At 40.0% G+C, this 144179-nt stretch overlaps 1 long non-coding RNA gene across 5 annotated transcripts; it reads left to right on the top strand.

Moving 5' to 3' along the window:
• Positions 1 to 33612: 33612 nt before the first annotated feature.
• On the top strand, positions 33613 to 143487 carry LOC130930942 (uncharacterized). Of its 5 annotated transcripts, XR_009067132.1 has the most exons (6): positions 33613 to 33748; positions 41850 to 41941; positions 85319 to 85421; positions 88637 to 88741; positions 129065 to 129131; positions 129533 to 131171. It is a non-coding gene; the product is annotated as an uncharacterized LOC130930942 (long non-coding RNA). The 5 variants fall into 5 exon arrangements; XR_009067135.1 differs by lacking the exons at positions 88637 to 88741; positions 129065 to 129131; positions 129533 to 131171 and adding exons at positions 142180 to 142245; positions 142804 to 143487; XR_009067133.1 differs by lacking the exon at positions 88637 to 88741 and having other exon boundaries at positions 129560 to 131171.
• Positions 143488 to 144179: the final 692 nt, after the last annotated feature.

The raw sequence follows: 144179 nt of genomic DNA, 5'->3' as shown, positions 1-144179 counted from the left end.
AAAATGATCTTAAGCAAAAGGAGGACAGTGGAATCTGGTTTTAGCGACCTTATCTGCACCTTTGAAGCCAGGGTAAAGTGATTGGCAGGTCAATTTGTGATTGTATCGCTCCATGTACTCTGCGGCCCTAATGCTCCTTTTTTCACGGCAGATAAGACTTCCCTAATATGAAAACTGTCATAATTCATCCCCGTGTATGTTTTTTTTCACCCCTCCCTCTCCAGGAATCATCAATCCGGTCACCTGTCAAGGAAGAGATGTCCCATTTCGCTGCCGTTCGCCCTTGTGTGATTTCACTTTATGGAGATTATCCCTCACTATGAAGCAGTTAGGATTACTTTATGTTTGAATCAAAGTTTAGTTGCCTCCAATCATCCTGGAATACCAACGACTGGGAGGTGCACAGCATGTTTTTTTCCTTCTGGCTTTTTGTCGACCGTCCCTGTCGAAAAGCCATCACGATTGCAGTCGGTCCTCTCAGTCGGTAGTTTCCTGTGCAAATTAACAGACTCAGTGGTGAACAAGATTTCCAATTTTGAAGGCCAAGTCAAGTGGGCAAATTAGGCGTCTGTGTGTGTTTTTTTTTGCTTTTTTAATTAAGCCCAGCGCACGACCCAAATGAGCTAAAGGGTGGCACTGTTTCCGGATGGGGCAGGTGCAAATGTAATCTCTGGGGGAAGCACTGTTGTGTCCGTCCTCCAGTCGAGCCCCATTTTTGTTCCAATCAGTCCCCAGCTTGAAAACCAGACTGTAGTTTGGGCTCCCCTGTTGCTTTGGAGTGTCGGGAGTTTTCCCCAAATATATTCAATTGGAGCATTTGGGCCAACTTTAACAATGTTTTCTTTGCAAAAAAATACTGTAATTTCCCGTATATAACGCACACTTTTCCCCCCCAAAATCAACTTGTAAAATCACGGTCCGCATTATAAACGGGTACAGGGATGGAAACAAAAATATAAATATATTATATATATATATATATAAAGCCATGTTGTGTTGAAGAAACGTATGCGGCGATCCGTTGCCGACCATTACGGTACGTGACGTCACCGTTTTGTTTCGGTCGTGGCGATCTAAGGAAGGAGTCGGGGGCGGAGTATCAAGCAACGGAGCGAATCCGCGTTGCTTTATTGACATTCAGGCTGCAACAAAATACGGTAGCAATTAGGGTTGTTCCGATCATGTTTTTTTGCTCCTGATCCGATCCCGATCGTTTTAGTTTGAGTATCTGCCAATCCCGATATTTCCCGATCCGATTGCTTATTTTTTTGCTCCCGATTCAATTCCAATCATTCCCAGTAATTTTTCCCGGTCATATACATTTTGACAATGCACTAAGAAAAAAAAGAATAAAACTCGGAAAAATATATACATTCAACATACAGTACATAAGTACTGTATTTGTTTATTATGACATTAAATCCTCAAGATGGCATGTACATTATTAACATTCTTTCCGTGAGAGGGATCCACGGATAGAAAGACTTGTAATTCTTAAAGTATAAATGTGACTTTGTATATTGTGACTAAATATTGCCATCTAGTGTATTTGTTGAGCTTTCAGTAAATGATACTGTAGCCATTTAACTGTTCTGCCCAAATACATGATGGGAAGTGCAACCATGACTGTGCGTAGTGGCACCAATTGATATATCTTCTCTGCGTTGGGAAGTAACATAGGGTGTTAAGGAAAAGATCAACCACTACCGTTCTTCCCCACATTGCTTCCCGCGATATTTCTAATTGATGAGAGAGGGATTTTAGGGCTTTAGCCAATTAAAAAGAGGTTCCAAAGACTGCCAAAATTCTCTCTACTCATTTTACGCTGCCTTTTAGCTCTATATATAGGTAAAATGGCGCCATTATAGATTGAACGCGACAATTTGTGAGTGGGTTGTGCAGCGCATGCGTTAATTGCATTAAATATTTTAACATGATTAATTTAAAAAAAATTAATTACCGCCGTTTACGCGATAAATTTGATAGCCCTACTTTAAGCCAAAACTAAAGACTCTGGATGAATGTAAGACATTTTGTCTGGAACGTTAAATACAATTAGAAAATGATTTAATTAGAAAATATACATATATTAAAAAAAGGCATGTCCGATATTTTTTTGCCGATTCCGATACTTTGAAAATGACGTGATCGGACCCGATCGATCGGGATGCTACATATTTAGTAGCAATGTCTGTCTCAAATGCAACCCCTGGAATATAACTATCTTTCCAGCTGTTCCCTCAACAAAATACCTCCCCCTGGGAACTATACAACGTGCCAACATAAGTTCCGCCGGTGAATTCTGTTATAACTCGTTACATGGTGATACTTCACTCTGATTGGTCGAATGATTTCATCTGTGTTAAATTCTGCTTTTTTCACTCTTCATAAAGCTCAGAATTTAGTTTCTTGAGCTCATTTGACTCAATATTTATTGCAGCTCCGCAACTCTGACCGTAACAAACGTAACACAACACAGACTTTCTGTTTCCGTCAACTATATCTGTCCCTCAGGAAACTCAAACCCAAATAAAAATAGTTCCTCTTGTTAGTCTGCAGCGATGCGCGCTTTCGGTTTTCCGACTTGGATCCTCACTTTTATTTTACCGTATCTATCCATCGAAGAAACATTCATCATGATGAAACGAGCAAGTTATACAGCAGCCTTTAAAAGATAAGCCTTATCTGTTTTGTTTTCTCCTGGATTCTGGTAAGTTGGAGAAGTTGTCAAATCATTTTATAACCGTACATATTGTCAGTTTACGGTAATGTTTTGAATTACCGATGTGCTATTCTTGTGCTGTGTTTCACCAGTCAGTAAAATGACATTTCTGTATCTGTACACGAGCTCTGTTTTCTAGTATTCTTTTATTTATTGGTGCTAAAATTAGGGTGCGCGTTATACACGGTACAATAATTTCCCCTAGATTTTACAAGTTTTTTTTAAATTTAATTTTATCTTTATTTTATCAGGCAGTCTCATTGAGATTAATATCTTTTTTACAAGAGAAGCCTGAGCACAAAGAAACATTCACAAATATCAAACAACACAAAATACACTAACGGAAACAGTTACAATAATCAGTAAAAACATCAGACAAAAGAGATTTAAAATCACCAAGATGAATGATTGACTGTAGTTTAAGAGTGGTTTGCAATTCGTTCCATTTAAGAGGAGCATAGTAGCTAAAGCCAGTTCTGCCAACATTAGTGCGAGTGGAAAAAAAGTGTTTTATCCGATTACTTAATTAATCAATACAACTTTCAGTCGATTACTCGATTACTAAAATATTCGATAGCTGCAGCCCTACTATAGTAAAAACAAACAATGCAATTGCGTCTAGTGTTTGGCATCCTCTGTGGGGGCTTGAATGAGACCGAGACGAGTCACAGATAATGAGCTGCCTTTAATCACGTGAGACAGTACTTTGAGTTGTATATGCAGAGAAGAAAAAGGGTGGGGGGTCTAATTAACCGACTGCAGAAAAATCACAAGGCTTCACGTGTTTGTCGGAACTGACGCCGAGGCCTAACCAACCTTGACAGGAAGTGACAACAAAGGCTCTCGCTCTGTTCTTCAGCCGCAACACGGCAAAACAAAGACGACAAAACTGGAGACACTTTATGACTGCGAAGGTTGAAATTAATGACATCCCTTCTTTGTATTTCTGCTCGGGAATCATACAGTAGATGAAATACAGTGTATTTTTGACAGCATATTTTTATTTACATCGCATCTTTTAAAAAAATAGAATCCATAACGATGGAATGTAGACCTCCAATACATTTGAGCGATGCCTTTCACACAAACAAACCCCCAAAGATGAAACGGTGTACTGTACATCAAAATGAAAATGTGACATAATGGATGCTACATTCAACAAACCAGGATTCTATTGACAGCATAGAAAAGTTATCAAAACATGCTTAAAATAGGCAGAAGTGGGTAGAGTAGCCAAAAATTTTACTCAAGTAAGAGCAGTGTTACTTCAAAATAATAGTACTCAAGTACTCACGTAAAACTAGTCATCCAAAAAATGTACTCAAGTGAAAAGAATAATCAAGTATAATTTGGTATAATTACAATTATACAATTATTACAATTATAAAATTATTATACAGTGGTAAATATACATTCGGTTCAATGTGCCCGTTGTGTTTTGCATGCTGTTCCTGAACGCACCATGTGACTGACACGAGAGTGAGACAGGTGCGTTAGAGTGGGAACCTCTACTTTCTCTTTTCATGTTCTGTTATTGTTGGTGTCTGCTACGGCTGACAGTGGCCATGTTGTGTTACACATCTTCTGAAATGGATGATTAAAAACCTGACGAAGCTGGCAGCTTCCTTCGAGATGTTACAATAATAATAATGAGAGTCGTCCTCGAGATCGTATTTTTCTATCATTTCCTTCTTAATTTTAATGGTAAGCATCACCTTTTTCCTTTTTTCACCAACTGCACTAATCTTCTTGCGACCCATGTTGATTTCGCTTACAAGAAAATCTGCCGTGTGTCCGTCTTGCTGACGACAATGAAATTGCGACGCTGTAATACATCGTATTTTGTCGTCATACAGTATGTCGAGACAAATGACAAGTAGAATTTTACGTCTGATTTCGAAAGGATCGTATGTCGAGGTACCACTGTATTGTACTGTAACATATTACATAACCACATTAAGCCAAAGAAATACTTGAGAGAAAAAGCAAAAAAAACATTGAATTCCATTAAGGGAAAATATCTACACCTTATGTTTTGCTACAATGCTACAAAATTTCTTTTTCACTAATATACTCAAGTAAAAGTAAAAGGTATGTCTTTGTAAAACTACTCTTAGAAGTACAATGTTCTCAAAAAGTTACTCAAGTAAATGTAACCAAGTAAATGCAAATTCTACCAGTGTTGCTAATAACGGCGTTAGAGAATAAAGGTGTTACTAACAGTGTTATTTTTGTCAGTACTGAGTAATATATTTACTTTTCCCATCTTTGCAACGCCGTTACCATACTGAGGATTTAAAGGCGTACGTTACTATCCACAACTACGTTGGTTGAATGAGGCGAGAAATGTCTGAGAGACGTGGAGAGAATAGAGCGGGAGAGGAGAGAAGGTGCAAACGTGATGCTAGGTGGCTCGGAGCGTTAGCATAGCATTCGCGTTCTTGCTGGCATTAGCATTTAGTGTGACGAGCGTCATGTTTAACGCTCGGGAAACTTTTTGACTGTTTTCCTGTTCAGTATGCATTATCATCACCTGTTGTCCTTGTAGATGCTACAATTTAGTAATAATTTTTTTTTTTTTTTAATTAATAAAAGTAGTCACTTGCCCTAAAGTTTTCTTGAATGACATATCCATAACCCATGTGTGATTTTCTTGTCCTAAGCAGCATCTTTAAGATGCCCTTGCATTGTGTACGGTGCCTTCTAGACTGCCAAAATTTAGGACATAACACTCTGAACTGACACAACAATGAATATACCAAGGGTGTAGGTTTGCATAGTGATGGTAGGACATAACAATATCAACTTTTCAGGATGCTCAAATTGTCCCCAACCACCTTTAAGCAACCTACAGTATACAGAATACAGTATACCTACAGTATATAATGAGTTCAGTTATACAGGTGATTTAGATTGCCTTCCCATATGTTGTAAGGATAGATCGACCTACCAATATTAAGTGAATTATTTACCCCTTTTCGCTTGCTGAATGTGCCGGTCCATTTTTTTCCCTCCCTCAAACGCACATTTGATTGGCTGATGACTTGACCCACCCCCCCGACACACACACGCACGCTCACACTCACACAGCCCCGACAGAAATACATGTCGACAACATGCCACCTCCTCCGCCCCCTTCCCTTTTATCGGCCAGAAGCAGCCACTGTAAGTAATTTAAAAAGAAACCAATGTTGTGGGGGTGGGAAACACACCACTAATTGTGCTACTGAAAGTCCGACCTGCATCAGAGTTACCATAACATTAAACTGTGTGAACTTGTTAACCTTCAAAACTCGAGTAGGAAGCTGCTTAGAGAGAAAACTTACTGTTTGTGTTTTCTACTATCAATGAAACTGTGAGAAATGTATTGAACTCTGCTGGAAACTATAGAACCAGAAAAATGTTAGCAAGAAGCTGCTTACAGGGAGACAGATGCTGCATAACCTCATGTTTTACTCACACAACACAACATGCACACAACATAATCATAATTAACTAAGTACATAAAAGAAAAACGTTTTTTTGGGATGCAGCGAGCTACCCACACTCGCGTTGCGATCGACTGGTCGATCGTGATCTACGTAATGAGCAGCCTTGATTTAGCATATCAATTAACTCATTTGCTCCCAAAAACATATAAATATGTTCTATTTTTAGTTGTTTCAGTGTCCCAAAAACGTATTTATTCGCGTATTTTTTTTTTTTTTTTTTTTCTTTTTACAAGAGGCATCTCTAGGTTCTGTTGCACCTAAACTGCAATGCACAATGCTCAAAACTCATTTTAAAGCAATAAAACTGGCCACTGGAGGGCAGTAGCGCATTTTGTAAGAACTCATCTCGGGCCAAGAAAAGTAAAGAAAAATAGTCAGGAAACGGAAGTTCGAGGGATCTTGTGAAGACACGTGACAATTTGAGAAAAATGTGGAGAACGATCGGAGAAAAAAAAGGCAAACGACACTGGAGGAGTATTTTGAAAAGAAAACGAAACCATCATCAAAGAAGGATTCCAAAAAATCTATCTTGATGAGACAGACGGTGACGGCCACAACAGCGTCAGGTTCCACAAGCGTTCTGCGAAGCTCACGTTGCGTTACACCTGAGCCCGAGGTTGAAACCAACGATGAAGATGATGAAAAAAGTGAGAACGATCTTGATCCGGACACTAAGGATGTCCCGATCGGCTCGATCGATCGGGTCCGATCACGTCATTTTCAAAGTATTGTAAATGGCAAAAAAATATCGGACATGCCTTTTTTTAATATTCATATATTTTTTTTAATTAAATCGTTTTCTAATTGTATTTAACGTTACAGACAAAATGTCTTACATTCATCCAGAGTCTTTAGTTTTTGGCTTAAAGTAGGGCTATCAAATTTATCGCGAAAACGGCGGTAATTATTTTTTTTTTAATTAATCACGTTAAAATTTTTAATGCAATTATTGCATTTGCTGCATGACCTACTCACGCATTGTCGCGTTCAATCTATAACGGCGGCGTTTTACCTATATATAGAGCTAACAGGCAGTATAAAATGAGTAGAGAGAATTTTGGCAGTGTTTCGAGCCTCTTTTTAATTGGCTAAAGCCTTAAAATCCCTCTCTCAACAATTAGAAATATCGTGGGAAGCAATGTGGGGAAGAACGGTAGTGGTTGCTCTTTTCCTTAACACCCTATGTTACTTCCCAACGCAGAGAAGATATATCAATTGGTGCCACTACGCATGTTCATGGTTGCACTTCCCATCATGCATTTGGGCAGAACAGTTAAATGGCTACAGTATCATTTACTGAAAGCTCAACAAATACAGTAGATGGCAATATTTAGTCACCACATACAAAGTCACATTTATCCTTTAAGAATTACAAGTCTTTCTATCCGTGGATCCCTCTCAAAGAAAGAATGTTAATCATGTAAATGCCATCTTGAGGATTTATTGTCATAATAAACAAATACAGTACTTATGTACTGTATGTTGAATGTATATATTCGTCCGAGTTTTATTCATGTTTTTCTTAATGCATTGCCAAAATGTATATGATCGGGAAAAATTATCGGGAATGATTGGAATTGAAAAGGGAGCAAAAAAGCAATCGGATCGGGAAATATCGGGATCGGCAGATACTCAAACTAAAACGATCGGGATCGGATCGGGAGCAAAAAAAACATGATCGGAACAACCCTACAGATTACTGGGAGCCACCTCATTTAACCGGGAGCAGCCGAGAGCCTTCCCCGTTGTTATGTGCGCAAATAGCTCAACAGTTCAATAGTTTAGTTATGTGTAAATAAATTGTTACTTTGCGATCAAAAGCTCTATTTGTCTTGTTGCTTATGTTATTTTGTAGAACGAAAACATTATTCAGATGTTTGGGGTGTCACAAAAGTGAAAAATAGCTGTGTTAAAGTCAAAGTTATGTTTGAAATGTATGCTTTTACAAAAAGCTAAATTTCTCGTTTTTTTTCAGCAGAAATTGGAAAATTGCTCAAACTAAGCTATTTTCTAATGCTGATTTCTAAAGAATGGAAAAAGATAGGAACTATTTTTTTTCTGCTGTAAGAAGAGAGTCTAATCTTTCTTTTGGTGGGTTCCATGTTTATATAGCAATAGAACAGAATTTTCTAAGGGCCTTGCAAAATCAGTCAAAATCCAGTAAAACGTCCGGGAGCGAAGGACCTTGCTGTGGTGAAAATGGCCGGGAGTGAATGAGTTAATTAGGTTCACATTTGTGAGAAATGTAGCCCTGCCCCCGTTCACCCAATCTGTTTGGTCTTATTAATGACCCATTCCGAGCAAAAACTGTACATGCAGGTTATGCTATTACTGTATATTGTCCCTACCAATATTGAGAACAAACCTACGCCCTTGGGAAATACCATAAACCAGTCTATTTCAAATCTTTTTCACCCCATCATTACTAATTTTAGTACTTTAGTTGCAATCTTTTGTTTTCTGCCTGTAAATATTGCGCCTCAAACTACTTACTGTTAATGATGTCATTAGTTCATGTTTAAAATAAGACTGAATGACATCAATGCGTTGTTGCCGAGTTTTGATAACTCGAGGGATCGGATAACGATAATATATACATTTGTTAACACAGTAATCTGGATGCTTCCTCACCTCCACGTACATTCCATTTTAGCCGCCTGAGATAAGTCGTTCAATCCCTCCGCTATTTCATGCTCGTCCATATCCATAAGCAGCCCAAAAGATTTGTCCTGTAACGCCGAGTGAGCATTTGCATCTAAAACGATATTGGACGTTTGTTATCCTCATCAATCAATACCATCTTTCCCCTCTATTCTATGCATAATCTCAGAAGCCGCATGCAAAATGTTCAACAATAACATGTATGTTATACAAGACACCATATATCATCCATGGATGCATTTACATGGTGTTAACAATTTCTCAGGGCGGATTAGAGGGCGCTGAGGCAGCAGCTCAGATCCCATGAGAGGTGGGCTTTGGGAGCTGATAAGGCCACAGCCATAGCAAGGCAGGATTAATACGTAGGACCAGGACACATGGCGGCCCCCTCTGATTATGCCAGCGGAAAAACAGTTCTCTCCCATCGGGCTCGTCGTGATTAAACACAGACCGAGTGCGGACACGAAGGCAAAGGGATGTGGAGATAACCACTTTTTATATATGCAAGGCGGGTTGCCAGGCTGATCAGGCAGCAGGATTGTTCACGCTAAAGGGTTGAGGGATCGCAATGGGGGCTGGTGGGGGGGCAGTGGGAGGTTAACCCCTGAGCACACACATGCACTTGCACGGGCTGCTTCTACTGTCACTTTCCCATCTTGCCGACTTTCTTCTGCAAAATATAGCCTAAGTATTCCTACAGTGATTATTGGCAAGGGTGACGGTAAACTATACATAATCATTTAGTTGATGCATTAATTGTTGAAAATATATCCAATATGCTAATATTTTGTAGTTTGGCATATCAAAACCACTTTTTACCATATATGAAGAAATTTTTGGAATCAGTGGGAAACATTCGGTTGTCATTATTTTTCTGCAATATTCCTCAAATTTGTAAAAAGTGTTGTGACTTTTAGCAATAAAATATCACAACAGGTTTCTTTAAAAACTCTATAATTTTTTGAAGCTGTTGCGGTGGTGGGCTGCATCGAAGTCGGAAAGCCCCACCATGTCGGTGCCTCGGCGGAATCATATCATTACAGATTAGAATTTTTTTGAAACAATATTTTATTTTTTTCCAAGAAGAGCCAAAACAAATATCTATTTTAAATATTGTTAATATTGTTAATATTTAAATATTGTTTTGACTAATTTGTGTGTGTAGCCCTCTAGTGGTTGGCCGCCATCCCTGGGGTGTTCACACACCTATGGCAGCCCAGCGTCAGTCAATGTAAACCGTAACGTTAGCTGCTGTTGACTATGTGCTGCGAGCTGCGACATCTTTGGACAGCTTTTTCACGAGGAAAAGGCCACCTGCTGGGCCAGAAGAGGAGCCTACAACCAAGTCCATTCTGCATAATGTATGGCTAAAAGCTAGCAAACGAGGCAACAAAAGCGAATGCAATGATAGCACCATGCAATGTGGCGAACTGTAATGCTAAAGCCAAGAAACCTTTCTTGATTGGAGAGGAATTCATTAAGATGCCTGCAACTAAGGATATTTGCCGTCAAGTTTTAGGAAAGGCCTCTGTTAAAAAAAGGTTGATTTAGCGTGTGGTGAGTTACATTTTCCCTCTACTTGATGTTCATTTGTAGCACCATCGTGTTATCTTATATTTATTGTAATTTTCTGCCACACATTGCTGGTCTGTGAAAAAAAAGGCGCATATCATACCGGTCCGTGGTGCAGAAAAGGTTGGGGACCACTGGTCTACATTTACAATGGAGTACAATATTACGGCCAATTAAATAAAATAAAAGGACCACGGGGTTGAAATCGTGCTAGTACTACTAGCAAAAAAATATTATTATTATGTAGGGGTAATGCCGCTACACACTTTGCATACAAGTACCTTAGCTGGGAGCTACGACGTAGTAATACGGGTAAAAAACTATTTCTCCGAGAATGAATGTTGAATTAATAGTACGAGAATAAAAATTGTATTATTACTTAGGGCTGATGTAGTTGAATAAGCAGCTACATACCGTAATTTTTTGCACTATAAGGCGTACCTGATTATAAGCCGCCACCCACCAAATTTGACATGAAAACGGCATTTGTTCATAGATAAGCCGCATTGGAATATAAACCGCAGTTGTCCTCACTGTGTTATAAGTGTCTGTCATAAGACCAAATGAACTACCATGAAGCTTTAAACCAATTGGCTGCAAGACTTCATTGCTTCAAGATGCTTCATTTGGCCATAACGAATCCCTTCGGGGAGACAATCAACCTCTGCTGCCATCTGTTGTCAATACTGTTGTTGTCCAACATGCCTCCCTAGCATGCATTGCAGCGCTACATATGTAAATAACAATAAAAAATCATGTTCTGTGCTAATTATTGCTTCAGGGACTGTTCCAGTTGTTTCATTAATTGCTAGTTATATTTTGTAACACTTTATTTGACAGTGGCACCAAAAGACTGTCATTAGACAATCATAACTATGACATGACACTACCATGAGAAGTCACAGATAATTTTTGAGCATGAGTATTTGCCTTGGGAAAGGCCAAATCATTCTCTGCTGGGCATTCTAGTGTTATTAATGAATGCTTATGACAGATATCAATTTGTGTCATCCAGCAAATTATCTCACTTTTGAATGGATGTAAAATATCCGAGCTGGACATAAATGTTAGTGACATAGTGATAGTTAGTGACATAGTTTGCTAGTTGACACTTAATGACATCTGTCATAAACAATCAGTAATGCCCATGCTAGAGTCATGTTCTGTGCTAATTATTGCTTCAGTTACTGTTCCAGTTGTTTCATTAATCGCTAGTTGTGGTATATGGTAACACCTTATTTGACAGTGGCGCCAAAACACTGTCATTAGACAATCATAATTATGACATGACACTGTCATGAGCATTTATGAATGCTTATAACAGATGTTAGTGTTATCCGGCAAATCATCTCACTTTTGAATGGATGTAAAACATCCGAGCTGGACATAAATGTTAGTGTTAGTGACATACAGTAGTGATAGTTAGTGACATAATTTGCCAGTTTACACTTGATGACATCTGTCATAGGCAATCAGTAATGCCCATTATAGTGTCATGTCATAATTATGACGGTCTTATGACAGTCTTATGATGTCGCTTTCAAATAAAGTGTTACTTATTAACCCAAATAAATCAACAAATAAGCCAGATTGGACTATAAGCCACAGGATTCAAACTGAAGGAAAAAAAAAAGCGACTTCTAGTCCGAAACGGTACTTAACGTAGCGTGTTGCTGCCTCTGTTATAATTAACAATATTGAAAGCATCTTGTGTTTTAGAATTGGCCTAACAAATAAGGGAATTCTTAATATTTTGCCTCATCTACATCAAATAATAATCAATTGAAGAATTTATACTAATGCTCAGTCGTAGCTCTCAGCTATGGTACATGTACGTAAAATGCGTAGCTGATCACGGCTACATTACCTCTACGTAATAATACAACTTTTTTTTCTCGTAACAAGAGTACGACTAATCAAATAGTCCTCAAATATTTCTAAATATTTCAAAATGCTCATCGGAAATTACAACCAGTGACATCAGCAAATAACAAATGATATGCTAGGAAGCGACGATTCAGGTCAAACACACTCCACAAAGAACTTAAACGCTATGTCAAATTCAATATAACGGTCCTTTCCACCGGCATAAACCAAAATTACATTCATTAACTTGAAATACCTGTCTGTGGATTTTTCTCCTGATTTCCAACTCTGCGCCAACGTAGTCAGGCACAAGCTCGCAACAGTACAACCGATGTGATTTTCATAATAAAGCGTGTAAAAGAACAATCTGTATTTGACGTGCTATTTCAGATGACTTCTGGCAAATAGTACAGAAATAAAGTATATTCATTTAGACGTATTGTTAAATTATACAAATTATAAATTGGAATGTATGTTTAAATCCTCAAAAAAAATGTGCCACAATATTTTATATGTAGGGGAAACCCTGACTTTATACGTTCAAGTTAGACCCCCGTGTTCTAGTAGATTCTTTTTACTTGACATCAAAAACTGGGCTACGGGAGGCATCGCAGTTTATTTTCCCAGTGACCCGTAAAGAGAAGTTCAGTGAGTTTTAGCAGTCATTTTAGTTCACATTAGATTCTGTACTGAGACCTCTGTGGGAGCGCAGATTACCTAATTAAGTCCCTCAAAACATCTCGTTATGGATTGAATTCCTTTTTGTAGTTAGGGGGAGCTTAATTAATTAATTGTGCTAATGACCTATTAATGGCGCTGCACCAAGAATTCTAATGAGACACCTTAATTAAATATTATCTCAATGTTTAATCATCGGGTTTTAATTATTCACAATATATTTTCTGGGGAATCAATTTGGGCCCTGGTTCACAGAGAACAAAAACACGAGTGTACTACATCGATGATTCTGTTGGGATATATTAGTAGTAGTCGGGAAAATAGACCGTTTGGCGCCCTATGTTTTATCAAAATGGTTGGATAACACTGAACTGCTCTCATGCAATTTTAAAAATTCTGAGGCATTGTATTAAAAAATTTACGGAAACTGCTCTAAACGCTTGGACTGTATTTTTGCCGGTTATAAACCTGGTTGGATTGGACCAAAATTAGTTACACACATTCTTTGTAAACACCACCATGATTCACAGTTGCCAATGCACTTTCAGGCTTCTCTCTAAGGTGCAAAGGTAAATAAAAAAGTAAGTAAATATATCCAATACAGTAGTAATGAGCTATAGTAGGCTAAAACTTAGGTCCAAACGGCCATGGTCCTGACATAACTCACTTTCCCACAACTACTTTAAACTGACACACTGGTTCGTCCAAACATACAATAATTACTACAGCAAAACAATTACACCTATATCTGTTCTTGAAGACGAGATACGAGTGTATTGAAAGAAAGGCTGAACGATATTGGAAAAAACTGACATTGTGAATTTTGGGGGGTTTGCGATATATTGCGATATTAAAACTAGAAGTTTCACCAGATTACTTGAATACAGTGGAGCAATTAAGTATTTACTCAACCACCAATTGTGCGTGTTCTCCTACTTGAAAAGATTAGAGAGGCCTGTAATTGTCAACATGAGAGACAGAATGTGGAAAAAAAAAGAAAATCACATTGTTTGATTTTTAAAGAATTTATTTCCAAATTATAGTGGAAAATAAGTATATGGTCACATACAAACAAGCAAGATTTCTGGCTGTCATAGAGGTCCAACTTCTAACGAGGTCTTACAAGGCTCCACTCGTTACCTGTATTAGTGGCACCTGTTTTAACTCATTATCGGTATAAAAGACACCTGTCCACAAGCTCTGTCAGTCACACTCCAAACTCCACTATGGCCAAGACCAAAGAGCTGTCGAAGGACACCAGAGACAAAATTGTAGACCTGCACCAGGCTGGGAAGACTGAATCTGCAATAGGTAAAACGCTTGGTGTAAAGAAATCATCCGTGGGAGCAATTATTAGAAAATGGAAGACATAAAAGACCACTGATAATCTCTTGATCTGGGGCTCCATGCAAGATCTCACCCGTGGCGTCAAAATGATAACAAGAACGGTGAGCAAAAATCCCTGTACCACACGGGGGGACCTAGTGAATGACCTACAGAGAGCTTGGGCCACAGTAAGAAAGGCTACTATCAGTAACACAATGCGCCGCCAGGCACTCAAATCCTGCACTGCCAGACATGTCCTCCTGTTGAAGAAAGCACACGTCCAGGCCCGTCTGCGTTTCGCTAGAGAGCATTTTGATGATCCAGAAGAGGACTGTGAGAATGTGTTATGGTCAGATGAAACCAAAATAGAACTTTTTGGTAGAAACACAGGTTCTCGTGTTTGGAGAAGAAAGAATACTGAATTGCATCCGAAGAACACCATACCCTCTGTGAAGCATGTGGGTGGAAACATCATGCTTCTGGGCTGTTTTTCTGCAAAGGGACCAGGACGACTGATCTATATAAAGGAAGGAATGAATGGGGCCATGTATCGAGAGATTTTGAGTGAAAATCTCCTTCCATCAGCAAGGGCATTGAAGATGAGACGTGGCTGGGTCTTTTCAGCATGACAATGATCCCAAACACACAGCCAGGGCAACAAAGGAGTGGCTTCGCAAGTAGCATTTCAAGGTCCTGGAGTGGCCTAGCCAGTCTCCGGATCTCTACCGCATAGAATATCTGTGGAGGGAGTTGAAAGTCCGTGTTGCCCAACGACAGCCCCAAAACATCACTGCTCTAGAGGAGATCTGCATGGAGGAATGGGCCAAAATACCAGCAACAGTGTGTGAAAAGCTTGTGAAGAGTTACAGAAAACGTTTGGCCTCCGTTATTGCCAACAAAGGGCACATAACAAAGTATTGAGATGAACTTTTGGTATTGACCAAATACTTATTTTCCACCATGATTTGCAAATAAATTCTTTAAAAATCAAACAATGTGTTTTTCTGTTTTTTTTTTTTTTTTCCCCCTCATTCTGTCTCTCATGGTTGAGGTTTACCCATGTTGACAATTACAGGCCTCTTTAATATTTTCATGTGGGAGAACTTGCACAATTAGTGGTTGACTAAATACTTATTTGCCCCACTGTAGCTCTGTTTGGGAAGACATTGGTGGACTCACTAAGACCATATTGTATTCATTAGAGATGTCCCGATCAGATCACTTGATCAGAAATTGGGCTGATCGTGCCATTTTTCACAGAAACGGTATCATGTAAAAAGGATCTTTTTTTTTTTTTTTAATTAAAAAAAATATAGTTATTTTTTTCAGCTTCATGCTCGTACAACCTCTCCCTCTGGTTTGAATCTTTGATCTGGCCAGAGATGCCTCTGTAGCTCTACGATCAAAGGCACAAATGTGTTAGTCATCCTTAAACTTGGTACACAGTCCGTAGTGTGCTGTGGCAACTCATTCATTGTGTAAGTAAAAGGCTGTTCTCCGCAGCATGAGCGTCAAAAAAAAAGAGAAAAAAACCCCAAACTTTTTTCGGTATTGGATCGAGACTCTGTATCGACAAATTCTCAAAATCAGGTGACCCGGACTTGGGTGCAAAAATATACGATTGGGACATCCCTAGTATTCATATAATACTGTTTAATCCAGGCTAAGGTGGTTTATCTTTGAATGATTAAGATTGGTGTATATAAAAGGGATCCAGGAAGCCATGTCCCTGTACAATTGATGCCTTTATGAAGCAAAACAAAAGTTTACATTAAAAATAAAAAACAAAAAACAATTGCACGTCCAACAATGGAACTATTGCGCATGTGCACATAGTTCAAACTTTTGAGCTCATTTGGAACTGCAGTAGTTGCCCATGGAGTGGATTAAACTTTAGAAGTTTCATGTTTTTTTTTTAAATTATAATTTAATATTGATTGTCATTAGGGTTGTTTCGATCATGTTTTTTTGCTCCCGATCCGATCCCGATCGTTTTTGTTTGAGTATCTGCCGATCCCGATATTTCCCGATCCGATTGCTTTTTTGTTGCTCCCGATTCAAGTCCCAATCATTCCCGATAATTTTTCCCGATCATATACATTTTGGCAATGCCTTAAGAAAAAAAATGAATAAAACTCGGACGGATATATACATTCAACATACAGTACATAAGTACTGTATTTGTTTATTATGGCAATAATCCTCAAGATGGCATTTACATTATTAACATTCTTTCTGTGAGAGGGATCCACGGATAGAAAGACTTGTGACTTTGTATATTGTGACTAAATATTGTCATCTAGTGTATTTGTTGAGCTTTCAGTAAATGATACTGTAGCCATGCCCAAATGCATGATGGGAAGTGGAACCATGGCTGTGCGTAGTGCTACCAATGGATATATCTTCTCTGCATTGGGAAATAACATAAGGTGTTAAGAAAAAGATCAATTGCTACCTTGCTTCCCCACATTGCTTCCCATGATATTTCTAATCGTACGGAGAGGGATTGTAAGGCTTTAGCCAATTCAAAAAAGGCTCCAAAGGCTGCCAAAATTCACTCTACTCATTTTACGCTGCCTTTTATCTCTCTACATAGGTAAAACGGCGCCATAACAGATTGAGCGCGACAATGCGTGAGTGGGTCGTGCAGTGCATGCATTAATTGCGTTAAATATTTTAACGTGATACATTACTGCCGTTATCGGGATAAATTTGATAAACCTACCTTAAGCCTAAACTAAAGACTCTGGATGAGTGTAACATATTATGTCTGTAACGTTAAATACAATTAGAAAACGATTTAGTTAAAAAATATATATATATTAAAAAAAGGCATGGCCGATATTTTTTTGCCGATTCCGATACTTTGAAAACGACGTGATCGGACCCGATCGATCGGCAAACCAATCGATCGGGACATCTCTAATTGTCATATTTAAGGGGTTTTATTGAAACGTTCTACTGGATACAGTTTTATGCTTTATTAGCAAAATGATGTACAATGCCTGCTTATGTGCGATTTGGCATTCGGGAATTAAACCGTTTAAAGGGAACCAGAGACAGAAAGACTTGTAGTTCTTAAAAGTTAAATGTTAGTGTGAGTTATAATCGTTTGATATTCAAACCCCTCTTGAGGTTTTTGTTTTTATCTAATTTGAAAATTTTGTTTAACTAGTGGGTTGCCATTGTCTTTGACAACATAATGAACTTTGGGCGGTGACATCATTGGGCAGCGCTGCCGTACTTCCACAGTGTCACTCGTTAGCTAAATAAACATGTAGTCTGTTTTGCCAATTTGAACCCGAGCGGAAAAGTGATGAGCGGGACAGCTCTATTGATCTTTCACAAAACGAGCAGCAAAAGTAATTAAATTAAAGTCTCAAGCAGGATTCCAACCCACATTTCCTGTGCGACAGACGGCCGTGTAGACTGTTGGACAATACTTCTGCGTGGCGTTAGAGTCATGATTTTTCTTATAAAGCAATCGCAACCCACATGTGTTGTCTCTCTCTCTGCAGTAAAATCTGAAAGGGAAACGCAACTGAAAAGAAAGTGTGGCTGGCTTGACCATGGAATTACAAAATACGGTTCACTTCAGACAGCAAGCAAACAACAATAACATAGAGATTGCGTAAAAGGGTTTATTGAACACACACACACACACACACACAAAAAAAACCCGATCGCGAAAAGGGAGACACAAAAGGGTTGCCTGGTACACCAGTCTCAGCACTGTTCCAGCGATAGTCTGGCGACCATTCAGCGGATCAAATTCCCAAGGCGGAGCAAGCCACAGCAAACAGACAGTGGAGTGGACCAATCAGCGACGGGCGGACGTGTCGTTGATAAAGTGACCAGAAACTCTAGCGTGAGGAATTAACATACGAGGAGAACGGAGAAGTTTATCCAATGAAATGAGTCCCAGACTCTTCGCACAGTGTTTGAAAAATACAGAGAGAATAGTCTGGCGGTGCCAGGCAAACAAAAGGGGTCAGTGACAGTAGGTCAAGATCAATTTGAAAAAAAAAAAAAAAAACAAGGCAAAGATGCAACTAGCAACAAAGGGATATACAAACTGTCAAATGGCAGCAAGTCAATATCTCGGCAAGCCGCCTCGGATCGGTTTAAAGACACTACCGATGAGCTGGAATTAGATGCCGGTACAATGTTGGGAACTCATCCCACATCTCTGTAACAAAACGATCTGAGCAGCAGCAGAATGTGACAAAATCATGCCAGTCATCATACTAGCTTCGCTTGCTAGCTAGCACAGCTATTCTCCCAGTCCAGCCCAAGCGAGTCATCACCCCCAGCGTCCATTGCGCACGTAAAACATGGCGCCCTCCGTAGGTCAAAATCTGTACTAAAAATTATATATTTTTAAATCAATGGCAATTATATATGTGTTTCTAATAACATATTTTAGTAATAGAGAACAATTGTGGCTTATTAGAGCCTACAAGTCTAAGTCAGAGGTTCCCTTTAAGAATTTATTGGGCGTGATCCTCACCTCTACGAATGGTTAGGGAACACAATGGCTTGAACAGCTCCTTAACACGTATTTCCATGAAAATACTGTACTATTAATCACAAAGTTTTAGGCTATCCTTGGAATCCACATATCTTGGCTCTTCCTCTCATCCTTGCTTCTCCAAGACAAACTGGAAGAACTCAGTCATCATCCTTGTTCTAGCTCAAAATTGGTGGGATCAAAGGTGGCCAGCTGGGCGGGGGCGGGGAGCAGATGGTTGGATGTTCATGGGGGGCAGAGGGAAGGAGGAGTGGGGGGGCACCAGGCAAAGGCCCTTCAGGTTTTAACACCTCCTCTCCCCTGGGTGCCCGCTTGTTTCAGAGGGTGGGGAGTTGGTAAGGGGATGATCCGGTTATGGGGAACTTACCTGAGCTCAGTGGCATGACCAGCAGGCTTCCAAGGGGGCCACCCCCTGCTTTGCACACATATGGTGTTAACCACAGGGGCGCCTGACCCGAAGACAATAAACCACGGAAGGACATGAGACAATAAGTCTCGCTCATTAAAACGAGTGCATGACAGTGAATCTATTTATTAGCAAACTCAATCTTTAATACACTTTGAGACTTATTTCACCTCTGCTCCATATATGTTAAGTGGTATGTTTGACCTAATTTTCCTGAGAAATATGCTCCTAAATTGTATCCGTAGTTAGTCATGATATATAAAATCAGGGTTATTAGTCAATCTTTCAACATCATCAAATGATTCCTTGAAGCCCAAAATACTCTTTCTACTTCCTGTTCTACTTCATTGCCAGTTTTGAGTATTTTTTTTGCGAACAAAGGATGTTGATATTCTGTTGTTGTGCACGTGAGCCCATCTGATTGAAGCTATAGCTTCCAATGCTAGCTGGATACTGTTAGTGTGTTAGCTGCAGCAGGCTTGTCATAAGTGATCCAAAGGTTATATTTGTGTAGTCTGGGTTAATATTTTGCATTATATTAGTGGTTGATTTTATTTTGTTTAAAATTTAAAATTTGATATCGATCATTGCTTGTACAATAAACCTAGCATTAATGGTTATAAAAGTCAAATTTCCATGTTAACTGAGAGAACGAGTTGTGAACGAGTTTTGGTTTGTTCTCAAATGGTTAAATTTTAGAATAGTACAATTGCGTTTCGGAATATAATAAATTTTAAATGGGAATTTTGTTTTGAAAGCCTTTAATAGCAACTCTCAAAAAGTCACACAGAAAGTCACACATAAAATAGGGTTTAAGAGATTAATAAAGCCTTCTCATCACGGAAGCCCAGCGCGTGCGTCATGCAACTGACTGAGCAAGATTGACGCACCAACTCTCGCAATCAGTTCTTCCGGACAGTCCAGAACAAATGGCGGGATGCTCTGTCCCGACAAAAGGAACACAGAGGAACGCCCGATATCCAACTGATAACACGACTGACAAGACTCAAAGAGCCCCTTTGACGCTGAGGCAGCAAAATCCACGACCCTCGTTGCCCGGACAGCAGTAACTCACGAAGCCTCCTGTCCAATCCACAAACAGACAAGAAACCTAAACACACCCTTCTTTCTGCCCACAGCCAGCCCCACAAGAGACTTCTAAAGACTGAATGTTTAACTAATCGTGGTTATTTTTCTCGGGAGCCTTTTGTTGATGTGTGATAGGGTGACCTTGCCTCCCCGCCTGAGTGTTTCTGTTTCGTCCATGCCGTTTTGATCGCTGTTGACCTGAATAAACTGTCAACTTGTTTTCGGTGATCCTTCTTTACACCTTTCAAACTGGAGTCAGTACAAAGGGTTAAGACTAAGGTGAATGCATGGAGTTTGGCCTTCTGGCCGGATTGTTCGGGTCTTGCCCGCCCGGGTTGTTGGAGCTGCGCCAGCACAGATCCAGCGGTTCGGCTGGCGCGATTCCTGCGGTCTGGCTAGAAGGTCAGATTCCTTTAGCAGTAAGACGAAAAACAAACACCGCAATTGTCAACATAGCAAGCTGGAAATAGCTAAATTAAGCTAGCAACATAACGAAATTAAATTGCTACTGGATCGTAGAGCCGATGAGGAGAGTCCATTTTCCATCTTTGGATGTGTGGTTTATTTTGATGCTGATGTTAGGGTCCGCAACTGCGGAAACAAGGTTGTTCTTCAAAACACAAAACAACGGAGGGAAGCGTTCAAGTGTTTGTTATAATACAAACAAAATACACGCGATCGCGGACAAGGGAGAATAACACAATGGAACCGTGACAGTAGATCAACGGGGATCAATAATACTAACCTAAGCTGTAGGCAGAGAGCCGATAAGACAACAAAACAAATACACTCAAATACCAGCACAACGTAGGGGATTTCAAAACAAGAGCAGCAGAGGCGTTGAATGTCGAAGGAAATATCTCGGCACTCTTCTTTTGGATCGTCTGGGCTTGAATACAGTCTTCATGAGCTTGAATTGGCTGCTGTTACGACGTCGGGAACGCCCGCACAAACGGCACTGTAAAAAAACACAATTTGACCAACATTGTGACAGCCGATGCCGACCAAAAATGACGTTATGTCCTGGTTATAAAATCGCGCCAGCAGCCCTCCCCACACAGAGAGTGCCAGTGGGCAACACGGGACAAGCCTGTAAAAGTGTCCAAGCCGTGTCATTGCCGGGATGTCTCTACATGCGTGAAAGCAATGACGTGGCTAAAACTTACACGGGAATTTACTGGGATATGTTTGTGAAAGGGACTATAGACATCCAATCCATTTGAAGTGGGAGGTATTAACAGTAAGTTATCAATGCTATCACCATCAGTGGCAGCCAGCTAATGAGTTAATGATAATAGTGATTTCCTATTATCTCGCCATACAAATCTAGAACAGTTTTCTGCATCAAAATAGACAAAATTATGCTCAATTAACAGTGGGGCCACTTAAAATCTTGGGGTGGCCAAAACTAAAAGCCATAATTTCAGGTTTTCATTATATTATTGCAGTAAAGAGGTCAGGGGAAAACTATCAGAAAGACTTAAGGACACAGCTACTGAAACACAGTGGGGCAAATAAGTATTTAGTCAACCACTAATTGTGCAAGTTCTCCCACTTGAAAATATTAGAGAGGCCTGTAATTGTCAACATGGGTAAACCTCAACCATGGGAGACAGAATGTGAAAAAAAAACTAAGAAAATCACATTGTTTGATTTTTAAAGAATTTATTTGCAAATCATGGTGGAAAATAAGTATTTGTTATGTACCCTTTGTTGGCAATAACGGAGGCCAAACGTTTTCTGTAACTCTTCACAAGCTTTTAAAACACTGTTGCTGGTATTTTGGCCCATTCCCACTTTCAACTCCCTCCTCACCCCGTGGCGTCAAAATGATAACAAGAACGGGGTGCAAAAATCCCAGAACCACACGGGGGGACCTTGTGAATGACCTACAGAGAGCTGGGACCACATTAACAAAGGCTACTATCAGTAACACAATGCACCGCCAGGGACTCAAATCCTGCACTGCTAGGCGTGTCCCCCTGCTGAAGAAAGTACACGTCCAGGACCGTCTGCGGTTCGCTAGAGAGCATTTGGATGATCCAGAAGAGGACTGGGAGAATGTGTTTCGGTCAGATGAAACCAAAATAGAACTTTTTGGTAGAAACACAGGTTCTCTTGTTTGGAGGAAAAAGAATACTGAATTGCACCATACCCACTGTGAAGCATGGGGGTGGAAACATCATGCTTTGGGGCTGTTTTTCTGCAAAGGGACCAGGACGACTGATCTGTATAAAGGAAAGAATGAATGGGGCCATGTATCGAGAGATTTTGAGTGAAAATCTCCTTCCATCAGCAAGGGCATTGAAGATGAGACGTGGCTGGGTCTTTCAATGATCCCAAACGCACAGCAAGGGCAACAAAGGAGTGGCTTTGTAAGAAGCATTTCAAGGTCCTGGAGTGGCCTAGCCAGTCTCCAGGTCTCAACCCCATAGAAAGCCTGCAGAGGGAGTTGAAAGTCCGTGTTGCCCAACGACAGCCCCAAAACATCACTGCTCTAGAGGAGATCTGAATGGAGGAATGGGCCAAAATACCAGCAACAGTGTGTGAAAACCTTGTGAAGAGTTACAGAAAACATTTGGCCTCCGTTATTGCCAACAAAGGGTACATAATAAAGTATTGAGATGAACTTTTGGTATTGACCAAATACTTATTTTCCACCATGATTTGCAAATAAATTATTTAAAAATCAAACCTTGTGATTTTCTAGGGTTTTTTTTCCACATTCTGTCTCTCATGGTTGAGGTTTAACCATGTTGGCCTCTCTTAATATTTTCAAGAGGGAGAACTTGCACAATTAGTGGTTGACTAAATACTTATTTGCCCGACTGTACTTTGGTGTATTGTGTAATACAGGGTGACCCAAAAAAAAACGGGCCCCGACTCTAATTAGTCCCCATTTCTTAGTGTTTTGTCCGAATGAAATGAAACTTTGGTCATAACTAGTTTATTATATTCAAAACATCACATTAAAACACTAGGGTCTTTGGCCTTTTTTTCTCCGCAGCATATGTTCTAGATGGCCTCCATTTAGCTCCATGCATTTCTTGAGGCACAGCACGAAGTTGTCCATGACGTTCTGACAGACTGAATTGGTAATGGCTCTCATCTCCTCCCTGATGGCTTTCTTGAGTTCCGTGATGGTTCTGGGTTTCCCTGCGTAGACTCTGTCCTTAAAATAGCCCCAAAGAAAAAAATCTGGGGGGCTTAGGTCCGGGCTATGGGGTGCCCACTCAAAATCAGTCTTGAGACTGATCACTCGGCCTCCGAAGTTCTCTTTCAGCCAATCTCGGGACAGGTTTGAGGTGTGAGAACTTTCTCCGTCTTGCTGGAACCAGAACTTGCTCATGAGCGATGGGTAGATGGTCTGGAGCTCATTCTTGAAGGTTTTGAGGACCTCCACATACCGCTCCTTGGTGACTGTCACTGCTACGCCAGATTCTTCGATGAAGATTGGTCCAATGATGCCTCTGGCCAAGATTGCAGCCCACACCGTGCACTTAGGAGAGTGCAGGGGCTTGGTGGCTACTTCATTCGATGAAGCCCACTTCCATCTTGATGGAAAGGCGAACTCCAAGACAAATGTCTTCTGGGGGTCCTCCAGACCCAATGAAGTAGCGCCTCAAGAAATGCATGGAGCTAAATGGAGGCCATCTAGAACATATGCTGTAGAACGGAGGAAAAAAGGCCAAAGACCCTAGTGTTTTGATGTGATGTTTTGAATATAATAAACTAGTTATGACCAAAGTTTCATTTCATTCGGACAAAACACTAAGAAACGGGGCCTAATTAGAGTTGGGGCCCGTTTTTTTTGGGTCACCCTGTATTTGATGTTACTAATGATTTAATGTGCATAGTCCATAACTGTCCAGTCAACATTTTGAGTTCCACAACAATTCTGTTTTATTGTGTTATGTATATATTATGCATAAGGTGTACATTTAACTAGGGCTGTCAAACGATAAAAATGTTTAATCGATTTAATCACAGCTTAAAAATTAATTAATCGTAATTAATCGCGATTCAAATCATCTCTAAAATATGCCATATTTTTCTGTAAATTATTGTTGGAATGGAAAGATAAGACGGATATATACATTCAACATACTGTACATAAGTACCGTATTTGTTTATTATAACAATAAATCCACAAGAGGGCATTAACATTAACATTCTTTCTGTGAAACGGATCCACGGATAGAAAGACTTGTAATTCTTAAAGGATAAATGTGAGTTTATATATTGTGACTAAATATTGCAATCTAGAGTATTTGTTGAGCTTTCAGTAAATGATACTGTAGCGACTTAACTGTTCTGCCCAAATGCATGATGGGAAGTGGTGCAACCATGACTGTGTGTGGTGGCTGCAAATGCTATATCTTCTCTGCGTTGGGTACACTACAGGGTGTTAAGAAAAAGATCAACTTCTGTCATTCTTCCCCACGTCGCATCCCACAATATTTATAGTTGCTGTGGGAGAGATGACAAAGCTTTTGCCAATTAAAAGCACGGCCCCAATGAATGCTTGTATCTACTCCACTCACTTGACACTGCCTCTTATCTCTGTATATAAGTAAAACGGCGTCATTGTAGGCTGTTTGCGGCAATGCGTGAATGAGTCGTACCACGAATGCGTTAATTGCGATAAATATTTTCACGTGATTAATTACATAAAATTAATTACCGCCCGTTAACGCAATAAATTTGACAGCCCTACATTTAACAAAACAAAATAAATGCATTCATTTGGGATGAAATGCTTAACTGATGCTACAATAATCTAACGATATACTGGCAAGCGGGGTGGCCAGTGGGGTGGCCAACCAATTTATAAACCCTAACCCTGGCCACCCCCTGGTGGCGCCACTGTCAATTAAACGGGGAAAAAACAATTTTTTTATAGAAGTAAATCGAGGCGCACGTTTGGCCATGGAACACATTCCTGAAGCAGTACCTTAGTTAACCTGGATGTTGAGGGTGCGTACAGCCCAGAACTGGCTTGCTAGTCATAGACTGCAGGTGCTCGGACAGATTAATCCTTGGTTAAATCAGCTCCGCCTCAGCAATCTCAAAATTCCCGGAAAGGAGCCTGCTGGGAACGTCAAGTGGTACTTGTGGTCCAGGATTATGACTTTCATACTCGATGGCCTTGAGAACCCAAATGGAGCCGCATGAATTGTATTCGGAAGGGGCAATAAGTTTTTTTAGTATGGGATTGTCCTGGAGACCGATTTGTTTTTGCGGGGAACTATTTTTCTCATAAATCCCTCTTAAGAAGTCACATTCACCCTGTGGCTAATAGGATCATGATGGTAATAATCTTAGCAAATCTGACAGAAAAAAAAGAGTATCTTGGCCTTCATTTTTGGTAAATGAACAATTTCAAGCATCTCTCCTCTGGCACCAGGGCGGGAAAAGACTTTTAAATGGGGGAAGTCTGTCTGTTTGAACAATTTTGTGCATCAGTGACTTAAAGATCAGACATTAGTAAGCAAAAGTAGAAGTTGTTTTTGCATTAAATGTACTCCGTTACATTTACTTGAATAACGTTTTGAGGAAAATCTACTTCTAAGAGTAGTTTTTACTAAGCCATACTTTTTACTTTTACTTGAGTAGATTTGTGAAGAAAAACAATCTTACTCTACTACTTTGGGCTACACAACAGTTATTACATTTTTCCTCTTTATTCTACATATTGGATTTTTTTTTTTTTTTTGCCAGCGAAGCCAGGAGTAGCTCTACCAATTTCACCAAGGAGACATCACAACAATAATCACATGACTCCATTATACCAATAGGATGGAAGCTTGCTGTTCTATGATCACTTCAGCCTGTTCAATTATGTGGCGTCTTTAAAGCACCGTTAAAAAAAATGAAGTATTTGACATAGAACGCTGCTCTCAACATGGCTCGAAAGCGCAAATTTAAACCTCTCTCCCAGGTTTTATTTGGGGTGACCACGGAAAAAACGAGATAGGATCCTTTTAATTTAATAATACTAACTATCAAGGAACTATTCACTATTCAAACTCGGAACTATTTTCTCCGCTAGAGGGCACACTTTGAACAAATAATGCTTCATTTCTGTCATTTTTTTTCTTGCCGGAATTCAATGATTTTTGTTGTTGTTGTTGTTTTATGGGACGCCCTGCCCCAACACAAGGAACACCAGAGAACGCCCGATATCCAACTGATAACTCGACGGACAAAACTCCCTTTGAGTCCCTTTGACGCTGAGGTGGCAAAATCCACAACCCTTGTTGCCCTGACAACAGTAACTCCCGAATCCCCCTGTCCAATCCACAAACAGACAATAATCTTAAACAACGCCCAAACACACCCTTCTTCCCGCCCACGGCCCAGCCAGCGAGGGCCTTGAAAAGACTGAATGTTTCACTAAGCATGGTAAATTTTTTCTTGGGAACCTTTTGTTGACTTGTGATATGGTGACCTCAGATCCTCGCCTGGGTCCTTCTCTGCTGTATGATCGCTGTCGACCTGAATAAATTGTCAACTTGTGCCTCGAAGCCTTTTCCCAGCTTTTAAAATGGAGTCAGTACAAGTGGTTAAGACTAATGTGAACGCGCGGAGTTTGGCCTTTTGGCCAGGTTGTCGGATTCTCGCCGGCCCGGATTGTTGGAGCCGCGCCAGCGCAGGTCCGGTGGTTCGGCTGGCGTGATTCCGGCAGTCTAGCTAAAAGGTCAGTTTCCTTCAACACCAATGCTACCTATGGACATAGTGGTGCTATCGTTCGCTAATCATATATACCCGTGGACACCATGTAGGGGGCCTAATAATGAAGTTGGAAAATTTGAACAGTTTATTGGGTGCTAATTGCTAGATTTTGGTTATGAATGCAAAGAGAACATATTCAATTCTAACGTTGTTTTTATTGTAATAATGTAGTGATGTTTGAATCATTGATACATTGCAGTAGTATTTCAATTCATACCAGTGACAGTTATTTAAATGAGGCCATCCCATCATAGAAATTAAGACGATGCATATAGTCCCCCCCCATTAAATTCCTCTTGCCTAAGGGTGTTGTGTCCAGCTGATGATTCTTAGTCTCCAAGGTGTTTTTGTCCAACAATAGAAAAGCTAGGCTACTATCCCATTGTCAGTTTCCATTTCTTAAGGACACTAGATTTGATCAGTTGTATTTCAAAAGAAAATGACAATATATTTTCATCTGGAAAAGTTTTTTCTCCATTCTTTCACAACTTCGTCCTCTCTTATTTGTGATGTCAAACCTGCTATCATTCAAGCGCCACACGCTCTGTCAGTGTAGATTAGAAACTGGTGCAGGCGAATGGGGGGGTGGGCTTGTGCCTCGACAGCCATCGTACATTATCAATATTGTGACGGCTGAGGAGGCGCTCCATCCTCACATCTCTTCCGAGTGCAAAGACAATCGAAAAGACGACGCGTCACGGAAGTTGACACCCGAGTCACTTCAAGGAAAACCTTTCAAGACGAATACAAAAACCTCACCTGACAACACCGAGCCAGGCCAGGACAAGAGTAAATAGCATCAAACGGCAACGGGCGCTTCCTATTTTAACAAAGAGAAATATTCAGTTGAGATTTTCTTTCAAAATGTTTAAAGGAATTGCAAAAATTGCCAAAAAGTTACGCTCGAGAAGAAAACAGAATTTTATCGTTAAATCAGTTTTAGTGGCCTTCTTGTTTGTTGAGGATTTCCCCACACTGATGGATTCCTTATAAGTAACCCACATTTTTACATAGAACGAACACCCGACCTTTCTCAATCAAAAACCTATGCTAATGTAGCAGTAATATATCATTAAATGTTCCATGAACCACACTTTAACCAATTCAAAATAACATTATCATGAAATAAACGTCACTAAATGTTAAAGAATCACAGAGATTGCATACATATTTTTACTGCTGAAGAACTTTCCATGGTGTGTCTGGCTACTGATTAGAGTATGAGTGCTTTGACACTAGACCAACAGGACCAGGGTCCAGTTGGAGAGCTACCTCGCAGCAACACTTGCAAATGAGTTGTTGAAAAAGTTCAGCTTTCACACTGCGCCAAGTGAACTCTTCGAGTAGCATCACGTGGACGAAAGGCGCACTCGTTGACTGGATAAATAGAAGAGGACATACCTCTCTCCTGGGAGGGGAGGGAGCGTAGTGTCATAGCGTGGTGCAGTGATGCTGCACGTAGCATAGCATAGCATGGAGCATAGCATTATTTTTACATGTTAAACTGATGTAGTTATTATTATTATTATTTTTTTTTTACTGTCTTTTATTTTACGATGATAATATAACCGTACATCTGTATGTGTCAATTTTTTGTCAACGGACTGTTTTGTAAAGCAGAGGTTTGTATGCATGTAAGTTAAAAAAAACAAAATAAAACAAAAAATGTATTGTAGCATAGCAAGTCGCCGCTAAGACAGCGGTGGGGTCGCTCCCTCTTGACTTAATACCGAGCGAACTGGAGTATATTAAAAAAAAATGCATGGGGAAAATTAAACCACAAAGGGGAACCGCATAGTACCCTAAGTCACACAGGAGAATTAATATGTTGGTGCTATCGTCAGCTAGATGTATTTCCGGTTGACATCATTTGGGTGGCCTGTTGACCAGGGAAAGAAGGGGCGGGGGAGTCTATAAAATAAGTGATTGGGAGGGATGGAGTGTACACAAATCAGCTCTGTAATCTAGAAACCATAAATCATGTGGCTCCCTTGTGAGTGTAAACCCATTGGCAACTGACCCTACGATACCCCATCGCCAATCCCGGCACCAAGGCCTCCCTTCTGAGCATGCCCAATCACATCCAGCCGTGCGCTAGCACCATCAAACACGCAACAGGACCACAGATGAGCGGGGATGACGCGTGGGCGCCACCCCAGGGCCATGGCCCCCACCCAGCCAGCCGGGGGGGGGGGGGGGCAGCACAGCCCATCCCTCCTCCTGCAGCCCAGCAAATGGGCCATTGTCACATCCCCAGGCCTGTCGCGATAACAAATTTTAGTGTGCGATAATTTATCTCATAAATTATTGCGATATGCGATATTATTGCGCCCCCCAATTTTTTAAAACCAATTTACAATAACACAGTGAGAATACAGTATATATTAATAGATCAAGTACACCCATTTAAACGCGATAAATAATTACTCTTAAAGGCAAGGCAAGGCAAGGCAAGGCAAATTTATTTATTTAGCACAATTCAACACAAGGCAATTCAAAGTGCTTTACATCACATGAAGATCATAAAAATCACATTTAAATAAACACAACGTAAAAACCAAGACAAAAGATCGCATTTAATCACAGAATAAAAATAAATAAAAATAAAACAAAAACTACTACTACTAATAATAATTGAAATCAGCAATGGAGATAAGCACAAGAGGAATAGAAAGAAGGTAGATTGAAATATATAGACAGTTATGGATATGCAGTGCTAAACAAAAGCGTTTTTAGCCCTGATTTAAAAGAGCTGACAGTTTGAGCATACTTCCGACGTTCGGGTAACTTGTTCCAGAGGTGAGGAGCATAATAACTAAATGCTGCCTCACCCTGCTTGGTTCTTGTTCTTGGAACAAGCAGAAGACCGGTTCCAGACGACCTTAGGGGTCTAGATGTCTCATAGGAATCTAACAAGTCAAGCATGTATTTTGGTCCGAGGCCATTAAGTGAAATTATTGCATATTGCGACAGGCTTACACATCCCAGGGTTCCAGGGTGGTCCCCCGGGCCACCCGCGCCCCCATCAACCGGCCTTCAGGGATGGGAAGAGGGGACACACCACCAACCCCTCACCACGGGACCCCCAACGGTCCACCAAGCCCAGGGCAGGGTCCACCGCTGGAGCAGGCAACACCCAACCGACACACCGGCATCCAGCCAGCGACCCGCGACGGAACGCAGGGTGGATACCTAGGCAGAGAAGATAGGGGAAGGCGGAAGCAGGAGAATGCAGAGGAGCCGACGCGGTTTGACGCGAGACCGGCGCCCTGACCTCCCCCCAACCCCGTGGCAGCTATTACCCAGCACCATGATGGGATTGTGTGGGGAGGGTAGTGCAATGTATGCATTAAAATAGGAGAGCTCGGCCTGTGGCAGTGGGACTGCTGCATGGAATTTTTACCCAGTTCACTATTCTGGCCTCACTTGAAAATCAGTCTTGATGAATAATAGATAATTCCTAAAATTTTGATTCATTAAATCGTAAACAATTTCACCTTAGCACTGATTGTGAAAAATCTCACGGCCCTGTTGAATTGACAAAAAGTTATTATCATTTCACAAATTCGGCTGCACTCCACTTATGTTTTCAACAAAGGATTGAGGATTTAAATTGAGCTAGTTATTTATGGTGACTCTACCCAGGCAGGCACAAGTACATGCCATTAAGATCTCTGCGGCGAGGAAAGGTTGCTGAAAAATGGAACAGGATGAAACAACTAGTATTAGAACTGTAAAAAAACAGAAATAATCCCAGGGTGATTACAAGATCACACGCTACGGTACAATTCCCATCACTTTGAATTTGAAATGGCCATTTAAAGGGCAGCGGAGCATCCTGGAAAATTAAAGCGAAGCCTAATTAGCACTCTCCAATCTGACAGCGCAGCGCTGTTTTCAGCCTGGCTGAGCAATGCGGTCAAGCAAAAGGAGAAAGTTAGCAAGCGACAAACCCAACCTAGCCTTGGCACTCCCTGCTCTAAAACCACATGCAGAAATCATGAACTTTTCACTCCTTTTCTGACAATTCCTGAACACATTTCGTCGTTATTTACCCTTATGGATCCTCAGCATGTCTTCCATCCCTCAAGGCCTGTGACCCACCGAACCCCTCACCGTTAAATTAACTCTCCCCTAGTTGGGTGTTGTGTCAAATGTCAGGAGAGACCCTCCTAATCCTGTCTGGCTGTCAACTCAGCCACTCAGCGCCCAACTAACTTACCCCATTCGTGAACGAACCGCGCCTTGGCCCTACAAGCAACAGCCGTTAGACGAGGACCAGCTACTGTCTGCTGCGCCTGAATAATTCCATTTTCATCGGCCCCGACAAAATGATGTCAGGGACGAGTTAGAGGAGTTTCCGGCTGAAACTTTGACTGTCAAAGTGAGCCAAAAGTGGAATTGCAAAATCCTGCCTCAGGGATGTAAAAGTGCTGAGGGGAGGTGAAACTAGACACTGTCAAGACAGCTCGTGGTGTGTGTGAGCGTGTACGTGCATGCCTGTGTGTGTGTTTCACTGAGCCCTAGGGTCTTTATTTCAGTGTAGTCAAAGAAAGCGAGAGCCCCCATGGCTAAGTCTGTCACAGACCACAACAGGTCGACTGTAACTTTGCCTGAAAACTTAAGTTTGATAGTTGGTCTGCATACTGATCAAAATTGTATATTAACAAAAGAACCTGAAATTTGGAAATAACTTTCTTGTTGATTTGTGGAGCACATTTTGGTGTTTTGGGGGAACATAGACTATTGTATAATGCTTTACGTTTGGGAATTGGGTTGAAATTAAAATGTTTTTTTTTTAAATTGGCTACGACAGGATAAAAAAAAAGTCTTAAATAGCATTTTTATGTGAATTAGTATCATATTTTGAGACAGTTCGACCATATACAAGAATTTGGCGAAGCGCAGATGACGAGAAATTTAGTCTTTTAATCTGACGTTTAGCCCCTGCCTGTCATTATAGCGCTCTAGCGTCCCCAACAGGAGGATGACGTTGGCAGGGTCATGGTTTCATCTGATTTAGAATCCAGCCCATTGAGAGGGAATTATTCAGATCGAGGAAAATGCGACGAAGAAAGCCGCAAAATGTCATTCTTTCAATTTCTCTATTCCAGTATTTTTACAGGATAGTTTTTTCTTGAATTATTTTTCTACAATTGCTAAATAAATGTTATGGTCATGACAAAAAACAGTCTTGTGCTAAATGGAACATGAGACATTAAAAATGCATTTATTCAGTACGACTTGGCAAAATTACTCCATAATGGTCAAAACTGTCAACTTCTTGCACCTTTATGCCACCAGAGTTAGTCCGGCTTTTGTCATTTCCCTGCTCCGGCTTCGGAAAGCGTAAACCAGGAGTCCCCAAACTACGGCCCCGCCGGCCTCCACATTTGGTCCGGCCCCCTGAACAATACCAGAGAGCATTTTGATTTTTTTTTTTTTTTTCCCCAATAGTGTTATATATTTCCTGGCTTTTTTTTTCTGTGAAGAACCCAGAGAGGGTTATTTGGATATTATCTATTTAATTAATAGTGTTATTGTTAGGGTGACCATATTTTGATTTCCAAAAAAGAGGACACTCAGCCCGGCCTCAAGATACTTGAATTTTACTTGAAGTTCACTCAAAGATGCCTATATCACTTTAATATATTTAAAGTGTGCCACCTCACTCTGGATGGAAAAATGCAGTTTGAAAAAAAATATATATATATGTATAATATATAATGCAGACCCATAGAAATGTAGTCCAGTCAATACACATACACAGTAGGCTATGTGCCAACTAAACATTTTTATAAATTACTATCACGACAATTGTCCTTGACAAATTGTTATTCACATTCAATTGATATTCTCGTTCAATGTTCTAGATTGTACAAAAACAAAAACCGAAATAAAATGACAAACTATTCAACCAGCATGTTTCCAAACGTAGCAGTTCAAAACTACGTTTCCCATAATGCCTAGCGCGGTTTAGCTTACTGATAGCCAGCTGAGGCAAAAATCAAACTTTGCTTTAAAAGTTTACAATCATCAACAGCGCAACGATGCGACACCCAACCGGATTTTACAGTCAAAGCTCCGACAGAAGTCAACAGTTGCCACTATATACGTATTTATCCTAAAAAACTTAGGCGTTGTAGCCAAATCGTCTACCCAGTAGATGGCGGTAATGCCTCATGATAGGGGTAAACTGCCAACAAAAACAAAACTACTACTTCCCTCCCTACTACTAGGAGCCACGACATCGCAGGCAGGCGCTGCCACCCAGCGGCCGAAGTGATTCTCTTCAAATTGGTCCGTGAAAAATCATAAAAACCGGACATTTTTATGAATTTATAAAACCCGCCCGGACCACGAGGATACTACGTGAAAGTAGGACTTGTCCGGGCAAAAGAGGACGTTTGGTCATCCCAGTTATTGTAGGAAAGCCCCATTGCGTGTTTGTGCTTTAGTTTAATTGTTACTACGCTGGCCCTTTAAGAATAGAGACGCGCGCACGAGTCACTTTCTCTCCTTCATTCATTGGCGCGCACGAGTTACTGTCTCTCCTCCCTTCACTGCCGGTGTACACGAGTCACTTTTTCCTCCTCTCACTGCCTGTGGTTGGTTCCTCAAGCTACCGTCCTGTTTAGTGGCAATCCAAAAGTTGTATGTGAATGAGAGAGGTGGGTATATTGCAGAAGTGTGTCTTGGCAAAGCATAAACACGTTTGGCAGATGAGTTACCTGCTTAGGGTCCGTTGTATTCGTTGGCCGCCACGAGCTAGCCGCTAGCGCTAATCGCTAATGCTAATCGTTGGCCTCTTTGGCGACATGGTGGAGGCTGAATTTTGTTTGTTGCCAATTCACTTATCTAAATTGTTAGTTATTTTCCTGATTAATGTGTATGCTCATTATTGTGAATGATTAGCATAGAGCTGGGAATCTTTGGGCACCTGACGATTCGATTACGATTCAGAGGCTCCGATTCGATTGTAAAATGATTACTAATGCACCCCCCTCCCTTATTTTATTTAATTTTTTTTTTTTTTTAAATGTTTTTTAACATTAGTTCCAAAATTGTTCAAAAATCCTCTCAGGCTAAACCAAACTACTATTTCAGTGTCAAGTTAACATATATCAGTAAACAAATATACAAAAATAACAGTAAATAAAATCAGGCATGAAAATCTCACCTTTCGGCGAAATTCGCCGTTTTGAAGTAAAAAAGGGCGACCTACGTGAATTGCGTAGATCCGAGGAGAAATTCTTTTTGGGAGGATGGGGGGGGGGGGGGGGGTCGGGAGGTTTTATTTAATTATTATTATTATCATCATGTGATTAACTTACTACGTAAACTGAGCACTTATGAACACAGTCAGCAAATCCTTCTAGATGCTTCGCTGACGAGAACCAATCATCGGCCCAAGCTGCGTTCCATTATTCCAAACGCGCGCACTCCTTACGCGTGTACATGGAGTGCTCGGAGAGCCTTCGGTTGCATTGCAAAGCAGCGAAAACAAAAAGCAGGCCTTATCCACATCGGGGCAGACCAGAGCGCAGCATACACACTTGCCTGTATTTGCCAGCAGATTGAATTTGGTGAGTAATGGTTTCAATCGTTTTCACGTTTTGCGATATAAAAAAGTTACTGCCATTCGTTGCAGCTTGCGTTGAACACTGCCAGAGCTAGCCAAATCTCCCATGAAAAAAACATAGCTCCCGTTAAATTGGCGTCAAGCTTGTGTATTTAGCGGTAATATAAACGAAGAAACACACTGTTGAGTCAAATTAAGCGGCATTCTCTCGGATGGAGGGGGCGCCTCACATCGCTCCCGTCGTTCGCCGGAGACGCGTTATTTTCGGCTTGGATTTGAGCTGACGGCCGGTGTTCTGACAAATTTCGCAACCCATCAAAAATTTCTACTTTGCGGTTTTGCGCATGCGCGTAACGTTAAAAATGGCCGTGAATGCAGCGATCCCAAAGTAAACACTACAAACTTTCTTTAAAGAAAGGAATATTTACTTAAGTTTGGTCATGTAAAGACATGTACAAAAGTTCTCAGACACATCCTGCCGTGTTAGCTGCACACAGCAACTGCACCCCGCGCTCTCACTGTTAATGACTTCGCCGTGTCGTTAAGTATTAATTTACGCCATTTTCGTGTTGCACATGTATGTTTATGATGTATCTAGTTTAGTTAGCACCTTTGGATAACATTGAGAGTCCAACTGAATGCAAAAGAGGGCATTTTCAGCTCCACAAAAGCTTTGGGATCAAAATATTATAAGGGAGCAAATTTTGACAGAACACCGGTGTCGGCACAACAGCGGCCCGACGAGTGGTGGGAATGAGTCCTGCTTCTTAAAGCTTTTCAGAAATACAGGGATCCCTCGTTTTTCGCGGTTAATGGGGACCAGAACCCGCCGCAATAAGTGAAAACCGCGAAGAAGCGCCCCAACCCCCCCCCCCCCCATTTTTTTGTGCGTGTTCAATGCATTTATTCAGATTTAACATTAGAAAAAAGATACAAATATATAAGACATGTTTTTTCACTTTTTTCACCAAAGTATCATTTATAAATGGTTTTCAAGCACTTCAAAATGTAAGAATTATGATAAGTTTTAAACATGTTACTGCCCCACCGAATTATTTTTTAAACAAGAATGAAGTGGTTAGAAAATGCTTGGCTTTATTAAAAGCTTCATAGTGAGTCTACTCAAACCCTCTCAGGCTTTGGTAAACGGTGATTGGCACATGTACAAAGTTTTTCTTTTTATATATATTTTTTTGTTTGAAGCAACTTATTTGATTGAATAATAAAGACACAAATGTCCTAGCCAAAATGTGGCCCAAACGCAAAACATTACTTAAATGGAAAAATTTGTTTCAATCAAGAAAAATAGTTTTCAAATGCTTTTTTTGTCTCAAATTTATTATTGCAATCAAAAACATTTTTTTTTTTATTGAAGCTACTTTTTGGGATTAAAAGTATATACTGTATTTTGATTGAAGCAACTTTGTTTTTGATAGAAGTAACTTTGTTTTTTGATTGAATAATAAAAACAGAAATCTAACTCCATCGTTATTGAGTGAGAAAGAAATTAAGAAAGCTTTAAAACTAAAAGCCACCGGGGAGTCTGTTTGTTTTTTTAAATATTTATATTTCATTACATATACATGCGTCGTAGGGAAGGGAGATTGAGGGATAAAAAAAGGAGTTAGATGATGCTGCTATAGGCAGTGGATACCTCATCAGCTGGGTGAATAGCAGACCTGGTAAGAACAAGTTTGCAAGGATAGTCGGGTATTAAATCCAATTATAAACACAATTACAATGTTATTTTTCTATAAGATTTTTATGTCATTGCTTTATTAATCATTAGGTGCTAGAGTTGTTAAGTATGGATAATAATGAAATAATAGTTTTAAGAAAACTGTGCTGTTGGTGGCTCAGTGACCATCTGATGTGGTTTGTTCTCAGATGAACAAGTTGAGGAAGGAAGTTTTGATGCAGACGTTGAAGGAAGAAAAGAGGCAGACTGACTGAGTCACAGCCAGAAAGTGTTGATGACAGTTTTGATTTCTATTCACTGGTGCCCCCTCCCAATTAAAGTATGTCACAGTCGCAGCCAATTATTATCTAAAGCTGGTTAAAATTTAAGTTATTTTGTTTTAAGGTGTATTAAATACTTGTTCATGTGCCCCTTTTGATCTACGAGCACCCACCCCTCCACCGGTCTCTGCATGGCCCTGCTGAAACACAATGTGGGTCGACAGAGCTCAATATTTTGTTGGGGTGTACAATACAGTGTACTGGAACATATTTCCTCCCCCCCTTTCTCACCTTTTTAACCCCTGACCCATTTTCATGCCTGTAAAATACTCCAGTCCCCATTCTGTATCAGCAGCTTTAAACTACATTCAATAAATGTATTGTTGTGAATCAACTACAGGTGTGCATCGGCACTGCCCTCACGATTCGATTCGATTACGATTCGGAGGGCCACGATTCGATTCGATTCGATTAAGAGGGCCACGATTCGATTCGGTTCGATTCGGCAATGCATCACGATGCATTAAAGCCTGGGATGCATTAAAATGCTAAACAAAGCATATTTTTCGTGAATCATGAGGCAACACAAGCGGTCAGACATTAAACACCTTTTTATAGGCTCTTGTGTCATTCCTGGTTGTAGTCAAATGAAAATAGTAATATATATAAAAATAATAAAAAAACATCACAGCATTTAATTAGTGCTTTGAATGAGACCAGGGCTTTCTTTCTTTTTCTTTCTTTCTTTTTTTTTTTTACACACACTAGCAGCCTTTCATTTTTTAAACACCGCATAAGTTTGGTCAAGTTTCCCACCAACCTCATAGAAGCCAAAATGTCTCCATATGCCTGCTTTCAATGTCTTTGGTGCGTCAATAATCTTTCGCGCTTCCTCTTTCTCCGCTTTAGCCATTGTTATTATGTCTTATCTCTGCTTTGAGTGCCACTGCGCAATTGCGCATGTCTGTGACGTTACTCCCGTGAGGAAGCCAATTTTAGTTCCTCATCCCCCCTGCATTGCTTGTACAATAGCTCCCTCTACAGGTAAACATGAGAATAATAATACAAATGGTGAAACCAAATCCATTGCATCACTGGAAGATTTTTGAACGGACTTATATATTTTAATATGTGCTGAATCGATTCGGCTTGTTGCCCGCATCGAATCGCATCGTCCATGGCCCGCATCGGGATGCATCGCCGCATCGATTATTGTTGACACCAGTAGAATCAACCGTTACAGTTGTTTAAGTTGCTCCCGTTATTCCAGAATTTCCCTTCTGACTACTTTTGACATGTCAAAGTTTTAAAACTGTTTCATCATTTAGAGATAGATTCAAGACAAGATTTTGCCGATTTAGGAGTATTTTAGATAAAAAAGTTAATTAGATTCGCTACAACAGAGCCTTCTAGAGAAGGCTACTGCTTTAAGATGGCAGCTGTTTACTAACGCCGGCAAGTCCGTCATTTTGCATCTCTGTTCATTAATACCGTACATGTTCTAACACCGCCGTCGTCTGTCATTTTGCATCTAGTTCTACATATATACGATATCTACTGTAGCCATATGTTTGTAGCAACTAGCAACCGGGCGTAGTTTGTAGCGGCTGTCGGCCGCAGTCAGTTTTTTTTATCTAGCGGCATGAGTTGAACATGATATTTACTCTCGGCCCGTTCCTCATTGCGTCCCAAAGACCGCACTGACTGTGTTTTACTTCCGCTTTATCTGGTATAATTCAATAATCGGAATTTGAAAGTTTCTGAATAGTTCTCGAATCTTCCACGGACGAATCGCGAATAATCTAAGAATCGGAAATTTCGCACGCCTCTGTAATATGTAAGCGGTGTATTTCATTTATATTATATTTAATGCTGTTCCTGTTAAGTTGGATATGTTTATAATACAGTATATTTTTATAGGTTATATATATTATATTACTGACATGTTATATGGTTATCTTGTATTCACAGAAACCACAATACAACAAAATAAATCTCATATTCCTTTCATCATCATTAAAGGAAACAAGTAAATCCTGAACGTCCCCTGTTGATTCTCTGATCGGAGTCACAACTCCATAGCGTCGCCGGCTTTATACCACACACCCACAAAGGGATCCCCAGTCAAATTAACCCTCTTTTTCAGTTATTATTATTTGTTATCATTATTATTATTATTATTATATAATATTATTTTATTTATTTACTTTTGTTCCGTGAAGAATCCAAAAAGGGTTATTTGATTGTGGCTTTCTGAAAAACAATACATTTTTACATTTAGGCACTCCTGCAGTCGTCACACTTTTTCTGTTACAAACTGACCCCGGCCCCTCATCAGAGAAGGGAAAAGTTTTGTGGCCCCCACAGGAAAAAGTTTGGGGACCCCTGGCGTAAACAAACCAGGAGGCATGACAGCTGGCCGACATGCTAATCCGAACCGAGTAATGTTGTAAAGTCTTATTCTCGCCTTTCGAAGCGAAAAAATATCACAAAACTACCCTGGATCATGTCACACGGTGGCAGGGTTGTCAATTGTCTTTGCCGATCGGCAACCTTTTCGGCGGCGAGCAAGTTACAGCTCGTCGTTTCCCTGGTTCCCTTGTTAGCTAGGAAAGCAGCTGGAGAATGCGCGCCGGACAAACCGGCCGACGTCGGAGGATCGCGTAGCTGCCACATGGTCAACACGACATGACTTAAAATAATGCTTTACTAAACGGCGAAGACGCAAACATTGAGAGAGCAGTGTGCAGTTCTTGTGCAGCTAACATGGCAGGATGTGTCTGAGAACTTTTCTACATGTCCGTCCATGATCAAACGGAAGTAAATAGTCCTTTATTTTAAGAAAGTTTGTAGTGTTTACTTTGTAATCGTTCTATTCGCGGCCATTTTTAACTCAGAGTTGGAATTTCTGATGGGTTGGAAAATTTGACAGAACACTGGGCACGCGAAGAGGGCAATAAGCCGAGTATAGCACTCTCCCGGCGGGCACACAAAGGACCGAGGGGACAAGGAGCATTGTCAGCTACAATATGCAAGCCATCTCCGCATTAAAACATGTGCCATGATCCCAGTATTTGACGTAATACAAAATATGTTTACTCACTTCCTCGTAAGTCCAATGGTCCCGAGGGTGAACGGGAACTTTTTGAAACCCAAAAAGGCTCACACACCTCTCTCTGGTGCAGCAACAAATCTCTGCAGCACATTTGGCTGGCGTGATGCAAAAAATAAATGAATTAATCCGCAAAATCAGCTGAATCCGCAGTCCATCTGCATGCTATAAAGTAATGCTGTATTGTGAGATGCTGACCCGGGTGACGTCACATTCGCTTTTGTCCTCAACCCGAGACTGGAGGCGGAAGTCACTCATTTTCATGGGCGGGATCCAAAAATTGAATCAGTAAAACGATCCCTTCCACACACTTCCCAACAGTCCATTTCATTCAGAAGCATAAAATACCGTCAGTAAAACGAGCCCTTCCACACACTTCCCAACAGTCCATTTCATTCAGAAGCATAAAATACCGCGTGAAAAATGAAATAAACATGCATTTTGGTGTTGTAGGCACTTTAAGTTCAAAATGATTTTGTGGACATGTGAATAATTGTGTTTTGGGGTGTTGCATCAAGATGGGATGACGAGACAATAGGGTGACTACCTGTCGGGTTTTTGGATGGACACTCTTCGCCACTCTTTGGCTGCTGGTTGCAGGGACTGGGGCTCGGGTCCCGTGCCGCCCACGGCTGCTTCTCGGTACTCTGCTTCCGCGTTCCCCCTCTCTTTTCCTTTGGGCTTCCGGTGCGGGTTGCTGTTTGGGCGCTGGTGGGTCGGCGGGGGTGTTGCCCACCTGGTGTGGGGACCTTTACCTGCCCTTAGTCTAGTGGGCCATGGGGGTCCCGTGGTGCGCCATGTCGGTTGGGCAGTGGTCATGGGGGGCAGCAGCGCGTCCCCTCATCCCTTTCCTGAAGACCGGATAATGGGGGCGCTGATGGTTCGGGGGACCACCCTGGGTCCCTGGGGGATGACTGCGGCCCCCTCGCTGGAGCTAAGATCTGCCCCTGCAAATACATTTCAGTTGAGGGCAGCTGTTTTCTTTACAAATATTACAAATTTTACAGGCTGTGTACCAATTTTGAGGTAGATTCAAATTGGAAAAGGCAGTCAGACCTTAGTGCTGTTGTCTGGAATACCTTGGGTGGATTATTTCGACCCAGAGTTATTATCCTTTTCTAATACTTAACTATATGTTGGTTAAAGGTGTGGGAAACTTCCGATTCTTAGATTATTCGCGATTTGGCCGTTGAAGATTTGAGAATGATTCACAAACATCCAAATTCCGATGATTGAAATATGCAAAGTAAAGGGGAACTAAACACAGTCAGGAAGCAATGAGGAACGGACCTAGAGTAAACACAAGCGGCGCATGGTACTGAGAGAGGCGGGATGCAGTCAGACTCTCATGGAACATCATGCTCAATTCATGCCGCTAGATAAAAAAACAATAATACCTGACTGCTGCTACAAAATTTGCCCACATAATGCTACGATAGATATCACATATATATATAGAACTAGATGCGAAATGACAGACTCGCCGGTGTTAGTAAACAGCCGCCATCTTAAAGCAGTGGACTTGTCTGGAAGGGTGTTGTAGCGAACCTTCCGAGCGAACCTAATTAACTTTTTGTCTAAAATAATCCTAAATCGCCAAAATCTTGACTTGAATCTATCTTTAAATGATGAAACAGTTTTAAAACTTTCACATGTCGAAAGTAGACAGAATGGAAATTATGGGCTAACGGGAGCAATTTTAACAACATTAACAGTTGATTCACAACATTAACGGTTGATTCACAACATTAAATTAATTGAGTATAGTTTAAAGCTGCTGATACAAAATGGGGTCTTGAGTATTTTATTAACTGTTTTGAACTGTTGACTTGATACTGAAATAGTAGTTTATTTAAGCCTGAGAGGATTTTAGTTCATTTTTTGTAACTAATATACGAAATATTAAAAGCAGCTAATAGCTGTGGGGGTGCATCAGTAATCGATTTATAATCCAATCGTAATCGAATCATTAGGTGCCCCAAGATTCCCACCTGTAATGTTGGTGAAAGAAGAAGAAAGGGTACCGCATATAAAAAATTCATAGCCCTTGTTGAACGCTTTGACAGTTGTTCCTTGATGTCCCTACCTTCTTATTGATTGTGGCTTCTTGGCGTAACAGATTATCTCCTTCGTCGGATCAATCCAAACCTTTTCCGGAGACCTTTGGTGACCTCTCTATGACACAGTCACGGACAGCTACCGGCGTCGTGGGTAAAAAGACACACCTAATTTGATTTGAGTCAAATGTTAGGCTCAATCATTGTCAATTAGCTCTGATTTAATTAGCCCAAATCATGTTGTAGTGTTTGATGACAAAGAGATCTGTGTGTGGGAACCTCATTGTCAGATCATTGTTCTGTTGTCTCATTCATGCTCAGTCACAAGGTCGATGGAGAATGACTAGCTGCCTATGTGGATTATGGAACAAAGGTTGAATATTATCGTTAATCATGGGCATGGACTATATACCTGGTCTGACTTTCATCATTTTTAGTCACCAATTAGACTTGTTAAGTAACGGAAGACTGAAGATATAGTTAAAGCTTCATAGTATGTAATTAATTCAATACAAAACAGTAGAAAAGCAGTTACCCACGAAAAAAAAATCTAAAAAGATCTCAAGTAGAAGTGGCATTTTATTTAAATAGTAAAATAAAATACAGTCCCTGACAAAAGTCTTGTCGCTTATCTATTTTGGAGAAACAATTGCTAATAACCTGACTCTTAATTATTCAATTGGTTTCAGAAAGGGTTCATATGAAAGCTAAGACCCTCCCAAATGATGTTGTATGTACAAAAATATATTTGTTTCACTGAAAAAAGATTTATCATTTAATGAAGACATAAAGGTCACATTTTGGCAAGACGAAAGTTTTGTCGCCTACAGAAAGAAGTGTGAAAATTGAACAAAAAATGTACTTCAAATACAAAAATATGTTACATGACATAAGCAAATTAAGTAGTGGTGCTGTGAGATCCAAATTTAATATTTTGTATGACTTCCATGGGCTTCGGCAAGGATTCATACAATTTAAAGATGAAGTCTTGCATGCCTCCCAGAGTTCATCAACATTCTTGGGTTTCGTCTTCCATGCTTCCTCTTTCATCCTACCCCAGACATGCTCAATGATGTTCATGTCTGGTGACTAGGCTGGCCAGTCCTGGAGGATCTTGATCTTCTTTGCCTTGAGGAACTTTGAGATAGAGATTGAAGTATGCGATGGAGCACCATCCTGCTGCTGAATTTGTCCCTTTTTATGGTTAGGAATGTAAGAAGCAGCTAAGATTTGTTGATATTTCAGACTATTTATGTTGCCTTCCACCCTGCAGATCTCTCGCACACCCCCATACTGGATGTAACCCCAGACCATGATTTTGGTAATGATGTAACCACCAAACTTCACTATTTTCTGAGTGAATCTCGGATCCAAGCGGTCTTCAGTAGGTCTCCTGCAATATTTGTGGCGACTGTGGTGTAATTCAATGGAAGATTCATTTGCCACTTTTCCAGCGTCCATCCTTATGACAGGCTGTGAGCCTTGGCAAATGCCACACGGTTTTTTAATCGTCTGCACCCTGAGAGATAAATAGTCTGAAATATCAACAAATCTTAGCTGCCTCTTACATTCCTAACCATAAAAAGGGACAAACTATGCAGCAGGATGCTGCTCCATTGCATACTATAATCTCTACCTCAAAGTTCCTCAAGGCAAAGAAGATCAAGATTCTTCAGGACTGGCCAGCCCAGTCACCAGACATGAACATCATTGAGGATGTCTGGGGTAGGATGAAAGAGGAAGCATGGAAGACGAAACCCAAGAATGTTGATGAACTCTGGGAGGCATGCAAGACTGCTTTCTTGATGTTCATGATGACTTCATCAATAAATTGTATGAATCCTTGCCGAAGCCCATGGAAGTCATACAAAATATTAAATTTTGATCCCACAGCACCACTACTTAATTCGCCTATGTTATGTAACATATTTTTGTATTTGAAGTACATTTTTTGTTCAATTTTCACACTACTTTCAGTAGGCGACAAAACTTTTGTCTTGCCAAAATTTGACCTTTATGTCTTCAATAAATGCTAAATGTTTTTCAGTGAAACAAATATATTTATGTACATCCAACATCATTTGGGAGGGGCTTAGCTTTCATATGAGCCAAACTTAGTGTGAGCAGTAAATTGCGTTATTTTTTTAAAAATGCGTTAATATTTCCAGATTAATCATGGTCGTTAACGCGTTATTGTTGACAGGCCTAAAAAAAAAAATATATATATACATACATATATATACGTATATAAAGAAATTGCGGGATGAAGAATTTTGAATGTAAATAACTCTTTGTTTTGTGACGGCCGCCATGATGTATCCATACCAGGAGCGTAAGTTTACATTCAAATGATCAGGTAATTTTGACCACCTGCCCGTTTTTGGGCAAAAAAGTATTAATTTAGACATTCCTGTGTCCATACAAAAAAAAAAAGTGTTTTACTTTATGTAACATTTCAATCTAAAAATGATTGCCAGATAGCCGGCAAGACTCTGTGCTAAGGCAATAGTAACATCGGAATTCACCATGAATAAGTTGTGATTGTATATAGAAAAATGCAAATTTTGCTTTTGTTGAGTAAAATTAAGATGATTCTGTATGCTTTCCTGAAGTATTAAGTTTCTGATGTGAAAATTTATTAGCTGTTGAGAACTTGCCCCCCCCCCCAAAAAAAAAAAAAAATGTGTATATTTATATATTAGGGCTGTCAAAATTATCGCGTTAACGGGCGTTAATAAATTTTTTAAATTAATCACGTTAAAATATTTGACGCAATTAACGCAATGAGGCCGTTTATGGACATTAAGAGTGAAGAGAATGCCAACGGCCGCTTGCGGGCAGTGCCGTTCCATACTAATGTTATTTATTTCTTCTAAACGTGGGAGAATTAGTAGTTGTGAGATGTTTATGCTGTATGCACAATGCAATGCAAATTGCTATTTGTGCTCCACACATACAGTGCCTTGCAAAAGTATTCGGCCCCCTTGAACCTTGCAACCTTTCGCCACATTTCAGGCTTCAAACATAAAGATATAAAATTTTAATTTTTTGTCAAGAATCAACAACAAGTGGGACACAATCTTGAAGTGGAACAAAATTTATTGGATAATTTAAACTTTTTTAACAAATAAAAAACTGAAAAGTGGGGCGTGCAATATTATTCGGCCCCCTTGCGTTAATACTTTGTAGCGCCACCTTTTGCTCCAATTACAGCTGCAAGTCGCTTGGGGTATGTTTCTATCAGTTTTGCACATCGAGAGACTGACATTCTTGCCCATTCTTCCTTGCAAAACAGCTCGAGCTCAGTGAGGTTGGATGGAGAGTGTTTGTGAACAGCAGTCTTCTGCTCTTTCCACAGATTCTCGATTGGATTCAGGTCTGGACTTTGACTTGGCCATTCTAACACCTGGATACGTTTATTTTTGAACCATTCCATTGTAGATTTGGCTTTATGTTTTGGATCATTGTCCTGTTGGAAGATAAATCTCCGTCCCAGTCTCAGGTCTTGTGCAGATACCAACAGGTTTTCTTCCAGAATGTTCCTGTATTTGGCTGCATCCATCTTCCCGTCAATTTTAACCATCTTCCCTGTCCCTGCTGAAGAAAAGCAGGCCCAAACCATGATGCTGCCACCACCATGTTTGACTGTGGGGATGGTGTGTTCAGGGTGATGAGCTGTGTTGCTTTTACGCCAAACATATCGTTTTGCATTGTGGCCAAAAAGTTCAATTTTGGTTTCATCTGACCAGAGCACCTTCTTCCACATGTTTGGTGTGTCTCCAAGGTGGTTTGTGGCAAACTTTAAACGAGACTTTTTATGGATATCTTTGAGAAATGGCTTTCTTCTTGCCACTCTTCCATAAAGGCCAGATTTGTGCAGTGTACGACTGATTGTTGTCCTATGGACAGACTCTCCCACCTCAGCTGTAGATCTCTGCAGTTCATCCAGAGTGATCATGGGCCTCTTGGCTGCAACTCTGATCAGTTTTGTCCTTGTTTGAGAAGAAAGTTTGGAAGGACGGCCGGGTCTTGGTAGATTTGCAGTGGTCTGATGCTCCTTCCATTTCAATATGATGGCTTGCACAGTGCTCCTTGAGATGTTTAAAGCTTGGGAAATCTTTTTGTATCCAAATCCGGCTTTAAACTTCTCCACAACAGTATCTCGGACCTGCCTGGTGTGTTCCTTGGTTTTCATAATGCTCTCTGCACTTTAAACAGAACCCTGAGACTATCACAGAGCAGGTGCATTTATACGGAGACTTGATTACACACAGGTGGATTCTATTTATCATCATCGGTCATTTAGGACAACATTGGATCATTCAGAGATCCTCACTGAACTTCTGGAGTGAGTTTGCTGCACTGAAAGTAAAGGGGCCGAATAATATTGCACGCCCCACTTTTCAGTTTTTTATTTGTTAAAAAAAGTTTAAATTATCCAACAAATGTTGTTCCACTTCACGATTGTGTCCCACTTGTTGTTGATTCTTGACAAAAAAAATTAAATTTCCTATCTTCATGTTTGAAGCCTGAAATGTGGCGAAAGGTTGCAAGATTCAAGGGGGCTGAATACTTTTGCAAGGCACTGTATATATATATAGAAGATAGATATACAGTATATGTATATATTCTGTTATTCTGTAAATTATTCTGGGCAAAAACTTATATGATATGTTAAATATTGCTATTAATCCTGAAAATATAGGTGATTATCCCTGCATTTGGAGATTTTTGTGCATCTAGCATAAATTAGAGAATTTTATAGCCATTTTAAGTTTTGTTATACTTGTTTAAAAAAAAAAAAAAAAAAAAAAGTAAATTTATTAGGGAACGACTTTGAATTTTTATTATGTTCCTGCTCATGGAGAGTCTTATATGCCTAAGGGAGGTGCCTGTTGGGGTTTTAGGTTGCTAGTGGCTTTGGTTTGGAAAATATTTGGAATTTTAAGTTTTTGAAAATAGGCTCCTACGCTCCGTGTCCCGTCAACTGATAGTGAAATCTATGACTTATGTTTAAAACAACACACATTTTAACAATAAAACACTTGACACAAAACAATTGGTGTTCAAACGTCCATCTAACCTGATCAATATGTAAATTTAGTAGATTAAATTAGCCTAATTTGCCTAACAAATGTCTGCTAGCTTAAATGCTATAAATGCTAACATATTTACAATTGTCATAGCAAATCGCTTACACGTCACTCCACAAACTGTAACTGTAAACTTAATTACAAATGCATATACAAATATATATTAGCTAAAACAACTTATTAGCCTTATGAGGAGCAAAACCAGAGCGCAGCTGTCCTTTATCAATTTAGACGATAGTCTGCTCATCAGTCATTAGGCAACGGTCCAGCCAGATCCAACGCTGCAGCCAGAGGGCAGTGTATCATTCATTATTAAACCAAACACAATACTTTTGGGCTTTTTGGATAGTTATTTTGGGGTACTTAAAGGCTTAATTCCGATTTACGTGAAATTCGGTTTATGTCACCAGCGTAGGAATGGAACTCGTTCGTAACCCGGGGACTACCTCAATTTGTGGGGGTAAACAATGGCACATAAACAGGCAAAGAGTGTAAATCAATTAACTTGAAATAAAAATGACATAAATACCGATAGATTGTATACGCTCTTGTTTGACTTTGGTCTTTTTTTTAATGCCTTTCTCTCAGCTGGAGTGACATGATATTTTTTCCTAGTGAGGCTGTGTAATTGACAACGTCTTGGCTGCACTTTGCCAACGTGTGTTGAGCTGCTGTCTGGGTGAAGAATACAAATTTGTCTATAATCGAGTTCGCACGCACGCACACACAAATGCTGCCAATTATCTGAAACCCCCGTTAAGTGATAACTCTGTGGCTACTCGAGCGTGAAACAAGGAGATGAAGATGAATCTTCCTCTTCCCCATCATTCCGTCCCATTTAATTGACAAGCACTTGCTCGCTGTTAAATTTTCAGAAGATTACAAATATGAGCGGAATCTCGAGCACCCTATTCAGCCCTGCTTTAATCGCACACTGAAGCGGTTGCAAATTAATCTCCATATTTTAATAAGGTGTCAGTGGCTGAGGAAGGTGTTTGCAGACGTTTAACGGATTATCGTTCAACGTCCCCGCAGTCAAGAAATTGAATAAATATCCCTCACACAAATGCAACACTGAGAACCTTGGCTAGCAGAGAGCTTTTTTCCTAAATTTCCAGCCCTTGGTCAAATTTACAGAAAAGACATACTTGGGACAGTTAACTGTTAACACAATTAACACAACATGGTTGGTCCAAAAACGATGATGATATGGTTATGCCAATCTAATTATATGTACAGTACCTGACAAAAGTGTTGTCGCTTATCCATTTTGGAGAAACAGTTGCTAAGAACATGACTTTTAGCTATTCAATTGGTTTCAGAAATTGCTCATAGGAAAGCTAAGACCCTCCCAAATGATGTTCAATGTTCAAAAATATATTTGGTTCACTGAAAAAAGATTTATCATTTAATGAAGACCTAAAGGTCAAATTTTGGCAATACAAAAGTTTTGTCGCCTACAGAAAGTAGTGTGAAAATTGAATAAAAAAATGTACTTCAAATACAAAAATATGTTACATAACATAGGGGAATTAAGTAGCGGTACTGTGAGAGCCAAGTTTAATATTTTGTATGACTTCCATGGGCTTGAAGGACTGCATCCATGCGGTTCGGCAAGGATTCATACAATTTATTGATGAAGTCATCAGGAACATCAAAGAAAGCAGTCTTGCAGGCCTCCCTGAGTTCATCAACGTTCTTGGGTTTCGTCTTCCATGCTTCCTCTTTCATCTTGTTCATGTCTGATGACTGGGCTGGCCAGTCCTGGAGGATCTTGAGCTTCTTTGCCTTGAGGAACTTTGAGGTAGAGATTGAAGTATGCGATGGAGCACCATCTTGCTGCAGAATTTGTCCCTTTTTATGGTTAGGAATGTAAGAGGCAGCAAAGATTTGTTGATATTTCGCCCTGCAGATCTCTCAGGGTGCAGACAATTAAAAAAAAAGGGAAAAAAAATGTGTGGCATTTGCCAAGGCCCACAGCCTGTCAAAAGGATGGATGCTGGAAAAGTGGCAAAAGGTGGATTTTTCAGATGAATCTTCCATTGAGTTACACCGTTACACCGCAAATATTGCAGGAGACCTACTGGAGCCCGCATAGATCCGAGATTCACTCAGAAAACAGTGAAGTTTGGTAGTGGCAAAATCATGGTCTGGGGTTACATCCAGTATGGGGATGTGCAAGAGATCTGCAGGGTGGAAGGCAACATAAATAGTCTGAAATGTCAACAAATCTTAGCTGCCTCTTACATTCCAAACCATAAAAAGGGAAAAATTCTGCAGCAGGATGGTGCTCCATCGCAGACTCCAATCTACCTCAACGTTCCTCAAGGCACAGAAGATCAAGATCCTCCAGAACTGGCCAGCCCAGTCACCAGACATGAACGTCATTGAGCATGTCTGGGGTAGGATGAAAGAGGAAGCATGGAAGACGAAACCCAAGAATGTTGATGAACTCTGGGAGGCATACAAGACTGCTTTCTTTGATGTTCCTGGTGACTTCTTCAATAAATTATATGAGTCCTTGCCGAACCACATGGATGCAGTCCTTCAAGCCCATGGAAGTCATACAAAATATTAAATTTGGATTTCACAGCACCACTACTTAATTTGCTTTATGTTATATAACATATTTTTGTATTTGAAGTACATTTTTTGTTCAATTTTCACACTACTTTCTGTAGGCGACAAAACTTTTGTGCTTTCTTGCCGAAGCACATGGAAGTCATACAAAATAATACATTTGGAACTCACAGCACCACTAGTTAATTCGTTTATGTTATGTAACATATTTTTGTATTTGAAGTACATTTTTTGCCCCATTTTCACACTACTTTCTGTAGGCGACAAAACTTTTGTCTTGCCAAAATTTGACCTTTATGTCTTCATTAAATGATAAATCTTTTTCCTGTGAAACAAATATATTTTTGTACATTCAACGTCATTTGGGAGGGTCTTAGCTTTCATATGAGCCATTTGTGAAACCAATTGAATAATTAAAAGTCAGGTTATTAGCAGTTGTTTCTACAAAATGGATAAGAGACAAGACTTTTGTCAAGGACTGTATATATACTGTATATATGTTCAATTTTTTTTTTTTTTTTTTTTTAATGGCGTTTCTTTGGCACGCCACACAGCCCAAACTGTTTGACTGACCGTCACCATTCAAATATCAAAATGACCGGAATTTTTGCACGACGCAGGGAACTTTTCAAATAATCCCCCAAAATTTTCTGTTCGCCCGTAAACGCTTTTTCGAAAAAAGAAATTATTTTTCAAAATGTATTTAGTCCTACAATTTTTGACCAAATCGCATAATTTGCACATCTAAAATTTCAGGACAGTAAAGGGCATAAAAGTTGGCATTCAACTGGCGCCCAAATAAGTCGATGCCATTGACAGCCATGCAGGTCCATGACATTGACGGCCATCTACGTCCAAATTTCCCATTCATTTTCAGTGGCAGAAAAACATATGGTTTTGATTTTTCACCATAGACTTACCACTACAGCCCATTGACATTCAACTGCCACACTAGTAATTTGATGCCACTGACAGTCATGCACGTCCATGCCATTGACAGCAGTGGATGTACAAATTTCCCATTCATGTTCAATGGCAGAAAATCGTGTGGTTTTGATTGTTGGCCGTACACTTACCATTCCAGCCCACTGACATTCAACTGGCGCTCAAGTAAGTCGATGCCATTGACAGCCATGCGGGTCCATGACATTGACGGTCATCTATGTCCAAATCTCCCATTCATTTTCAATGGCAGAAAAACATATATGGTTTTGATTTTTGACCGTACGCATTAGGGGTGTGCAAAATTTCCGATTCTTAGATTATTCGCGATTCGGCCGTGGAAGATTCGAGAACGATTCACAAACATCCAAATTCCGATTATTGAAATATGCCAAGTAAAGCGGAAGTACAACACACTCAGCGCGCCGCGCGGTCTTCGGGACGGAACGGAGCGGGAGTAGCTAAACATCATGCTTCTCATTAACTGGCCCCTCGGGTAATGCCAACGCTCAACTCACGGCTCTAGCTCAACTCATGCCACGAGATAAAAAAACACAACAACATACCTGACTGCTGCCGAAAAGCTGCTACAAGTACAGCTGCATAATGTTACGGTAGATATCGTTTATATAGGACTAGATGCAATATAGACCCGGTAGCGGTAGCAGCACACCTGCAAAAAGCTAGATGCGGGCGTTAGTAAACGGCCGCCATCTTAAAGCAGTAAACTTCCCTGCAAGGCTGTTGTAGCGAACCTTCCAAGCAAACCTAATTAACGTTTTATCTAAAATACTCCTAAATCGGTAAAATATTGACTTGAATCTATCTTTAAAATAGTTTTAAAACTTTCACATGTCAAAAGTAGACAAAAGGGAAATTATGGAATAACGGGAGCAATTTTAACAACTTTAACGGTTGATTCACAACATTAAATTAATTGAATGTAGTTTAAAGCTGCTGATACAGAATGGGGACTGGAGTTTTTTTATTTAATGTTATTTTTGTATATTTGTTTATTGCTATATGTTAACTTGATACTGAAATTGTAGTTTGGTTTAGCCTGAGAGTATTTTTGAACAATTTTTGAACTAATGTACAAAACTTAAAAAAAATAAAATAAAAAAAAAAGAAAGAAAAGGAGGGGGGGGTCCATCAATAATCGTTTTATAATCGAATCGGAGCCTCTGAATCGTAATCGTAATCGAATCGTGAGGTGCCCAAAGATTCCCAGCTCTAGTACGCATATCATTACAGCTAATTGATATTCAACTGCCACACCAGTAATTTGATGCCACTGACAGCCATGCACGTCAATGCCATTGACAGCAATGTACGTCCAAATTTTCCATTCATTTTCAATGGCAGAAAAACGTGTGGTTTTGACTGTTGGCCATACACTTCCCGTTCCAGCCCACTGACATTTAACTGGTGCCCAAGTAAGTCGATGCCATTGACAGGACTGCAGGTCCATGACATTGACGGCCATCTACGTCCAAATTTCCCATTCATTTTCAAAGGCAGAAAACATGTATGGTTTTGATTTTTCACCATACACTTATCATTATAGCGCATTGACATTCAACTGCCACACCAGTAATTTGATGCCACTGACAGCCATGCACATAAATGCCATTGACAACAATGTACGTCCAAATTTCCCGTTCATATTAAATGGCAGAAAAACGTGTGGTTTTGATTGTTGGCCATACACTTACCATTCCAGCCCACTGACATTCAACTGGCGCCCAAGTAAGTTAATGCCATTTACAGCCAATCAGGTCCATGACATTGATGGCCATCTACGTCCAAATTTCCCATTCATTTTCAATGACAGAAATACATGTATGGTTTTGATTTTTGACCATACACTTACCATTACAACCCATTGACATTCAACTGCCACACCAATAATTTGATGCCACTGACAGCCATGCAGGTCAATGCCATTGACAGCAATGTATGTCCAAATTTCCCATTCATTTTCAATGGCAGAAAAACGTATGGTTTTGATTGTTGGCCATACACTTACCATTCCAGCCCACTGACATTCAACTGATGCCCAAGTAAGTCGATGCCATTGACAGCTATGCATGTCCATGCCATTGACGGCCATGTATGTCAAAATATCAACAGGAAGTGACCTTATATCAACAGGAAGTGTCCCCGAAATGTTCTCAAATAAACAGAAAGTGATCAAATAGATCTGTATCTACCACAGCAAAGCCTCATCGTAACTTCTCCAGAAATTGCAGTTTCTAGTGAATTCTTTTCTTCTGACTACGATTATCGAATAACAGATTGGAAATCAAATAGCGTTGTGTTATTTTCTATTGAAGCCAGAACTACAATTTGAAGTATTTCCAAGCACTTTCAAAGCGGTGATCTTTAAAAGTCAAGCATTTTCAAGAATTTCAAGCACTCCTGAGAACAACAGCACGCATTTGCCTCAAAAAATGGTGGTAGAGGTCACCTATTTATGTAACGGTACAAAAACGTATCATTTGTTGTTGTTGTACTGTCCCATCACACTTTTTATGGTAACCCTCCGCAAACTAAGTTGAATTTTTAGTTTTCTCTATACAGTAAGGATAACTCTGAAGTGAATCCTCCTTACATTTGATGATGACATATAATCTCATCACACCGTAGCCAAATTTCTTGCTTCTTGACGAAGTTCTTGCACAAGATTTCATGTTTGCTAGACAACACAAGTACATCCACCGCTCGCTTGCCAAACACGTTCAGTCAGTCTGCAGTAGACGTATCGGAGTGGCGAGACAACAGGGTGATGAATCAATGCCGTGACAGTGATTGTGTCATTTCCGAGCGATTTGTCTGCCGCTGTCCCGTCTCCTGGCCCGAATGAGACGTCACGAGTCGGCCATGATTGACAGCTCCCACTCCAGCCGGTTAGCTGCGGGGGAGCTGCAGGGAACGATAAGGACATCTATCTGTGTTGTCCCTAAAGGCAGGTTGAGATGAAGGGGGGGGGGTTAAGTGAAGGTCCCCTTGCCTCTCATAGACCTCATAGCCCTAGTTCATGTCTTCTTTAACACCTGTTCTCTGCTGACCTTTCAACTCCTGCTACTTGATCATTTGCAAGGATATTCCTGATTTGGTGATATGGATTCAAAATAAACCTTTTAAATATATTTTTATTCAATGGACTACAGGTTATTCGGAACTTATTTGAATTTTAATCAATAATTAAAATGTGTTTGCTATAGTGCCACGTGATTAAACTTTTTTATGTGTATTATGGACAAATATTTTCAGTATTCCTGTTTAGTTCTACATTTTGGCGTCTAATAACAGGCAAATAGTGATACCAAACATCCATCTTGTCCCATTTCTCAGCCCATGACTAGTTTGTGTGTAATCCCTTCTTAACAAACTAACAAACAATTGACCAATGAATATATACCCCCCTCAGTGGGGGCTAATTAGCATTAAGTAACCAAACAAAACGAAGATCTTAACACACAATAGTGGGCCAGACTGCACAATACCATAAGTGTGTTAGTGGATTGAAGTGCACTTTACTTTTTATCTCTTTAAATCTCCTTATTTGGCTTTATACAAAAGCAAATAAAATCAAGCATTGCAGGGGTGCCTTGAGAGGAGGGGGCCCGTTGGGTTTGCAATGCCACTTAACCATAAAGTACCTTGTATTTAAATCCTGGAGCATATGTAGTCTGGGTTCATGTCCGTGGGTTTCAATAGAGCTAACAGCTTTATTGTAATATTATTAGATTGAAACAGCTTTTTTTTTTCATTGAGTGTACAGTTCTTCCTTTAAACAACTAAATTCAACAAATTTGACGATCTGAATATTTTTAACAAGGGCGTAGGTTTGCATAGAGACGGTAGGGACATACAGTGGGGCAAATAAGTATTTAGTCAACCACTAATTGTGCAATTTCTCCCATTTGAAAATATTGGAGAGGCCTGTAATTGTCAACGTGGGTAAACTTCAACCATGAGAGACAGAATGTGGAAAAAAAAAAAACAGAAAATCACATTGTTTGATTTTTTTAAAAAGAATTTATTATCAAATCATGGTGGAAAATAAGTATTAGGTCAATACCAAAAGTTCATCTCAATACTTTGTTATGTACCCTTTGTTGGCAATAACGGAGGCCAAACGTTTTCTGTAAGTCTTACAAGCTTTTCACACACTTTTGCTGGTATTTTGGCCCATTCCTCCATGCAGATCTCCTCTAGAGCAGTGATGTTTTGGGGCTGTCGTTGGGCAACACGGACTTTCAACTCCCTCCACAGGGGTTGAGATCTGGAGACTGGTTAGGCCACTCCAGGACCTTGAAATGCTTCTTACAGAGCCACTCCTTTGTTGCCCTGGCTGTGTGTTTGGGATCATTGTCATGCTGAAAGACCCAGCCATGTCTCATCTTCAATGGCCTTGCTGATGGAAGGAGATTTTCACTCAAAATCTCTCGATGCATGGCCCCATTCATTCTTTCCTTTACACAGATCAGTCGTCCGGGTCCCTTTGCAGAAATACAGCCCCAAAGCAGTATGTTTCCACCCCCATGCTTCACAGTGGGTATGGTGTTCTTCGGACGCAATTCAGTATTTTTTTTCCTCCAAACACGAGAACCTGTGTTTCTACCAAAAAGTTCTATTTTGGTTTCATCTGACCATAACACATTCTCCCAGTCCTCTTCTGGATCATCCAAGTGCTCTCTAGCGAACCGCAGACGGGCCTGGACTGGCTACAGGAGGGGGACACGTCTGGCAGTGCAGGATTTGAGTCCCTGCCGGCGCATTGTGTTACTGATAGTAGCCTTTGTTACTGTGGTCCCAGCTCTCTGAAGGTCATTCACTAGGTCCCCCCGTGTGGTTCTGGGATTTTTGCTCACCGTTCTTGTTATCATTTTGAGGCCACGGGGTGAGCTCTTGCATGGAGCTCCAGATCGAGGGAGATTATCAGTGGGCTTGTATGTCCTCCATTTTCTAATAATTGCTCCCACAGTTGATTTCTTTACACCAAGCAAAGAGTGAAGAGTTACAGAAAATGTTTGGCTTCCGTTATTGCCAACAAAAGGTACATAACAAAGTATTGAGATGAACTTGAGGTATTGACCAAATAATTATTTTCCACCATGATTTGCAAATAATTTTTTTAAAAAATCAAACAATGCGATTTTCAGTTTTTTTTTTTTTTCTCCACATTCTGTCTCTCATGGTTGAGGTTTACCCATGTTGACAATTACAGGCCTCTCTAATCTTTTCAAGTAGGAGAACTTGCACAATTGGTGGTTGATTAAATACTTATTTGCCCCACTGTAACACTGCCAACTTTTCAAGATGGTCAAATTGTCCCCACCAACTTATAAGCAACCTTATTTGCATTATATAATGACTTCAGTTATATAGGTCATTAGATTGTCCCATCTTCAGACATCTTCACACAAAAATACACACGGTCCCAGGCTTCGACTGAGACCAAGATTGAGCTTTTTGGCAACAAACACTCTAAGTGGGTCTGGTGTGCCATGAAAGATGCGCATGCTGAAAAGCACCTCATACCCACTGTGAAGTATGGGGGTGGGTCAGTGATGCTTTGGGGCTGTTTCGCTTCCAAAGGCCCTGGGAACCTTGTTAGGGCGCATGGCATCATGAATGCTTTGAAATACCAGGACATTTTAAATCAAAATCTGTTGCCCTCTGCCCAAGAGCTGAAGAAGGGTCGTCACTGGGTCTTTCAGCAAGACAATGACCCTAAACATATGGCCAAATCTACACAGAAATGGTTCACCAGACACAAAGTCAAGCTCCTCCCATGGCCATCTCAGTCCCCAGACCTTGTTTTGTTGGCAAAAGTGGGCTGTACAAAGTATTAACACCATGGGTGCTAATAATTTTGACACACATTATTCGACGTCAAATAATTATTTCTTTATGTGAAATTTTTTTCCCCACTGAATGAATGCACTTGTATTGAAGGTTGGATTTTTCTCTTTTTTTCCCGTTAAGATCCCATCTTATTTGAAAAAATATATATATATACGTATATATATATATATATATATATATATATATATATATATATATATATATATATATATATATATATATATTAGGGCTGTCAAAATTATCGCGTTAACGCGCGGTAATTAATTTTTTGAATTAATCACGTTAAAATATTTGACGCAATTAACGCACATGTCCCGCTCAGAAAGTATTCTGCCTTTTGGTAAGTTTTAAGGCAAGGCTTTTTGCGCTGTCCAACAGCGAACTCTTGTGGTCGCTTTGCGACATGGTTTATTATTTTCTTCTTTTCTTTCTTCATTATGGCTGCACGACGTCTCGGGCTGATAATGTTGTGCTTATATGATCCTTGGACAACATTTGTCCGTAAGTATGGTTGTTGTAAAGAATGTACATATTATGTTAGTAAGCGAAATGTTATATTTTTTGTATGAGACGCTTTTTGTTTATGTTTAGTGAACCTGTATAGCGTGCTAAGCTAAAGTTGTTGCTAATGCAATGCTTGTGTACTTTTATTTTGTAGTTTTACGACGGTCTAAAGAGGACAATGGTTTGAGGCCATTTTATTAATAAATCAGATGAAAAAGGAAGAAGTCTAATTATTAAGGCGTCGTTCACTAGCTGTCTAGCTTTGGAAAAAGTAGACGGTTCGGAGTGAGGACAGCATAGACAGATTTAAATGGCAGTAGAGTGAAATGCCCACTACAGTCCTTATGTACCGTATGTTGAATGTATATATCCATCTTGTGTCTTATCTTTCCATTCCAACAATTTATTTTACAGAATATATATATAATTTACAGAAAAATATGGCATATTTTATAGATGGTTTGAATTGCGATTAATTACGATTAATTAATTTTTAAGCTGTAATTAACTCGATTAAAAATTTTAATCGTTTGACAGCCCTAATATATATATATATATATATATATATATATATTAGAAGCTAAAAAACACATCTTTTTCTGGGGTGCCAATAATTATGGAGGGCGCTGTATATAACATTCCTTTTCTCAGGTGTTCAAATACTTATTTGCAGCTGTATCACACAAATAGTTTGAAAAAAAATCATACATTGTTATTCCTGGATTTTTGTTTTCAGATTATCTCTCTCACCTGCGATGAAAATTTCAGACCCCGCCATGATTTCTAAGTGGGAGAACTTGCAAAATAGCAAGGTGTTCAAATACTTATTTTATTCACTGTATATTGTCATATTGTAGCGTCTACAAGGACAACGCCAACTTGGTGATGATAATGCACTGACGCAACATCCCAGCCTACACGAATGATTATCCTTTGCCAGTGGAAATGTGTGACGTTTTTAGGCTACATTACAGAATTGTTATACTATGCGCTGCCCAACTCCTATTGGACTGCACGGTGAAAACGCAGCTTTTCCAAATGCCCCTCTACCAAAGAAGTCAAATCCATAAGTGACCTTGTGTGAAAGAAACCAAGGATAAATGCAAATAGAAAAGGCAGGGAGTGACAGTGGAACAATGGGACATTTTGAGAAACAGAGGGTGGAGGGTGTAAAAGCTCAAGAGAACGCCTCGCTTATTTTCTCAATCAGCAAGCGGAATAATAGCACAACAAAAAGCACGAGTGAGGCTATTCCCTCACCGCTGTCTTCCTTCAGTTCCGACATCGCTAAAAGGAGTTCGCCAAATCACCACCAACCCCGGTGACCCGGAATTGCTGTCTTGGTCGGCCCCTGCGAGGTCCCCACCGAGCAAACACAGCAGGAATATTACACACTCCGGCACATTTTGGGCGCATTAGTCAAAATGGCAAGTGCTGTTCCTTTCCCTTTCGTGAGATTTTCCGCCATTGGATGAAAATTCCATCGATGATCCGTCATTATATGCACAATTTGAGTGGTTGAGGGTGCATTAGTTAGTTAAAAACAACAACATTGACTTAAAGTGCTGTTGACACAAAAAAGCATGTTTATTTTTGTATTTTGTGCTCCTGAATGAAATGGACCGCTTGGATGTGTGGAAGCGATCGATATACTTATTCAATTTTTTGAATCCCGCGCCATGAAAATGAGAGACTTCCTGCCAGAGTCTGGATTGAGGAAGAAGGCGAATGTGACGTCAGCGGACTAATCATCTTCACAATACAGCCATTATTATTGTATACAAAAGGACTGCGGATTCAGCTGATTTTGCGGATTAATTCGTGCTGCAGGCTTTTGTTTCTACACCTCCCTTCAGGCAGGTAATTCAGAGTCCTTTGTTTTAAGTCCAACAGGACAAAGAACTCCTTTTTTCCAAGTGTGATTAGGCTGCTAAATTTGCACAATTCTTGCACCTAGATGCGAAGCTGTCTATAGCATTTTTAAATTGTAGCCTGTGTTATTTTATGTGTATGAGTTATCTGTTGTTGTTTTATCTGTATGCTTACCTGCTGTAAGATAAGTTTCCCCTTCTTAGGGGACAATATACTGAACTGAACTGAACCAGTGAGAGTGGTGAGGCTTTTTGGATTTCCTAAAGATCCTGTTCACCACGAAGAATGGTCAAAAGAAGTCCGACAATCTAGAGACCATTGGACGGATGACGAAATGAGTAAGATACGTGTTTTATGTTATATAATACTGGGATCAATGGAAAATTTAAAAAGGAGGTGGCTTGCATTTTGTGGGTGACAACGCTCCCTGTCCACCGAGAAGGCCACTCGGCCGACGACCGGCGGCTTGTCGCACACCATGGTCGCCGGCCATTAAGGCGTGCCCGCCTATAGAGAGCTATTCTCGGCTTGGGCCCGTGGAGTCCATCTCTGGTTCTCGATTGTGTCGAATCTTCGACCCCACTCAGCCCTCGTCGCGTGCCCGACTACAGAGCGCGATACTCAGCTTGGGCTCAGGCAACCATGCGGTCTGACTTCGGCTGGTTTGTCCACCGAGAATTTGCCATTTTCGGCGTTCATTCCCCTCTGCGTCCGTAGTGACAAGCACTGCCTGCCTGCCAGAGCCGCAGCAGAACAACGAGACGAAACATGCTCGCCGCCGGGGGCTGGCCGATCGGTGAAGACAATCACCCTCGCTGCTGTGTGTGACATGAGTCTGGCTAGTTTTGTGTGATTTTTTTCATTTCGAAAGGCAAGGAATAGACTTTTCAAGACCCGCTCGGTTGGGGTTAGCATCTCGCCTAGCTCTCAGGCCTCCTGTTTTGATTACTCTCTTTAATTCGTCTCCGAAGCCGGAGCACAGAAATGACAAAAGTCGGACTAACTCCGGTGGCATAAAATACCGTTTGGGAGGTTTAAGAAGTCGGCAGTTTTGACCATTATGCAGTAATTTAGCCCTGTCGTACTGAATAAATGCATTTTTTAATAATAATTCCATTAGCACAAGACTGTTATTTGTCATGACCATACAATTTATTTAGCAATTGGGAAAAATACTTAGATATAAAGAATATTCTGTAAAAATATTGGAGTAGAGAGTAGAGAGATAAAAACAATGATGGCATTTTGCTGCTCTTTCCTCATTCTGAATCTTCCTCCTCCATTGGGCTGAATTCTAAATCAGTTGAAATCGATACTCTGCCGACGTTATCACCAAGATGGCGGCGCAAGAGCACTATAATGACAGGAGTAGCTAAACAGCAGATTGAAAGACTCATTTGTCATCATCTGCCCTTTGCCAAATTGTTGTAAATAGTCGAATCATCTTAAAATATGATTTGAATTCACATAATTACGCTATTTAAGATTTTTTTTTAATGGTGTCACAGACTAAGTTCGCGTTCTCTTTAAGTAAATTGCAACTATTAATTTGGAGTTTATTATCAGAGAATCTGCTTGAATTGTAAAAGCGGTTTAAGTGACAGTTTCTTCGTTCTATTATTGACTCACAAGATTCAAGCAGATGAAGAGAAAATATACAAAATAAGGCAATTTCTACTTTTATATCCTGCTCATTGCCATTATTCTTGTAATAATTTCTCAATCAGGAGCAGACAGCATCGCTCCCCATGGATTTGTTACATTGCCATTTTGGAATGAAAGTGTGTTATTATATAAATACTGCTGCACTTTTGACTCCAGGAAGCCACTTCCTGAGGCGCAACCTTTAGTCATGCGGTTGGGCGCTGATTTACAGTGAGTGGACGAGGCTGGACGGGCCCGCCTCTCCCGACACCTCCTTACCCTCCCCTTCCTTCACTCTTCTTGACACCCACATTTCCTCATCTAATTTTAGGCCCGCAAGTCTCACTCTTTGACATGTCCTGGGGTTGATTTTCACCTCGACCACCAGCGCAGCTGTCCATCCGCGTGATGTCCTGAGGCGTCCTGCTTTATTAAAAAGTGTGAATTCCTAGAAAGGAAAAAAAGGATTGTGGTAGGAGAAAGAGTGAGACACGCTAATAAGGGGTTAGTGGCAAATTGGAGCTCTAGTTGAGGAGTGGCATTTGTCAGAATAGTAAATGACCATGATGTTTGTTTGATGGCATATTAATGAGGGAATTAACCACTGTTTTTAATAGTATCACGGTAGTTTGACTTCAAATATTGCCTGTCTTACTTATGTTTTGAGATGGTGACATATGACTGCATAGGAAATGTTTTGCACTTAAAGACAAAGAAGACCCTTTAAAGTTCTTAAAATTTAACTTAAATTTGCTTCAGAGAATAACTGACAAGTGACAAATGCAATTGATGAAAATGGGTAACTTTTTTTTTTCTCGAGATAACATAATTATTACTAAAATAAACCCGTAAACTGTAGAAAATTAAATAATAGGGTCTTTTACAATTAGATGACTTGTTTAAATTAGAGATGTCCCGATCCTATATTTGGGTCTGATCGGACGCCGATATGGGCAAAAAAAATGCACATCGGTAACGGATCGGCCGACACAGAAAAATTCCGATCCAGACTTCCGCTCCAGTTTTTTTGAAAGTCCGGTCTGGGTTTTCCAGTGCACTGATTTACATAATCCATTCCAGTTTTTGCTTCAGTTTCCCTAAAATCCGGTCCGCATTTTACGGCACACCTTCAACACACTACATTACCGTCTTCCAATTTACCAAGAGACTTTATCGTAAAAATGTCAGCTGTGTGGGATCATTTCACCTCAAAGGACGACAAAGACGGAGAGGCAGAGTGCAACATATGCCACAATAAAGTCAAGCATGGTGGAAAAGCTGTAAGAAGTTTTAATACAACCAACTTAATCAAGCGAAATACCACCACAAACAATATGAGGAGTATATTAAGACAACCGAAGACAAAAAGAGAGGTCCTACGCAACTAACACTGGCAGAAACTTTTGCTATGCGTGACAAACTGGCACTCGACAGTCCCAAAGCCCAGGGAATAACAAGAGTCATTGCCGAAGAATTCATTCTGGATAACGAGCCATTATCTCTCGTGAGTAAAGACGCACCATCCAACACTTAGAACCACGGTACAACATGCCCAGCGGTCATTACATCCTTGAGCGATTCGGCCGTGGAAGATTCGAGAACGATTCACAAACATCCAAATTCCGATTATTGAAATATGTCAAGTAAAGCGGAACTAATACACAGCGCGGTCATCGGGCTGCAATGAGAAACGGACCGCATTGTGTCACGAGAGTAAACATCATGCTTGTCATAGACCCGTGTAATGCCAATGCTCGACTCGCGGCTTTTGCTCAACTCATGCCGCTGGATAAAAAACACAAGAATACCTGACTGCTGCTGACAGCCGCTACAAACTACGGCAACATCATTTTACTGTAGATAACAGATATCATATGTATATAGAACTAGATGCGTTAGTAATCAGCCGCCATCTTAAAGCAGGAGACTTCCCTAGTAGGCTGTTGTGAACCTTCCAAGTGAACCTAATTAACTTTTTATCTAAAATACTCCTAAATCGGCAAAATCTTGACTTGAATCTATCTTCAAAACAGTTTTAAAACTTCGAAAGTAGACAGAAGGGAAGTTATGGAATAACGGGAGCAATTTTAACAAATTTAACAGTTGATTCGCAAAATTAAATGAATTGAATGTAATTTAAAGCTGCTGACACAGAATGGGGACTTGAGTATTTTATTTACTGTTTTAAAATGTTAACTTGATACTGAAATAGTCATTTGTTTAAACCTGAGAGGCTTTTTATACAATTATTGTAACTAATGCACGAAACATTAAAAGCATCAAATAGCTTGGGGGGGGGGGGTTTGTGGGATTTTCCACTGAGGTTGTTTGTGTGATTTGCTTTTTTAAAGACAGTTTACAATATTATTTGCACGTTTTACTGACTGACTATGCCATTTCTGTTTGTTATTTATAATGTTTTGTGTTTGGCACTGAATAAACAGGTCAGTTTCTTGTTACCAACCATTGTGTGTTATTCAAACTCACCTAATTCAGCTGGCTAGTTGTTATCAAGAGTACTAAAACCCTTTTCAGTTGTTATCAAGAGTACTAAAACCCTTTTCAATATGAGTCTGACAACTAAGTAAGGAGGCTAAATAACTTTAAACTTTAACACATGCTCAGATAGGCCGGTATCGGTATCGGCCAGTATCGGTATCGGATCGGAAGTGCAAAACAATATCGGTATCGGATCGGAAGTGCAAAAACCTGGATCGGTACATCCCTAGTTTAAATGCTTCAAATTTCTTTTAGATTTTCGATGAGTTGTTAAAGTACTTAAAATTATGCTTTGGTAACATTACAAAATCTCTAAATTTATCAGAAAAGTACCTATATTGAGGAGTTATTTTTGTCTAAAGATTTAAGGGCGGAGGTTTGGTCTCAACATTGGTAGGGACGATATTACAGCATAACCTGCATGTACAGTTTTTGCTGGGGACGGGACATTACCTTATTTTTTTGACTATAACTCGCACCTGAGCATAAGTTGTACCAGCCATAAAATGCCCAACAAAGAGGAAAAAAACATGTAAGTTGCAGCGGAGTATAAATCGCATTTTTAGGGGAAATTTACTTGATAAAATCCAACACATAGAACAGATATGTCATCTTGAAAGACAATTTAAAACAAAAATACAATAGAGAACAACATGCTGAATAAGTGTACAGTATGATAATGTTACATTATGGATTAACAACTAAGTGCGAAGGTGGCCAGTATGTTAATGTAACATAGCTATTAAGAGTTATTCAGATAACTATAACATAAAGAACATGCTAACAAGTTTACCAAACCATCAGTGTCACTCCAAAACACCAAAATAACATGTAAAATGATATAATAATGTGTTAATAATTTCACACATAGGTCGCTCCAAAGTATAAGTCGCACCCCCAGCCAAACTATATGAAAAAAAATATATATATATATTCGTATAGTCAGAAAAATACGGTAATACAACCAAACAGATTTCGCTACATTTCTCACGAATATGAACGTAATTAATTGATAGGCTAAATCAGGAGTCCTCAAACTTTTTCCTGTGAGGGCCACATAACTTTTGACTTCTCTGATAAGGGGCCGGGGTCAGTTTGTAACAGAAAAAGTGTGACGATTGCAGGAGTGCCTAAATGTAAAAATGTATTGTTTTTTAGAAAGCCACAATCAAATAACCCTTTCTGGATTCTTCAAGGAACAAAAGTAAATAAAATAAAAAAAATAATATAATAATAATAATAAATAATAATAACACTATTAATTAAATAGATAATAACCAAATAACCCTCTCTGAGTTCTTCACAGAAAAGGCCAGGAAATAAATAACACTATTGAGAAAAAAAAAAAAAAAAAATCAAAATGCTCTTTGGTATTGTCCAGGGGGCCGGACCAAATGTGGAGGCGGGCCGTATCCGACCCGCGGGCCGTAGTTTGGGGACCCCTGGGCTAAATGATCAATTGACTTATACAAACTTTTATATGTATCAGTTCAAGTTATGCACCGTTTAATTCAAAATTTTGTGTTAAAAAAACTACTAAAGCAACATTTTGAAAACTTAGCTAATTTAAATTGCAATATTTGAACATAAATTATATTAAAATGCCCAATGAATACAAACAGGAAAGCAAAAAATAAATATTTGTCTTAAGACCACTCAACATTTTCTGTCTAAATAAATAAATTAAATGTAACTGAAAAACTTCTTAGTCAGGGAATTACACAAAAATAAATAAATAAATAAATAAAAACGGAGCATTCATTCAGGTGAAACACTCAGGCTTTTGTCCACAAGCACAGCCAAACTCGGGTAAAAAATGAAAGTTCCTTTGGGTTGCTTTAGGACGACATAAATAAAATAAAAATGAAAATTGGAGAGAACGGTGTAATCCTCGGTTCAATACATTTCTCACAGTTTAATTAACGTTAACAGTGGAAAACACATACAGGCAGGTCCTTCTCTCTAAGCAGCTTCCGGCTCAAGTTTCGCAGGTCAGCAAATTCAGTTTAATGTTATGCTAATTCTGATGCCGGTCGGACTTTCAGTAGCATAATTTGTAGTGTGTTCCCCCCCTCCACAACATTGTTGTCTTTTTACATTACTTACATTGGCTGCTGCTGGCCGAAAAAAAACTTAGTATTCCTCCTTTTCGAAGGGGAGCAGAGTAGGTGGCATGTTTGTTGCCGACAAGTTGCACAGTATTTCTGTCCGGGCTGTGTGAGGCGTGTGCATGTGTGTGTGTGGGGAGTCTAGTCATCACCCAATCAAACATGCGTTTGAGGGGAAAAAAATGGACTGGCACATTCAGCAATTAAAACGTGGTGAATGTAATTCTGAACATAATGACAAGAATTCACTTAATAATGGTAGGGTCCAATCTATCCTTAGAACATATGGGAAGACCATCTAAATTACCAAAATAGGTAAAGTCATGATACAGTCCCTGGCAAAAGTCTTGTGGCTTATCCATTTTGTAGAAACAATTGTTAATAACCTAACTTTTAATTATTCAATTGGTTTCAGAAATGGCTCATATGAAATCCAAGACCCTCACAAATGATGTTCAATGTACAAAAATATATTTGTGTCACTGAAAAAAGTTTTATCATTTAATGAAGACACAAAGGTCAAATTCTGGCAAGACAAAAGTTTTGTCGCCTACAGAAAGTAGTGTGAAAATTGGGCAAAAAATGTTCTTCAAATTTAAAAATATGTTACATAACATAAGCGAATTAAATAGTGGTGCTGTGAGATCCAAATTTAATATTTTGTATGACTTCCATAGGCTTCGGCAAGGAGTCATACAATTCATTGATGAAATCATCAGGAACATAAAAGAAAGCAGTATTGTATGCCTCCCAGAGTTCATTTACATTCTTGGGTTTCGTCTTCCATGCTTCCTCTTTCAGCCTACCCCAAACATGCTCAATGATGTTCATGTCTGGTGACGGGGCTGGCCAGTCCTGGATGATCTTGATCTTCTTTGCCTTGAGGAACTTTAAGGTAGAGATTGAAATTAGCGATGGAGCACCATCCTGCTGCAGAATTTGTCCATTTTAATGGTTAGGAATCTAAGAGGCAGCTAAGATTTATTGGTATTTCAGTTATTGATATTTTTCTATTTATGTTGCCTTCCACCCTGCAGATCTCTCGCACACCCCCATACTGGATGTAACCCCAGACTATGATTTTGCCACCACCAAACCACTGTTTTTTGAGTGAATCTCGGATCCATGCGGACTCCAGTAGGTTTCCTACAATATTTGCGGTGACTGTGGTCCAATTCAATGGAAGATTCATCTGAAAAATCCACCTTTTGCCACTTTTCCAGCATCTATCCTTTTGATAGGCTGTGGGCCTTGGCAAATGCCACACGTTTTTTTTTAATTGTCTGCACCCTGAGAGATAAATAGTCTGAAATATCATTCCTAACAAATTCCGCAGCAGTATGGTGCTCCATCGCATACTTCAATCTCTACCTCAAAGTTCTTCAAGGCAAAGAAGATCAAGATCCTCCAGGACACTCCAGCCCAGTCACCAGACATGAACATCATTGAGCATCAGTAAATTGTATGAATCCTTGCCAAAGTCATACGAAATATTACATTTGGATTTCACAGCACCACTACTTAATTTGCTTATGTTATGTAACAAATTTTTGTATTTGAAGTACATTTTTTGTTCAATTTTCACACTACTTTCTGTAGGCGACAAAACTTTTGTCTTGCCAAAATTTGACATTTATGTCTTCATTAAATGATAACTCTTTTTTTTCAGTGAAACAAATATATTTTTGTACATTCAACATCATTTGGGGGGGGGGTCTTAGCTTTCATATGAGCCATTTCTGAAACCAATTGAATAATTAAAAGTCGGGTTACTAGCAATTGTTTCTACAAAATCGATAAGTGACAAGACTTTTGTAAGGGACTGTACTGTATAATGCAAATAAAGTTGGCGGGGGCAATTTGAGAATTCTTAAAAGTTGGTAGTGTTATGTCCCTACAGGCCCTATGTCAGACATGTCCAAAGTGCGGCCCGGGGGCCAAATGCGGCCCGTGGTCAAATTTCATCCGGCCCTCAGCCTCTGTCATAAGATCAATAACGTCTGGCCCGGACACAGACTTAATACATTGATCAGCAGTCCTGCTACCAGCATATGAAGTAGCTTACACACTAAATGCTGCTCCTCATTTACCAACTAAAAGGCAGCAGCACTCTAAGCAACATTACCCTGTGTGACCCTTGACTTCCAATTTTCTAAAATGGCGACAATCCACAACAAAAAAAGAAAGTTGACTGCGACGGTCGACACTTCAAGGACGCTTCGAAGTGGAAATTGGACTATTTCTTCTCTAAAATATGCAACAACTGTGTCTGCCTCATTTGCAAAGAGACAGTCGCTGTTTTTAAAGAGTTCAATGTGAGGCGATATTACCAAACAAGACACACTGACATGTACGACAAGATTACAGGGAAGATATGCAGAGAGAAATTGAAGCAACTTGAAGCTAGTTTAATTTCACAGCAGCAGTATTTGGCAAGAGCCCGAGAGTCGAAAGAGAACGCTAGTTGCGAGATTGTTGAAATTATTCATTTAAAAAAAAATATATATAAAGCATATGTGACACACAGAATGGCTTGCTAAAATTTGCTTGAAAATATTGTTCTGCGTAAAGGATGTCAGCCAAGGTCGGCCCCCCACATTTTTACCGCACCAAATCTGGCCCCCTTTGCAAAAAGTTTGAACACCCCTGCCCTATGCAAACTTACACCCTTGTAAACAATACATGTTATTCTTCATTTCACTTTGTCACATTTCACATGTCAGGTCATTTTCTGACTTTCGGGTCCAGGTACATCAAACCCAGGCAATTTCCCAATACAGTCAACTTTTTGTTGACTTAGCCATGTTCTACTGCGCACGCGGGACTGAGACACGTATAGCAGATGAGCACACAAATGAATAGAAGAAAGAATGCCGATGCGGATAAATTCTTCTGACAAACTTCTTCGGCAACTAGAGGTAAAACACAATAACAATTTACATGACACAACGAGCGAGGGTGGAAGAAAAAGAAAAAAGATGCAAACCCCGCCGCCAATCAAACTTGCTTTTGTGTTGAACACAGCAGATAAAAAAAGAACCTGACTTTCAAATCAAAAGATCCAAACAAAAGCTCCCTTGTCGGGTGTCTGTAATGGCACCCGCTCTATTCGGTTAGTGATTATATAGAAAACAACTGCAATTACATTACAGGCTTCACTAGAGAGACTGAGAGAGAAGAGGGCCCAGGAGAGATGATTAATATTCTTATTCTTATTGGGATGGAGCCATCGTGCTGACAGCCACACGGTCTCACTGCTTCTCTCATCAGCTCTAAATGCAAAGCCTGGCCACCAGGAACAGAAAAAAAACAGTCTCACATTAGATGAGAGAGCTGCGTTGTAATTTAAATGTGAAAATCACAGTTCTGAAGGCAAATGATGCTCTTACTCCCTTGCGAGTCCCTAACAGCCGCACTCAGCTCATTTATTAGAAGAAAAAAAAAAGTGTCCTGAATGACTGTATCACACAAAATGCTGTAATTAAATGAATATTGGATGTAATAATTACTTTGTGGGTTGCCATTGTTCATACAAGCAGCTGCCTTTGTTGTCGTAGCTGCTAGCATTTTCTTCCACAATTAGCAAACATTTTATGAGTTTTGCACTATTGCATCGTGTGTAAGAAAAATATGAAAACTGCCATGTGAATATGCTTGAGCCATAACTAAGAAGTGAAAAGTTTGAGAACCACTGTAGTGTAAACAAAGTTTTGTAGGGTGAGCCATAGACTTCATTATCAGTTGACAGGACACGAGGCTCGGGCCGATCCGTAGGGGGCCTATTTTCAAAACTTAAATCCAAATATTATCAAAACCAAAGCCGCTAGTGACCTAAACCCAAAACAAGCACCTCCCTTAGGCATATATGAGTCTCCATGAGCAGCAACATAAAAAAATTCAAAGTTGTTCGCTAATAAAACCCCGATTATTATTATTTTTTATATAACAAACCTTAAAAATGCTTTAAAATTAAAAAAATGATGCACAAAAACCACCAAATGCAGAGATAGTCACCTATATTTTCAGGATCAATATTTAACATATAGGTTTTTGCCCAAAATAGCAACCTCATTCTTTTTTAATTTAGTTTTGAACAGCTAATAGATCAGTCAATTTTCACATCAGAAACTGAAAATCATGCGGAATCATCGTAATTTTACTCAACAAAAGCAAAATTTGCACTTTTCTATTTACAATCACAACTTCCCTAGGTTGAATTCCACTATTGTGTAGAGATACAAAATCCAACATGGCGGCCGTCACAAAACAAACAGCTTTTTAAGTTGAAAATTCTTGTAAATAAATGCTTAAATGGCGGAATTTCTTTCGATATGAACGTAAAACAGTCTAGATTCTTGGTTAGAAGCAAAAAAACGGGCAGTTATCATTCATTTTACATAAATATTTCAAACAAAAGTTACGGTATTGTATAATCCAACATGGCGGCTGAGTTGAAAGTTTTTGTAAATAAATGCTTAAATTGCGGAATTTCTTTAGATATGAACGTAAAACAGTTCAGTTTCTTAGTCAGAAGCAAAAAATAAAAATAAAAACGGGCAGTTATCGTTCATTTTACGTAAATATTTCAAACAAAATTTACGGTATTGTTTAATCCAACATGGTGGCTGTCACGAAACAAAGAGCTTTTTAAGTGAAAATTATTATGCTTAAATCGCGGAAATGCTACAGAAATGAACGTAAAACAGTCCAGATTCTAGGTCAAAAGCAAAAAAACAGGCAGTTATCATTCATTTTACGTAAATATTTCAAGCCAAAGTTACACTGATTTTATCCATGGATTTTTTTCACAATGTTTCAAAGTGCAATCATGATGCTACTTAATATAATAATTACCTTGAATCCTTGATGAAATCACTCTTGAAACACTCCTGCCTGCTAGTATGCAGCAAAACCTTTGTCCTATTTCCGCCTAAATCCGGAGTTAGAACGCAGCGTTTGAGTTCATCACAGTGAAAGCCAACTTAACGTTCTGACTGAGGGAAGGCGTGGCGCAACGTCAGTGGGAGCCATCTTGTCAACTGATGGTGGAGTCTATGGGTGAGCAAACTTTCACTGCACATCCCACTTGCTGATATATAAAGTCTATGAGTCTAAAGTCACCCAATTCTATTTTTCCTGACTTGACGTCATTCGGCTTAGACTTTTAGCAAAAAAAGTAAAGTGGCTCACAGTTTTTTAAATAACTTAAGGTTGACGGACTGTGTGTTGTCCTTACAGGGAACATGTACATCACTCTCAATTTCAACGTGAATGTCAGCACCCGCTCGTGATGAATAGCTACATTTGTGTAATAGCTGACGAGGAACCGACTTAACTCTGAGTGATGGGACTGCCCACCGATTTAGTCGGCATTTCTGACATTCATTGAGGACATGAGCCATCTTTCATTTTCCCAACTAAATTTTGAGTGATTTGAGTGTTCTCTTTGTTGCTGCTTTAGTTTTATCTTTACTGTTGCAACTCCTGTATACATCCGTCGATCCCATTTTTTCTATGGTGTCCCTATCTTAGTTGACTTTGGGACGAGACTTGGGATACATTCTGGACTGGATGCTGTACAATCACAAGAAAACAATTACAGGTTGAAGGAATCTGACCTTCCAGCCAGACCCCCGGGACTACGCCAGCCGAACCGCCGGACCAGCGCTGGCTCAGATCCAACGAGCCAGGGCCGGTGGGACCCTGGCAATACAGCCAGAAGGCTGAACTCCGCGCGTTCACCTTAGTCTTAACCCTTTGTACTGACTCCATTTTGAAAGGCTTAAAGAAGGCTCATCGAGATCAAGTTGACAATTTATTCGGGTCAACAGCGATCAAACAGAAAGACGAAACAGACACAGACTCAGGCGAGGAGGCAAACTCGTTCCAAGGTCACCATATCAGTAGTCAACAAAAGGTTCCCAGCAAAATGACAACGCTTAGTTAAACATTCAGTATTTTGAAGACTTTCGCTGGGCGGGCCATGGGCAGGAAGAAGGGTGTGTTTGGGCGTTGTTTAAGATTATTGTCTGTTTGTGGATTAGACAGGAGGATTCAGGAGTTACTGTTGTCAGGGCAACGAGGGTTGTGGATTTTGCCACCTCAGCGTCAAAGGGGTTCTTGGACTCTTGTCAGTCGTGTTATCAGTTGGATATCAGGCGTTTGTTTTCCTTTTGTTGGGACAGGGCGTCCCGCCATTTGTTCTGGGCTGTCCGGGAGAGCTGATTGCAGACGTGGGCTTGTCAGCGTCAATTTTCCTCAGTCAGCTGCATGACACACACGTTGGGCTTCCGTGATAAGAAGGCGTTGTTTATCTCTCATTGCCCTACATTCTGCTTGTTTTCCTTAAACTATGGTATAAGTGCTATTTATTTCATATTGGGTGTGTTACAGTAATACAAGCAGTTGATCGGTAAATACGCAAATCTGCAACGCATCCAATTCTTTATAAGTGTACCAAAATATGTAATCTGTTTTTTAGCACAAAAGCAGCAAATAGGAGTTTTCCAGAACAAAATGGAAGATAGGTCCTCTAACAAGGAACTTTACAAATATTGAACCAAGATCACATGGGATTCACTGTATAGCTCTGATTCTACACCAACCCCCCAAAAAAATAAAAAATTGGAGGGGAAAAAAACTTGTTTAACTGGAAACTTTGATCGAGCATATTGCCTAATAAATAGTTTATAAAACATACTATTAGAGCTGAAACGAATACTCGAGTAACTCGAGTTTAAAAACTGATCCGAGTAATTTTATTCACCTCGAGTAATCGTTTATTTTGACAGCTCTAAGCATCCCGTTTTGCTCGGACTACTTTTAATGCGGGACAACGCGCTGATGTCACGTGCGTAGAGTAAGAAGCAAAAAAAAAAAAAAAAAAACCTTACTGCAGCCGTCATCCGCTACAAACAATGCCGACGTTGCTAAATACTAGCCCGCACGATGCTACGTTGGTAGCAGGTAGCGTCTGATGAGTCTCATAGAGATCACATGTATGTTGAACTTGATGTGAAATGACAGACTCGGCCGCGTCTGGGCAGCGTTAGTAAACAGCCGCCATCTTAAAGCAGTCTAAGCGCTTCTAAGCGCTAATAAAGAGCGCAAAGCGCTAATAAATAAGATTAACGTTACTGTTACTAGCTCACGCAACATTAGCCCTGCGGAGGGCTAGGTTTCTATTAATTATGACCACTGTCGATGCGTGGCTAACGTGTCTTACATACAGACTTTAACATAACATAGTGATGCGGAGTGATGAGGGTGTAAAATAAAAACTCAATAATGCTAACTATCAATTTTAGCTCAGTAGTCATTGCTGGATAAAACACCAAGTAGCACTGGTCCCTAATGTGCTCCAATACAGCCTGTATCATACATTTATTTTGAACACTGCAAAAACTCAAAATCCTAACAGGACTTACAGTTTAGACTAACTTAAAACTTAACTAGAACTTAAAAATGGCTTGTCACAAATAGAAATTCAATTGAAACACATGGGAAAAAATCCTAACTTTTAAGTGATGTGTGTTATCAAGCGTAACGGCATTTTAGGTATATATATATATATATATATATATATATATATATATATATATAAGGGTGACCATATTTTGATTTCCAAAAAAGAGGACACTCAGCCTGGCCTGAAGATACTTGAATTTTACTCGAAGTTCACTCAAGATACCCATATCACTTTAATATATTTAAAGTGTGCCCCCTCACTCTGGATGGAAAAATGCATTTTGAAAAAAAAAAAAATATATATATAATGCAGACCCATTGAAATGTAGCCCACTCAATACACATACACACAGTAGGGTATGTGTCAACTAAACATTTTTATAAATTACTATAGCGACAATTGTCCTTGACAAATTGTTATTCCCATTCAATTTATATTATCATTCAATGTTCTAGATTGCACACAAACAATAACCGAAAAAAACTGACAAACTATTCAACCAGCATGTTTCCAAACGTTGCAGTTCAAAACTACGTTTCCCATTATGCTAGCGTGGTTTAGCTTACTGATAGTTAGCTGAGGCAAAAATCAAACTTTGCTATAAAAGTTTACAATCATCGGCAGCGTAACGATGCGACACCAAACGGGATTTTACAGTCAAAGCTCCGACAGAAGTCAACAGTTGCCATTATATACGTATTTATCGTAAAAAAAATTAACAACTGGGCAGGCGTTGTGGCCAAACCCAGTAGATAGCGGTAATGCCTCATGATAGGGGTAAACTGCCAACAAAAACAAGAAGAACTACTCCTTCCATCCCTTCTAGTAGGAGCCATGTCAACTGCTGCCACCCAGCGGCCGAAGGGATTCTCTTCACATTGGTCCCGTGACAAAACATAAAAACCAGACATTTTTATGAATTTATAAAACCCGCCCAGGCGACGAGGATAATATGTGAAAGTAGGACTTGTCCGGGCAAAAGAGGACGTTTGGTCACCCTAATATAAATATATATGTATATATATATGTATATATATATATATATATATATATAATTTTTTTTAATAAGATCTAAAGGTTTTTTGAGTGAAAGCAGTGAATTAGTCTTTTTTTTATTTTTTTTTATTCTAGTTACATCTGAGATGCAATTGTTGGCTGTTTTCAACAATATACATCGAAAATAAAGACATTGATTGACTGAAAATGGTTCAAGATTAGTTGAAATGTCTTGTTTTCTCATGTATATTTATAATTGCTCTTCACCTAAAAATATATTTGTTTTATCCGATTATCGATAGAATTTTCAGTCGATGACTCGATTACTAAAATATTCGATAGCTGCAGCCCTACATACTATAATTGCTGAATTGGCTAATTTTAACATGTTTATACAATTAAAGTTGAAGTATGTCATAGTGGGTCATTTATCCTTTGATTCCAACAATATGCAAATTCTTCTGACAAATCTTGTGACAAATGTGAGGCAGACATATCAACCACTAGCACAGTGTGCTGTCCTTATTGAATTCAACGACGTCTAAATATGTCAGTTTGTCAGTAGTGCTGAGATCCTGCCCCTTCTCCAGCCCTTCCTGTAGCCCGTCAGATAAGCCCGTCCATTTGTAGTGACAACAGTGTGTGTGTCACATTGGCCCGAGTGGATGCTGACATGCAGGTGAACCCTCCGTTTCTTCTCCCTCTCTTCTCGCCCGACACCCCTGATTCTCTTGTACTGTCACTGTGGATGAAAACGTCCCCTCGTTATCTTCGCCTGTGTAATTGCTGTCTTGTTTGCGTAGGAGATTAGAGGGGCCTGAAACTCTTTGTGTGGTCTCTCGCCGATTGAACAAACACGCAGCAGGAGAAAGAAATCCCGAGTGTCAGGAAAGCACGAGGCAGTCCCGCGTATGACGATATTGCCAGCCAGATGGACTGGCGTAGGTGATAAGTGTGATAGTTATAAGTGAAGACTTGGCACACCTCTTGTCAAGTGCAGGGAAAATGATTTTTTTGGGGCCAAATTATTAGCTCATTAGCTCCCAGTGACATTGATAGACAACCACTCCTGGCAGTGAATGGTCGCGTTTCAGTGCCACCGACAGCGATAAATCTCTGAACGATTTGAAGTAGTTCAAATTTTCTCTCCAAAAATTGCACTCATCTACTCAAAAATGAAAAGCGGTTCAGCATTCCCACATTTTGCTGTTATTTCTCTCTACATCATCCATTAGAGTCAATGAAATTGCTTTTTGGTTAAGAGCGTTCTGTACAAATGACCTCTTCGTTTCAGCAGTACCCCACAAGCGTCTTTTCAGCAGCCAATGCACGAGCCGTGCACCTCTAGTGTTCAAGTTGGGCCTTTTGTGTGCAACAGCCTGCACTTTTACACCCGTCTCCGAGGGTGGCATCCTGTCAACGGCCTTCACTCGTGTACAAAGCCACACTCCTCACTCCTAATGGCAAATTTCCATCCCAAGCCCTCCTTTTCGCCTTTGGACTCCCCTTCGCTTTTATTCCCCCGCCGAAATGCCCCTCTTCCCGTCGGTTTCCTCTCGTCACGGTGGGTAGACTTCGCGTCTGATACCGTCAGATGGCCCGGAAAATTAAAAACCCAATTAAAGTGGCGGTCCGGGAGGTCAGCTCTTCTGCATATCAAAAAGTGCCCCTCCTCTGGCTATTCACCGCAAATTATGTCTGGTAACGGCTCGCGTTTGCTGAGGCTGCAATTGCGTGCCACTCTGGAGAGTAATAAGCATGCTCCTGTCTCACTGTTTGGAAAAAATGTCTGCTGAGCTGGAAGAAATAACGACGAACAAACCATCACCAAAATCTTTTATTACACTTCATGGAGAAAAAAAATACTGCAAACTTGACTATTACACCGACATTTAAAGATGTTTGATGAGCTTTAAGTCTGGGGAACTTTTTTTTTTGTGGACTGGATCATAGTGAGAGGCCCATTAACGTAAAAACTGAAGTTCAAAACTAAGACAGACATTCTCATACCCCTTTAAAAATAATACTATAATTTTCGGACTTTCCGTTTTCAGTAACTTGTTTCTGTAATCTGATTACTTTCTTTCAGTAACGAGCAATCTAACGCGTTCATTTATCCAAGCCAGTAATCTGATTAATGTTAGTTTCCTCGTTGCCTGTGCGTTACTATTTTGTTGTTGCCTCATACTGTTTGTGGAATGAAGAATATTGTAGTCTTGTACGAAGAGCATTTGAAAAGAAAATACTGCGCTTGAGTTTGGGAGTGACATCACATCTCACGTTTTCTCATCGGGGGGGAAAAAACGGGTCACGTGTATTACCATCCTGCCTGTTCACGCGCCATCTGCCACGGCGGTCAACAACATAGCCTGGTTAGTGGCTACCTATCAGGATGCTAACAGTAAAGGAGCCGGAGAGATACAGAAAACGGCTGCATTTTCTCACTGGAGATACAGCCATTACTTCACATATCCATCCAGTAAAGATGACAAAAATATCTCCGTGCGTTGCAAACTCTGCGCAGGGTCGGAAAGACTGTCGACCGCTAAAAACTCGACATCCAATTCAACAAGGAAGCACTTGGAATTACAGCACAACGCAAAAAAACTCGAATCAAAGCCGACAGGTAACGAGACAGCCAGCACTTCTACAGTTAATATGTGTAATTATGTACATTTTATACTTAGAGTTTGTAATCATAGGCAAAGTTTTACATTTGTGGGACTGGGGGGGAAAGCATCTTGAAGACTGAAACAAAAGTCAAAAGTTTGGACACACGTCATGATTTTTGCGTTTTATATATTTTCACTACTATTGTATATTCTCACTGAAGACATCAAAACTATGAACGAAAATGTGGAATGGCAAAAAAAAGTGAAGTAGCTGAAAACAGGTTTTGTGTTCTACATTCTTCAAAGTATCCACCTTTGAGGTGTCTCCAATTTTTTGGCCAATACTGTATATATATGTATGTACACATCTTGACACTGTTTGAGTTCAATCAACTGTTCAAGTTGTATTTGGCAGCGTTTGAAAGCTTAGGTTTAAAGAAATTCTAAATATCCATCTTGCCTCCTCTGGTGTAGTTTTGGCTTAGCAAAGCAAAGGATAGTCTCCGAGGTGCTAGTCTCATGATCTGTTCGAAAAACGATTTTGACCCATTATGAAAACTTTACATTGTAGGATTTTTGTTTATTTCATTAATTTTTGTTGTTTGTTTTATTGCTTTAGAACTTTTGGAGACAACATTTTAACGGCTAGGTCTTTATTTCAAAGGGGAAGTTCAGAATTTTTTACATTAGGCTTAATCTTGGAGTTAGCGGGGGTTTAATTAGTTGTTGGAGTTGATTTAAACAAATTTTGTGCAATTTGTCAGTTATTTGTTAGTTTTAGGGCTCCGGAATTGCTAAGCGAGGGCGAGGCAATGGCTGGTCGACTAATTAAACCCCCGCTAACTCAAAGACTAAGCCTTATTTGAAAAACTCAATTACACGCGATGACATTTTTCAGTTTTTTTTTTATGTTGAGGCAGCAAAAGGAAAAAAAAATTGGTAAAAAGTAACTGATAAGTTACTTTTAAAGTAACTTAGTTACTTTGATAATAAAGTAATCAGTAAAGTAACTAGATTACTTTATTTAGGTGTAATCAGTAATCAGTAAATTACTTTTTAAAGTAATCCGTGACAACACTGTTTATGGCGCACCTGACTATAAGCTGCCAACCACCAAATTTGACAAAAAAACGGCATTTGTTCATGGATAAACCACACTGGATTATGGGTCGCAGCTGTCCGTACTGTATTATACAGTGGGGCAAATAAGTATTTAGTCAACCACCAATTGTGCAAGTTCTCCTACTTGAAAAGATTAGAGATGCCTGTAATTGTCAACATGGGTAAACCTCAACCATGAGAGACAGAATTTGGAAAAAAAAAAACAAAAACAGAAAATCACATTGTTTGGTTTTTAAAGAATTTATTTCCAAATTAGAGTGGAAAATAAGTATTTGGTCACCTACAAACAAGCAAGATTTCTGGCTGTCAAAGAGGTCTAACTTCTTCTAACGAGGTCTAACTAGGCTCCAATCGTAACCTGTATTAATGGCACCTGTTTTAATTCATTATTGGTATAAAAGACACCTGTCCACAATTTCAGTCAGTCACACTTCGAACTCTACTATGGATAAGACCAAAGAGCTGTCGAAGGACACCAGAGACAAAATTGTAGACCTACACCAGGCTGGGAAGACTGAATCTGCAATAGGTAAAACGCTTTGTGTAAAGAAATCAAATTTGGTAGCAATTATTAGAAAATGGAAGACATTCAAGAATACTGATAATCTCCCTCGATCTGGGGCTCCATGCAAAATCTCACCCCGTGGCGTCAAAATGATGACAAGAACGGTGAGCAAAAATCCCAGAACCACACGGGGGGACCTAGTGAATGACCACAGAGAGTTGGGACCACAATAACAAAGGCTACTATTAGTAACACAATGTGCCGCCAGGGACTCAAATCCTGCACTGCCAGACGTATCCCCCTTCTGAAGCCAGTACACGTCCAGGGCCGTCTGCGGTTTGCTAGAGAGCATTTGGATGATCCAGAAGAGGACTGGGAGAATGTGTTATGGTCAGATGAAACCAAAATAGAACTTTTTGGGAGAAACACAGGTTCTCGTGTTTGGAGCAGAAAGAATACTGAATTGCATCAGAAGAACACTATACCCACTGTGAAGCATGAGGGTGGAAACATCATGCTTTGGGGCTGTTTTTCTGCAAAGGGACCCGGACGACTGATCTGTGTAAAGGAAAGAATGAATGGGGCTATGTATCGAGAGATTTTGAGTGAAAATCTCCTTCCATCAGCAAGGGCATTGAAGATGAGACGTGGCTGGGTCTTTTAGCATGACAATGATCCCAAACCTATAGCCAGGGCAAGAAAGGAGTGGCTTCGTAAGATGCATTTCAAGGTCCTGGAGTGGCCTAGCCAGTCTCCAGATCTCAACCCCATAGAAAATCTGTGGAGGGACTTGAAAGTCCATGGTACCCAACAACAGCCCCAAAACATCACTGCTCTAGAGGAGATCTGCATGAAGGAATGGGCCAAAATACCAGCAACAGTGTGTGAAAAGCTTGTGAAGGGTTACAGAAAATGTTTGGCCTCCGTTATTGCCAACAAAGGGTACATAACCAAGTATTGAGATGAACGTTCGGTATTGACCAAATACTTATTTTCCACCATGATTTGCAAAGAAATTCATTCAAAATCAAACAATGTGATTTTCTGTTTTTTTTCCCAATTAGTTTATTTAGGTGTAATCAGTAATTCCCAATAAATATTTTTATTTGCAGCCGATGCACATTAAAAAACAAACAAACAAACAAACAAACATGCAGGTTATGCTGTTATAGCGTCCCTACCAATGTTGAGACCAAACCTACGCCCTTGGCTTGATGAGTCTAATCAAATGATGTCAAGTGGACTTGCAGGGGTCCACATTGTCGTGGACAGCAAGATGGCTGATGGCTAGAAATCCGAGCAGTTTTTGAACGCGACACGAGCAATACCTCGCTTATCTCCACACGACCGAGAACTTTCCACCTACTCCTCCCTTCCACTGCAACTCCGCCCGACGACGTTAAAAAAAAAAAAAATGCGATATTGGATCATTTTTAGCAACACACCTGACGATCTTTCACGGCACACGAGTGTGCTACGGCACAACGGTTGAAAAACACTGGTCTATTTGGTTTTAGATAGACATACTGGGTGAATTTCAATGCCCGTACTATGACAATATCCAACTGGAAATGAAACAGAAATGTGTATGCTTGACAAATGGGTGGTACTACATTGTGACGCTTTTTGTCAGTGCATGGTGTCAAAAGCATTTGCCACAAACAACAGCGGCAAAGGCCTGTTCATCACTCCTTGCACCTTTGTCATTATTCTTTGTTCACAAATGACAAACTACAAATCTGACAACGTTCATGCCTCATTTTTTTTTTTGAAAAATTGACACCCACCTCAACACCTAATTTCTGTCTCTCTCCCTCTCTATCTTGCCGTGGTTCCTTTGTGTCCAGTGTTTTACCCACGATTCATTAACTCCTGTACAGTGGTTGGAAAAGGGCAGAGAGAAATGGCCAGCCAAACTTAATAGCATACGTCTCGGACCAGCACATTAATATTCAGTGTAATGTTTCTTAGAAGGTGGTGGGGTGGGGGGTGTGTTCGCTCGTCCAAACGGCCTTATTAAGCAGCTGGAGTGGAATGATGCTGGCTAGGCAACACACACACGTGTGCATGTACACACCCAAGAGTGCATCAAGACAACACCCACAATCTAGCTGCAACCTTTAAGCTTTTTCTAACTTGAAAATTTGTTGACCAGTCTCTATTTACCTGATATTTATATTTGTACAAATGAACAACACCTTGACATTTTTCCCCCCTAAATCCATATTTTTATTTTGCTGTTTCGTTTTCTTTTTCCCTTTGTCTTTTTTTTTTTTTTTTACCCTCCAGCAAGCCACAAGTCGTCCACGACGGGCCTTTTAGCTCCATCTCATTTACATTTAATGGCATGATAATACACATTATCAGACTATTTCCAATAATTACAGCCTTTCACTCGCTTTTCACCCTCACCCCCAAAGACTTCCCGACAGACATTTCTTTTTTTTCCCCCCGCTCTGAATTTTCACATTTCTAATTGCAATCATTCAGGATGACTTGCCCTTAGAAATCACAGGAAATAATAATAAGTCACCCGCACACACACAAAAAAAGAGAATTTTTCAAAATTGGTACAGTGAAAAGGACATTGAGCCCTTTGCACTTTTGGTAGTTAAAGGCAAAACTGGCAGCTTTTAGAAAGATGTCAAGGTGATGGCTTCTCTGTCAGGTCAACTGTGACAGATGAATGATCCACAGAGTCACTTGTTCTGGATAAATTGCATTGGTTTTCTTTAAAAGTAAGATAAAATGTAATAATTCAATATTTCATTAAACAGTACAGTCAAATGGAATAGTTGCTGTGTTCCAAATAAACATGGGGAAGGGGGGGGCACCATTTTCGTACGCTACCTTAATCGAGACCTTGTGGGACAACACACAACAAGCATGCACCAATATGCAAGCTTTCTTCTGTTTTCTCTTGGAGCTGGCTTAAGACTTGTCCATACTGGTTTGCTCAGTGGGAGGTTGACATGCACTTGGAGTGTTTAGGATGGAGCATATACAGATTATATACTGTAAATTTGGACAGGGAGATATCTGCTTGAAGACTTGGAGTTGGACTTAAAGTTTTACTGTACCAATATCTAGAAATTATGAATTAAAGTCCTGCATGTGTACTTTTATCTGGTTACAGTTTACAGTTCTCATGTTTGTGGTACTGTATATCCACAATTCTGAATAAAATCTGGCCAAGGTTAGTGAATATTACTAATGGACCTCTCTGACTACTCACATACTCAAATGATCCATTTTTACTGTATGTAAATTCAGAAAATTTGAATTAAAAGTCCTACATGCATACTTTGATTAGGTTACAGTTAATTTTTGTGGAGCTGTAAATCCCCCAGTTCTGAATAAGTTCTGGTTAAGGTTGGTGAATATTAGAAGTGGACCTTGATGAATACTCCCGTAGTCAAAACTATGCATTTTTACTGAAATAATATTTAGAAATTTTGAATTAAAAGTCCTGCATGTGTACTTTGATCTAGTTACAGGTTACAGTTCTCATGTTTGTGGTACTGTATATCCACAATTCTGAATAGGTTCTGGACAAGGATGTTGAATATTAGAAGTGGATCTCTCTGAATACTCTCATAGTCAAAACTATGCATTTTACTCTATCAATGTTTTTAAAAAATTTGAATTAAAAGTCCTTTGATCTGGTTACAGGTTACAGTTCTCGTGTTTGTGGTACTGTAAATCCACAATTCTGAATACATTCTGGCCAAGGTTGGTGAAAATTACTAGTGGACTTCTCCGACTAGTTACACACTCAAAACTTTCCATTTTTACTGCACCTAAATTTAGTAAATTTGAATTAAAAGTCCTACATGCATACTTTGATCAGGTTACAGTTCTCATTTATGTGAATCCACAATTCTGATTAGGTTCTGGACAAGGATGTTGAATATTAGAAGGGGGTCTCTCTGAATACTCCCATAGTCAAAACTATGCATTTTTACTGTATCAATGTTTTTAAAAAATGAATTAAAAGTCCTGCATGTTTACTTTGATCTAGTTACGGGTTAAAGTTCTCATGTTTGTGGTCCTGTAAATCCACATTTCTGAATAAATTCTGTCCAGGGTTGGTGAAAATTACTAGTGAACGTCTACGACGACTTACAGTGGGGCAAATAAGTATTTAGTCGACCACTAATTGTGCAAGTTCTCCCACTTGAAAATATTAGAGAGGCCTGTAATTGTCAACATGGGTAAACCTCAACCATGAGAGACAGAGTGTGGAAAAAAAACAGAAAATCACAAATCACAATCTTTTCAAGTAGGAGAACTTGCACAATTGGTGGTTGACTAAATGCTTATTTGCCCGATTGTACATACTCAATACTATGCATTTTTACTGTACCCAAATTTACTCAAAACTACCCATTTTTACTGTACCTAAATTTAGAAATTTTGAATTAAAAGTCCTACATGCATACTTTGATCAGGTTACAGTTCTCATTTTTGTGGAACTGTAAATCCACAGTTCTGAATAAGTTCTGGACAAGGTTAGTGATGATTAGAAATGGACCTCTCTGAATAGTCAAAACTATGCATTTTTACTGCACGAATATTTAGAAAATTTTAATTAAAAGTCCTGTATGTGTACTTTGATCTTGTTACAATTTACAGTTCTCATGTTTGTGGTACTGTCAATCCATATTTGGGGTGGCGTGGGTCAGTGGTAGAGTAGTTGTCCCCCTACCCAGAGGTTGTGGGTTCGATTCTCTGCCCTGATGAACTCGCCTAAGTATCCTTGAGCAAGATACTGAACCCCACATTGCTACTGGTGCTGCTCCAGTAGGTAGTTGGCAATGTAGTGTAAAGCGCTTTGAGCTCCTTGAAAGGTAGAAAAGTGCTATACAAGTATAACACCATTTAGCACCATATTTCTGCATATGTTCTGGTCAGGGTTGGTGAATATTACTAGTGGACCACTTCGACTACTCACATACTCAAAACCATCCATTCTTATTGTACCTAAATTTAGAAAAATTGAATGAAAAGTCTTACATGCATACTATGATCAGGTTAGAGTTCTCATATTTTTGTGGAACTGTAAATGCAACTAGGGATGTCCCGATCCAGGTTTTTGCACTTCCGGTCCGATACCGATATTGTTTTGCACTTCCGATCCGATACCGACCGATACCGATACCGGCCTATCTGAGCATGTGTTAAAGTCTAAAGTTATTTAGCCTCCTTACTTAGTTGTCAGACTCATGTTGAAAAAGGTTTTAGTACTCTTGATAACAACCAGTCAGCTGAATTAGGTGAGTTTGAATAACAAACAACGGTTGGTAACAAGAAACTGATCTGTTTATTCTGTGACAAACACAAAACATTATAAATAACAAACAGAAATGGCATAGTCAGTCAGTAGAACGTGCAAATAATATTGTAAACTGTCTTTAAAAAAGCAAAACACACAAACAACCTCAGTGGAAAATCCCACAAACCTCCCAAGCTATTCAATGCTTTTAATGTTTCGTGCATTAGTTACAAAAATTGTATAAAAATCTTCTCAGGTTTAAATAAACGACTATTTCAGTATCAAGTTAACAGTTTAAAACAGTAAATAAAATACTCAAGTCCCCATTCTGTATCAGCAGCTTTAAACTACATTCAATTTATTTAATTTTGCAAATCAACTGTCAAAATTGTTAAAATTGCTCCCGTTATTCCATAATTTCCCTTCTGTCTACTTTCGACATGTGAAAGTTTTAAAACTGTTTTGAAGATAGTTTCAAGTCATGCTTTTGCCGATTTAGGAGTATTTTAGATAAAAAGTTAATTAGGTTCGCTTGGAAGGTTCACAACAGCCTACTAGGGAAGTCTCCTGCTTTAAGATGGCGGCTGTTTACTAACGCAACTAGTTTTCAATACTTCAATATTGCTAACGCCGTCGAGTCTGTCATATTGCATCTAGTTCTATATACATATGATATCTATTATCTACAGTAAAACGATGTTGACGTAGTTTGTAGCGGCTGTCAGCAGCAGTCAGGAATTCTTGTGTTTTTTTATCCAGCGGCATGGGTTGAGCTAAAGCCGTGAGTTGAGCATTGGCATTACCCGGTGTTCTGCCAAAATATCCTACATCGGCGAAACGTCCTACATTAGTCGAATTTGACACCTAAAGTACTACCGTGCGCTCTAAACTTGTTTTGTTTGGATGCATACAGGAATAACGTATAAAAAAAATGCCTGCAGAAAATACTTAAATGTAGTTATATCAAATACAGACGGTTTAAATACGCTACGTGACTAATGTGGTCAACTGCTTCAAAGCTAACACAAAAAAACACAATGGTTAAAACTATGAGATGATAATACATGCAAAAAATATCTTTGAGGCAGTGAAAAGGTTCTAAATAACTAAATAAAAATAGTGAGTACTCGCAGCTTTTAACCGATGTGCGCATGCGTGTGGATGCATGCGCAAGCGCCCTGAGCATTGTGTAGGACGTTTCGCCGCGTAGTAAGGAATGGCCGAACAACGGGTCTATGACAAGCATGATGTTTACTCTCGGGACGCAATGCGGTCCGTTTCTCATTGCGTCCCGAAGACCGCGCTGTGTATTAGTTCCGCTTTACTTGACATATTTCAATAATCGGAATTTGGATGTTTATGAATCGTTCTCTTATCTTCCACAGCCGAATCGCTCAAGGATGTAATGACGGCTGGGCATGTTGTACCGTGGTTCTAAGTGTTGGATGGTGCGTCTTTACTCACGAGAGATAATGGCTCGTCATCCAGAATGAATTCTTCGGCAATGACTCTTGTTATTCCCTGGGCTTTGGGACTTTCGAGTGCCAGTTTGTCACGCATAGCAAAAGTTTCTGCCAGTGTTAGTTGCGTAGGACCTTTCTTTTTGTCTTCGGTTTTCTTAACATACTTCTTATATTGTTTGTGGTGGTATTTCGCTAAATGCTTGATTAGGTTGGTTGTATTAAAACTTCTTACAGCTTTACCACCACGCTTGACTTTGTTGGGGCATATGTTGCACTCTGCCTCTTCGTTTTTGTCGTCCTTTAAGGTGAAATTATCCCATACAGCTGACATTTTTACCGATAAAGTCTCTCGGTAAATTGGGAGACGGTAATGTAAATGTAGTGTGTTGAAGGTGTGCCGTAAAATGCGGACCGGATTTTAGGGAAACCGAAGCAAAAACTGGAATGGATTATGTAAATCGTCCGCTGGGAAAAAAAAAAACTGGATCGGAATTTTTCCGTGTTGGCCGATCCGGTACCGATGCGCATTTTTTTGCCCATATCGGCGTCGGATCCGATCCATATATTCAATTCAATTCAATTCAATTTTATTTGTATAGCCCTCAATCACAACAGAAGTCTCAAAGGGCTTTACAGAGGCAATATGATACACAATTAGAAATGAAGCAACAAAGATGAATAGATGCAGTTCAAGTCGGATCGGGACATCTCTAAAACGCACAGTTCTGAATAAGTTCTGACCAAGGCTCGTGAATATTAGTAGTGGACCTCTCTGTGTTGCCGGCTGGATGGCTTCCAACACTTTCCATGAAGTAGACCGATCTTCAGTGACTCTCGGGCCACTACTCCATCCCTAGTCCGCCCCTGGTTTGGCCAGAGGGTGTTGGCAAATAATAATGTGTGTGATTATGTTAAAACATAAAATCCATTTTTATTGTTGTATTTATATTTTATATTACGTGTACTTGCAGGGTTTAACCACATGGAAGAGCAAGCATGGGGGCTCCCCGACGGTGCCCATATGAATCAACTCCTCGAACGTGGTCCAGACAAATTAGAGTAACACACCAGTATGTAAGTAATTTTATGTAAATTACAACATTGATGTCAATGACGACGACGTTTATTCCTCGTGTGCCAAGAACAGTCGACGGTCTGCCCTCATTCTGCTCTCTCTACGTTCAAACGACTTTAATACGTCCGAATTGGCTCCGGGCTATTGGGGGAGAGGGTGCTTAAGATGCACAAGACTATTGATGTCACCACAAATACGGCAACATCAAAAGGAAAGCGACTAGCGGGATGTCATCCATTACGATGGTGAGGCTGTTGGCTAGTAAATATTACGCATGAAGCATTGTGATGAATTTGCTTGTTTGCACATGGTTCCGGGTTGAAGCTTAATGAGCTTTTTCCACTTTTATGGAGTTCACAGACACTCAACTGTACTCTCTTCAGGCCTTATAGAGGGCAGGATTTACACTGGATTTTTTTTTTTTTTTTTAACCAAGCACATCCTCGCATTTCATTAAATCCCGCCTAATGAGATGAGCGTCTCTCCCCAAAGAGCAGATGATGAAGTACCTTATGCCACGGCGCATAAATTAGTATGGCGAGGTTAAATGCTGGAACTGGCTCGTGTTTCACAAGAGGACCCTATCCGGCAGTTAAATCAACGCTCGTAAATACTGCCAGCCACACTACACTGACATCTTAGAGCCACCGTCCAAATCGAACACGTTATTTAATGGATATGACGTTATACTGTAAATAACGTACTCTAGCATTTTGATTTCTTTAAAAGACGCGTAGTGGGCATTTTTTGCACAATTTAAAAGAATTCCCTCGGTGGTGTGTTATGGTTAAAAGCAAGGGTGTAGGTTTGCATAGGGGTGGTAGGGACATAACATTATACGAACTTTTCAGGATGCTCAAATTGTCCCCAGCAACTTTTATGCAACCTTATTTGCATTGTTAATGAGTTCAGTTGTATAGATAATTTATATTGTCTTCACATATGTTGTAAGGATAGAATAGACCCTACTAGGGCTGCAGCTATCGATTATTTTAGTAGTCGGTTAATCGATGAACTACTTTGTTCGAATAATCGAGTAATCGGATAAGCAACATAAAAAATTAAAATACCTTAGCTGAGCCTCAAACGGTATAGAAAATAAACAAATAAATAAAAATCTAGGTACAACAAAAGAACAATTGGCTAACTTACATCGTAAAAGTCCGCTAGCTTAAATGCTATAAAAATACTAACGTTTTTTTTTAATTATTATTATTTATTTATCTATACAATGCTCTAAACAAATGGTTCAGACACATATTCCTACAAAACTTGGTATAATATACCTTTAAACTAAATTACGAATGCATGAACAAAAACATTAGCTCAAACAAAAACAGCTCATGTTGGTCTTAACAGGGAGCAAATGGATTCAGCCATGTGAATGAGGCAGACTACAGGGCAGTGTATCCACCTAAATCAATAAAACTAAAGGCAAACACTTTCAAAACAAACCATTACAACGCCACTTTAATTAAACGAATACTCGAAGCGGGAAAATTTAATTCGAATATTTTTTTTCTAATCGAATACTCGAGTTAACTGATTAATCGTTGCAGCACTAGACCCTACCATTATTAAGTGAATTATTTTCATTATGTTCAGATTTACATTGACCCCTTTTCACTTGCTGAATGTGACAGTCCATTTTTTCCCTCAAATGCACGTTTTATTGCCTGATGACTTGCCCCCCCACCCCTAAATACAATATGCTGCCTCCTCCTTCCCCTTCAAAGTTTTTTTTCCCGCCAGCAGCAGCAATTGTGTGTCAAAGCAATTGTATGTCGAAGTAGGACTGTACTTTTGCTCTCAAATTAATCACACACTCACATGTAAACCCAGAAGTCCTCAGTGACGTTAACGCATGATTGGATCAATGTTCCTAATTGAAAGATAATTTTCACATAGCCCCTTATGATCACTGACAGTTTATGCCCCCCATTTCTTACCCTGTGTATACAGGTATACTACAATATTTTTAAAAACCCTGAGCAGAAGAGAAAGTGATTGGAAGCCAGTTGTTAGCAGATATTCCAGGTACTTGCAGCTTTTAGGCCCACATGGGTGTAATGGACTTATTTTCAATCGCTCCTTGTCTCACTAATTAGTGCTACCCCCCACCCTCGCCCTGAGCCGCAACAAGGGCATTGACGAGAACGAGAGAGAGGCTTTCTCCCAATGATAATGTGAATGGATACCTGCAGGGGCAGATTTCTGCACTGTTCCTCATCCTGTCAGCCACTCTGGCTAACACTGGGACTTAATGAACCTGAAAACAAGACACTGTGTGTGGTGAGGTGGAAAGTGTGTCCAGATAGGTGTGCATATAAGTGTGTATGTGTATAAATCCAGAAACCTCTGTGTCGACAGAATTATATTCATAAGGACAATCTTTTGTGAGCTCCCAAAATGATATTGTATGTATAAAGCATCATACATTCCGATGATAAAATCAACAAATCGATGAGTTTTTTTTTCGACAAAACACATCACTTCTCAAATAGAAATAGTTGTGACAGTAAAGGGGTCTTATTGACTTTATGATCATATCTGATGCACAAGCCAGCGAAACAAAGCTGTTTTTTTTTTTTTTTTTTTTGTGAGTTTAAGGGAATATGCACTTCAGGTTATTGCAAAGCCAGCTGTAAACATTATTTTAATTGTGCCGGTGCTATCAGTGTTGTTTTCGTGAACGATAACGACAACGAAAATATTTCGTTAAAGAACACTTTTTTCCGTAACAATAACGAGTCGAAAACGAGCTAAAAACGTGTTTTGAGGGACTAAAACGTAACGAGATGAATGCCAGTTTTCGTCTGACGAGACGAGAACAAGACGAAAATGCGCAATAGTTTCTGTCACATGTTTATAATGAGTGACATTTATGTGTAGTTAGCCATTTTTAGCATAGTCGACTAAAACTAGACGAAGACGACTAAAATATGATTCTGACTAATAAGTATTATCATCTAAAAGACTAAAACTAAGACGAAAATTAAAAGGGCTGCCAAAAACAACATTGGGTGCTATTGACCAATTAGACAGAACTGGCACCACTTTTTGCTATGCACCCACACAAAAAATAAACCAATTACCGTAATTTCCCAAATACAACACTCAAACCCAAATAACAATAGTTCCTGTTGTTATATTGTAGTCTACAGCGATGCGCTCGTTCCGATTTCCGACTTAAATTCTCACTTTTATTTTACAGTATCAACCCATGGAAGAAACATTTATTTATCATGATGAAACGAGCAAGTTATACAGCAGCCTTTAAAAGAAAAGTCACATCTGTTTTGTTTTCTCCTGGATTCTGGTAAGTTGAAGAAGTTGTCAGATCATATTATTACCGTACATATTGTCAGTTTACGGTAATGTTTTGAACTACCAATGTGCTATGCTTGTGCTGTGTTTCACCAGTCAGTAAAATCACATTTCTGTATCTGTACACGAGCTCTGTTTTCTTATATTCTTCTAATTATTGGTGCTAAATTTAGGGTGCGTGTTATACATGGGTACAATTTTTTTCCCCTAGATTTTGCAAGTAAAATTGGGGTGCGCGTTATACATGGGTGCGCCTTATATTCGGGAAATTACGGTAAGCCATGCTATTTTTGTGAAAACATTTATATATAGGAACAATATACGTATAGTGGTACCTCGACAAAGAATCCTTTCGACATTCGCCATAAAATTTGATTCGTCATTTGTCTCGACATTTTACGACATGCTCGAAATATGACGATTTACAACACCGTCGCAATTTCATTGTTTTCCTGCAAAACGGAAGCACGGCTGATTTTCTTGCGAGAAATCAACGTGTGTCCCGAGAAAGTGTAGTCGTAGTGTGGGTGGTGAAAAAAGGTAGAAGGTGAAGCTTACCATTAAATTAAGATAAAAATAATAGAATATGTCCACGATATCGACGGTCCTCCTTGAACTTCCGTTTGTCAGTCTTCATAAGTTAAGGTGACAGTTATTTCCATTGTAACATTGGCAAGGAAGTTTTAATCATTTATTTCAGAACTTGTGCAACAGAACACAGCTACTGTCCAGCGTAGCCGATGCCAACAACAACAGAGTATGAAAATTGAAAGTAAAAACTCAAACCCATCTGTCTCACTCCATCGTCAGTCACACGGTGCGTTCAGGAACAGCATGCAAAACGCAACAGCCACATTAGAACCCAATTCATTAGATTATTGTTAGAGATGTCCCGATCGATCGGGTCCGATCACGTCATTTTCAAAGTATCGGAATCGGCAAAAAAATTATCGGACATGCCTTTTTAAAATATATATATATATATATATATTTTTTTTTTAATTAAATCGTTTTCTAATTGTATTTAACGTTACAGACATAATATGTTACACTCATCCAGAGTCATAGTTTTGGCTTAAGGTAGGGTTATCAAATTTATCCCGATAGTGGCGGTAATTAATTTTTAAAAAAATGTATCACATTAAAATATTTAACGCAATTAATGCATGCGCTGCACGACCAACTCATGCATTGTCGCGCTCAATCTGTAATGGTGCTGCTTTACCTATATAGAGAGCTAAGAGGCAGCGTAAATGAGTAGAGTGAATTTTGGAAGCCCTTGGAGCCTTTTATTTAATTGGCTAAAGCATTACAATCCCTCTCCCTACGTTTAGAAATATCGTGGGAAGCAATGTGGGGAAGAAATGTAGTAATTGATCTTTTTCTTAACACCCTATGTTATTTCCCAACGCAGAGATGATATATCAATTGGTACCACTACGCACAGTCATGGTTGCACTTCCCATCATGCATTTGGGCAGAACAGTTAAATGGCTATAGTATCATTTACTGAAAGCTCATCAAATACCCTAGATGGCAATATTTAGTCACAATATACAAAGTCACATTTATCCTATAAGTATTAAAAGTCTTTCTATCCGTGGATCCCTCTCACAGAAAGAATGTTAATAATGTAAATGCCATCTTGAGGATTTATTGTCATAATAAACAAAAACAGTACTTATGTACTGTATGTTGAATATATATATTCGTCCGAGTTTTATTCATATTTTTCTTAATGCATTGCCAAAATGTGTATGATCGGGAAAAATTATCGGGAATGATTGGAATTGAATCGGGAGCAAAAAAAAGCAATCGGATCGGGAATTATCGGGATCGGCAGATACTCAAACTAAAACGATCGGGATCGGATCGGGAGCAAAAAAACATGATCGGAACAACCCTAATTATTGTTATTATTCTGATTTGTATTTTTCATGCATTTTTTTGCTATGTGTAATTGCTATGTGTAATTATAATTACACTATTTTTGAAGGATTTAGCATAGGTTTTTGGACTGTGGAACACATTAATCGAATTACAGGTACGGTAGTCCCTCGGTTACGACATACCTGTTTTACGCGGTTTCGACTTTCGGACGCCGAAGTCTCGTCCGCCATTCTGTCTCCAGTCGTGTTATTCATTCATTCATTTTCCATGCCGCTATTTTCCTCACAAGGGTCGCGGAGGTGCTGGAGCCTATCCCTTTATTTTTTTACTTATTTTAGTAACGTAAACAGTACCTAGTTCTTGCCATGCCTCCTCACCCAGCTGTGTCAATCTGAATCTTGAATCTGTCCTGCAGTTCCTGACAGGGTCAGGTCCCACCCGCTGTCATCTCCGGTTCTAATGTGTCCCCCCGAGAAGTGCCCTTTTCGGCTTGGCAGCGTCATGACGCCCGCCCCAACCTTCGGTTCTTTGACCGCCGACAAAGCACCTTTTTCGGACTGGGCTCAAGCAGCCACCCACTGTCACCACACGCAGTCATCTCTGGTTTTCATGTGTCAGCCCGGTTTTCATGTGTCGGCTTGGGAAAGTCAGGACGCCCGCCGCAACCTCCGGTTCTTCCCTTGCTGCCGACAATGCCTTCTTCAGACTTCCCACTTCATTGTTATTAAAGCCCGAATAGTCATTCAATATAACAGCATTTAACAAAACGTACCTCACAGAATCTTATTTTTTACTTGATCTTATTATATGACGTATCATACCTGTTTTTGGACAGTTATTTTGTATTTAGAGGTACTTAAAGGGTTGATTACGACCAATGTGGAAATTCGGGTTACATCGCCAGCCTAGAAACGGAACTCGTTCGTAACCCGGGGACTACCTGTGGAATGTATTTTTATTGGAAAATCCCGCTCGTCATACGACCATTTCGACTTACAACCTAGGTCCTGGAACGAATTAAATTCATATGTAGAGGTACCACTGTAGGAATAATTTTTCAGTATCCATGGGAATGCGTGCAACACAGGTTGGGACGACCCTACCCAAGTCATCATAAAGTGATCAGGGATTTTTTTTTGTGTGTGCTGTAGAACAAGACGAGAGAAGCACCTGCTCAAGAGTGATGATACGCAGGAGAAAATGTAAAAGTAGAGTCAAAGGGAGAAGGAAACGGAGGTGAGGCAGAGATGGAGGAAGGGAGAACGCAGATGTGTCAGGGCCTGGGGCGATACAAGTCATTATGGTGTAAAGTGCTCCAGTGGTGATGTTGTTGGGGAGAGCTGAGAGGTCACCAGCTCGGGGGATTCGTCGAGCGATACATTCGTGCATACGCATAAGTAGACATGAACGTCTGGAGGAAACAGAGAGAACATCTGGATATCTGCCACCTGCCTGAAGGAAGTCATCTAGTTTACACGCGGTGCACGACTGATGGTGAGGTGGGGATTTTGTCCCTTCCTGGATGTGCAACCTTCCTGCAAGTGTGCACCACTGAGACATTAGTGAAGGACACGGTGCTGATTGAAAAGCGTGCAAACCAGATGACACACTTAATGGGGATTAAATGTTAAAGTAAACGGTGATAGCGTGAGCTTGGAGGGGAAGTTTACTCTGCAGTTACCTATCGTGTCACCACTGGTTCTGTTTTGGGTTTGACTTTGCTAAGGGGGTCTGGTCCAAGGAGCTTCATGTGATGATCACTGATGGAAATGATATCCCATTGGAAAGGCATTGAAAGATTTAGCGTGCTTTTTTGGGGAGGAAAAAGAACCGGATAGGCTTGACTAGATATTATTTGTAGTATGTAGTTAGCCAGTGTGTGTGATGTACTGCAAACCATTGTCCTGTTTACCAACACATGTACAGTGGGGCAAATAAGTATTTAGTCAACCACTAATTGTGCAAGTTCTCCCACTTGAAAATATTAGAGAGGCCTGTAATTGTCAACATGGCTAAACCTCAATCATGAGAGACAGAATGTGGAAAAAAAAACAGGAAATCACATTGTTTGATTTTTAAAGAATTCATTTGCAAATCATGGTGGAAACTAAGTATTTGGTTATTACCAAAAGTTCATCTCAACACTTTGTTATGTACCCTTTTTTTGGCAATAACCGAGGCCAAATGTTTTCTGTAACTCTTCACAAGCTTTTCACAGACTGTTGCTGGTATTTTGGCCCATTCCTCCATGCAGATCTCCTCTAGAGCAGTGATGTTTTGGGGCTGTCGTTGGGAAACACAGACTTTCAACTCCCTCCACAGATTTTCTATGGGCTTGGGATCTGGAGACTGGCTAGGCCACAACAGGACCTTGAAATGCTTCTTACGAAGCCACTCCTTTGTTGTCCTGGCTGTGTGTTTGGGATTATTGTCATGCTGAAAGACCCAGCCACGTCTCATCTTCAATGCCCTTGCTGATGGAAGGAGATTTTCACTCAAAATCTCTCGATGCATGGCCCCATTCATTCTTTCCTTTACGCAGATCAGTCGTCCTGGTGCCTTTGCAGAAAAACAGCCCCAAAGCATGATGTTTCCACCCCCATGCTTCACAGTGGGTATAGTGTTCTTTGGATCCAATTCAGTATTCTTTCTCCTCCCAACACGAGAACCTGTGTTTCTGCCAAAAAGTTCTATTTTGGTTTCATCTGACCATAAAACATTCTCCCGGTCCTCTTCTGGATGCTCTTTAGCAGGGGTCCCCAAACTACGGCCCGCGGGCCAAATACGGCCCGCCTCCACATTTGGTCCGGCCCCCTGAACAATACCAGAGAGCATTTTGATTTTTTTTTTTCTCAATGGTGTTATTTATTTCCTGGCCTTTTCTGTGAAGAACTACGAGAGGGTTATTTCGTTATTATATATTTAATTAATAGTGTTTTTATTATTATATTATATTATTATTTTTATTTTATTTACTTTTGTTCCGTGAAGAATCCAGAAAGGGTTATTTGATTGTGGCTTTCTGAAAAACAATAAATTTTTACATTTAGGCACTCCTGCAATCGTCACACTTTTTCTGTTACAAACTGACCCCGGCCCCTCATCAGAGAAGGGAAAAGTTATATGGCCCTCACAGGAAAAAGTTTGGGGACCCCTGCTCTATAGCGAACCGCAGACGGGGCTGGACGTGTACTTTCTTCAACAGGGGGACACGTCTAGCAGTGCAGGATTTGAGTTCCTGGCGGTGCATTGTGTTACTGATAGTAGCCTTTGTTACTGTGGTCCCAGCTCTCTGTAGGTCATTCTCTAGGTCCCATCGTGTGGTCCTGGGATTTTTGCTCACCGTTCTTGTTATCATTTTGACGCCACGGGGTGAGATCTTGCATGGAGCCCCAGATCGAGGGAGATTATCAGTGGTCTTGTATGTCTTCCATTTTCTAATAATTGTTCCCACAGTTGATTTCTTCACACCAAGCGTTTTACCTATTGCAGATTCAGTCTTCCCAGCCTGGTGCAGGTCTACAATTTTGTCTCTGGTGTCCTTGGCAGCTCTTTGGTCTTGGCCATAGTGGAGTTTGGAGTGTGACTGACTGAGTTGTGGGCAGGTGTCTTTTATACCGGTAATGAGTTAAAACAGGTGCCATTAATACAGGTAACGAGTGGAGCCTCGTTAGAAGAAGTTAGACCTCTTTGACAGCCAGAAATCTTGCTTGTTTGTAGGTGACCAAATACTTATTTTCTATACTAATTTGGAAATAAATTCTTTAAAAATCAAACAATGTGCAGGCACGAAAATCTCTCACCTTTCGGCGAAATTCGCCGTTTTGAAGTCAAAAAGGATGACCTACTTGAATCGTGTAGATCCGAGGAGAAAACTTTTAAGGGGGGTGGGGGGGTTCGGGTGTAGGCATGTGCCGGTTACCTTCACGGTTTACCATGCTATGAAAACGTGGCGGTTACAAAACCACTAAAATTTTCCGTCATACAGTAGTAGGCCTACGTATTCGTTATTTTTCATGTGTCGAAAATGCAGCCAGAAGTGGCTTGGCGCGGCAGCACTTACCCCTTCCTCTGTTTGATGGTGCGAGTGTCAGTGACGCTATTCCAGCAAACCCAAAAAGAAACACTCCAAACGCAAGGCGTAAATTCTTCAATTTATTGATCTCTCAAATCGTGGTGACTGAAATATACCAAATGAATACATTTAAAACGTTGTACAATCGTATTTTTCCACGTGTGAGTCGCTTCAACAGTTTAGCTTCATGAAAAAGTTCGCCAAAAACAAAACACACATTTTCCTTTCAAATTCAATACACAAAGTTACTAAAAACTTACAAAGACGAATGATAGGCAAGGCTTAGTTTGGAGAGCAACTTCATTTAAGTTAATCACAGCCGCTGAGAGAGAATCAAGTTTGTATGTGGGGAGGAGAAAAAGAGAGTCAAAGATCGCTAATTGCGACAGATGATCTTGTCCTAAGAACAAATTCACGTTCGCTGGACGAGGTGAGGTCTCACTCCCAATTTTTTTTTTTTTAGATGAATGCATTCGCCAGCATATTGAATTTGGTGAGTAATGGTTTTAATCGTTTTCATATTTTGCGGTATGACAAAGTTACTGCCGTTTGTCGCAGCTTGCGTTGAACACTGCCAGAGCGTCCAGTGAAAAATAGCTCCCGTTAAGGTAGCGTCAAGCTTGTGTATTTAACGGTAATATAAAAGCAGTGTTGTCAGTAACGCGTTATGTGAGTAATGCGTAACTGTAATCTGATTACTTTCTTTCAGTAAAGAACAATCTAACACGTTCATTTTTCTAAATCAGTAATCTGAGTAAAATTACTTTCCTTGATGCCTGTGCCGTTACTATTTTGTTATTGCCCCATAATGTATGTAGAATGAAGAATACTGTAGTCATGGGAGTGACATGACATGTCACATTTTCTAATCAAGGATGGAAAAAAAAGGGTCACGTGTATCACCATGATGCGTGAGCCGTGAGCGCTGGGAGTTTGCGGCCAAAACAACACAGCCTTGCTTCCCCTCCAGGATGCAATGAAATTGGCAGGAGATATACTACAAACGGCTGCATTTGCACACTGGAAACACAGCCATTACGTCACATTTTTGTCCAGTAAAGATGACAAAAATATCTTCGTGCGCTGCGAACTTTGCGCTGGCTCAAAAAGACTGTCGACCGCTATAAGCATCCAATTCAAGCACCACTTGGAATTACAGCACAACAGGTAACACGAAAGCCAGGACTTTTTGATACTGCTCGTGCTCAATCCTCGGTTCAAGCTCAGTTGTTGTTGAAAGTTTTGAAAGCTTAGGTTTAAAGAAATTCTAAATATCCATCTTGCCTCCTCAGCTGTAGTTTTGGCTTAGCAATGCAAACGGCTGTCTCTAAGGTGCTGTAGTCACATGATCTGTTCGAAAAACAATTTGGACCTATTATGAAATAGTTTGAAGGATTCTTGTTCATTTCATTCATTTTTGTTGTTTATTTTATTGCTCTAAAACTTTTATAGACAACATTTTAATGGCCATATTCAATGGTCTTTATTTTAAAGGGGAAGTTCAGAATTTTCACATTAGGCTTAATCTTTGAGTTAGCCGGGGTTTAATTAGTCGTTGGAGTTGATTTGAACAAATTCTGTGCAGTTTGCCAGTTATTTGTTAGTTTCAGGGGTCCGGAGTGGCTAAGCTAGTGCGAGTCAATGGTGGTTGAAATCAACTCCTTCAACTAATTAAACCCCCGCTCGAATATTAAGCCTTATGTGAAAAATTTAAATGGTCAAATTCGCCACATGTAGGACGTTTCGCCGACAGAGGACATTTTGGCAGAACGCCGGAACATATTTCCTCCACACCTTTCTCACCTTTTTAACCCCTGACCCATTTTCATGCCTGAATGTGACTTTGTTTTTTTTCCCCCACATTCTGTCTCTCATGGTTGAGGTTTACCCATGTTGACAATTACAGGCTTCTCTAATCTTTTCAAATAGGAGAACTTGCACAATTGGTGGTTGACAAAATACTTATTTGCCGCACTGTACCTCACAGCAGTCACCACACAGTCTTCACTTTAGCTTTGTAGCCAACTATCTAACTACTGAAAATGCCAGAAGAGTTGAACACTCAAGTCAGTTTGCCCCGACTCGGCCTTGTAAGCAATACTGAAATATTGCTCATTTGGCGCACAGTAAGAAACCGAGCATTATCAGGCTTATCCTTTTTCTTCATTCTTCATTGTATTTTTTTATGACTGTGGTCAAGCCATCCTTCTGCATAGTAAAAGCCGAGTTCAAACTAAGCGCTAATGCTTATGAACAGCTACATCACTGCCATCTTGCGTATTGCTCTCGCTCTTTGCTGCTGTAATTGCTGCATGAATTTCGATTTGAGAGACTTGACGGTTCAGAACATCGCCACATTCTGGAAAAATGTGGCCCAGATCGGATTCAAACCACATACGAAAGTGACCCAGATCGGATTGGAAATGGTCCACTTCGATGCGACTTGTCCCATTCAGACCGTCAAGTTAATGCCTCACTAGAGTCGCAAAAACACGAAAAAATCAGATTCGTGCATTAGGAACTGCAGTGTGAACCTAGCCTTAAGCCTGAGTTTTGCTCCTGCGTTGCGGTGATGGCGAACTGACTACGGCGTCAATGAGCATTTGATAGTTCTGCGGGGAGGGAACGCGTTGCTCTGTAACGGTTTTGGGGCATGCTTGTTGACTTCCTTTAATCTAGTTTAACAGAGAAAATAAATAAATAAATAATGCAAGACGGAACGCTTGAATGTGGATCTTCAGCTCATCAACATTGAATAAATGTTGATCATACAAATGTTGAGGCACGGGCGACGCAGAAGACAGTTTCGAGGAGGTCTGTCCGATTTTTAACTCATTCACTCCCAGCCATTTTCACCAGAGCAAGGCCCTACGCTCCCGGCCGTTTTTCTGGATTTTGACTGATTTTGCAAGGCCCACAGAAAATTCTGTTCTATTGCTATATAAACATGGAACACACCAAAAGAAAGATTAGACTCTCTTCTTTCAGCAGAAAAAAATAATTAACTTTTTTTTATTCTTTAGAAATCAGCATTAGAAAATAGCTTGGTTTGAGCAATTTTCCAATTCCTGATGAAAAAACGGAGAAAATGAACTTTTTGTAAACGCATACATTTCAAACATAACATAATTTTTTGCATTAGTTACATCCCAAACATCTGAATAATGTTTTCCTTTTACAAAACACCATGAACAACCAGACAAATAGAGCTTTTGATAGCAAAGTAACAATTTATTTACACATGACTACTGAGAGATGACGCTTTGTCGCCGAGATGATGCCGTTGTCGCCACGTCAGCCGTGTAAACTTTACCCTCACCGTTGTCTGTCTCACAAAGATGAATTATTTTTGCGTCTCTGCAAGGTCTGCTCGGCGAACTGCTGCACTGGGGACCCACTCGTTTTGCTCGGTCGTCCAGCGCCTGGCCTCCCAGGCGTCCTTTCGGTTGTTTTGTTCAGTCGGAGCGCCGCCTGGCATCATGCCGCCAGCGCTCTGACCGTGCTGCCCGGCCATTCATTGCTGTTGAATCGGGTTGCGGGTCTTACAAAATGCGCTACTGCCCTCCAGTGGCCAGTTTTATTGCTTTAAAATGGGTTTGGAGCCTTGTTTTTTGTTTCTCAGATTGATTGCAAGCTATAGATGCTTCTTGTAAAAAAAAACAACAACAACACAAAAAAAGCAAAAGACGTATAAATACGTTTTTGAGACAATGAAGCATTTAGAAATAGAACCTATTTATACGTTTCTGGGAGCAAATGAGTTAATGCCGCACAGAGAGTTCTAGCCTCGGGTGGAAACCAGTAATGTGGCGGCTAGCTTCAAACTGGTATCAAGCACTGCGTCCAGCTTTTTGTCAGAGGTCTGCAAAGCTATACAGCCCGATTTGTTTGCCGTGTCCTACAACCAGCCAGTGGGAAGCCATAGCAGATTTCTGGTGGCTATGGAACTTCCCAAACTGTGTTGGAAGCCTTGATGTTAACGTTATCATAAAAGCACAGAGGCACTCTCAATCAGTGATGATATATCGAGTGTGAACTGTCTGTTTTTGAAGAGTAAACATCAAAACAACTCTTTTGATACCAAACCTGTGCTTTATTCTTTATATACTTGAAGTGTGACATGTAAATAAGTCACAGACTCACAATAAACATATGTACCCAATAAATGAAGTGCACCAACCAAAAAGACGACATAAAGTGATAAAAAGCTGGCAGTTTTTGCCGACTGGGTCACCGCTTTGTGTGGCCACACACATACTTGTCTGGGTGGTTCTTCCATTTTTTTATTCAATCGCTGGCTGACCTCCAGTCCCGTATTTTCAGCAATCTCCTCCCAGGAATTGCTTGCCATTTGGCAATCTTCATAATGTCTTGACGAGACATTGTAGAGGTTGTCGTACTTGCTCTTCGTTGATACTCCCGTCAGCTTTGTCCATTTTTGCGTGTTTTGCTACTGCGGAGGGTCGGAAATCGGGTCTTCCTTGACGACGCAGGTCTAACGCGGAAGCACAACTCGGCCTCTAGTCTCCGATAGTGCCGTCTTGAGGACGTAAGTACGACAACAACACCATATTTTGTGACTCATATTCTCAACTGGCACGTTCGATGCCCCAGATTATGTTTGCCGTTCTCTGCAATACAACTAGGTGAGTGGAATTGAACCGGTACTATACAGTGGAAAGGCTGCACAAAGAGAAACTGGGGACCAGCTGGCAGCAGCCCAAGTGAGCGTGGCGCAAAACAATTGCATTCATTAGGGTTAATTAATCATGGTGTGTAAGCTCAATTTACTTTTTTTTTTTTTTGTCTTGCGCGAACATGCTTCATAAAGACACTGCTTCCTCGGGCTGCTTTTGATCCTTCGCACAGGGTTCACGCAATGGAAAACCCTTTGGGGTTAAATGGCAGACCTTTCGTCGGAAAACCCTTTGGGGTTAAATGGCAGACCTTTCGTCATTTGAACAAAAAGGGTAAATGGAATGATATCACTGCTCGTCCAAGGAAGAGAAGGAGGCAAAGGAATGAAGTAGGCCGAAAGAAACGACGTGGATTGGGGTCAAGGAGCAAGGAAAAGGCACGTGACAAATGTATTCTAAAAACTGAACAGCAGATGTCTCACACAGAGTTCCTTTGTTGCCTAAACAGCAGGACCCTGCACTTCAGTGGGCTCACTTCGCACCGCATTCATTTGCCTGCCAGCTGCCAATTTGGGGAAAGAACAGGTGGAAAAGGAGGCAAAAGCAAGGGTCCGTCCCTCTCGCCCGCCTCCCTCGGCATGTCTTGCGGAGAGGCAACCACTTTTCTCTCTCATCCCCTGGTAGCCTGAACAATTTGTCATCTGAATAACTGCCTATACTTCATCGCACAGCATGGAGGTGTGCGCTGCCTTTTTCTTTTGGCCGCTGCAAAATGAAATCACTTTAGACTTGGCCAAAATTCAGTAACCTTGACACAAAACTCTGCCCTTAAAATCGGAAGATAAGTATTGTCCATGCTTCCTAAATTATGGAAATTACGAGGAGATCACATTTTATCGTGTGCTTTCACTCCGTTGAAACACACTCTCATTAGGCCCACAAGAGCCCACACTTCATTAACACCTGGGTGATAACAAATTTGCACCCTTCTGCTAAGTGATGCGAGGCGAGGCATGACGGTGTGGAGTCATGCTGCGTGAGGCTCAGGTGACTGCAGGCGCGACTTACGGCTCACCTGATGACTGCGAGTTTGCCGAGAGCCAAATCACATCTCACTTTGTCTTGTGCAGACATGATAGAAGAAAACTGTTAGATTTGGTGAAATGAATAGTCTAATTTAGAAGGTTTTCTTAAATATTGTTTATCTTGTTGGTGGGAATACAGTATTATGACAAAAACCAATACATCTGATCTTGGTCTGTCTTTTGAACTTTCTTAACTTGGAGGTCAAAGAAGACCTAAGTGCTCCACAGATGCCCTCATCTTTGCTGCATTTTTCCGGAACTTTTTACTTTGTTACACGTGCTGTAGTCATTTTTCAGGGTACTGCCATCCACCCAGCCATTCTCTGGTTTGTGCGGGGAAGTTGAGTTGACCAGATGTCCCTGTTGGTGACCACTTCCCCGAGTTACACCAGTCTGACAGTGCGATACCAATGTAAAATGCACTTCCTTAAGCCTGTCCTAAATTCCAATGCTGACGCCTCATACCAATCGGAAATGCAGTAAGAAATCCCAAGGAGGCACCCAAAACAAAGTCCCTCTCAATATGGAGTAGCGACCACAGATGGATGGTGAACTACAGTAGGAATATCTGGTAATTTCAGAGTTTTATCACTTTTTCCGACCAAGATAATGATTAATGATTGATCTTTCTTTCTGTTTGACTTTCATTGCACCTAATGTTCTCGCCTCATGTTGGAATCTGTTATCTTTCTAGCAAAAAGTAGCAACAGAATTAGGTCATTTTAAGGTTAGCTCGTAAGGCAATGCAGTGAGTTTTTGGGGTGTTATCTCAAACCTCAGGCCTCATAATTGAAATTCATATTGGAGTTAAATACTGGCTTGACTTGGGTTTAGGTGGTCTCAGGAAACTGCTCTATTATTCAGAAGCAGAACAATCAAAGTTCAAGATACACTCAAGGCAAAAAGAAAATTGACACTGGGGCAAAGTAGACACTAAAGCTACGTCTACACTAGGATGGATAATGGCCTTAAGCGTGTAATTAGTTGGACTATACGGCATGTCGGTTACACTAGTATGCCTATTATCCGGATTATTTGTTAAACGGGTAATTTAGGCGGGTAATATTACACGCCGCTTATTATGGACTGCTTTCTCCGTACAACAATCGGATACTAAGGAAGTGACATCATGCCGTCGCCATTTTTAGTGCGGCATGACGGCATCGTAAACATTAGAGGGACGATCATGACGTGGCAGTCATGCTCCTATTTTCTTTTCCACTCAATTTTTTTTATTTTTATTTTTTTTTTTTTTTTTTATGACAAAGCAGCGAACAGGAAGGGGTTATGGGGGGACAGAAGAAAAGAAACACAAGAGAAGAAAGAAAAGAAACACATACACAAACAACAACAAGAAATACATTGAACATCTAGACTAATTACTAATATGCTGGTGCCATCATCAGCGAGCTGTATTTCCGGTATACACCATGTGGGGGCCTATTGGCCAGCGAAAGAGGGGGACGGTGGTGGGGGTGTCTATAAGCTAAGTGATTGAAAGGGGTAGAGTGTACACAAATCAGTTCTGTGATCTAGAACCCAGTAATCGTGTGAATCTCTTATGAATGTAAGCTCGTTGGCGACCAACCCTACGCCGCCCCATCGCCAATCCCGGCACCAGGACCCCCAACCCGAGCATGCCCTACCACATTCAGCAGCACGCGAGCCCCACCGGGTGCGTGACAGCCACGCAGACGGGCGCCAACCCAGGGCCACGGCCCCCACCCAGCCAGCCCGGGGAGGGAGGAAGGGAGGGGGGTTGGGGGGTCAAGCGCAGCCCATCCCTCCTCCCACAGCCCACACATTTTTCTTGAACCTTCAAACTACGTCGTAATAATATGCTTCAATGTAGTGTCCATTTGTGGTCCTCACATCGCCGATGACGCGGAGATGAGTGTTTTTTACAGAGCTCGTCTCTCGCATTGTCTCCGATCAGCCAGCTGCGGGGCTATCCCCTCCCAACTCAATGCCAACCGAACATGAGAATATAAATATGTGTAGACGAAAATTAAACCCCGAGAAGTGACCTGCTTGGTACTCCCAGTCAAAGAGGCGTGCGGTCAGTTTTTTTTCCATGACATTTCTGCCTTTCAAAACTGTCGCCACTTCCAGGATCGCCACCGTTATGCACAAGCACTAATGGTTGCGGCTTCCAGGAAATATACGCAGCGCCACACCATATGCTTCTATTTGTTATTTTCCAAGTGGTGAGAACACAACAGAGCATCGATTGTAACATCCCAAGTAACGATGTCAGACTTATTTCAATCACAACTCGGCGACTGCTCGTAAAATCCGTGTGAGCTCTTTCATCACTCTCGTTCCTGTGTGATACGTTCAATTGCGTTCACGAAAAAAACAGTGAAAATAATGACAGTCTAGTCTAGTAATTCCGAAATTTGCCGCCGGCAAATAATGAGTTTCCGGTTCAGAGGTAAATCGCGCGGGCGATGACATAACATATGAGGCTTCTCCTTTCTACGCATGCGTAGTTTGCGCAAATGCAGGCGTACCTTGCAAGCGGGAGGGCCGGCCAACGAAGTGTGAACAGGTATAAAAATACCCTTGAGAAAATTATCTGTTGTAGTGTAGATGTAGCCTAAAGTCCCTTTCAAACATACCCTGAACGCCGTTTAAATCCTGGGATTGAAACGGGTAGCCCTTCTGTGTGAAAGCAATTTGCCGGGTCGACTGACACGGAGATTACGCGAACATTTATCAGGTCGCATCCTAGTACAATGTCCGTCACTTACCCGGGACGTGGCATGTGTAAAAGCAGGTGTTGAATTCCCAGGTCACAGCACGAAGGCTGCTGGCGAAAATGTCATGGCGGGCCGATCGTCATTTCCTCTTTCTTCACAGTAAGACGAAAAGCGGTAAACAAACACCCCAATTATCAACATGGCAAACTGAAAATAGCAAAACTGAAAACAAGGAAATTAAATTGCTACTGGATCGTTGGGCTGAGGAAGAGACAGTCTATCGTCCATCTCTGGAAATGTGTGGTTTATTTGGTTGCCGAGACCAAATAAAATTGACATCATGTCCAGGTTATAAAATCCCGTCCCTTGTCATCTCCGCACAGAGAGCGCCGAGTCGCCAACACAGGAAAAGTCTGTAAATGTCCAACCCGGTTTATTCCCGGGATATTTCCCCATGTCTCAAAGTCATGACACAGGTAAATCCCGCGTCACCTTACACGGGAATTTACCGAGATATACAGTGGCGCAAATAAGTATTTAGTCAACCACTAATTGTGCAAGTTCTCCCACTTGTAGATATTGGAGAGGCCTGTAATTGTCAACATGGGTAAACCTCAACCATGAGAGACAGAATGTGGAAAAAAACCCAGAAAATCACATTGTTGGATTTTTAAAGAATTTATTTGCAAATCATAGTGGAAAATAAGTATTTGGTCCATACCAAAAGCTCATCTCAATACTTTGTTATGTACCCTTTGTCGGCAATAACAGAGGCATTTTCTGTAACTGTTACAAACTTTTCAGACACTGTTGCTGGTATTTTGGCCCATTCCTCCATGCAGATCTCCTCTAGAGCAGTGGTGTTTTGGGGCTGTCGTTGGGCAACACGGACTTTCAACTCCCTACGCAGATTTTCTATGGGGTTGAGACCTGGACACTGGCTAGGCCACTCCAGGACCTTGAAATGCTTCTTACGAAGCCACTCCTTTGTTGCCATGGCTGTGGGATCATTGTCATGCTGAAAGACTCAGCCACGTCTCATCTTCAATGCCCTTGCTGATGGAAGGAGATTTTCACTCAAAATCTCTCAATACATGGCCCCATTCATTCTTTCCTTTACACAGATCAGTCGTCCTGGTCCCTTTGCATAAAAACAGCCCCAAAGCATGATGTTTCCACCCCCATGTTTCACAGTGGATATGGTGCAATTCAGTATTCTTTTCCCTCCAAACAAGAGAAACTGTGTTTCTACCAAAAAGTTCTATTTTGGTTTCATCTGACCATAACACATTCTCCCAGTCCTCTTCTGGATCATCCAAATGCTCTCTCGCGAACCGCAGACGGGCCTGGACGTGTACTTTCTTCAGAAGGGGACACGTCTGGCAGTGCAGGATTTGAGTCCCTGGCGGCGCATTGTGTTACTGATAGTAGCCTTTGTTACTGTGGTCCCAGCTCTCTGTCGGTCATTCACTAGGTCCCCCCGTGTGGTTCTTGGATTTTTACTCCCCGTTCTTGTTATCATTTTGACGCCATAGGGTGAGGAGGGAGTTGAAAGTCCGTGTTGCCCAACGACAGCCCCAAAACATCACTGCTCTAGAGGAGATCTGCATGGAGGAATGGGCCAAAATACCCGCAACAGTGTGTGAAAAGCTTGTGAAGAGTTATAGAAAATGTTTGGCCTCTGTTATTGCCAACAAAGGATACATAACAAAGTATTAAGACGAACTTTTGGTATAGACCAAATACTTATTTTCCACTATGATTTGCAAATAAATTCTTTAAAAATCAAACAATGTGATTTTCTGTTTTTTTTCCCCACATTCTGTCTTTCATGGTTGAGGTTTACCCATGTTGACAATTACAGGCCTCTCAAGTGTGAGAACTTGCACAATTAGTGGTTGACTAAATACTTATTTGCCCCACTGTAAGTCTAAAAGGGGTTTAAGGCATTTTGCCACAAGGCTACCCAGCTAATGGTGACTAGAAATAATGTCAGTGGGATAACGTTACTAACCAAACTAGTGTTGAGTATTACTAATGGAGGAGGACGAGTTCATTTCAATTGTGCTCAGTTTTTACAGTACAATGATCCTTCTCATAGCCCTCCCCAGTGTCAACTCACGGGACACGCAAATGAAACAAGCATTATCCCGACGTCTTCAGCTCGAGGAGGGTAGAAGATAAAAACTTTTTGATTAAGGGAAGCGAATCGTCTTTTTCATTTGGATTCAAGCAGCACCAGAAAGAGCGAAGGGATTAATTTTAAGGCTGTCCTTTTTATACTTGTCCCCGCTCATTTCTCGCAGTTGAAGAAGAGGCAGTGAATAATGGGGTGTCCATCAGCCGTGGGCTCAAGAGCAGATTGGGATTTTCTCTTGGGGATGATACAAAGCGAGGCGACAATTGATGGTTTGTAATGTACAGTTTTAGCCCACGTAGTGATAGCGCCAGCCATTGTGGCCGGCTCAGGCTTTAGTGCCACGTCTCCTGACGGAATTCTTTTGAAGGGTTCTTTTACTAAGGATGGCAAACATCACGATTTTTAAAAAATATGGATTTAGAACATCATGTCGACTGTAATTCCTGCATGTGACAAATGGCACTTTGAAGTCGAATGGAGGGAAGCCTACCAATGGTCCATTGTTACTTTCACTTGCCTTGACTCTTATTTCCTATACATGTGAACCATCCCTTTAATAAAGTTGTCTGGCTCTCCAGTCATATAAGGGGCACCTGTCGTTTCAGGCAGTGGGTGGGCGGGGCCTAAGTGGAAGGGTGAATTCATGGTGGGAATGCTATCCATCAGTGCTTCCATTTGATATTTAATTTAGACTTTTATGAGCTTTAAAGGATAGGCCATGTCATCTTTCTCTCAAAGGCTTCTCTCTATCACGGTGGAGGATAAATTCCTCCTGGCCGCGGAGCAGCCTAGGTAAGGTTCTCGCTGATTTATAACCATGTGTGCGCGATAGGGGCGGTAGTGGATGCTCTACTCGCCCACATTCAGCACTATCCCCACTTGATGAATTTGAGACACAAGTCTTGAATAAGCCGCAGAAATCTTAAAAGAACCAGCTTTAATATTTACTACAGTGTACAGTTAGGGTGTTTTTTTTTCCAACTAAAACATGGCATAACATATGCTCTCTGTACCTGCAGTGACTTTTAGAAAAATATGACAAAATAGATAAAGGTAGTCCCCGGGTTACGACGTACCCGACTTAAGTGATTTCGACCTTACGACACCGGAACTCGTCCACCATTCTGTCTCCACTGGGTATTTTTTTTTTTTAGTCACGTAAATCAGTGGTCCCCAACCTTTTTTTTCACGAACTGGCAATGTGTGACAGAAAATTACAGTAAACAGAGTTTGAAAACTAACATTAAGTGCAGGGAAAATGTAACTCAGCATACATTGATTTAACCTTTTTAACGGCAGCCTCTCCTAAAACTTGACAGCAAATATCATTGGTCACTGGTAATGAGTTCTTCTCCAATGGTGAAAGGTTTCTTGGCTTTAGCAATACTGTTCACCACGAGGTATGATGCTCTCAGTGCATTCACTTTTTTTGCCTCACTTGCTAGCTTTTAGCCACATATTATGCAAAATGGACTTGGCTGTTGGCTCCTCTTCTGGCTCGCAGGTGACCTTTTCCCCGTAAAAAAACTGTTCAAAGTCGTTGCGAACGCAGTACACAGCCAACAGCAGCTAACGTTGCTGGTTGCATTGCCTGACACTGGGCTGCAATAGGTGCGCAAACACCACACTAATGGCGGCCATCAACCAGAGGGCGAGAAACACTAATCTCAGATTAGTCAATAGAGAAGACAAGCATATTGATGTTAGCCTGGTACTCCAGACTCACCGCTGTTCCAGCTATTGAGTCTGGCCACCATTAAGCGGATAAAATTTCCAGGGCGGAGCAAGCCACAGCAAACAGACAGCGGAGTGGACCAATTAGCGAAGGGCGGATGGGACGTTAGAAACGCGACGAGGAAGCGCGCGGAAGTTAACATACGAGGAGAGGGGAGTTTATTCAACATGGCTAGCGCGAGACAGACTGTTGTAAATGACTTTTGTCGATGTGTTTTTGGCCATTTAAAACTGATTTTACCGTGGATTGGAACATATTCTCGGCTCTCCTGTTCGCCATCTGTGTTGTTGTGGAGACAGCTTTCGACGCGGAAGAGTGACGTTGCTCGTTAAGAACACGTCACGCAAATAAACGAATCTGATTTGCCGACTGATTTTGTACTTGCTCGAGAGGCCGTTAATGGGCTGGGTCCCAGACTATTCTCTCAGTGTTTGAAAAATACAAGGAGAACAGTCTGGCCGTGCCAGGCAATATTGATGTGTCAATAGGCCCAGGCCAGATAGCAGACGTTAACAAAGTATTTCTCTGCGGCCCGGTAGCAAATGCGCCATGGACTGGTACCCGGTGGTTGGGGGATAACTGGTGTAAACAGTACCGAGTTCTTGCCATGCCAGGATCCCCTTTGCCCCCAACAGGGTCGCCGCTGTCCCGCAGTTCCTCCTGCTGCTTCTCTTCACTGGCGCCGACTCCTCTTGCGAGTCCCAATCCGTTTTTTTTAGATCGGACGGTGGGCTTGCGTTGAGAGGCAAAGCTGGCGACCACAGTGGCCATGATACCCCCCCCCCCCCCACCCCCCCCTTTTGCCTCCCTTCTCTTTCCACAGCACCCTTTTCTCTCAGAAAGACGACTCACTCGCGGTTAAGCCCCAATATATCTATATATATTTTTGTGTTTGTCTTTTTTTAACACCCCGAATACTCATACTTGGCAATTGGCATTTAACACCATGTACCTCACAGTATCTTATTTTTTACTTTACAGTGGTATGAAAAAGTACTGAACCTTTTGAAATTTCTCACATTTCTGTGTAAAATCGCCATCAGATGTGATCTGATCTTTGTCAAAATCACACATGAAAAAACTGTGTCTGCTTTAACTAAAACCTCTCAAACATTCATAGGTTTTCATATTTTAATGCGATTGGTATGCAAACAATGACAGAAGGTGGAAAGATTCTTTTTCATACCACTGTATCTTATCAATATGACCTATAATTCATGTTTTTGGCCAATTATTTTAAGATTTCGGGGGTATTTCGGGGTACGTAAAGGGTTAATTCCGATTAACGCGGAAATTCGGGTTACATCACCAGCCTAGGAATGGAACTCGTTCGTAACCCGGGGACTATCTATATTACTATACATGCTCGATTATATAATCATTTATATAATCGTTTTTTTCCAATTATTCCCAAGGGGAATTTTTTCCCAACACATTAATCACTCTCGTGAAGATCTTTCAATTTATTTCTTTTCTTCTTCGTATAACAATGGATCTATATACGATGTATGTACAACAATAATAACGTAGAAAACTTATTTCTTTGTAATATTTAATATATAATATTTATTGTGTGTACACATATATATATATATTAGGGCTGTCAAAATTATCGCGTTAACGCGCGGTAATTAATTTTTTAAATTAATCACGTTAAAATATTTGACGCAATTAACGCACATGTCCCGCTCAGACAGTATTCTGCCTTTTGGTAAGTTTTACAGCAAGGCTTTTTGTGCTGCAGCACAACAGCGAACTCTTGTGGTCGCTTTGCGACATGGTTTATTTTTTTCTTGCCAGTTCATATGGCTGCACGACGTCTCGGGCTGAAGCCTACGTTGTAATGTTGTGCTTATATGATCCTTGGACAAGATTTGTCCGTAAGTATGGTTGTTGTAAAGAATGTACATATTATGTTAGTAAGCGAAATGTTCTATTTTTAGTATGAGACGCTTTTTGTTTATGTTTAGTGAACCTGTATAGCGTGCTAAGCTAACGTTGTTGCTAATGCAAAGCTTGTGTACTTTTTTTTTTTTTTTTAAGTTTTATGACGGTCTAAAGAGGACAATGGTTTGAGGCTATTTTATTAATAAATCAGATGAAAAAGGAAGAAGTCTGATTATTAAGGCGTCGTTCACTAGCTGTCTAGCTTTGGAAAAAGTAGACGCTTCGGAGTGAGGACAGCATAGACAGATTTAAATGACAGTAGAGTGAAATGCCCACTACAGTCCTTATGTACCGTATGTTGAATGTACAGTGGGGAGAACAAGTATTTGATACACTGCCAATGGATTTTCCCATCAAATACTTGTTCTCCCCACTGTATATATCCATCTTGTGTCTTATCTTTCCATTCCAACAATTTATTTTACAGAATATATATAATTTACAGAAAAATATGGTATTTTATAGATGGTTTGAATTGCAATTAGTTGCGATTAATTACGATTAATTAATTTTTAAGCTGTAATTAACTCGATTAAAAATTTTAATCGTTTGACAGCCCTAATATATATATATATATATATATATATTATGATACATAAATTTATCAATATATATATTACATATAATAATATGTAGCAATAGATATATAATTTAATATTCTTTTAAGTTTCTATTTACTGCTTATCTGGACTTTTTTTTTTTTTTTTTTTTTTTTTTGGAGAATCCTGGTCAAAGCCAAATTGAGATTTTTAAACAGAGATCTTACAAACCTATTTTCCCATATGTTTTAGGATCATCTTTATCTGAGTGTTCTGAATGCTTGTTTATGCAGTGTGGCATTAAGCAAGTTTCTTTTCTTTTTTTTTTTTAAATAAAAATAATTGATTATTTAATGTAATGCTCAGTTGCCAAATTTTCGATCGTCTAATTTGGTCTGCTTTTAGTTCTTCAAAGAATATTGCACTTTTTTTGGACATACTTTTCCTTGAACAGCAACAATATATTCATTAAACCAATAAATTAGCGCTAATTGACGGAGCCATCAGACATGCTTTTTGTTTCCATGAATTATGTATGGTTGAACATAGACAGGGTAATTCTAAAGAGCGGCAATGCGCTTAATAAACTAATCCTCTCCTAATGGTCTGTTTTAGTGTAATATATAGCATAATTCATTACCCCCCTTTTGTACTAGTAATTATTTCTAAAATACCAAAGAGCCATCTTTTCTTCTCTGCCTCTGATTTATCACCTCAGCTCTGGCCTGACGCTGTCTTCCCAAGGTGTGACATTTCCAAATATTTATAGCTCTGGCACATTAAAACGAGGCCTTCCTTTGAAGGTGACCGACTGCTCTTCCACACCAGTGTAATTAATAGAACCAACGCTTGTTCGCCTTGTGTTATTTAGCCGTCGCGTTCTTTTCAAACTGCATCTGTAGCTCATAAACATTTTTTAACACTCTGGATGCACTGCTTTTCATATGAAAAGACCCAAAGTTTAATATTTTATTGATTAGATCTAAACCTTCTGTCCAAAGTGGCAATTAAAATTCAATTAAATTGACTGAAAGCATCAAATTAAATTTCATCTCTTTATGAGCTCCCAGATAATGCTCGAGGACAAGACTTGAATATCATCACATCCTTTTTACATGTTATCATCCTGCTCGTTTACGATAAAAATGACACTTTGGGGTATACTTTCGATATTTCTTAACTATAACTTTGTAATGAACGCAATTTATGGATATTAAATCTACTGTTATTGGATTTTGTAATAACGAGGCACAGCACGCCAGAAAAGATAAGCGAAGATGATGTTTATAACTGGACGTTTATCCGGCAATGTGCCAAACTGGGTGAGGAGCCCTGCAGCGGCACTTATCATCAACAAGCTGAGCAAACAACAAACTTCTATAGTTTGACTTTGTTTCTTTAAAATAGCCAATTTTCTTTTCGTTTTTAAAGAATTAAATAGTTCAATAAGTTAATCGGCCTGTGATCTTTGTAAATAAGTTGCATTGTTATGTCACAGACGGGCAGTTTCAACATTGGTGGGGACGATATAACAGCATAACCTGCATGTACACTTTTTGTTGGGGACGGACATTAATAAGACTAAACAGATTGGGTGAATGAGGGTCAGGGCTATATTTCTCAAGAATATGAACCTAATTAATTTATAGGCTAAATGATCAATGCAAAATAAATCTGTATTGATTTATACTAACTTTCATGTGTATGGGTTCAGGTGATATACTGTTCGATTCAAACCTTGGTTTCAAAAACTACTATAGAAACATTTTGAAAACTTTTAGAATAAATGTTTGGATTTTATTAGATAATTTAAATTCCAATATTTGAACGTAACTTCAGTGGCGCCACCAGTCTATCGTTAGATTGTTGAGGCATCAGTTATGCATTTCATCCCAAATGAATGCATTTATTTTCTTTTGTTAAATGTAGGGCTGTCAAATTTATCGCGTTAACGAGCGGTAATTCATTTTTTTAATCACGTGAAAATATTTATCGCAATTAACGCTTTCACGATACGACTCACGCATTGCCGCAACAGCCTACAATGGCGCCGTTTTACTTATATACAGAGATAAGAGGCAGTGTCCAGTGAGTGGAGTAGATACAAGCACTCATTGGGGCCGTGCTTTTAATTGGCAAAAGCTTTGTCATCTCTCCCACAGTATAAATATTGTGGGCGACATGGGGACGAATGACAGGAGTTGATCTTTTTCTTAACACCCTGTAGTGTACCCAGCGCAGAGAAGATATAGCATTTGCAGCCATCACACACAGTCATGGTTGCACCACTTCCCATCGTGCATTTGGGCAGAACAGTTAAGTCGCTACAGTATCATTTACTGAAAGCTGAACAAATAGACTAGATGGCAATATTTAGTAACAATATACAAAACAAACTCACATTTATCCTTTTAAGAATCACAAGTCTTTCTATCCGTGGATCACTTACACAGAAAGAATGTTAATAATGTTAATGCCATCTTGTGGATTTATTGTTATAATAAACAAATACAGTACTTATGTACAGTATGTTGAATGTATATATCCGTCTTGTCTTATCTTTCCATTCCAACAACAATTTACAGAAAAATATGGCATATTTTAGAGATGGTTAGAATTGTGATTAATTACAATTAATTCATGTTTAAGCTGTGATTAACTCGATTAAAAATTTTAATCGTTTGACAGCCCTAGTTAAATGTACACCTTATGCCTAATATATACATAACACATTAAAAACAGAATTGTTGTGGAACTCAAAATGTTGACTGGACAGTTATGGACTATGCACACTAAATCATTAGTAACATCAAATATTACACAATACACCAAAATATATGAGTAGCCGTGTCCTTAAGTCTTTCTGATAGTTTTCCCCTGACCTTTTTACTGCAATAATATAATGAAAAACCTGAAATTATGGCTTTTAGTTTTGGTCACCCCAAGATTTTAAGTGGCCCCATCTGGCCACCCCTATGAAAAATGTCTGGAGGCGCCACTGCATAACTTCAATTATATTCACATACACTAAAAATACAAACTTGTTAATAATCTCTTAACTATCCGGGCATGCAATTTATTTTTATTTTTATTTTTTTTTGTTAGGGCTATTCAATATTGTCTGTCTAAATAAATGAAATAAATATAACTGAAAAACAACTTTGTCAGGGAATAACAAACATAATGAAAATGGAGCCTTCCTTCTGGTAAAACACTACTGCTTTTGTCCACAAGCACAGCCAAGCTCAACAAAAAATGAACGCTCCGTTGGGTTGGTTTCAGACCACATTAGTAAAACACAATTGAAAATTGACTGACACATATAGACTTGGGACCTCTGTCTCGAAACAGCTTCTTGCTCACATTTTTCTGGTTCTATAGTTTCCAGCAGAGTTCACTACATTTCAACAGTAGAAAACATATACAGGAGGGCACTTCTCTCTAAGCAGCTTCCTACTCGAGCTATGCAAACTCTGATGCAGGTCGGACTTTCAGTAGCAAAATTAGTGGTGTGTTCCCCACCTCCACAACAGTGACGTCTTTTTACATTACTTACAGTGGCTGCTGCTGCTGTTGCTGGCCGAAAAAAAATAACTTACTCTTACATCAACAGTGTTCCTGTTGTAATATACTATTACTGGAGTTGTCCGATAATGACTTTTTAACCGATATCCTGATATTGTCCAACTCCAAAAATCCGATTCCGATATCTCTCTAAGCATTTTCCTACTCGAGCTATGCGAACCTTGATGCAGGTCGGACTTTCAGTAGCAAAATTAGTGGTGTGTTCCCTACCTCCACAACAGTGACGTCTTTTTACATTACTTAAAGTGGCTGCTGCTGCTGCTGGCCGAAAAAAAAAAAAAACTTACTCTTACATCAACAGTGTTCCTGTTGTAATATACTATTACTGGAGTTGTCCGATAATGATTTTTTAACCGAAACCTGATATTGTCCAACTCCAAAAATCCGATTCCGATATCTCTCTAAGCATTTTCGTACTCGAGCTATTTGAACTCTGATGCAGGTCGGACTTTCAGTAGCAAAATTAGTGGTGTGTTCCCTACCTCCACAACAGTGACGTCTTTTTACATTACTTACAGTGGCTGCTGCTGTTGCTGGCCGAAAAAAAAAATAACTCAGTCTCACATCAACAGTAGTTTTGTTGTAATATACTATTGCTGGAGTTGTCCGATAATGACTTTTTAATCGATATCCTGATATTGTCCAACTCCAAAAATCCGATACCGATATCAAATAGATAACGATATATGTGGTTGTTGACTTAAAATATTTATTTATTTTTTAAAAAATCATTTAGTGTTCATTTAATTTTTGCACCATGAATTCAAATGGGGCTGAGTGGTTAGCACGTCCGCCTCACAGTTCTTTAATCAAGGGTTCAATCCCGGGCTTCGGCTTCCTGTGTGGAGTTTGCATGTTCTCCCCGTGCCTACGTGGGTTTTCTCCGGGAACTCCGGTTTCCTTCCACATCCCAAAACATGCATGGCTGATTGAACACTCTGAATTGTCCATAGGTATGGGTGTGTGCGTGAATGGTTGTATGTCTCCTTGTGCCCTGCGATTGGCTGGCAACCAGTTCAACTAACTACTGCCCGTAATTAGCTGGGATAGGCTCCAGCACCTCTGCGACCCTCGTGAGGAAAAAACGGCATGGAAAATAAATAAATGAATGAATTTAAATGTTCTGCTCACATAACGAATCCCAAGCATCTCAGTTTGGAGACATCTAATGGTCAATAAGCTGTGACCAGCCCTTGAACAAAGCTCTTGTACAAAGGCTGAAGGCTTCTAAATTCACTTTGAAGTTAACATGCATATTGGCCCAAAACCGATGTCGATATTATCCGATATCATGCTAAAAATGCTTTTATCGGCCAATATTATCAGCTACCTGATAATATTGGACAACTCTAACTATTACACATACCATTTTGTATAATGTCTCGTTATTAAACACATCTTCAAATTGTGTTTTCTGTATATGTTCATTAATTACGAAATTAATTGGTTTTGAAGGTAGTTTCATCACCTGAAAAGTTCGTAGAGACTTGTTTTCCATGTAAATGCCCCAATCCATTTCAAGCCCCTCAAAATATAGACATAAACATTTTATAATGCATAAAAATGCATCAAAACATGTTACAGATCATTTCACACTAAACATAAAATCAGAGTTGTGCATAATGTAAAACAACAAGTAAAAGAATAAGAGTTAATACACTCATGTAAAGCTGTCGGAACACTAGGGGGCGAATGAAGAGGACGCTGGGATACACACATACAGTAGAGGTCCTTCTTAGCCAAATGGATGCCAGGAATGCTAGGCAATAGCCAATGGCAGAGCAGCTATACGGTGGGGCAAATAAGTATTTAGTCAACCACTAATTGTGCAAGTTCTCCCACTTGAAAATATTAGAGAGGCCTGTAATTGTCAACATGGTTAAACCTCAACCATGAGAGACAGAATGTGGAAAAAAAAAAACAGAAAATCACACATTGTTTGATTTTTAAATAATTTATTTGCAAATCATGGTGGAAACTAAGTATTTGGTTATTACCAAAAGTTCATCTCAATACTTTGTTATGTACCCTTTGTTGGCAATAACGGAGGCCAAACGTTTTCTCTAACTCTTCACAAGCTTTTCACACACTGTTGCTGGTATTTTGGCCCATTCCTCCATGCAGATCTCCTCTGGAGCAGTGATGTTTTGGGGATGTCGTTGGGCAACACAGACTTTCAACTGCCTCCGCAGATTTTCTCTGGGGTTGAGACCTGGAGACTGGCTAGGCCACCCCAGGACCTTGAAATGCTTCTTACGAAGCCACTCCTTTGTTACCCTGGCTGTGTGTTTGGGATCATTATCATGCTGAAAGACCCAGCCACGTCTCATCTTCAATGCCCTTGCTCATGGAAGGAGATCTTCACTCAAAATCTCTTGATACATGGCCCCATTCATTCTTTCCTTTACACATATCAGTCATCCTGGTCCCTTTGCAGAAAAACAGCCCCGAAGCATGATGTTTCCACCCCCCTGCTTCACAGTGGGTATGGTGCAATTCAGGATTATTTTTCCTCCAAACAAGAGAACCTGTGTTTCTACCAAAAAGTTCTATTTTGGTTTCATCTGACCATAACACATTCTCCCAGTCCTCTTCTGGATGAACCAAATGCTCTCTCGCGAACCGCAGACGGGCCTGGACGTGTACTTCCTTCAGCAGGGGGACACGTCTGGCAGTGCAGGATTTGAGTCCCTGGCGGCGCATTGTGTTACTGATAGTAGCCTTTGTTACTGTGGTCCCAGCTCTCTGTAGGTCATTCACTAGGTCCCCCCGTGTGGTGCTAGGATTTTTGCTCACCGTTCTTGTTATCATTTTGACGCCACGGGGTGAGGAAGGAGTTGAAAGTCCTTGTTACCCAAAGACACCCCCAAAACATCACTGCTCTAGAGGAGATCTGCATGGAGGAATGGGCCAATATACCAGCAACAGTGTGTGAAAAGCTTGTGAAGAATTACAGAAAACGTTTGGCCTCCGTTATTGCCAACAAAGGGTACATAACAAAGTATTGAGATCAACTTTTGGTATAGACCAAATACTTATTTTCCACCATGATTTGCAAATAAATTCTTTAAAAATTAAACAATGTGATTTTCTGTTTTTTTCCCCCCACATTCTGTCTCTCATGGTTGAAGTTTACCCATGTTGAAAATTAAAGGCCTCTCTAATATTTTCAAGTGGGAGAACTTGCACAATTAGTGGTTGACTAAATACTTATTTGCCCCACTGTAAGTATGTTAGTTTCAGTAAAATCTGGGAGCTGGGAGTGGGAGTATCAATCGTACGATATTTTTGCCTTTCGTATTCTGAAATTTCTTTTGTAACAAGAGACAATATTTTCCCGTTGAGGCATGTCTTAATCTGAAAATTCTGTACGTAGAGACGTTCGTAAGTAGAGGCACCACTGTGTACTGTAGTGTCACCTCGTTATGCCATTGTAAAGCCATCCTGACTAGCATGAAGATCTTATTGCGCAAGTTTTGACGCTGGAGCGCAGCTGTGCCGTTTACAAGAAATGAGCCTATTACAGTCTTTTGTACTAGTGCGATGATAGTCATATAATTTTAAGGGTGATGGAGGTTGCACTTGCGCACTAACCTCTCCTCTCCAGTGTACTCTTAAAGGATCCAATGAGATGCGGTCGTAAGATGCTACTTCCTGTCACCATGTAGCAGCCCATCTGGCTTTATTTTGTTTGAGTATATGGCTCACTCATCCCAGATTTTATTGTTTTCATCTCTGGGCGGCGAGGCTGGCACCCCCCTTCCCAACAGCCACCCTTCCAGTATAACACGAGTTCGTGACTCGGCACTCGGTAATTTAAAGCCGTTACGGAATTGCAATTTCAGGGCTCAGTGCTTGTTTTTCTAAAATGTACTCAAGGAATTAGCCACTCCAGCCACAAATCAGCCAAATTTATGCACAGTTGTAATACACTTTATGGGCTCATGGTACATTGCTTCAAAAACAGCAGATGTGAAATGATGATAAATATAATGAGGGTTCTTCCCCTCCTCGCCACCCTCCTTCGCCGCCGAGTGCGGCGGCAGAGAAGGACGTGGAGCGTGTTTACTTATCCCGTACAATGCATTTAATGTCTTAGTAAGGGCCGCCGACAAAACCTGATTAATGTCCTCATCTCTTTTATTAAAGATAAGCGTGCCACTGCAGTCGGGAGATAGAGGGAGCACCATAAATCTCAGGGCAAAATGAGCAGTCAAATAATCACTCATCAGAAATGAAATCTACATACATTAACACTCGCGCGTCAATGTAAACACTGGCCGCCGTCGCCATTTATCCCGCTATTGCTGCTTAGGGGTGGGTTGGCAGTGGGGGTGAAGGTGTCTGGAGACTGTTACGCAGGAATCGTGTTCACCATTAAGGCGATGGATGACAGAGGCAATTAAGCATCCCCCTGAATGGGACGTAATGTTACTCCATGCTTTGGATTAATCAAGGCATGCGTTAGACAGTGATGGGTGACCCCGGGATTCGGCGACAAAGTGATTCCTCATCCTGTGTTTGGGGATTGGGATCTCGCGGTTCCTCCTGTCATTTATCGCATTTGACAGCCATCAACTTGTCTTCTCCGAGCTAAGGAACATTATCTGAACTCCCAAGGCGCTTAGGGGCAAGGATGGGCGATCTTAAGTGGTGGTCGCACAGCAGCAGATATGTAAAGCGACCGTGCTTCCTGCCCCTGGTTCTGTGGCAGCTATTGTCTTGTGTACATGATGTGCAGACACATGAATACATATCAAGGTTTGTTACATAGAAGGGAGCTTGATGGAATAAAGATTAGCGAACACACACATAAAGCCATTTAAACCCTGTTTTCTTAGAGATTAAGATTTGAACAGGGAATTTTAGCTTTGGTACTGGTAAAAGATAAGCAACGGAAGTGTTACTGTCTTGTACTCCACTGTGTAAACAAACAGTACAGTTGTTTTTCAGGTTGTTGTTGTGGTTTGATTGACATTTAAGCACTGAGTGGTTTTATCACAAGTCCCTGTGTTTGATATCGGTATGATTTTTACAAATTTTAAGCCTTAATGTAGATACTTTTTGATTTCTTTGATTATTGAAATATGGCAGGTTTGTTAAAAACACTATTTTTAGATGAGGGCTAAATTATGAATAGATATCTTAGTAAAGAGATGTTTTAATGAAATTGTAAAACAATGTTTGAGTGTCATTTAGTACTCATAAGGCATTACAATTTCTTGGTTTCACTTCTAAATGTGGTGCGATAGATGGCGACCAGTCCAGGGTGTACTTATCATCATCCAGCACACCCAAAATGAATGGATTTCTAAGGTTCCCTGTTTACACCAAATACAGTGGGGCAAATAAGTATTTAGTCAACCACTAATTGTGCAAGTTCTCCCACTTGAAAATATTAGAGAGGCCTGTAATTGTCAACGTTGTTAAACCTCAACCCTGAGAGACAGAATGTGGGAAAAAAAAAAAAAAAGAAAATCACATTGTTTGATTTTTAAGGAATTTATTTGCAAATCATGGTGGAAAATAAGTGTTTGTGTCAATACCAAAAGTTCATCTCAATACTTTGTTATGTACCCTTTGTTGGCAATAACGGAGGCCAAACGTTTTCCGTAACTCTTCACAAGCTTTTTACAAACTGTTGCTGGTATTTTGGCCAATTCCTCCATGTAGATCTCCTCTAGAGCAGTGATGTTTTGGGGCTGTTGTTGGGCAACACGAACTTTCAACTCCCTCCACAGATTTTCTATGGGGTTGAGATCTGGAGACTGGCTAGGCCACTCTTACGAAGCCACTCCTTTGTTGCCCTGGCGGTGTATTTGGGATCATTGTCATGCTGAAAGACCCAGTCACGTCTCATCTTCTATGCCCTTGCTGATGGAAGGAGATTTTCACTCAAAATCTCTCGATACGTGGCCCCATTCATTCTTTCCTTTACACATATCAGTCGTCCTGGTCCCTTTGCAGAAAAACAGCCCCAAAGCATAATGTTTCCACCCCCATGCTTCATAGTGGGTATGTTGTTCTTCGAATGCAATTCAGTATTATTTCTCCTCCAAACATGAGAACCTGTGTTTCTACCATACTATTTTGGTTTGATCTGACCATAACACATTCTCCCAATCCTCCTCTGAATCATCCAAATGCTCTCAAATGAAACGCAGACGGGCCTGGATGTGTACTTTCTTTAGCAAGGGGACACGTCTGGCAGTACAGGATTTGAGTACCTGGCGGCGCATTGTGTTACTGATAGTAGCCTTTGTTACTGTGGTCCCAGCTCTCTGTAGGTCATTCACTAGGTCCCCCCGTGTGGTACAGGGATTTTTGCTCACCGTTCTTGTTATCATTTTGACGCCACGGGGTGAGATCTTGCATGGAGCCCCAGATCGAGGAAGATTATCAGTGGTCTTTTATGTCTTCCATTTTCTAATAATTGCTCCCACAGTTGATTTCTTTACACCAAGCGTTTTACCAATTGCTGATTCAGTCTTCCCAGCCTGTTGCAGGTCTACAATTTTGTCTCTGTTGTCCTTCGACAGCTCTTTGGTCTTGGCCATTGTGGAGTTTGTAGTGGGACTGACTGAGATTGTGGAGAGGTGTCTTTTATACTGATAATGAGTTAAAACAGGTGCCATTAATACAGGTAACGAGTGGAGCCTCATTAGACCTCGTTAGAAGAAGTTAGACCTCTTTGACAGCCGGAAATCTTGCTTGTTTGTAGGTGACCAAATACTTATTTCCCACCATGATTTGGAAATAAATCCTTTAAATATCAAACAATGTGATTTTCAGTTCTTTTTTTCCACATTCTCCCTCTCATGGTTGAGATTTACCCATGTTGACAATTACAGGCCTCTCTAATCTTTTCAAATAGAAGAACTTGCACAATTGGTGGTTGAATGAATACTTATTTGCCCCACTGTATAAGCTCATTTATTTTGGTATTGTGTTATAAATGATTTTGGATAGTTATTTTGAGGGCGAAGGGGTGTTTTTAAGGGTACTTAAAGGGTTAATTTCAATTTACGCGGAAATACGGGTTACGTCGCCTGGGTAGGAAAGGAACTTGTTCGTAACCCGGGGATGACCTGTACTATGAAAGCAATACTGAATTCGTTTTTCGTATTTTATCATAAAATAGGTCAAAATGGATGGAACCATTAGCAATTATTTCGTTGTCAAGTGTATTATGAACATTTCTTAAAAATGTAAACTATAGTGGTACCTCTACATACGAATTTAATTCGTTCCAGGACCTTGTTTGTTACTCGAAATGGTCGTATGTCGAGCAGGATTTTCCAATATTCATACATTATAATTCCATTCATTCGTTCCACAACCTGAAAACCTACACTAAATCCTTAATAAATACTGCTGGTTTTATTACAAATGGCATTTACATATAAGAAAACAAACATATTTTAAATAAAAATCGGAATGATAATAATAATAATTCCTGTAATAATGTAACGAATCTCGTTCTAACGTAGCGATTGTGTTTTGCATGCTGTACCTGAATGCACCGCGTTGCTGACATGACAGAGTGAGATAGGAGCGGTAGACATTTTACTTTCTCTTTTAGTGTTCTGTTGTTGGCATCATCTGCGGTGCACAGTAGGCGTGTTGTGTTGCACAAGTTCTGAAGTGATTAAAATCTTGACGAAGCTGGCAATTTCTTTGTCGATGTTACAAAAATAATAATTGTCACCTTCACTTATAAAGACTGGCAAATGGAGGCCTGAGGAGGACCGTCGAGCTCATAGACATTCGACAGTCGTATTGTCGAGTCCGGATGGTATCTGTTGGAGCCATGAACCCAACGTGGGGGTTACTGCCCCTAGTGTCCCAGTCACTTCTGGCACCACGGTTGCCTTCACTCCCCACATTTTCTCCAACTCTTCCTTCAACCCTTGATATTTCTCCAGCTTTTCGTGTTCTTTTTTCCTGATGTTGCTATCGCTCGGGATTGCTACATCTATCACTACTGCTGTCTTCTGATGTTTATCCACCACCACTATGTCACACTGGTTGGCCATCACCAGTTTGTCTGGTCAGGATCTTGGCTTGGTTGTACTCGACCACCTTTGGAGGTATTGGCCACCTTGACTCTGGGGTCTCCAGTCCATACTCGGCACAGATGTTTCTGTACACTATGCCTGCTACCTGATTATGTCGTTCCATGTATGCCTCGCCTGCCAGCATCTTAAACCCTGCTGTGATGTGCTAGACTGTCTCAGGGACCTGTTTGCATAGCCTGCACCTGGGATCCTGTCTGGTGTGATAGACCCCGGCCTCTATTGATCTTGTGTTTAGGGCCTGTTCTTGTCCTGCCATGATCAGTGCCTCCGTGCTGTCTTTCAGTCCGGCCTTTTCCAGCCACTGGTATGTTTTTCCCATGTCAGATACCCCCTCAATTTGTCGGTGGTACATACCATCCATGATAGCTCTTCAGGGTCCTCCTCCTTACTGGGCTGCTGTTGCCTGAGGCATTCACCGAGCAGGTCATCACTGGGGGCCATTTTCATGATGTACTCTTGGAGGGATGTAGTTTCCTCCTGGACAGTGGCTCTGATGCTCACTAGTCTTCGGCCTCCCTCTTTCCGCTTTGTGTAGAGCCTCAGGATGCTGGACTTAGGGTGAAACCTTCCGTGCATTGTAAGGAGCTTCCTTGTCTTGATGTCGATAGGCTACATCTCTTCCAGTGGCCAGTATACAATGTCATCAGTATTTATTTAAAGTATGAATATTGGTTCGTTTAAAGTGCCACCTCTGCATGTGTTTTTTTATGTGCTTGTATCTTTTATTAAAGCTCATTCAATTGAGTTGTTTAGCATGGTGAATGTGTACAATTTTACTATTTACATATGTGCGATCATGCATGCATGTATGCACACATTGTTATGCATCCGCCACATTTTGCTCTCTTCCTGACACCCATCACAGGCGTATCTCTGTGACAGATGTCATATGTTGTGGTACAAAACACACAAATGCACAGTACACTATGGTTTCTCTTTGTTTTATCATATCTTGATCATCTAGTTACTATTTTTTTTTAGCTTATCTCTTTCTCATTTACCACTGGCATCTGGCAGGGACAAGCTGACGAGGTGTCTTCACAGCGGAAATTGCCAGAAATTGATTTTCCATGCTTGATAAAAGTCACACGCAATTAGTGGGAGTGTCAAACGCTTTTAATGCATTCAGTCGAGTTATGTTATGCCCTGCCACTCACAATATTGACAGAGATGTTTGGTAACAATAATTATGACTTTGGTGCCTCATAGACACTTTGCCAATGCTTTTAGTATATCATTATAATAATGGAGAAATTGATTTTTAGGAATTCTGTTGGTGAAGCAATTGAGGAAAAATGGGGCACACGACTTGGCTTTAACTAGCACAGAAGCTGTTGATTCACTCTCATATTCAGCATTGCCAAACGACTTTTGAATGAGAGCGTAAAGTATATAACCGTACATTTTTGTAGTTTCATACATGTTGAAGGAATCTGACCTTCTAGCCAGACCGCCGGAATCTAACTCCACACGTTCACCTTAGTCTTAACTCTTTGTACTGACTCCATTTTGAAAGGTTTAAAGAAGGCTCACCGAGAACAAGTTGACAATTTATTCGAGTCGACAGCGATCAAAACGGCAAGGCGAAACAGAAACACTCAGGCGAAGAGGCAAACTCGTTCCAAGGTCACCATATTAGAAGTCAACAAAAGGTTCCCGAGGAAAATGACAACATTCAGTCTTTTGAAGGCTCTCGCGGGGCAGGCCGTGGGCAGGAAGAAGGGTGTGTTTGGGACGATTGTCTGTTTGTAGATTGGACAGGAGGATTCGGGATTTACTGTTGTGGATTGGACAGGAGGATTCGGGAGTTACTGTTGTCCGGGCAACGCGGGTTGTGGATTTTGCCACCTCAGCATCAAAGGGGCTCTTGTGGAGGCTTGTCAGTTGTGTTATCAGTTGGATATCGGGCGTTCTACGGTGCCTTGTGTTGGTACAGAGCGTCCCGCCGGGAGAACTGATTGCGAGAGTTGGTTTGTCAATCTTGCTCATGACGCACACGTTGGGCTTCCGTGATAAGAAGGCGTCGTGTATCTTTTATGCCCTATATTCTGCTTGTTTACCTTAAACTATGGTATGAGTGAATATTTATTTTATTTTGGGTGTGTTAGAGTAATACAAACAGTTAGTACTTTTTCACATAGGCACCGTCTATCTCCTTCAATGTGAATGAAAGCATCCTGTCGTTCAGCTCTGTTGCTGTATTTTCTCTCTTGTCCATACGGTCACCTGCTCTGCCAGGTCGTTAGAAGTTCATTAACACAGTCATTGAGCATGCGATCAGGGCCCGTTAGCGTGGCCGCCAAGCCCCGGCCCGGTGCCGAAGGTACAATATGCTCCTTGTTATTCCAGGCTCATTGGCGCTAAACCCTGGCAATCAACGCCGTTTTGTCCGAGCTCATTGGCCCAGCGGGCTCTCGCCTGGCGGAGCGCTGGCTCGGGGTCCGGGTCGTTAGGTAGAACTCGGCGGATTAATGGCACATTAGAGCCTTACAAATCAAAGAGAAAGGTTCAGAGCATGTGTGATGTCATTTGTAGAGAATGGAGAGCTGCGGTGTATCAAGAAAAATCGTTTCCGACTCGTTAAAACTCATCACTTGCTGCTGTACAGATGAAACCTTGGTTCGAGCAGGAATAAAGATCCAGCAACTGTCTCTTTCATACAATTAGCCTAACTTTGCAAGTAATTAAATTCCCTATTACATGAGTGAAATAACCTCACGGTTTCAATACTGTAACTTTTGCATGATCCTCTGCTACACTTGTACACTCAACTCAACTCTCAACACGACATTCGAAGTAAATTGCTATAGTGCTGATTGATTCAGATTCGTAGACAGCGACTGAAATAGAACCATTTCCTCTTCTTATATCGAGTTGCTGGTCCGCGTGTGCGAACTTTCAAATGCACGAGCTTCGAGTTTCGCTTCGCCACAACAGGGTTGGCGATTTTTACCTCGACGTGCTCGTTATACAGAAAATGTTTTGAACGTGAGCAATATCGCCTCCCGTGTGTTTTGCCCCTAAAGCGGGTTATATGTCCAAAGCAGACTAGGAGAAGCCCATTCATGCTTTTATTTGCAGTAGATATGACCACAGGTAGTCCCTGGGTTACGATGTACCCGATTTACATGATTTCGACTTCATGATGCGTCTCGTCCGCTGTTTTTTCTCCAGTCGTTTATTTTTTTATTTTATTATTTCATTAAGTCGCGTAACAGTGTCTCGTCTACCACTGCTCAGCATTGATTGTAAGAACAGTATATTATTTGTCATTTTATTTGGTTATTTATTAGGTTTAATTAATCTAAATGTTTGATCTCTACAGTAATTGCTATACATATCTGATATTTCGTATTACTAAAGTGTATGTGCGTTCCGCTTTCCTTTGTTGCAACTCGGACTTGTTTGACATCACGACAGCACTATTTTCTGTTTCGAGTGTGGGAAGCGGGGGTGAACGCCAGTTAACATTTCAAGACGGCACAGAAACGGTAAACGCTGCAGGCTCTAAAAGCTGTCATTTTCCTTGTTGAATTGGCCAATATTTTTACCTTATTTCCCTCGGTATTGTAGCCATTGTGGTATGTTTTTTAAGCAAATATGTCTCTATTGATTTACTTTATAGCATTATTGTACGCTCTTTGTCATTACTGTATTTTATTTTCTTATAAGTGTGTGACAAATTAATAAATGTCGGTTGTAGGAAGAATTATGGTGTGATTGGTGTTATAGGAGGGAATGTATGTCTGTCTGGCTATCTTATTTTTTACTTCATTTTATTAATATGAAGTATAATACATGTTTTTGGATACTTTGCTCATTTGCTCCCAAAAACGTATAAATACGTTCTATTTTTAATTGTTTCAGTGTCCCAAAAACGTATTTATATGGTTATACGTTATATATCATTTACATTTATTTATTTATTTATTTTGACAAGAGGCATCTCTAGGTTCTGTTGCACCTGAACTAAAATCCACAATTCTCAAAACTCATTTTAAAGCAATAAAACTCGCCACTGGAGGGCAGTAGCGCATTTTGTAAGAACTCATCTCGGGCCAAGCAAGGAAGTGAAGAAAAATAGTCAGGAAACGGAAGTTGGAGGGATCTTGTGAAGACGCGTGAGAATTTGAGAAAAATGTGGAGAACGATCGGAAAAAAAGGCAAACGACACTGGAGGAGTGTTTTGAAAAGAAAACGAAACCATCAACAAAGAAGGATTTAAAATGATCTATCTTGATGAGACAGACGGTGACGGCCTCAACAGCGTCAGGTTCCACACGCATTCTGCGGAGCTTATGTTGCGTTACTCCTGAGCCTGAGGTTGAAACCAACGATGAAGATGATGAAAAAAGTGAGACCGATCTTGATCAGATTACTGGGAGCCACCTTATTCAACCGGGAGCAGCCGAGAGCCTTCCCCGTTGTTTTGTGGGCAAATAGTTCAACAGTTCAATAGTTTAGTTATGTGTAAATAAATTGTTACTTTGTGATCAAAAGCTCTATTTGTCTTGTTGTTTATGTTATTTTGTAGAACAAAAACATTATTCAGTTGTTTGGGATGTTACAAAAGCAAAAAATAGCTGTGTTAAAGTCAAAGTTATGTTTGAAATGTATGCTTTTACAAAAAGCTCAATTTCTCTGTTTTTTCATCAGAAGTTGGAAAATTGCTCAAACTAAGCTATTTTCTAATGCTGATTTCTAAAGAATGGAAAAATATATTAACTAACTTTTTTTTCTGCTGAAAGAAGACAGTCTTTCTTTTGGTGGGTTCCATGTTTATATAGCAGTAGAACAGAATTATCTGTGGGCCTTGCAAAATCAGTCAAAATCCATTAAAACGGCCGGAAGCAGAGCGCCTTCGCTCCGGTGAAAATGGCTGGGAGTGAATGAGTTAAAGGGTTAATTCCGATTTACGCGGAAATTTGGGTTACGTCGCCAGCGTAGGAACGGAACTTGTTCGTAACCTGGTGACTACCTGTATTTTAATAATTTTCTAACTGGACCCTCCTCCCAACCAAAAACCCTTTCAACAGCTGAAGCCCAATTAGAATGTTGCAACCAAGGTTTTAACCTCCAAGGAGGACAGAACCATTAAAGTCCAACCTATGTTTCCGACCTTTTCAGCAATGTATTGCGAACTCTTGTTTGAAACACCAAACATATATCCATTAAATTCAGAACCGACACTTTTCCGGGACTAAAAGATTACAGCATGTTACTCTGGTTCTCAAGTCTTTGGCGTTTCCCAAATTGAAAACCGTAATGTTCTGCGGTATGGTATTTACACTAGTATACGTCTGTAGGTGTCATTACAAAAAAAGTTAACTGTTTACATCCCTGAAAACATGCAGATGTCAAGTATTTAAAGACCACATTGTCAGACTGTTTTGATGGCCGTCGCCTGTTCAAAATAACTGGTGTCTGCTGTTTTTAACTGCGACCTACTAGTAATGTCATAGCTGTAGTGGTCCACAACAGCTCGAATTTCATTTGCCTCAGAGATGATGTTTTCATCGCAAAATGAAGTTAAAGTAGAAGAGCTATTCTATTTGTATGAAGGCCTGCAGCCACCTGACAAGCCTGAAAAAAACTGCATCTTTAACACAGTGACCTTGCAGTTTTTCAAAGGAACTATAGTATATGTATTTGAAAAAAAAAAAAAAAGAATTAATGAAAGAGTTGTAACATGTTTAATAAAGTCGAAAAAATGTCTTGCGATGATCAATTTTTTTGTATGTCATGAATGAAGGCAAAGGTTTGTTGTCCTTGTGGGTAGTCCAAAATCAGCTAGGATAAGCTCCAGTTTACCCGCAACACAAATCAAGACCCTACAAAATGGTTTGGTTAGTTTTAAAGCACTCAAACTTGTCCATATGATCTGTGGAAGCATCTTTAGACTATCCTTCTCCCCGTGGGGTGTCGACTTCTAAGAGGTGGGAGGTTGAAGGGGGGAGCTGCCACTGGATCCAAGGAGAAGACATGTTGTCAGTGGGCATTAATCATCAGAAACGCATCCCCTCATAAGCATTTCCACTCATTAGAATCAGAGAGCTGCTGTGCTGCTATTGGAGGGATTCTTGTGTGCATTGTCGCCATCACATAAACAGAATACATCAATATCAAACAGAAGACGGAAGAGAGGGGGTGGAGGAAGCTCATTTGCAAATCAAGATTCCATATAAGTTAAGGAAAGAAAAACCAAGGACCCCCTGAGCGGAAACACGAGCTCGCTACATGGACGGTCAACAAGAAGAAAAAAAATAGCACCTGGCGTGGCTGTCCTCTGAGCTTTTCCCAACCGTCGTGCCACAGACAAAACATTTCAGATTTACAGCCACTCTGGCCTGTCTTTGCTCTGTGATGGATGGCCTTCCTGGTAGGTCAGCTTTTAAAAGCACGCTGTCAGTTACCCGGCAAACTCGCTGCATTTAAGCAGCCGTATGAAAGGATAATTGATAATGATAACCTCCACATTTCCTTTCTTTATATCCCGTCCCTTGTTTACATTAACAAATTCTCCTGTTTGTATCTATTGGGTCCACTGAATAAGCATTTAATGGAGCCACTTGATGTTTGCATGTCTCACAGTGGTGGCTAATAATTGTATCGCCATTGTCATATCCCGGTATTCCATGAGAGTTTAGCTAGTTCATTGGTAATGGGGAATAAAGGAAAGGTTCGTGGATAAAACGTGTCATCATGAAATCAATTACTGTAATTTCCCGAATATAACGCGCAGTTTTTTTCTCCCCAAAATCAACTTGTAAAATCATGGTGCGCATTATAAACGGGTACAGAGATGGAGACAAAAATATAAATATATATACTGTATATATATATTAGGGCTGTCAAAATTATCGCGTTAACGGGCGTTAATTAATTTTTAAAATTAATAACGTTAAAATATTTGACGCAATTAACGCAGATGCAACGCTCAGACAGATTTAAATGACAGTACAGTGAAACGCTCACTTGTTGTGTTTTATTGAGTTTTGCCACCCTCTGCTGGCACTTAGGTGCGACTGATTTTATAGGCTTCAGCATCCATGAGCATTGTGTAAGTAATTATTGACATCAACAATGGCGGGCTACTAGTTTATTTTTTGATTGAAAATTTTACAAATTTTATTAAAACGAAAACATTAAGAGGGGTTTTAATATAAAATTTCTCCAACTTGTACTAACATTTTTCTTTTAAGAACTACAAGTCTTTCTATCCATGGATCGCTTTAACAGAATGTTAATAATGTTAATGCCATCTTGTTGATTTATTGTTATAATAAAACAATAGTCCTTATGTACCGTATGTTGACTGTATATATCCATCTTGTGTCTTATCTTTTCATTCCAACAATAATTTACAGAAAAATATGGCATGTTTTTTAGATGGTTTGAATTGCGATTAATTACGATTAATTAATTTTTCAGCTGTAATTAACTCGATTAAAATTTTTAATCGTTTGACAGCCCTAATATATATGTGTATATATATATTCCGCATTTAATTAGAATTATTTTCATCAAAGTATTGAGAGAAAAAAACCTGATTGCAAACAATAATTCAGCTGATTAGTTGCTCGTATGGCAGGAAGTCCCGCCCTCGTATGTTTCAGTAGGTACTAGGTAGCATGATAGGTTTTAGAACACAATTGAACCGTAACGCAGGCAAAGAGGGAACTGCCTAAAAGGCGAGTGAACACACAACCTGAAGAGCTTGTCAACAGAAAAGAAAATCGTGAGTTTGTGTAGCACATTGATACAGTTAATGATAAGCTAAGTTACCTTTCTCACTACGAGCGAGTTTGTTGTACTTTATTTTTGTTTTACTTGGCGCTAGCGTTAGCATAAAGTCCGCTTAGCTTAACGTCCTAAAATGCTACGTTGCCATTTTATCCATAGAGCAAGACCAACGCGTGGATCAACAAAACGTGGCCCAACTGTGTTCAAAACATGGTCGGAGAGATCGGTGAGCATGTAATTAAGCTCCTATTTTCACAAAAGGAATATTTTTTTGTGGGCGAAAAGGGAAAAGGAAAAAAATGAGTGCTATATTGTTATGTGCATGTTATATTTTGGTTTCACCACCTCATTGAGTTAACTGGTGGTTTGATGTTTCCTTAATTTTTACTTTAAGGAGAACATAAATAGAAAGTAGTTTAGAATTGTTAAGCTGTTTAGAAATGGCAAATGTTTAAATGTATGTACTGTATATTTTATGTCAATTTATAATGTTTTATGTGCAATGTAAATTTAGTTGAAAAAAAAATGTGTCTCATGATTGAGCTACAGATTTCAATTGAAACTTGAAAAATAATTGCTTTGACACTGTCGATTGACAGGTCAGGTTTTTTTTTATTTTTTATATAGACCTTGTTTCCACTGGTTTTGTGTCAGACTGGTCATTGCACCATCTTTCTGGAGTTTGATGGCAAGCTACAACTTGGATCTTGAGTGGGATAGCCTGGATACCTCTTTGCTGCATTCCCTTGGTGTGGTAGGACCAAACACTTGGAACTAATACCTCACCATTTAGCATTACACTGTGCATTACATCGACAAGACTTTGACAGTTTTTTTTTTATGGACTTGTGTTGACTAATATGCCGGGAACTGTGAACTGAATATGTTTTTGTTAGGACATTAGGACATTTCTTGACTGAGCAAGTGCATATGTGTATTTTCGAACAAGGGTAGGGACAAATTTCCTATGGTTAAAAAAAAAAAAAAAAGTATTTGAAGCTTGTAATTGTGCCACATTTTTTGGTTCAAAGGTTTGAAATTTAGAAATTCCAATCACACTGCAAGGTATTTCCTAAACATTCTAATGTTTTGACCCTGCCTCTTAAAAGAATCTGAATTGAGAATCGTTCGGAACTGGGATCGTTCAATTTCAAACGATGCCCAATCCTAGTTCTAATGATATTCCCTTGCACAACACTATAGAGGAAGTTATTGTGTTTACCTGGCTGATCATTGAAAAGCCTGGACTAGACCTTTTTCTATTTGCTGCATATTCTTGACTCTCAATCCCTCCGACTGCTTCCTCAGCTTTTTTCCCCCTCTAACTGGGTTTTGCAGATTCCTGTGTTTAGCCTGGCAGCCCGGGAGAAGTCGTTTTACAGTTCAATCAGGAATTCTAATAAACTGACCTGCACTTTAATGACTAATTCATTGTCTCCTTTACTACCTTCATGGGTATAAAGCGGATTAATGACTTGAGCAAGGTTAAAAACAGTACCACTGTGCTTTGCCGCCGTCCACCATCCATCATCCTTTAGATTCTTCAGAGAGCAGCGGAAATTGAAGGAAAAATTAGTTATGCTTTTGATGGATGATGGCATAGGTGGGCAAAGATTTAAGTGAGGCTTAAAGCATTGATGGCGAAGAAGCTTTCTTTGCGGGCAGCCATAGTGACGGGAGGATTCCCATTTGTGGCCACCAAACTCTTTAACAACCTGGAAGCCATATACCTGTATATGATGTCATCAGATATGTGCTCAATAGAACACCTGTAGTCTATTATTTTTTTCTTGATGTGTGCCATGCGTCCTCAATAAAATAAAAGTAGACCTCATCTCAGCAAGCATCTTATGAAATATTTTTGAGTGTGTCTGGCATTTTTGTCCATTTTCTTGTATACTTCTGGTATGCACCTACAGTCATGGAGGAAATTATTGGCACCCCTGGGATTTTTCCAGAAATTACAGCATTTCTCACAGAAATTAATGCAATCGCATGCCTCAAGCAACACGTCACTTTTGCTCATTAATATTCATGATGTTAGCAATTGTTCCTACACGGGACATCCTCCCGTTTGTCCCTAATAGTAAATGAATAGAAACAGTGTACGAACGAGATTTTTACTGAGCTAAACCTACCAATTCTTTCCGAAAATGATGTCCCTGGTACCAAATTTACTGGTAAAGATGTGGAAGAACATACAAACGTTCAGTTGAAAAGATGGCTTGAGTGTCAAGGGCTGAAAATGAGCCGACCTGATCCAGTGTTATTTTTCTCGACCTTTTTTTCTGGTGTGCATCGCCTTACACCATGGACAATGACATTCTCCTGTTTCAACAAGTGATCCTTTACCACCATATGCCCTGTCTTTCTTATATATTACATCCACTGGTTGTCTTACGTCTCTGACCGTTCTTGAAGGCAATTTACGTTGATATTTTTATGTAGCGATCGCAAATGCTAATCCCTTAATAAAGCTGTTTTTTTTTTTTTTTTTTTTTTTTTAACAACAGAAAAGTCAGATAGCATTTTATTTTTTTCAGGTCATTCATTGTCAGACAGAAACATGCCACGCAAAACGCCACCCTAAAAAAATAAAAATATCAAAATTGCTTACCTCTTCGGGTCAGGCTGTGGCAGGCCATCTGTAGGCCCATGACCCCCAACAAAATGTTTTCTGCAGATGAAGGTGAATGGTTTCACCTTGCTGGCGTTAAACTGGTCTTTTGGACGTCCACACAAGTTGATCCATTGTTCACAGTTTTTCCTCTGAGTTTTTGGTTTCGGGAAATGTATGAAGAAAACGTCCTCCATATGTCGTAATGTCTAGAGTCGTTTCTACAAGTTCCATAGCAGCAGTGTTTGATCGGCATGTTCTTTTTTAAAAGATTACCGGCGGAAAAAAGCAAAAAGAATGGATTGTATGCAAGGGCGTGTCTATGACTTCCGTGTTACGATGGCGACGTCACAGTCTAAAAATAGCATTCGTGCAAAACGCTATTACAAATGTTTTCAGTATGAATGTGTTTATTTCTTGGATGTGCATTGGAAAAACACAAAAAAACTAAGGAAAAAAGTCCAAATGTACAGAATTTTAGAGAAAACTCAAAAAATAGGCATGACAAAATTGTTGGCACCTCACCTCAATGTTTGGTTGCACATTCTCTGGAAGATATATCAGAAACCAATTGTTTCCAATAACTATCAACAAGTTTTGTGCATTTTTCGGATGGAATTTTGGACCACTCTTCTTTTGTGAACTGTTCCAGGTCTTTTAGATTTGAAGCAATATTGAGATCTCTCCATAGTGTTCAATGGGATTTAGATCCTCACTCATTGATGGCCACCTCAGAATTCTCCAACGCTTTGCCTCCAACCATTTCTTGGTGCTATTTGAGGTTTGTTTTGGGTCATTGTCCTGTTGGAACACCCATGACCTCTGACGCAGCCCCAGTTTTCTGAAACTACACCCTATATTGCGGCCCAAAACATTTTGATAGTCTCCAGTTTAGGCCTGTCGCGATAACAAATTTTAGTGTGCGATAATTTATCTCATAAATTATTGCGATATTATTGCGCCCCCCTCAATTTTTTTAAAAAACAATTTACAATAGCAGTGATAATACAGTATATATTAATAGATCAATTACACCCATTTAAACGCAATAAGAAATCACAACTAAAAACAATAGACCATGCCTCTTAAGTAAAAAACATCAATATTAATACTGCACAGAAACACAGAATAAATAAAACGTGTTTTTCAAGAAAAAAAATATACAATTGCAGTTAATAATTTAAGCATTTAGGCAAATGAAAACTTTTCCCCTCATAGCTTCTGCAATGATGTTCCATAGGGGTGCAGTGATACAGTTAAGTCACGGTTCGGTATGATTTTCGATACGGGGGACACGATTTTCGATCTGATTCAATACATTTAATGCTCTGAAGAAAGAAAAAAAAACAACTGTATTTTTTGTTTCGTTTTTTGTTTTTGTTTTTTGTTTGTGTTTTTTTGCAAACGAGCAGAAATTGCCATCATATAAACATGCATTTTAGTGCATAAAATCTATGTGCTTGCTTCTTACTGATCTGAAGAAATTTTGTATAAAAGTGCTGAGAACAATCTTTACTGTTTGTAAAGCGAGGTGGGGGACACTGTTGATTGCTACAGCTCTCTTAGCAGCTAGGTTTACTACATGAGCAAAACATCCTATTCGTGATCCAAATCCATGTGTGTCAGGTACTGAATTAACAACATTTGCATTCTATAGTCACTGGTATGGATTGATTTGGCCTGCTTAACTCCCATTCAGTCATGGAGGTTTAGAATTCATCGATGTAGTATATGGACTACGTGTCCCATAATCACTCTGGGCTCACGTAGCCAATGGCATGGGACGTAGCACATCTAATTTGCTATTTCATGATATCTAATGTGTCCGCGCATTAAAAAAGTAAGCAAACGCCACAGAAGTCAAGTGCTCATTACTGCACAACACCAGCATATGACAATCGACTTTCATAAATAGGACGAGTTTGAAGCACAGTGCTCTCAATTTGCTACTCAAATATCCGGTCTTGTGCCGAAAAATAGCCGCCCCGCGTGAAATGTCACTCCTGACGGGAGCGCCCACACGTCAACAACACCGGCACGCCGGAGATGGTCCGCAGTCAATCCGGAGCACTGACGCGGCCGGTTTACGTTGAACAATAGGATATAATGGTAATGATTGGCTCCGGCGCTATTTTTTGCAGGACCTGGGACGAAGATGCATTTTGCACAGTTGGTAACAAGGAATCCGAACTTTTAACAGCATGTCTGCCGCACGCGAACGCACGTGCACGCGAGGCGATAAATCGCAGCGGAAAAATTACCGCCTTCATTTTTATTTATCGTGCGATAAATGGAATTATTGCATATTACGACAGGCTTACTCCAGATTTCAGGACTCCTTACCACACATAATTATTCCAAGTGGAATTGATATTCATGGCGCAACAATGGCATAACAGAACTTGATTTTGGTCGCACTTTGTGCTTTTATTCTGTTTGATGCCAGTGACTAAAATGTCCTAGAAACAAAATCCATCACTGAATTTTCTTAGGAAAAAAATCTTTCTGGTGATGTATCCAACTTTTTTGTGACAGTTTATTTACTTTCCCGAACTTCTTCCTTGTAGTTCTGAAAGACCGAGAAGGAAGCAATGAAAACACAAAGGGGAAGCAGGTTCAAGGCTGCGTCTCTTTTGTTTACCATCCGATGTTCCCATTGCACGTGCCTCCGCCGCATGTCGGCGGCGGGAGGGGGATTCTTCCCAGTCATTTCTGACAATGTTAATGATTTAGTGGCGAGGCCTTCACACCGGATGATTTGTGACACGTCGGAAGGCTGCAAAACATGGGAGGACGAGGTAGGAAGAGTGTTTTGGATCCGGGGGATGCCTTGCAGAGAGCGATTCATTATATTTAAGACAAGTGTGACATCCCACTTCAAAAAGCCGGTGCACATATATGTATGGAGGGGGGGATTTTTGGGGTGGTCAAAGCAGGTAGGGGGTGGCCAAGTACAAAGGAATGCCTGGGTGTTTTTGGATATGACATCGGAACAGTAGGCAGGCATATGGAGACGGCAGACTGGAAAATAATGGCTAATGGAGGGATTTAGCCCGAGGCTACATGCCTGCTTTGCCTACGTCTGTATAACTAGTATATTTATAATTCAAATACATACCTTTAATAATTAACAAGGAGTGAATATTAGAGTAGAATGCGGGATATATTTTCCCGCCGATGGAGGCAGGTGGAAATTTTTTGACAGCAGCTCGAAACAAAGGAGGAGGCAACATTTTTATTTTCAAACTCCTTCGGGCAACAAAAGCTCGTTTTTGAGAGTGTGACTCCCCTTCCCACTGGACAGAAGTGTGTGTGTGTGCTCGCACGTGTATCTGAGTGTGGATAAAAAGTGACAAATATTAGTGTTGTAGAAACGAGCACAGGATCCATTGTGTCGCGCTTTTCTTGGAGAGTTGCAGCCACCAGCTGGGAGTGACTCCCTGGAAATTTACATATGCAAGAGTGTCGCTAGGACGATTGTTGTTTGTACTAGGCATTTTCCTTCATTACAATTTGGGACAGAATCAATGAATCTCGGTTATATAGATGGGAAAATCTGTTCTGACGGTTCTGAAATCCTGTAGCCATAGTCGATGTCATGAATGCACTGAAGCACAACTCCCAGGAGCTGAAATTGTTCTGGCTTTATCCAAATGGCAATCTACAAAGAAGTTGACACTATATCAAGTGCAAGTTGTGGGCTGAGCTTTTACATAGTCGCCTAAAGGTGCGATCATGAACTTTATCAAACGGCACCCTACATAGTAGGACATTCCCCATAAGCGTTCTGGCTTGCCAGCATGCAGTTTGGCAAATTCCAGTCTCACCTTGGAAAGATTGACACACGTTATAGTACACTTCTGATGAAATGATCAAATCAAAGTGGTCACAGAAATGTACATTCTTCCTACTTTGTAGATATGGGACTGCTTTGCTAAATCTGGCGTAGCATGTCTTGAATCTACCATAATTTTCGGACCATAAAACGCTAAATTTTCCCCTTATTTTTAATCCTGCGTCTTATAGTCCAGTTATTTGTTGGTTTATTTGGGTTAATAGATAGCACTTTTTTTGACAGCGGCGTCCTAAGACTGCCATAAGACTGTCATAACTATGACATGACACTATCATGCCGATCCAGGTCTTGGCCATAGTACAGTTTGGAGTGTGACTGACTGAGGTTGTGGACAGTTGTCTTTTATACCGATAATGAGTTAAAACAGGTGCCATTAATGCAGGTAACGAGTGGAGCCTCGTTAGACCTTGTTAGAAGTAAGCTTGAGAACGATAAACCGATACGACCGGATATCCGGTTTTCCAGATGAGAGATACAGATGTACCGATAGTAAAGTTACCATTCGACAGTAATTAGCAATTAAATATTCAGTGAACCGACAGTAGAGATAGAATTCGGCTATCGTGAGCACAAGAATCGGCTTCTAATGCCTAGTTCAATGCATTGCTTAATATGATAATTTAGCTTTTACTTCACATGCTGCGCTTGTGTCTTTCAGTGACTGACACAAGTGCGCGTCATTCACCACACAGCGCACACTTAGATCGAGACCGCACGCATGATATAATATGGACAAGCACTACTCACAGTCGTGGTTGCCACAAGTTACTTCCCATGCATTTCGGCAGAACCGCTACTAGTCGCCGTCATTACCTGATCGTCACGGGCGTGTCATAACAACGCGAGAGCTAACGAAACCACTGTAACGCACGCAGCGTAGCGTTTTCTTCACAGCCCAAAATGAAAACGAAACTAGTAGTGGCAACAAAGCAACATGCTAAAACAATGGACAGTGTGATCACCGACGGCAGCGACGTGCTGTGATTGATTTTCAACGCACCCAGGAAAACAAAAGTCGGACTTTGAAGTGATGAAGGCAGCCAGATCTGTTCGCATGGGACAGAGCTTGTGTGAAGTGTGGAGCGGTACAGAAATCTTGAGTTTTAACCCTGAAAAATAACCCACTACAATGTTGGAAAGGGCGGCATATTGTTTCCACGAAACGCAGTCTGCTTAAACATGAACATGTGGATTAGTTGATCTTCCTCAAGAAAAATCTGCCCTTCAAAAAAGATATGGACAGTGATGAGCAATAAAAAATGAGGAAGCACGGGCATAAGTGAATGACTTTGCTGTGTATTAGGTTAATGTAATTATTGACCTGTCTAAAATGCTATGTTTTTATTCCCCCAATTATACCAGTCGTAAAGCATAATTTATTATTTATTATAACACTAGCAGGTTTAATTTTTTTTTCAGGAGCTGCTGCATATGATATTTTTTGTTCGTAAGATGTTTACATTGAAAATTTGCACTTAAATTACTTACCTCTTGTGTTAAAAACACCAGGAAATACAGTAATTGAATTACTGCACTTTATTGTTGTCTGTGACTGGAGTCTTATTGTATTATCAATCCCATCCAACAAAATGACGGTCATATAGTAAGCCTTATTTTTTTTTCTCATAAAAAATAAAACATAACATTGGTATGAAATTTTGTTAATTTTGCTATTAAAAAATGTGGTCTTTTTTATATGTTTAAAAATACTGTACGAACACACACGAATGTTTACTATCGTATCATTTTCACTCTGTATCGAACCGTATCGTTCTTAAATTATCGAATCGTATCGAATCGCTCTGCCTTAAATAGGTATCGTTTTTTAATCGAATCGTAACCTGTGTATCTAGATACATATCAAATCGGCTTGATGCCAGAGATTCCCAACCCTAGTTAGAAGAAGTTAGACCTCTTTGACAGACAGAAATCTTGCTTGTTTGTAGGTGACCAAATACTTATTTTCCACTCTAATTTGGAAATAAATTCTTTAAAAATCAAACAATGTGATTTTCTGTGTTTTTTTTTTTTTTTGTCCACATTCTTTCTCTGATGGTTGAGGTTTACCCATGTTGATAATTACAGGCCTCTCATATCTTTTCAAGTAGGAGAACTTGCACAATTGGTGGTTGACTAAATACTTATTTGCCCCACTGAATAATGCATGTTTAGGGATACTTAAAGGGTTAATTCCAACTTTGGCGGAAATTTGTGTTATGTCGCCAGCGTAGGAACAGAACTGGTTTGTAACCCGGGGACTACCTGTGCTGTATTTCAATTACTGTCCTATAACTTTTGTTCGATTGACTACTGAAGCTTTATGATCACACGATGACAAGCACTCTGCATAAATTCGCTACATTTATGCTGCTGCAATTTGTCGTCAAAACGCGTTGAAATGCAGCCCATTTATGAACATCTCCTCATGTTGCCTTTTCAAAAATAAAACATCCCTAAGGACTCTTATGTTTTGTAGGCTGCGTATTAGTGGCACAGTAATAATTTTGAGGAAAAAAAGTGTTATGCAAACACAAAAACTCAATGATAACTGCCTCATTTGTATATTCCGGATCGGATACTGCGTTCAGTGCCGGCCCCATTTTTATTTTTTTTTTTTCACATCTCCACTCTTTGATGTAGTCTCATACATATTGACGAGCCACTGTTTGAAAGACGAACATACCATACTAGCTCAATTCAAGCGTGGCTTTTATATTAAATAAAAAAAAAAAATGGAGCATTAGTTTGTCCCATTTATATTTCCGTGGTTAATTAGCAAGTGAGAGATTGGACAATTAGCTCATCCATGCTAATTGATTATAATATTACAACGTGGCCATGATAAGACGAGCGTAAGATTCCTTGTTCCACATTCCTCCGAGGGATTGCTAATATATACAATGCTTGTGTGTAATGAGGGTTTTAAAAGGGCCAAATCAGCTCGGGAAATTGTTAATTCTATTCCGCTCAAGACTCAAAATGAATTGTGTGTTGGGGGGCCATTGGGGGGTGGGGGTGGATCTCACGGATGACAAGTACTCTTTTTGATTTGGTTTGACGTCAACGCAAAATGATGAACATCAGCCTTCGGCTGAGCTTCTTCTCACGAGAGTTTAGGAGCATTTTTTTTCTTCCGGATTGTTCATATTTAGCTCCACATAAGTGTATTTTTAAGTATATAAATTAAAGATGTCCCATCTTATTGGGTAGCAGATAATGGCTGATAAAAGCATTTTAAAATGATATTGGGTAGTACTGCTGCAACGATTAATCGGTTAACTCGATTATTCGATTTGTAAAAAATATTCGAGGTAAATTTTGCTGCTTCCAGTATTCGTTTAATTAAAGTGGCGTTGTAATGGTTTATTTTGAAAGTGTATGCATTTAGTTTTACTGATTTGGGTGGATACACTGCCCTCTAGTCTGCCTCATTTCACATGGCTGAATCCAGCTGCTCCATGTTAAGACCAACATTTTCAAGTTTTTGTTTGAGGTAATGTTTTTTTATTGCATTCGTAATTTAGTTTATAGGTATAGCCATTTTTTGTGGGAATATGTGTCTGAACCATTTGTTAAGAGCATTGTGGAAAAAAAAAAATTCTATTTAATTTTAATAGCATTTAAGCTAGCGGACTTTTGCTATGTAAGTTCGCCAATTGTTGTTTTGTTGTACATAGATCCTTATTTATTTTTTATTTTTATACTGTTTGAGGCTAAGCTCAGGTATTTTAATTTTTTTGTGTTCCTAATCCGATTACTCGATTATTCAAACTAACTAGTTCATCGATTAATCGACTACTAAAATAATGGATAGCTGCAGCCCTATTGGATAGTACTGACATCAGTTTTTCAATATCAGTTTTGGGCTTGAAAGTAAATATAGAAGCCTTCTGCCTTTGTACAAGGACTGGTCACAGCTTAGCACAGCAGTTATGCTTATTGATCATTCGATGTCTCGAAACTAAGATGCTTGGGATTTGGTATGTGAGCAGAGCATTTGCATTCATGGTGCAAAAATTAAATGAACAATGGCGATATAGTGTAAAGCGCTTTGAGAGCCTTGAAAGATGGAAAAGTGCTATAAAAGTAAAACACCATATACCAATAAATGAAAACAAGTGTCCTTATTTAATACGAAAAGTTACTGCCAGTTGGTTTTCATATCTCAAGCTGTGTATTTGTTATTGTTTTTTTGTTTTTTGTTTTTTTGAGCCAGAAGCACTGTCTGAGCCTTATGTGATATCGCAGTGCCTTATTGGCACTTTGTACTTGTTCCAAAAAACTGATGTTTGCACTATTTTGATTTCAACAATAAATGTAGTGGTGAAATATAGGCACTTTTCCCATTAACTTCAGTTGACGTTGTTCTCTTATTTTTCATTGCATTTTCATTTGGAAAACCTTGACGTTGTTACATTTATCATTATTAATGCATCCAGTGGGGCGTCACAATGCAATTAACTTTTTTTTTTTTTGTATCTTAATGCGCGTGACTTTTGATCTTGTTTGCATGATTATCAGCTACTGTATATGATAGGTTTGTATGTTTTTTTAATGCTGTGCACAAGGGATTGAATGAAGATTTTGTAGTCAGACAAAATCTGATGTAAGTGGAGTGCAAGTCTATTAATCGATTCCCCCCCCCCCCCCCCTTGCAAAGCACAGTAGTTCCCAATGTTTTTGACAGCTATGATTGGTTTTACATATAGACAGTATTTCAACAGACAGGCATAGAAACAAATATCCCTGTTGAGCGAACTGTAGATGTTTTTCCCTAACACACCAGCAGTTTTCATCTTGTCCTCCATAACATAGTAAGTAGCATTTTTCTGTTTGACTCTTTATTTTGCTTGTGCTTGTTTTTTTTGTTGTTGTTTTTTTTTCGAGGATATACAGTGGTACCTCTACATACGAAGTTAATTCGTTCCAGGACCTTGTTTGTAAGTAGAAATGGTCGTATGTTGAGCAGGATTTCCCCATAATAATACATGATAATTCTATTAATTCATTCCGCAGCCCGAAAACCTACACTAAATCATCAATAAATGATGCTGGTACTATTGCAAATAGCAAATGCACAGAGCAAAACAAATAAATTATGAATAAAAATCGTAATAATAATAATACAATAATAGTACCGTAATTTCCCGAATATAACGCGCACTATTTTCCCCAAAATCAACTTGTAAAATCATGGTGCGCATTATAAACGGTTACATGGATTGAGACATAAATAAATAAATATATATATAAAAAAACGTTTTTTGTTTTTTTTATTTACACGGCCACGTTGTGTTGAAGAAACGTATGCGGCGATCCGTTGCCGACCATTAAGGTACGTGATGTCACCATTTTGTTTCGGTAATACTTCACTCTAATCGGCCGAATGATTTCGTCTGTGTTAAATTCTGCTTTTTTCACTCTTCATAAAGCACAGAATTTAGTTTCTTGAACTCATTTGAGTCAATGTTTTTTTGCAGCTCCGCAACTCGGACCATAACAAACGTAAGCACACAGACTTCCTGTATCCGTCAACTATATCTGTCCCCCGGGAAACTCAAACCCAAATAACAATAGTTCCTATTGTTACTGTAGTGTCGACAGCGATGAGCTCTCACGAATTTCCACCTTACGTTCTCACTTTCATTTTACCGTATCAATCCATGGAAGAAACATTTATTCATGATGAAACGAGCAAGTTATACAGCAGCCTTTGAAAGAAAAGTCACATCGGTTTTGTTTTCTCCTAGAATCTGGTAAGTTGGAGAAGTTGTCAAATCATATTATTACCGTAAATATTGTCAGTTTATGGTAATGTTTTGAACTACCAATGTGCTATGCTTGTGCTGGGTTTCACCAGTGAGTAAAATGACATTTCTGTATCTGTACACGAGCTCAGTTTTCTTGTATTCTTCTATTTATTGGTGCTAAAATTAGGGTGCGCGTTATAAACGGGTACAATAATTTTCCCTAGAATTCACGAGTAAATTTGGGGTGTGCATTATACACGGGTGCGCCTTATATTCGGGAAATTACTGTAAAAAGAATACCTGTAATAATGTAAAAAATCAAGTTCTAATGTGGCGGATGTTTTTTGCGTGGTGTACCTGAACGCACTGCGTGCTGACTTGACAGAGTGAAAGAGGGACTTTTTACTTTCACTTTGTTCAGCTGTGGCGGACAGTAGTCATGTTGTGTTGCAAAAGTTCTGAAATAAATGATTAAAAACCTGACAAAGCTGGTGATTTTCGGCAATTTTAACCCCACAATAATTGTCAGCTTATAAAGACTGGCGAACGGAGGTCGAAGGAGGACCATTGAGATCGTCGACATTCCACGGCCGTATTCTTAAGCCAGTTCACGGAAGTGCACCCCGCTCTCATATTTTTCTGTTTCCATCTTCATTTCAATGGTAAGCATCATCATTTTCCTTGTTTCACCACCTGCACTAACCTTCTTTGTCTCACAAGAAAATCCGCCGTGTGTCCTTCTACGGCGCTGTCTTGTTGTCATATTTCTTTCCATCAGATGTAGAAAGAAATGGCGAGTCAAATTGTACGTTGGATGTCGCAAAGATCGTGTGTCAAAGCGATGGTATGTCGAGGTACCACTGTACTTAGTACAGTACTGTTAGCAGTCTCATTTTCCTTCTGGGTATGTCCAGGGTGCGCCAACGCTGTTGGGATTTTGAAAGGCGTTTTTCCATAGTAATTCCCCCCGTTTTTTTTTTGTGAGTGTTTAAACTTGAACAGAACCAAATCCATCTCAGCCACTTCCACATGTGTATTCGTTTGATTCCAGGATTATTGGTGATTAACAGGCTTTGGGAACAACAGGGGGACACCAATTCCATCAGCATGTTGAAAGGTATATATAAACAAGTTTCCAAGGTACTTCCGCTTTACTTCCGCATTTTTGCTCTCGACTTCGTTTTACACTTTCTAACCAAAACAACAGTGGAGCTGGAGTAGCATTACTCATCAAAATTCCTCAAAAAGGACAATTTGGAAATGCCGCATCCATCTGCCATCATCACGACATGGGAGGACAACATGAAGAAATGGTCGCTACAACCAAAATAGTTTTGTATTTTATTGATTTAATGGCAGTGGGTGGAAATGCAATCAAAACCTGAAAATCTCCTAAGCATCCAGTTGAATGTGTCCTATTACATGAATATGGGAATTTTGTGTTCATAAAGGCAGATGTCAAAGACAGTGCCACCACAAAGCAATAACAGGTACAATTATGTTCAATTTGACTACAATTCTGTGTGTTGCATCACAGCTGAGACATCATTAGCTTTGCATTAGCTTTGACGATAAAGAAATGGAAAACAAACAATCTACTACAAGTCATACACGGGCTTTTTACCCCAAATGCCCAAATTCAAGTGTTACACGATTTTTGTCCGTTTGTTTACAGGTGGAAAACACACTTACGTTGATGGACGTATATCGAGACTACGTGCATTTTACCTTGATGATGGAAGGCTCAATTTATGCTCCACATTTAATAATAATTTTCCAATAATTTTATAAATTGTGATTTATTGACCTGTTTTGCACATGCACCAATTGTTTTAAATAAAACAAGAAATGGAATCGGTCAAAAGTTTTATTCACAGTATATTGATCTAGTTGTCATGAATAAGCTATAAGCGAGCTTTTTGAAACTTGTTTCATTGTGTGTGTGTGTGTAAGGTAGACTAAGGGTACACCAGTGTCAAGTTATTAAAGGTAAGTGAATGGATTTATTCATTTTACTCTTGTCACGCGGTTTGATTATGAGCACTGTCTACTGATGTTTGTATGGTTACTGTGTACAAAATAAGCTTTGTTGGACTTCTTTAAAGTGTATGTGAGGCAGAGGGTAAGGTGACCACTTCCATAAGGTCAAAATGGAGGACATGTTTAAAAAGTAAAATAAAAACCAGACCTGCAGTGTGTTTTCATCAACAATAAAGTTTTGCACGGTTTATAGATCATATTTGTGTAGCTAAATAGTAAAAATACCAGTTAAAGGTTTAACTTTTTGGGGACAATTTAGTTTACAGTTCCGGGTTTTCGAATTGCGACGTCCCCAACAACAAATGTTATTTGAAACAGTGTTCTACCAAAATACCTTAGACGGCGAAACGGCTTACCAATTCCCAGTCTGCTTGCGCACGCATGCGCACCTCAGGTAAAAGCAACGAGTTTTTAATATTTTCATATTTGTTGAGTTGTTTTTTTTAACCTTTCCATTGCCTCAAAATACTTCTAGGGGGTGTTTTCCCCGATACCTTTTAAGCATTGTGTTTTCTTGTGGTCGCTTTAAAGCAGCGTTTATCTGTTCACCACATCAGTCACGTAGTGTATTTAAACCACCCTTATTTGATATTATTACGGTTAAGTATTTTCTTAAGCCATATTTAGTATGTTCTTCCGCTATGCATGTAAACGAGCTGTAAGCGCATGGATGGTAATAGGTTACTTAGGGTGTCAAATTCGCCATTGGTAGTAGGATATTTTCGCAGAACAAAATGCGTTTGTAACAAACAAAATTCTTAAGATTTTTTTTGTGTGTAAAAACAATGTGAGCATTAAACTGCTCAAAAGAAGTGCGCCCGTTATAAGAGGAACAACTTTACAAAGTTCAGCTGCAGTTATTTTGTTATCCAGAGGCGATGATGGTTCTCGAAAAAATGTTTTCAATATCGACGTACCTGCTGCTCGCCTCATTCTTTTATGTTTCGCGCTCTCTGCGTGACGTTCTACGGCTGCTTCACCCCTGCTGCTCACGTCCATGTCACAGTGGCA

Source organism: Corythoichthys intestinalis, chromosome 15, assembly GCF_030265065.1.
Source record: "Corythoichthys intestinalis isolate RoL2023-P3 chromosome 15, ASM3026506v1, whole genome shotgun sequence".
Taxonomy (NCBI): domain Eukaryota; kingdom Metazoa; phylum Chordata; class Actinopteri; order Syngnathiformes; family Syngnathidae; genus Corythoichthys; species Corythoichthys intestinalis.
This window is presented reverse-complemented; position numbering and strand designations above follow the sequence as displayed.